The sequence below is a fragment of the Aquila chrysaetos genome, chromosome 1, assembly GCF_900496995.4.
Source record: "Aquila chrysaetos chrysaetos chromosome 1, bAquChr1.4, whole genome shotgun sequence".
NCBI classification, from domain to species: Eukaryota; Metazoa; Chordata; class Aves; order Accipitriformes; family Accipitridae; genus Aquila; species Aquila chrysaetos.
Genome location: NC_044004.1, coordinates 48659539 through 48781434, shown reverse-complemented (window position 1 = coordinate 48781434; position 121896 = coordinate 48659539). Strand labels below are relative to the sequence as shown.

General features: G+C 39.0%; 3 protein-coding genes across 10 annotated transcripts; all 3 read left to right on the top strand.

Moving 5' to 3' along the window:
* Positions 1-1487: 1487 nt before the first annotated feature.
* Positions 1488-68558, top strand: LOC115343267. Of its 8 annotated transcripts, XM_030019306.2 has the most exons (21): positions 1488-1669; positions 1984-2084; positions 2445-2514; positions 3989-4119; positions 5851-5939; positions 9245-9344; positions 10721-10764; positions 11262-11339; positions 21791-21987; positions 24267-24331; positions 27385-27491; positions 30728-30839; positions 36995-37097; positions 49020-49059; positions 50143-50194; positions 53420-53531; positions 58623-58706; positions 60274-60397; positions 65415-65505; positions 66618-66695; positions 67600-68558. In XM_030019306.2, exons 1-20 carry the CDS (start codon positions 1504-1506, stop codon positions 66690-66692), a joined length of 1941 nt encoding a protein of 646 aa, XP_029875166.1. In that variant the 5' UTR covers positions 1488-1503; the 3' UTR covers positions 66693-66695; positions 67600-68558. The 8 variants fall into 8 exon arrangements, with proteins under 8 accessions (XP_029875166.1, XP_029875252.1, XP_029874933.1 ...); XM_030019392.2 differs by lacking the exon at positions 67600-68558 and having other exon boundaries at positions 36998-37097; positions 66618-67101; XM_030019073.2 differs by lacking the exon at positions 67600-68558 and having other exon boundaries at positions 66618-67101.
* A 3986-nt stretch (positions 68559-72544) lies between these two features.
* LRAT (lecithin retinol acyltransferase) lies at positions 72545-76148 on the top strand. Its single transcript, XM_030019739.2, has 2 exons — positions 72545-73459; positions 74072-76148. The coding sequence occupies exons 1-2, from the start codon at positions 72893-72895 to the stop codon at positions 74222-74224; spliced, it is 720 nt and encodes a 239-aa protein (XP_029875599.1). The 5' UTR covers positions 72545-72892; the 3' UTR covers positions 74225-76148.
* Positions 76149-92170: 16022 nt separating this feature from the next.
* Positions 92171-107466, top strand: RBM46 (RNA binding motif protein 46). The gene is made up of 5 exons (XM_030016530.2): positions 92171-92365; positions 97696-98163; positions 99603-100385; positions 105840-105899; positions 107441-107466. Exons 1-5 carry the CDS (start codon positions 92215-92217, stop codon positions 107464-107466), a joined length of 1488 nt encoding a protein of 495 aa, XP_029872390.1. The 5' UTR covers positions 92171-92214.
* The last annotated feature ends 14430 nt before the right edge of the window (positions 107467-121896 follow it).

Below are 121896 nucleotides of genomic sequence, written 5' to 3'. Positions count from 1 at the left end.
TAGGACGAAGCTATCTGGAGTCAGCCATGTACACATTACATGGGATTTTTTTCCCCACTGTGATTATTGGGATGTTTACTAGTTTATAGGGACTCAAAACCTGCAAGCCTTCAACATAATAATTAAATACTTTAATAATTTAATGATCAAAAGTTAGGTCCTCTCTGTGTGTAGGGAACCAACTTTTCTTTCTCTGTGACCTCCTTGGTTCTGCCTGTTTAGTAACTTAGTACAGTAATTGTTCATAATTTCTTAGGCACTTGGAGGGTTAGAAGATAGTGCTTTATGGCCTTTTTGCAACGGGCAAACATTGCACCTCCCTAAATAAAGAACCAAATTCTAAGATCACAGCATGAGTATTTTCTATCTTCTCCCAACTGCATCATTTCTAACGGCAGTTAGAAATTAGTCTAAGCGGACGCTTTATCAACAATTTTCAAAGGTACTTATTGAAGTATTTTCAACATGGCTACTTTTTACACCAGTAAAACCACTTCTCATCACCATATACTTAGCTTCTTCAGTGTCACACTGAACCTTGTATTTTTCAGCATTCCTGCAAAGACCCCAAATTTTATAAATGTTTCAGTTGCAAGAGATTATTCAAAACCACCTACAATCAAAGCGTATGTGTTAAGGCAGACCTAGCAGTTACTGCATCACATCAGCACGCAAGACCCTGATTCAGTCAGAGTCCTTGCATCGTATCAGACAAACGACGCGGATTTTCTCTAGACGGGGAGTCACCTCTATGTGATTAGCCCTCTCTGGAGACGTTCAAAGACAGCCCTCTGATTCAGACTTCAGGACTGGGAAATCGTTCCTCCTTATATACGGGGGAATTTGCCGGTTTGGTGACATTCACCTCATGCCCGCTGACTAGAAATTCAGCCTGGGACCCGAGAAACCCTTCCTGTCAAAACTGAGACATGTACTCCCACAGAGCACCTTATTTTTTAATAAACATATGTTTTATTTAGGGGAGGAGGAAAGGGTTTCACAAAAATTTCATAACCAGGCTACCTGACAGGCTCTTGACGTTACCACAACCCTGAGCAGGGTCTCCACCTTTCAGTTTAACCCCACCACCCCACGCACGGTGCTTCAGCAGTGACATGGGTGCCCTTGCCAACCCTGCAGCACCTCAGGGATGCGGCAGCCCCAAACCCGCCTGCCATCGATCCACGGCCGGCCTGGGCCAGAAATAAAAGCAGAATAAACCCAGGCGCCCCGTTTAGGCACGTCCTGGCGTGCAGCCACCGCAGCCGTTCAGCTGCCTGGCGCTGCGTGTGGAACAAAGCGGGGACAAGCGGGGACTCCCAGCGTCATTTTCCCCAGCAAACTCGGGGTTTATGAACTCCCCGCCCTCCCTTTCCCCCACCGCCTCCCCAGCAGCCCGTTAGGCCGCCCTCCGCGGGTTGGGCCGGGGCGGGCCGCGCCGCGCCGCGCCGCGGGGCCGGGCCTCAGCCAGGGGCGGCGCCCAGGAGCCCGCCCGCCGCCACCATGAGCTGCGCCCTGCTGCTGGGGCTCCGGGGGCCGCGGTTCCTGGGGGCCGCCGCCCGCCCGCCCCGCTGGAGCAGGCGGCGCAGCGCCGGCTGCGAGCCCCCGGCGGGCGCCGCGGTGCGCATCGGCTGCGCATCGGGCTTCTGGGGGGACACGGCGGCCGCAGGTAGGCGGCGGCGCGGTGGCCGGCGGCGGTCGCTGGGGCACCGAGGCCTGGCGAGGCCGCCGGGCGGGCGGCGGCGGCGGTGGCTGCGGCTGCTGCTAGCGCCGCAAACAGCCGCGTTGCGTAAGCGGCCGGGCCGGGGCTGCCGCCGCCCGCCAGGCCGTCACCAAGGGCAGGGGCGGGGCGGCCCGCCTCGCCTCGCCTCGCCTCGCCTCGCCTCGCCTCGCTTCAGCCCAGCCCCGCGGCTGCGGCCGTGCCGTGCCGGGCTGGGCGCGGGTACCGCGGTGCTAACGGCGGGTTCTTCCCTGTCCCGCCAGTGCCGCAGCTGCTGTACGGAGGGAAGCTGGATTTCCTCGTCTTCGATTACCTCTCCGAGATCACCATGTCGTTGCTGACGGCCGCCAAAGCCCGGTCTCCCGTAAGTAGCCGCTGCCCAGCCCCGGCGTGGCCGGCTTGGCTCAGGCGAGGCGGCCGGGCCGGACGGGGTGTAGCCCCGCGGTGGGGCGGGTGGGCTCCGGTACCTCCCGAGCTCTCCTCCGACCCAGATCACGCTCGGAGTCTGTGTAAGACATGTCAGGTTATGGGGACCCGTTTGCTTTCGTATACTTCTTACTTGCATGTGTTTGTTTATTTTCACACTTTCATCTAGTAAAAGCATTCACGTCTCCTTTTCTATAGCATTATCCAGTTAGTTGTTCTTCCCCGTTTTCTGTTAACCAAGAAAAGGCATTGAGGTGACTTAACCGTAACGAGTGGTTACAGCTTTTAATTCTTTCAGGTTTTAGGTTACACTCCGGATTTTGTCTCTGCTGCCATGGCTCCCTATATAAAAGATATTCACAGGAAAGGTATGCTACTCTTTGCGTGAGTTATTACGTTAATTAAGTTCACTTGCTTAGATGAGTTTTGTATGGCTTCTGTTACTAAAGCTGTTTTTCACACCGGCATTTTGCTGTCCTCTAGGAATAATATTTTAAAGGTCAGCAAAAATCCCCTTGTAACAGATGTGAAGTGCAGGTCTGATGGTGACATTTAAATTGGGTTAATTTGAAATGTTTGCTATAATTATAAATATATACATATATCTCCATGTATTTCTTATTGTAGCTTTTAATTTGTGAATGGAAGATAATTTTACAGATCTTTGTTAAAACGTGAGATCTAGATGTTTTCATTGCAATCTAAAAGTGTTGTGGTTTAACCCCAGCCAGCAACTAAACACCACGCAGCCGCTCACTCACTCCCCCCCCCACCCAGTGGGATGGGGGAGAATATCGGGAAAAAGAAGCAAAACCCACGGGTTGAGATAAGAACAGTTTAATAGAACAGAAAAGAAGAAACTAATAATGATAATGATAACACTAATAAAATGACAACAGCAATAATGAAAGGATTGGAATGTACAAATGATGCGCAGTGCAATTGCTCACCACCCGCCAACCGGCACCCCGCTAGTCCCCCAGCAGCGATTCCCCGCCCACACTTCCCAGTTCCTATAGATGCGACGTCCCATGGTATGGAATACCCTGTTGGCCAGTTTGGGTCAGCTGTCCTGGCTCTGTCCTGTGCCAACTTCTTGTGCCCCTCCAGCTTTCTCGCTGGCTGGCCATGAGAAGCCAGAAAATCCTTGACTTTAGTCTAAACACTACTTAGCAACAACTGAAAACATCAGTGTTATCAACATTCTTCACATACTGAACTCAAAACATAGCACCGTACCAGCTACTAGGAAGACAGTTAACTCTATCCCAGCTGAAACTAGGACAAAAAGTTTTTCAACATTCCCATATAGTTCTAGAATATCACTTATTTTCTGATCACTGTTTTTCTGTTTGCGTTGGAAAGCTGCGGAGCTATACTGAGCTTGAGAGGAGAAAGGGAATTACTTCTAAGTACCCAGTACCTTGCTAACAGAGTCTGGAATTTTTAGAGATAGAAGCATATTTCTGCTAAAATGCAGTTGTTTGGAGAACATGGATATTTGAATGACTGGTGTCAAATACTGTTCCTGTAGGCGTTTTGATACTGTCTGTCTGCCTCATCATGTATGTCTTTCCGGTCACTTTCTCCTTCCTTGCATAAAGGAAAGATGAAAAGTACCTATAGCAATTATTTTTCTGTAAACAATTTTGTATTGGCTTATTCTGATCCTTTCATAGATTAAATCCTGTTCATATTTTAATGTGACTTTAGTTACTTCACTTGATTAGATGTCTGACACCTTGCAAAGGTGATATCTTGCTTATGTTTCAGCACACTTTAGGTTTTTAAAATACAAGTGGTTGTTGATGCTGCTGGACTTAATTTGTCTTTTTTGTTTAGGTGTTCGTGTCATTAGTAATGCTGGTGGAATTAATCCACTTGCTTGTGCGGCTGCCCTTCAGGAGGTGGCAAAGAAAGCAGATGTTGATTTGAAAATAGCTGTTGTCGCTGGAGATGACCTAATGAGTGAGGTATTTTACTTTGTCTTACGGCTTAGTAGCATTGTGGAAGTTATTTTAGTCTATGTAGCATGAAAGTGGCATTTACTGTCCTATAGGAACTTATTTTGTGTACCTTTATGCAGTAGCCTTCTACGGTTAAAAGCGTCTGAAAACTATTGTTTTGTTTTCTTTGCTTTTTTTTTTATTTTACGCATGAAAACAATTCTTGGCACATCTTATGTTTGGTGTGTGATGGGGTTGAATTTTATAAGACTGTGGATCTGCTGTTTATCTTTTTGAAGCAAACTGTGAATCTGATCTAAAGTCTGCTTGCTCTTCGGGAGAAGCTAGGATTTGCTGTTGCTTATTGTTTCTGTCTTAAACTAAATAATCCTGAATGTTAAATCTCTTAAATTTAAATGTGGTGTAGTTACCACGTGTTCAAATATTCATCCCCTCTAGCTGTTTTTAGTGGTTTACAGGCATCTCCTGTTGTTATTTTGTTTACAGGTAGCTGTTTTTCTGGTTTTGAGTACTTAGTTTATGGCCAGTAAGGTAATGTTAAGTGGGAGGATTGAAGTTTTGATATTTAAAACAAACCCCTGAAATCTAGAGATGAAATATATGGCTTTTTTTGACTTAAAGGATGGCGCTTTATGTATGAAGTCTGGTTCCACAAAAAGTGTTGGCTGTACCTGAAAAGATACTGCGAAAACAGTTTATACAGTGATAGTGGTTAAGAGGGGATAGGTTTGCACTGTGGTTAAATCTCTGCCTGTAACTTGGAAAATTATTTATCTGTGTAGGCTCTATTACTCCTTGCATGCTACTGAATGTGGAAGATGGTCAAGTAAGATTCTTTATTTGCAAATTATGTATGGTGGTTGGACTTCCTTTCAAGAAACTTCTGCCCTACTGAAATTACTTCAGCATCAGTGGTCCAGAATTTGATTACTGGTACAACAGTGAAGTGGTCGTTATTTGAGCTTGGCGTGGACATTTCTGAACTGAAATTGGTTATTTTCTATTCTATTATCAGTACATAACTTACAGGAACAAAAAAGAGACAGCTTTTATTGTCTACAGGCAACTTTTACTGTTGATAGCAAACATCATAAATTACACCAGGAAATGTTATTTGTGGTTTGGAGTATTTCAATCCTTACCATAGAATACCAAACTAATTCAAAGTGGAAGGTTTTTTCCCACAGTATAGGTCCCCCCTGTAAAAAGTATTAGACATTGAGTCTATGCAGTCAGTCACTGGCCCCTGAATCCACTGGTTTCCCAAGCTGCCTAATGCATGGTCAAAAACACCCACCCCTCCCACCTACCTTTCTGGAAACACAGTGTATTCTAAGTATCACCTGGAGCTGCAGAATTAGCCTTGTTTTCTGGCCATGCCATCATTGCCATTATGGCAGACATATTTCTGTTTGCGGTGTTTGATTTATTCAGTCCTACACAAATTAAAGACACTTTAAAAGCCTAGGGAATATACCAGTTCATTGTAGTTGGTCATCTGTGAATGAACTAGCATTCTTAAAGCACTGACTTGTTTTTCTGTGTGCTGCAAAACTATGGTTAAAAGTGTGTCTAGGACTTTTAGCCATTCAGCTGATTTGTATTGCTCCTAATTTTAATGATAATACTTTGCTCAGAGTTGCTATGAAGTGGATCTATTGTCTGATGCTAATAAAAAGCTTACAGTTGATACTACAAACTACTCATAGATTTGGTGTTTTATTTGTTTTCTAACAGAAAGAGAACCTAAAAGGAGCTGGTATCACTGATCTGGAGAGCGGCAAACAATTTCCAGAGAGCGTTCATAGCATGAATGTGTATCTTGGGTGAGTTATTTTAACAGGTCGTTTTTGTTATGGAAAAATATTTTTAACACATTGACTACATGAAGTTGGTTTGTTTTGCAAGTAGAACCACCTAATATGTGAGGTTCACCTTTGCATTATTCACGCAACCAGAAAAAAAAATTTATTTGTAACTTGTAAATACAATTTTAATTTAGAACATTGCCGGTTTTGACTCCTTAGCATTACATCTCCTGTGAATCTGCAGGTTTTAGTTCAAGCCAGAATAGTTTTAGTTTAATTGTAACAATCACAAAATTCCGTTTTCATATGAAGAGTATCCTGTTGCTGCATGGAGCAGTTGTTTAGGATATTGTCACTAGAGAAGTGCAGCTGAAGAATTAAAGTACTGGGACACACTCTGAGTTCTGTAGGAAGTTCCGTTAGGCTGCGCTGAATTGTATGTCAGGCTTTATACCGTTGAAATTTTGGAAGCTGGCTTTCCAGGAGGGATCACTGTTTGAAAGATCTCCCTTGCCTCCTTTATGATACCAAAGGCCTCCCATAAATCTCTAAATGAGCTGCTTGTGAACAGTTGCATTTTCATTGTCGTCATCAATTTCTTCAGATGAATCAGTGTAAATCAACCCTTTCAAAGGGGAAGGACTGAAAAATGGACAGGTGTTCCCAAAAGCCACCATCTCTTCCAGTCGATGATCCTAGTGATCCTCTTTCTGCTTTTCCATCCTCCATGTCGTATGTATCATCCCTCCTGTATTTGTTTGGTGTATTTCTAAAGTCTGTGCACACAGTTCCCTCTCTTTTACATCAATCTTTATGGAAAATGTTGTGCGCTCTCTTTTTTCATTATCATTGCACTTTCCAAAAATGCGTGACTGGCAGATAGCAGCGTATGGCTGTACCTGACACAGCGTGTATTTTTCACTGTAAAATAAGAACCTTTTAATAGATGAGTCTTCTTAAATTTGTCTCTAGTGTTTTCTGTTGTTAGTGGATTTTCTGTTTGTTAAACTTTGACTTGCAACATTTGCAGATCATGAGTAACTGTAAATGAAATCTAAGAAATAATGTTTAAAATTTGTAACTGTGAGAAAGTGTTCATTCCAATTCTGCTGTGTCGTGGTTTAACTCCAGCCAGCAAACAAGCACCATGCAGCTGCTCACTCGCTCCCTCCCCTGCCCCCAGTGGGATGGGGGAGAGAATCGGGGGAAAAAAAAAAGTAAAACTCGTGGGTTGAGATAAAGACAGTTTAATAGGACAGAAAGGAAGAAACTAATAATGATAATGATAACACTAATAAAATGAGAATAATAATAATAATAAAAGGATTGGAATATACAAGCGATGCACAATGCAACTGCTCACCACTCACTGACTGATGCCCAGTTAGTTCCCGAGCAGCGATTTCCCCCCAGCCCCACTCCCCCGAGTTTATATACTGGGCATGATGTCATATGGTATGGAATACCCCTTTGGCCAGTTTGGGTCAGGTGCCCTGGCTGTGTCCCCTCCCAACTTCTTGTGCCCCTCCAGCCTTCTTGCTGGCTGGGCAAGAGAAGCCAGAAAATCCTTGACTTTAGACTAAACCTTACTTAGCAACAACTGAAAACGTCAGCGTTACCAACATTCTTCTCATACTGAATCCAAGGCATAACACCATGCCAGCTACTGGGAAGACAATTAACTCTTTCCCAGCTGAAACCAGAACATGGTGATTCATGATTTATTCACGAATTAAAAAATCAATGCAAATCAAAGCAGAGAGGACAAAAGCAGGCAAGTATGAGGATGAGGCATTTTAAAAATCCATTATCTGTCTCCACTGTACTAACACATGCTAGAACAGTGGACTTTTGCTCTTCGTTTTCTAAAGTGGTGTTTCTTTATGTGCCCCTTAATCTCGGTTGCACTGAAATGTAAAGCTATTACCAGCCTCTTAAATTAGTTGTTTCATAGGTTAAATTTATCTTTAACAGTATCAGCAATGGATGCTTGTTTGTAAAGCGAATGATAAACTTATGTATGCCTGTAAAACAAGTCAACATCAGAGTGTATAGGGTAAAATCTCTAAGTTCTGTGGAGAGTTCACTTTTAATTACCTAAATCTGATGAGGTTTACAGTTTGATTCTTGGATTCAAGTGTGTAAACTCCATCTGAAAAATTTGCACTGGGGTATTGATCCTGAAGTGTTTCTTCTGTCCCTCCTGATTTGGGCCATTGGGAGTTCTGTGGACTGAGTTCACATATATTTTTAACAGCAAGAGACAAACGGCTTTATTTACTGCTTTTTATAGGTAGTTACATAGTTTTTCTATCAGTATCCTGTATGTATGTTTACAGAAACCCCATTTGTGCTTTTTACCTGTGACTGACTTAACACTATGCCTAGAGGTGTAAATTTTTTCTGTATGCTGTATATTTGCTTGTTGTTCTAGCTATTATCCTTTGGTTCATGTAACATTGGGGAAAAAAAAAACCCAACATACTTATATTTTATGTTTACATCCCTAAGAGAACTGTGTATTCTAACTTGCCTCTTGACAAAACCAGGGCTAAGTCTATAGAAACTGTAGAAGAACATTGCTCTTGGTCTTGTTCTTCAAGGCACACAGTTTACGTGGTTTGTGTTTACAAGCTGCCTATTTCATGAACAATAGAAGGATCCAGCAGATAGCATGGGTTTAGAAGCCAGGAGCCATACACTCTGGTCAAAACTTGCTCACTAATGTCTATAAACTTGAGCGGTTCACCTGGGTGAATATTTTCAAGCCTGACTAATTTTGGCTGGGCTGACTCCGACCTGACCAATCTCGAAAGTCTGCTGCCTGAGTTTCTTTGAAAATAATGACTGCACAGTGGTGGTCTTGAAGTTGGTTGATATTGCAAGTTCTAAAAACACTTAGGGAAATTGACCAGAAAGGTTTAAAATTGGAGGGCAAAGTCGCCAAGCTTTCTCTGTGAAGAATATTGGTCTTTCTTACTTCGTTTGTAGATGGGTGTATAGTAATGTATCTCTGAAAAACACTATTTTCTGTTACTGATAGTGCACAGAGGGTCACTTCTACTATGTTCAGTTTCTGTGAGCATCAAGACAAGTGTTTCAATTATGTCATTTAGGTACCTGAATTTGATAGGGTGATCTGATGATTGCTTTTTAAAATATTCTTGTATATACAAAATGACAAATTGGTTGTTAAAGTTTATTTCATTGATTTCCTATGGGTTTTTTAAGTGATTTTTATGCTCTGTGTGGCAGGGAACTGATTTTTTTTGATGATGCGTTAAAAAGTAGAAGTACTTACTGTTGTGTTTTGTCATCTTTAGCGCAAGACCGATAAGCAGGGCTCTTGACCTTGGAGCTGATATTGTTGTGACGGGTAGATGCGTTGACAGTGGGATTGTATTAGGACCACTCATTCATTCTGTAAGTACAAGTTAATTTCCATATGATAATAAATATATGTGAATGAATATTCAGCAGTCATTGTCAGAACGTTTTTGCTCCTTATGAAAATATACATACTAAATTAAAAATTATGAGCACCTTAATTTTTTTTTTTTTTCCTTATGTGCATGAAAAGTTGCCAGCTTTCACTTCTAACTTATAGCAGGGATATTTATGAACTTGTCTGTCATGAAGCTGGAAAGTGTTTTGCTGAAGTTAAGGAAGTCTTACTGTGTTTCACCAGTATTTCACTTTTACTTCTCCCCCCCAGCCCCCGCTCCTGTTTTAAAATGGGGCGTGTAGGGTTAAGAAACAAGTATATTTTTCTTTACCACAAGGTGGCGATAATAGAGCTCACTTTGGTTTTCCGGGGGGGGCACATGAGGTGGTCTAAAACACTGGTATTTTTCAATGGGTAAGCAGTTTTATTTTAAGTAGTTGGGTTTCAATGCAAGATTTCTCAAATTCCTTGAATTTCAACAAATTATACAAGCAGGATATGTGGTTTTCTGAAGTATTTTGAATAGGTTATGTATTTTTGTGAGTGACCACACGCTGTGAAATATGGAAACTTTCTTTTGGTGCATATTAAAAAAAAAAAAAAGAGGGTATGTGTTAGTGTCTAGTTACAAACATCCTTTCTAAAACTTCATACTCTTCTGACTTAATGCTTGTCAAACATTGCCTAATCTAGAATTAAACTTTCCCATTTATAATTGCCATTATGATTTGTTATTTTATTCCTAGCTGTTTACATCCTCAAAATTGTTCTCGGGGTGTATTATTTACTCCAGAGAGGCCTTATCTAATTTAATGAAAGGTTTTAGGGAGACTTCTGCTAAGTTCTAAATAAGAAACAACAAATATATTGCTTGCACTGTGTTGAACTTGGGGAAAATATAATTTCTACTTAAACAGAAGACATGCTTCCAGTTTTTAAGGATGGCTGGTAGTACTCCAGGAGCTGATAATTTTCAAAAGTTGAAAAAACATAGTGGTTTGTTTACATGACACAAAATAGGTGCTAGACTTTTAAACCTCTAGATTGTGCAAATTTTGAATAATACAAGTATTGCACTTCCAGTTCTTTTGAAGAGGGTGTGGCTTTGAGAATTTATATTTGTTTGGTGTATTAATAAGAGGAAAACTGAAATATATCAGAGCTCTTCTACTAATTTACTGTATAGCAACTCAAATCCACATACAGCCCCTGCCAATTGTTGTTCTTTAGATTTCTGCAGTTAAGTAAGAATATATCCAATGCATAGTTACACAAAGCAGTGAACATACTATGTGCAGTTTTCTGTGCTGTATGAAACTTTTATATATGTAACATATTTGTATTTTTCTTCTAGTTTGGCTGGAATAGGGATGAATTTGACTTGCTAGCTGCGGGAAGGTAAATGATATAAGAAGAAATGGGTAAATTTATATTTTGTATTATATAATGTCAGGATAACTCTTAAGCATTTAGTGATTTTGCATATTATTATTGAATTCATTTATTTGAATGCTTTTGTTAAGTTTTGGGTTCTTTTTTAAGGCTCGCTTAATACTCTTGTTTGGAATTGAAATTACAGAAACTTCATTATGGAACCAACTTGAAATAACAAAATGAAACTTGTTTTTTTTGGTGTTAGTGTTCATTTTTTTTCAGGAAACTCATTTGATTCTTCATGAATCAAGTTACTCCTTTCAACTCTTCTTATTTTCATCTTTCAGAATCCCTTGTTATGTTTAATGCCTAATTTATAAATGTATTAGATGCCTCTGGAGGAAAAAAAATAGCATGTTCTGTTATTTAGCTTTATTTCCACTGTACTGTTATATTTTAAAGCTGGATTTGTGAAACTGGATTTTACAGAGTATTTAGTTATTTGAATGCCATTTTCCCAGCCTTGCAGGTCATCTCATTGAATGTGGTGCTCAATGTACAGGTGGAATATTCACTGATTGGCATGCAGTACCAGACTGGTAGGTAACCATGACATCAGCATCTATGTTTGTAGTGGACCAAAGATGAGATTTCCTACTATATCTGCGTTGTGAAAACTGCTTCTACTTTATTCTTTTGGAGGAGACAGTATGGGTCTCTTGATACTTTTCTGCCTTAATGTTAGTCATTCTACAAGGTCTATTCTCCCTTTTTCAGTTTCCCTTTCTGATCAGCTGGGGGCTTTCTTTCTTAAGTTAAGAAGCAGGTGATTTGAAAAAAAATTTAGCCCTTTGATTTTTTTTTTTTCTTTTAGATTACTTTTTCTGTTTCCTTTTTTATCATCTGCTTTTTGGAAAGATTTGTTGTTGGATTTCATGTATGATTGTAATGGAAAAGACAATATGCATAATTTCATATTGCTGTTTCCTAAGTCTTCAGTTAGATCAGAGTTGCCTACTGTTCAGTCACGAATTTTATGTAATTTGCTTTGGTAGGACGAATGTATGCCAAAGTCCTCTCCTGCTGTATAACCCAATCCCCACAAATGTGTTGAGCTGTCAGTCCTTTCAAAAAGTTATGTATCATGTTCAGACTTACTGAATTAGAGTTCTACATAGGTAGATCCTTCTGCCTGCTGAGAAGTACCACAAGGAAGGACTAATGTAGCCTGATTTTGACCAACTTGTTTTTAAGAGTAGTTTAGAAGAAGTTAAGGAATGTGTTTTGCGTAGCATGAGTGATTCTGTCTGCAGTTTACTCCTATTTTCCTTGGGATGAGAGAGAGGATCTTGTCCTGTGCTGTGTCATGAGAAGGGCAGTGCTTCCTTCACCTGACAGAGGAAAGGGCTGAAGAGCAGTGGGAAAGATGCAGGAGAGAAGAGTAGCTTTCATCAGGTGTGTTCCTGCTCCCAAGTTCACCCTGGGAAGGAGGCCACCAGGGGCAGGCAGCCTGTAGTCCAGATGGATAAACCAGCAGGACACTGCCCTGCGATCTGAAAAGCTGCTCTCCCGAGTTAGTTCCCTAGGGCTGCTAAGCTTTTTTCTCCTCCTTGTAGTGACTGTTACTGATTCAGAGCGTGATCCTGAAAGATGTATTCTGCTTTTGAGTTCCTGAACACTGCTCATTTACAGGTGAAGGCACATAAGGCATTGAAAGAAACAGGGTCAGACATCTCTTTTCACCTATTAGAAGGCTACTAGCCCTGAACAAACTGCACTCCCTCTTCACTGTTGTGTTCAATGGGAAATCACATGAGAGGGTTTATAGTAATGAGACACTGTTCAATTTGGAAATTTGTAACTGCTAATCTTATTGCTATTCTGATGTATCTCCTGATGATTTTATTATTCTGTATCATGAAACTGCTCTAAATTCTCCTGTAACTGACTCCGAAAGACATCGCTTTATAAAGGAATGAAGGAAAAAACCAGAACAGTAGTTTTCTTACTAAAATGTTTGGTAGTCTTTATTTTTAAGGATTTTTCTGTGAGAAATGGCAGTCTGGTTAAAAAAAAAAAAAAAAAAAAGGAAGTTTGAGTATATTAAGCTATGAGCTACCAGCGTGGGAGTAACTAGTTTTACAGACAAGTAGACATACATTATATATGCATAGCTAATAATCGTGTGTGTGTATTGTTAAGGGAGAAGCTGCTGCCCGAGCATTCACCCACCACTCAAGGAGTCGCACACACACCACCTCAGACTTTAACTGATAGGACCAGAGTCCCTTCACAGCAGGCGACTCCGGTGAGCCCACAAGTCCCCCTTTTGACTCCTCACGCACACAGGCTCAACCTCGGGTGCTGCTTCTTCCCTCAGGCTCGACCCTACGTTCCCTGAAGCAGAATCTCTGATCAAGGCCTTCAAAATAAAAAGCATAATTTATTGAAGCTATGGTGCACAAATGTAGAGTGCTCAAGCTGGGTGCCTCCAGAGAGGGACCCAAATACTAAAATCCCTGGGCAGTTATACCCTTACAATCTTAAGTTCCTGCCCCTCACACCATAGTCTGGTCCCATAGTAATACTTGGGTCTAGGGTCATCTTCTCTCTAATTGGGGCCTTTTTCTTGTCACTAGGCAGGTTCTTTTTCTTTCTTGTTTTTTAGGCTAGTGGTTATTATGTCTCCTTTTCCTGGCTCAGGGTGGGTCTGGGGCTTTCCAAATCTTACTCCTCCAATCCGAGAATAGGTCAATGTTAAGCAAAAGCATTAAGCAGGCTATGAGTTCTGCTTTTATCATGAACAACTACTTTTAGGCAGCTAAGCAAAGTCCTTAAACCCCTCCAAAACATCTTAACAGCCTCTGTAATTTATATACATTCCTGTGCTATTATAGCCTCACAATCTTGTCCCATTACTGCCATGTGCTGTTACGTCTTGTTCGAGTGTGGTCGGCATGGTCAGCTTTGTCACCTTCCACAACAGTACATATAAAAATCACATAACTGTGTCTAAAATCATAGTAGTCTTGTGGCTTAGAGCTGACTGGTGCTGACTTGAATTGCTACTAAAGAATATAGAAGGTTAGGACCCAACACTGCTCTTGTTACTTTGTCCCCATCAATCTGCATGTGTACTTCTGAACCATGCATTATCGTATCTGTGCTAATATAACAGTAATTTATTTACCTTCAGGTTAAGTCTACTAAAGAATTAATTGCGATGCCTTAGAACTAGTGTTTTTGTTTGCAAATTCAAAAAGTCTTAGGCATTTAATTAATGAAATTCTTGAAATAAAAGCATGTTACATGTCAGCCTGTATGATAAACTCCTAAAACTAGTCAAAAGCAAAATAATGTGTGAGCTTTAATTCTATATTTGGAGAGGCAGAGTAGAAGGTTGAGTAAAGTGGACTTGTGGTCCAGCACATCAGTTCAGGATATGGGGGGAAGGAGGGAGGGGAGGAGATTTGTTAGCAAGCTTTGCTGGCCCCCTGCCTCCCCCCCGACCCCAATAAATAGTCGTTTACTATACTTAGGCCCAAATGCATGAAAAGGAATAACTATGGAAGCTTTTGGGCTGCAGAAAAATGCATTTTCCATTTGGTAGTTTAGTAATAACCTCTTGGCTCCTTAACTTAAAGAAACGTGATGGTGTGGGGTTTTTGTTATTTAGGCAGTCTGAATCTGTTTTCAAGGCATGCAGGAAATGCATTGCATAATAATGCACAATAATAATATGATAATTCATAGTCTCAATAATGACCAAAACACGCAGTGCCTGCTGCCATCAACATTAGTTAATTGCCGATAGGTCAACAGAGCTTTGTCACTGGTTTGCAAAAGTTACTTGACTATAGTCTATTAATGATTTCTCCCTCATTTAGGAAAAGCTACGTTTTTAGCAGTCTCCTGAAAGTAAGCGTGTGTAATTTAGATCTCAATAAATCATAGTGTCTGTGATACATAATGTTAAATCCAAACCAGCCCAACAAGGTCAGTAAATGTGGGGGGAAGAAACCAAGTCAAATCTCTGTGTTTGTCGTTAAAGTGCCTTTCACATACGAATTTCTCACTGCCATGAGTGCGTTCGTGCAGCCAAGACCACTTACCATTCATCTCTGGCAAATATTTACTGGACCTTTATGCTAGAGCTTTAGAAAACCTTTTACAGCATTTATGCTGTTCTCTGGTGACTAAACACTAGAGGGCAATCTCTTTCTTTTCCTCTCATCTCATTGCAGAGGGTAGGTTTGGTTATGATTAGACTTAGGTAATTTTTTTACTATCTTTGTGGTTTTTTTCTCCCCGAGAACAGTAGTCCACGTTGCTCTTCTGTCTTTGGCTGCTGAAAAAGGTGTAAGTCTACTGCTGAGAAGGACAGATGGGTATGAGTTTTTCTAACTTGTAAGCAAAAAAAGGAAGAATTTATCAAATATTAGGCTTATAAACCTTATCTGTCTATAGTTTAAGCAAAAATAATGAACTATGTAAACAAGCGCACTTTAAATTAAACTGAGTAAAGCCAGGTAAGTCAGAGTCAGAGCACACATTCCATGCATATATTACTATGTCTCTATGAGTATTGAGGCACTGGATTGGACCCACTTCATTCATCCAGCGTAGTTTTTTTATTTTGGTAGGGTTTTTTTTTTTTATTTTCTTGAAATGTTTGATGTAGACCACTTCTGGGAACTCAATTCCACTGCAGAATGGTCCTTTTAAGTCTCAGGAATGTTCATGTGGGTATATTGTGGCAACTGAGTCGTTAGCTATGAAAACCTAAGCTATTCTTTCTATTTCTTTGTTGTCTCGGTAAAGTAAGTTTTTAATGTAAAAAAGTAAAGTGCATGTTCCAACTTGTGACTCTCTAATTACTTTGGTTGATAGAAGCTAGACTTAGTTGATTTCTGTCTGCTGACCTAAGGCACTGGGATTTCTTTAATTGTGCTGGGTGTATCTCTGTAATGTGTTTGTCTTAAACACAGGAATCTTGAAGCTGTAAAGTTTCGTCCAGTTTTCATGAAAAAAATTAGACAGGTAGAGGGGATAGAAGCTGTTTACTTTTCCAGTGAGAGGAAGGCTGCTTGACTCACCCCTTGTGTGGATTCTCTGATGTTTAGCAGAGAAAATGCAAGAAACCATTAGTTCATGGTTTATAGAAGACTTACTTATAATTAGTCATTTAAGAATGCTGATTAATGTTATCAAAAAAGGCGCTTATTCCTTTTCTGTTATTTGTGTAGTAATGTATGTCAGCAGATGGTCAGAAGAAGTGATAATACACCATTGCTCTGTATTCAATGTCCAGTGCACAGCACACAATAGGGAATTCATGCAATGTGTCAAAATGAACCATGATGACAGAACTGTATTGATAATATACAGCTCTGTATTTAATTTTCATTTAACCCCAGACATTGCTGTCTCTTACTATTATTTAGTGCCAGTGGGTGATTAGTACATTGTTTTGTTTTGTTTTGAAATGCAGGAGAGAATAAACTAATGCTGATCAGTAGAGTAATCATTTTGAGGAGATGATAAACACTGACATTTTGCCCTAAGCCAAGAGTGTACAATGGTTGAGACTGCATAATCCTCTGGCCTGGGATGACCAAAAGGGTAAGTCAATAGTTGTAGACTCTTAAGGGCTGGATCCAGATTGCTTAATTTGGGAGTTGAACAGAATCCAGCATGCGAGTCCCAATCGGCAATGGGGAATGCCTTTTTCTCTGTAGCACCTCCTATTCCAGGCATCGGAAAACACTAGGCAGGCTGTCTGATTGGCCTGAAATTGTCTAGGCATTAAGAGTTTACATACAATGCATACTCTGAAATGCCCTAGCCAGAGGAGATAAGTGGTGCAATCAATAAATTTTGCCTGAATTCAAACTGCAGCAGAAGTTAGGAAACGTGTTGGTACCTACATGTAAAGAGATGCATATACCTCACCCATGTTTGTGCTGATCTTGTGTGGCACGTTAACAGTTTTGAATTGGTTGTAAAAACACTGCTAGAAGTGTTTCTACTTTTTGCCTAATAGCATTGCGGTTAAAAATACATGTCCAGGGAGTTGAGAAGCTTGGCTTAGAACTCTCTGCAGCGTGACATTCATTGAGTCACATCCCAGGAAACTGCATTAGCTGTAAGGCTAAAAGTTCATACCGCAGCCTAGTTGGACCCTGGTTCACTTCCATGTCACGTGCATTGCTATGGCTTTTTTGGTTTTTTTCTTTCTTGCAGCATCTTCCCCTGCAAGTAAATGTACTACACTAACTGTCCCATCTTTTGTTGCCAGTAATCTCCTCAGTCTACCAGTAATGGCCAGAATGAGATATGTGAGGGGAAGAAATGAGGGAAGAAATACCTGTTTTATCTCAGACAATGAATGTCTTTCTCCCTGAGCCAAACGGGTCCCAGTACTGATCATGGATTTTACTTCTTTTGTAATGCAAATGGTGTTAAGATGTGGCAAAACAAGAAGGAAGGCTATCTTTATAGCTACATGAGGTTGAATAGTGCATTGTCCCAGAGAAGACTGAGAGGAGATCTCTGCTTAGACAGTTCATTTTATCACCTGTGACATGCCCATAAACTGTAACATTTCTGAGAGCCAAAACTGAAGAAACCTGGCATTTTACATGGAAAAAATTAATCCAAGAGTAAGTCATTGGAAGGCAGAGAACTGACAGGAGACTTGATTTCAGAGCCCTGATTCCTATTAGAGTAGGACAGCAGCTGTAGGTGGTTGATGAGAAGGTGGCTTCAGCAGCAAAACCAGTTTTGGGACTTTGTTACCCCTGTGCAGTAGTCACTGGGGACTTGCTTTAACTGTTAACTCCTCACCTAGCCCCAACTTGGAGGGGGTTTCTGAGGTTTAATCTTAGCTTGGATTTATTCAGTGCTCTGGTTCACTAATGCATAAATGTATTTAATTGTTAAATACCAAACATGCAACCCAAAACAGATATTTTGGATAAAAGAATGGTGGTAGTCAGCTCCTTTCACGAGCTGATGTATATTACTTCTGTATTTTAACTCTGTGTTAAAAGAACTGCTCAAAAAAGTTTTAAAAGTAGTACTTTCATATTTATCTCTCATGTTGTATTTTATTAATTACATGATCATATTATTTAATTAGAATTCATTTTAATAGTTTCCTTTCAGAATTGCTTACATTGCTTGATATTGCCCCATCCTGCTAAGGTATTTTATCACTAAACTGATGCTATTCTTTTATTATTGAAGGGTGCCACTTGGCCACTATGCCACTTTGGATGCCATGACTGTAGTTGCTGCTGAAGTTTAGATTCATAGTTCCATGGTTTAACTCCCCTGCTACACTACAAAATTACAACTTGGCTGTGGGTTGTGGCCAGCATACAGCTGGCATGTTACAGGGTGTGTGTCATACGGTGTGTAGTCATTCAGCAAAACCTACTAGTGAATCAGGCAAAGAGTTACTTCTTGCAGTGGAAGTGCTGATCAAGGGGGTGGTGTGATCATAGTACCTGTGGTATGTGCTAGAATACCCCATCCAGGTAGCTATTGCTGCTAGGGAGCTCTAACACCAGGTTTAAGTAGCTGTCACTTGACTGAATCATGTCATAGGAGTGACTTAGTCCAGTTTGTTTCCAAGCTGAAAATTAATTTGAAGTAATGTCTTTTAGCAATATACAAAATACATTTTTCTCTTAAGCATGCATATGTTAATTTAGGTTATTACTGGCATCTGCTACGAGGCAGTATAGGATGTATGTGTTTTCCCAGTCATCCAGTTAGAATAGAGATGGAATCCAGGGGCTTTTTGCTAAATTCATTGCGTCGCTATGTTTTGAATTGTTAAAAAGTGAGGGAGCTTTCAGAGCTGATGTGACCTGAGAGAACACACATCTGCTGCAACTAACTGAGCATTCAGGAGAGTTGACTGGGTGGTGGTATACCTTGAGGAGGAAACATCCTCACGCTTATCTCAGAAAAGGCAAAAAGTCTTCCTTGATACTTTCACTAACTGTTGAAACAGAGTAACAATGAAAGAGATGACCAAAGAGTAAGTCACTGATTGTGATGTTCTTTTCATTGTCCTTCTGGGTCATGGATTTCTGAATGGTTTAAATATAGCTAAACATTCTTACTGTGCTAGGACATGCTAGTGTCCTGTGTCAGCATGCCTTTCCTAGGAAGACTTTGGTTTTCCTCTTTGTTTTGTTTTTTTTGGGGGGTGGGGGGATGTTTTGTTTTCTTTTGTTGTTTGGACTTTTTTTGTCTGTTAGAATGTCTTTTCTCCTTCATACAATTTTCTTACAAGCTTTGGGTCAACACTTTACCGCAAGTGGTAAGAACTAAGTGTCTTTTTTTTATATAACAAATATGTCTCAACCTTAGAGGCTATTTAGAAGCTGTTCCAGAAAGTACATTCGTACCTATATGGTCTCCTTCCAAGCTACTCTGGCAGCATAAAAAATTCCTCCATAAAGATCCTCTGACTTTGATGGCCCTAAGATAACAGAAAGATCAGAGTCTGTCCTTCCGTTTACATACTGAGGGACCTGAATAATAGTGTTGTTTATACTGATACTGTTTATCTGCTGTCTTTAATGATTGGTCTGCTTTTAATGACTTCAGTGTTCGCCAGATTTTAACCATTTTAGGGGTGAAATTTCTCTGTGCCTCACTATATTGTTGTTGGGTTTTGTTTTTTAATGGTTCAGGTCTTTTCAGAGTGGAGCTTGGGCAAACTGAAGTTTAATTGATGTTAGTGAACTCAGTGGTTCAGAGTAGAAAGTTGAGTATCTACAGTTTACGTCTTCAAAACAAAGATCACTGGGGAGAAGGTGCAGGAATGTATCTTAAGAGTTGCATGTGCTGATGACTTAGATCAAAGTGGGCTGCAGCATGGATACCAGTTGTCACTGCAGTGGCATAGACTGCACTGGGTAATCTGTCTTGATGGAAGTGATTTCACTTTTGGGTAGGTGATTCAAATAAGCTGTGTTGAGCCTGCTTGCAAGGCACCTGGTGCTGTTGCCTTCAGACAAGAAGGACAGATAGGTGGTAGGATCAAAGCACACAAGTATGGCACCAAGAGGGTAAAAGCTCCTTAATTATAGCCTTGTTCAGTCACTGATCCAGCTGTGTAACGCTGGGCAAATCATGATGCCTCCTGTATGTGTGTCCTTACTTGTAAAATTGGGATAATTACATATGCTAGTCTGTTACCCTACATTAATGTTCAAGAGCAAGAATTGAGAGGTTTTTGAGGTGTTGGTTTTTTCTATGTCACACTTTAAAATGCTGAATGTTACACACTTCTTGCCAGCATCTCTTCTCCCTCCTCTTCCCCTCAAAAAAAACCAACAAACCCCAAACCTAGAATAACTTGTATAAAAAATTGCTGATTCCATGAAATTCTTCGTATTCACCAAGGTGGGGTTTTTTGTTTCCCTTTACCGGTTTAGTGGTTTAGATAGTTTCGAAGACCAGTCTAATGAAGTATAATCTTTACTGATTTGACGTGGGCTTTTCTAGGTGTCCTCCAGCTACCATACTTTCCAAGTTTTGTACACTATCAGTATTAAAGCTGCTGATCTCTGCTTACAAAGCTTGTCTCATAATCCTTTTTTTTAAATAATGGGGCTATGTTTGAAGCTTCCCACTGATAAGGAATCTGTTCAAACTCCCATGAACTTTTACAAATGTCACTGAAGAGTTCACTGGTTTTTTGCTTACTTCCTTCAAAACTTTGTGGATTTATGTTATACAAACTATGTTCATCTAACCTTGCTGATAACCAATTTGGTTGTATGTTCAGCATATTGTTACCACTAGGACCCAAAAATAATTAATTTTGGTGATGGACTGATTCTAAGTATGTACGAAGGACCTGAAGGTCGTTGACTTTAATGAGAATGGTGATGTTCACCACCTTTCGTATTAGGACCTTCTTAGAACAGTTTTGCTTTTGCAAGGGGCTGTATCTCCGTAACACCTCTTTCTGTGTTCTTTTTGCATCTCTGGGACACTTCCACAAATTTCCAACTTCCTGTGAAAGGGGAGTGAGCCAGGTAGCCTTTTTAGAAGAATATTAAGGCTTTATTTTAATTTTCAGGTACTTTTTAAATTTATGGGTGTTTTTAAGTCATTGCTTTTGCTCAAATTCTCTGTAAATAAAATAAAAGCCTTTTAACTGGGAATGCAGATATCTAGATGTCATCCACATAACCCTGAAAATTCTGCTCTGCTACTGTAATGACCAGCATGTGCCTCTTACTATGACATATTTGATCGCTTTCTATGTATTACTCTTGTGAGAATGTGAGGAGGAGGAATATTTTCATTTACAAACATGTCTATAATTTTCTGGTTTACTGCTTTTCTTTTTGCTATGCCTCATAATTTTCTGGTCATTCTGTCTTTTATTATTGTTCTGGGCTGAAGATCTTAACTTTCATATATCTTTGTTTTCTGATTATAACTTTTCTGTGTATGGTTTATTATTAACATGTGAAAAAGTCCTTAATGGGTGTGATTATTCCTGTTTCCTACTTCCCTTCATCTGTGAGGCTTCCAGCACAGTCTGTTCTTCCTGCTTTGGCTGCCTTTTTACAAATCCATAGTGCAGGATGTCTTCACCTTCATGCTGTGTGTGCTGCTGTAGCCAAACTAGGCTAGAATTAGCCATCATGGTTTTTCTTCTGAATTTACCTCTTTAATCATAGTCCTCTAATTCTTTCGGCTTCTTTTTACTTTAACCATTTCCATTAGTGTCCTTCTCCATTCCTTTCCCCACTTCTATCTGTTTACTGTTGGTATTTGTTGTTATATCTGCACTCCTTTGCCAGGCAATAGAATGCGTCCTCTTATTATTTTGGTTGAGCAGTTTGTTCAGTGCTTTTTCTTAAGTATATTTCTGCAGAAACAACCAGATATAACTGTTGATCAGTTTTATTTAATTAGTCATTACCATAAAATTCTGATATGTTGTCACTCGTTTTTCTTTTCACTTTCCCTTTGTATTTAAAGGGTTTTTCCAATGTTTTTCATATTCTAGGCACAACATAGGCTTTCCCATTGTAGAATGTTCCTCTGAAGGAGACTTTATTCTTTCCAAACCACCAGACACAGGGGGACTAATCTCCTTTGGCACTGTAGCTGAACAGTTGGTGTATGAATTGGGCAATCCTCAGCGCTATCTTTTACCAGATGTCACATGTGACTTTTCCAAAGTTTCCATCACTGAAATTCCAGGTTAGTCCTCTTATGTGTTGAGATCTGTGTCAATGAACTGGGTTATCAAACTAAAGCAGTTACTTTAATTTCCATGTTTTCTTTGCATATTTCTTGTTAAATCAGTTCCTTAGTGTGATACTGCATTAAACTGATTTTTTTTTTCAAGGACTTTTCTAATTTCTTTTTCTAATTCCTTTAGAAATTTTAACCGTACTCTTATTTATCTTGCTGCCTGACTAATTTAAATCTTTGATCACTGCTTCTTTTGCTTTACTTTTTAATGCATGCCTTGCACCTACCAAGTCTTTAAACTACATTGTCTGTGTGAGCAACACTGAGACAGCTCCACTATGATTTCAGTATTTTTTTAAACTGCAGCTCAGTTTCTTTGCTCAAAAAAAATATGTATGTTTTATACATGTTTTCTCATATGGCATTTGAAATGTTAGTAACAATGGAAAGCTGTGTCTTTCAAAGCGCTACTTGGTAATGGTGTTTTTCTTAGACATTTAAGTGGACCGTCTGAAGTGGTAGAAGCACGCTTAGGTGCAGGATTTCCACCAGAGAATCTCTGTTTGAAAAAGTCCATTTGCTATCCTCGAAACTCTCAGAAACTAAAGATGAATATAACGTATGTTCTGAATTTAGTTTTAAAAGCAAAACAAACCAAAAAAACCCAGGCTTAATAGATTTGAAGATCTGTAGGTTGGATAAGACAGCTTGAAAAAAATGTTCACCTACAGTCATTTGAAGTTTGTTTTTTACTGCATCTGTATTATATATCCTTTTTCATTCTAATGGAACTTATCTGTGACAATATGCCGAGTGTCTTTATAAAACTTAGAACAATTGAAATCTCAAATTAAAAACTTACTGTGATAAAACTCAAAACTGTAGCTTGAAAAATATTTTGCTTCAATAATAGAAGTACTTTAAAATTGTACAGTGAACCTTCTGCTCATGCAACATAACCAAATGGCAGTCTGATAAGGCCAGCTTGCTGCTCTTAGCCACCAGTCTTTTTTTTAAAAAAAAAAAAAAAAAAAAAGAAACCCTAACCTTCCTATGAACTTTTAGCTTGCAAATGACCCGATATGACATGTTTGAACTTAAAATGAACTTTCACATGAACTTTCAGTTAGCCTTCTTAGAAATATAACAGATGGAAAATGGGCAGATTTCTTAAATATTTTTAGTTTGAAGTGCTTTGACACGTACACCAGTAAAAACAGGCAAGCTATCTATTTTTGCTGTTTACATTGCTGATTTTATTGTCCTGTTGAATTACTTGCAGTGTTTGAACTGTGAGGTGCTTCTGTTTTCTTTTTGTCAATGGATGCTATGCTTTTTTTTTTTTACGGGGTTTTTTCTCTGTATTTCTCCTTCACCTGAAACATGGAACTTCCAGATCTTTACCCTGACTGTAGGGATATTGTTCTGTATTGAGAGAGTTAAATCAACCTTGTGTCAATCTTGCAGAGAGAGTGATGGTGTTATTTGAGTGACACGTAAAATTTCTTCTAGTCATGTTCACTTTTTCAGATATGTTCTGATTTGATCTCTTCAGACTATTTGTGTAAGGCTTTGAGCTGCTTCCTAAATATTTGCAAGCACTGGTTAGGTACAGGTGAGCTACAATATAATTCTGTCTGTCTGATCCTGGACAGCTAATTTTCAAGGAGTTGCACCTATTGATTTTCTCCAGTTCAAGCTTGAACCTGATACCATGACAGCAATTTTCTCTAGTTTCTTTTGGCATTAACATTCCTAATACTGAACATGGTAGTTGCCCTGGAACATACATTCAGACTGTTCTGTTTCTGTATTGATGGGAAGGCTAAAGTTAAGTTATCCCTTCACTTACTAAGCTATCAGCAAATAAGCTCTCACTGGTTTCTCATCTTGCTTGTTTTGTTTCTTTACCAAGTGAAGGACTGCAGTCCACTCCAGCCAACTACAGTAAATTGTATGCTCTGTGTGTTTGTGCAATAACTGGCTGTTAAGTGGAAAATAACTATTGGGTCTGAAGTTATAAGGCTGCTTTCTAAGTATTTTTTAAGTACATGAATAAACATTTCAAGTATTCTGTTCAAATGCTCATTGAAGTAAAAAATTTAGTCACCGATTTGCTGTTTGTGTTTCTAAGGCAGGGAGGACTGTTTTGTGAAAGGTTTCGTGGCAGTACAGCTATCAATGATTTTCTTTTTAATTAAGAGCATTTGATTAATATGTATCACAAAAGAATGTCTTTGAAGTTATATTGAAGAAGCTTAAATACTGATTTTTAACCACTATAGGTTTTGATGGTGGGGCAGTGAAAGTTCATGGAGCAAAAGGATCACCTCCTTCAACGTTTTATAAGGTATTATCTCTTTCTGTGGCATGTAAGGTATTTCTGATTTACAACATTTTATATTTTGGAGAAAGTACTAATTTTTTTTCTGCCAAAAAATGTTACCACTCTAAAATTCTCATCCTCCCTGCCTCAAGAGTAAAAGAAAGAGGGGGAAAAGAAAAAAAGACAAACCTTATTAGATGCATAAAAACATGTTAATTTGTGTAACAGGCTTATCCACAAACCTCCAGAAAAGGCTGGGATGGTGGTTCTATAGTAATAACAATACTTTTTCAAACATCTTAGCCCACTAAACACCTTTATACTTGTTGATTTTTATACTGACATGTTAATTTTCTTCTATTTCATCGTGAAATTTATCTGCCAAGTAGTTTTCAAAAGGTAAGTAATGAGTAACTACATCTGTCAAGAGAGCAACTAAGAATGAGACTAACAGTCTCCTGAAATATTCTGTTGAAAGAAACCTGCACTTCTACTAAAATTGTGAAGTTTTCTGTTTGTTACCATAGTCTTCTAGGGGTCTCTGTTCCCTGAATGGATGCTAAGGTAATACAGTTCTGGTGAAGTACCAGTAGGGCTGGATCCTTTTCTTTTTTAAACTAGTGGCAAAACTGACATTTACAGAAACAAGATCGAGATCAGAAATTAACTGCTTATCACAGCCATATCAAAAGTGAGTTAACCTAAGCAGGGAATTGTGCTAATATTTCTGTTTAAATAATATAATGTATGTCTGAGCATAATTTTTCTTTGAAACTTCTTACTGCATTTTTTAAATATTTCTGACACTTTTAAAACCAGTTTTATATAAGACAGTTTCAGTTTTTAAAAAAACACAGTATTTCAGAGATAAATAATAGTATCACCAAAGCAGGTTTGGTTTTGGTGAGTTGTAGAGTAAGAGTAGAAGAGCTCTCTAAAGGCTCCATAATTAAAGCATACTGACAAAGCATTTTTAGAATTCAGTAGTATACCACAGGTCACTTTTCTCATGCCTTTAGTTTTTCACTTCTGGCAGCTTTCTAGTAATCATGTTTGTATCAGCTTTATGAAAAAGGGGTTTGATATTTTAGAAGTATTGTGGGAATGTAATCTGAACATTAATTTTTCTAAACTTTCGCCTAATAAAACGTAGCATTGATTTTTTTTTTTTTTGATAGGTGGCCTACAATTTCAGTACAATATTGTCTTGTCAGCTTTTTGCATTTCCTCAGAATTTTAATTATTAGTTCAAGAGTTCTAGTCACATAATGCTGGAACAACACATTTCCTTTCTCTGAGTGATCTGTGTCTGCATTATCTGCATCTGGGAATAACTGTGTCTTTTTAATATGAAAATACATTTTTATTGTGTTTGAAACAACAACAAAAAAGTCTTAAAACATAAATTATAAGCACATTTCTAACAGATGTTTAGTTTTAAAAATCAGTCTTACAGTGTCATTGTATAACCGATGGAGAAGTCAATTTAGAAGTAATTCCTAAAAACGACATAGAATGAAGAGTATACGTTTGTACAAAGCATGAGATTCCATCAATCAAATGATAGCTATGCTAAGGCTCTTATTATTCCTGTAGTAAATAGTGGAATTTGATATGGGCAAATACAGAAGGCAGTGAATGTACGAAGCAGGAAATACTTCTTCCTTGGTCGGAGTGTGCAGTTTGAAGCAGAACATGTTTTGCTTCTTAGCAATTTTCAGTGAGTGTTCTGTTCAGCGGCCTTGTCCTCCTGCAGTTTTTGTTCTTGACTTTACATTTCCATACTTCTGTATATCTAAAGGAAATAAGAGATTTGAGATTTTCAGTTGATGAACCATGGAATAGAATAAAGAAAACAGAATGACTGTTTTTTACATAACAGTAAAATAAAAATAAGTTTTAATTTATTTCTTATTTATTTATTATTATGTTTTAAGTAGGAAATTTGAAATGTATTGTATTTTGGAATTTTTTTTAATATATCTTAGGTTTTGTATATTAAACAGTGCAATGATAATCTCAAGTATGTAAATTAGACTTCCTGTGAAGTATTTCTATTTTTTTGAAACTGTTTAATTGGCTGTCAGTGATAAATGGACATATGCTTTGCACACCTGTTTCAGAACTAATTTTTAGGAAATTAACTTACTATATTCAGCTTGGCTAGGAAGTGACTGAATGGGCTTGTTATAAACAAGCTAGAAATATTTTAAGGGTGTGTTACATCTTTCAGTAACTTTACAGTAAGTGTAGAGGAAAATTATTTAATTGCTGCCTTACAGGTGAAGTAAAACAATGATAGAAGAAAGTGAGATATAAGTTTTTGGGAAAATAAGGAGAAATACATTACCTGTGAAATAGCTTTTTCAAAAGAACTAGCTGAAACACTGTTTTGGGGGACATTTAAAAGTAGACTGGGTAAAGTGTTTGAAAAATTACTGTAGGAAAAATATTTCTGGTTGTAGAGTTACGCTGAATGCCTACCAGGTTCTTCAATTTGTTTTTGTTTTTCTGTTACGTAACAAATGTTGAAAATGCTCATTACACTTAGTTTAGATACATCTAGTAAAGCTTTTCTACCATTTATGGCCATGCATTATGGTCATAACAGAGCTCTAATACAGTGAAAGTAAAGCAGGTATAGCACTGGAAGTCTAGTAAAATGCTTATTAGTTAAATGTTTGCAATGTATAGCGTATTCTTTTGTGTGTGCATGTATGTGTATTTGATATTTTTCCACATTTACTTTAATACTCCTGGGAAACTTATGTCTGATCTATTTCACTGTGGTAGATTATTCAGCTTTTCAACATCAGAATGTGTCCTATGTACCAAAGCAGATAAGTACAGGAGAATTTAAGGATGACAATGAGAAGTGATTCAGAGTTTCACAGTTTAGCAGATTTGAATCTTCCTCTAATAGAATTTTGAGTTTTAAATAATAGAGTACATTTTTGTGATGATGATGGTTTCTTGCTATTCCGCTTCTGCTCAATGCATGGATGATGATTGTCAGAGAGTGTTTATAGCATATCAGTATTGAATCCTGTGTAATTTCATAATCCCTTTATCATTAGGTAAATGCTACTTACGTTGATGGCTTCAGAGCTACTGCTGTCTGTCCAGTGGGAGGTCCAAAGGCAGTACAAAAAGGAAAACGCACTGCGGAAAGTATTCTGCAAAGGTTAGTATTTGAGTCTTGGAGGAGGGGGTTTTGGCTTTTTCTTTCAGAGATTATGAAAATAGAACTGTGACATATGATGGCAACCATATTAACCTTGTAAGAACCCTAGAAGATTATAATCTTCCAATTGGGAGGACATTTTGAAACATAAGTAGCCTGTTTAGGAAACCTCTTTTCAACATATAACTACACTTCAGTTACATTTGACAGAGTGAGAAAGGTCTCAAATATTCTTGAAAATAAATGGCTGGATAGTGGAGAGAAACCCAAATTAATGAGGGAGAAGCTATGATTCAGATGAAAATTTATTAAGTGCCAGAGAGAAACCCATGTGAAACTAGTTTTCACTGATTTTCACATAACTTATTTTTATCAACAAATGACAGTGCAATGAAATGTAGGCAGTTTACCAAGTTTGTGTTTTAAACAAAATTATGTTAGTACCTTGTAAAATGTGACTAATGATTTTGTTTGCTAGAAAATTTTACAATTGTAAGACAGACTGATAAGCTTTCAGTCATATTGTCATGCCAGGATATTTGGGTGAGGAAGGATTTCTCTTAAACATAATTCCATATCCTCATGGACATCTCTGAGCATTTACTCCAATAGCCCCAATCTTTCTGGTTATGAGATCTGTCTCTGTGCCATGTTTTATACATAACTTCCCCCCCTCTTCCTACTATAGACCCATGCAGCAAGTACACTAGGATAGACACCTGTCAGAAGTGCAAGGTTTACTGTGGACTTAGAGACTTACTGCTCCTGTGCCCATGAACAGCACTGTGATGAAGGAGGAGCTGTGTTACTTCCCTCAAGAGACATAGCAGATGAGAGTGGGCTGATACGAGATGTGTAGTTAAGCTATGGAATCCCTTTCTTCAGAGTGGTGCAAATGCTAAAAGTGTATGTGTGCAAGAGCTACTGACAAAATTAGTGAAGAAAAAACCCTTCAAGAGTTGTTAAATGCAAAAACTCAGGGACTCGGAAGTCTCCGAAAAGCAATCTTTCTGGAAGCTAGGTGATTATTTTGGAAAGGAAGTAGGATGGTGTATTTTCCCTTTCATGTTTGCTCTTGGACGTTATTTCAGACCAGACTACGTGATTCTTTTGTCCAATTGAAGCAGCTTGTGGTGCTGCTGCCTCTGTGACCACTAGGAAATTAATTCAGCCTGCTTGCAGTGCTGTCCTGAGTAATCCTCAGAAGAGAGCTGATGGGAAATAGCCAAAGGCTGGTTAACTGCCTTGGTAAGTGGCCTCTAGCCCATGAGGCATGCCTGGAGCAGCTGTGGCTTGTTCTGTGCATTAAAAATCACAATATAGAGTATTGCCCATCAATATATTTTCCATCTCACAGTCTTAAAACAGCTTAATGTGTGGAATTGCTTATTCAGCATATTCGAAAGATTTGTGTATGTCAACCCAGAATAGAATAAGCTATTCTGATCACTGTCAGAGAATGCTCTACCAGCAACTACCTCTCTTTAGGAAGCTCTGACTTCAGTCTTCCTGCCAGTTCCTGTTGCAAGAGAATGTTGTAAGGACATGATCTTTCAGTCTATTCTAGATCAAATTCTGCCTGGTAGTCTAATGGCAGCAAGTACAGAATAAGGTGCACAAACTTAAGGTGCTTCAGTTGTACAGGTCAGATTAGTTGGCAGCCTAAGACACTGAGCAGCTTTGGCAGCTTGTAATACAACTTCTTTCACTTCTTTCTTGCATGCTTGTCCTTTATTTCTATATTAGTTTTTGAAAGCAGAAGAGATTTGGCAGTATGTGTGTGAAGAAGTCTCTTTGGAGTAGCCTTTGGTGTTCTTTTGTTTTTAATGGTTCTCTGTTGCATTACCAAGACACATGAAAGGGCTAAAAATTACCCACAGAATGTATTTTGAACTCTAGTGTATCTAACTATAATGTTTGTAGATAAAATAACTTATTACAGACATGGTTTGCAAATTTAGATACCTTAAATCAAGTATCTGTCTTTCTGTGGTCATCAAAAATTACATTTTGTATTGAAGTCCTGTACACTGCATAATTTTTCAGGTAGCATGCTAATATTTACTATAAAGATAATATATTAACAGTATCTTCAAAATGTTCCACTGATGCAAAATGTTTTTCACATCCTGACGTAATTCCAATGTTTCAACTGATAAAATCTTTCTACACAGCTAGAAGGGTGCCAGACCAAGATTATTGGGGAAACCAGTTAGGTGCTTCAGAATTTAACTTATTTTTCCAATCTGCAACATGTTATTAAGTTGGACTATTTTTAACAGTTGGATTATTTTAAAACTTTATTCTAACCTTTTTTTACTGTGATTTTTTTTTGTTTGGGGTTTTTTTTTGTTTGTTTTTTGGACTTCATATGATTATTTATTTAAAACTATAGCAGTCATTTTCAGTTTTAGCAGTTGAGAGTTGGGCTGTTTTCCAAGAGTTGTTGCAAACAGTCTTTTTAATCCAAATTTGGTATTTGTCAAAAACCAGTATTAATTCCTGGCTCTCTTAAAGCAGTGTGTGTTTTCATGGTGTATAAAAAGAAGGTAATGTTCATCCCCATTATTAATTGTGATTGGACAAACTTGGCACTCTTGACATAATGTGCTTTTGGTGGAAACATCCCTACAGAAAGAGTTTGAGGAATTTCAGTGCTAGGCTGGAAAGGCATGAGTAATGAAGAAACATGCTCTTGAAAAACTTTATCTACTTTTTGGCATTTGAGACATATGTTCATTAATCCCAAATAAATACCTTTAAAGTTTGAATAAAAGTTCCTTCTTCAGTTAGTTTTCTCTTCACTGGTGCCTGTGGTGTAATGAGGTAGTTCCATGTATTTATTGGTAGTTCATAATGCCTTATAGCAGAAACAGAGTTAAGAACTGAATTTCCAGTATGAAAAACAGGAAGACTGCATATACTGTAACTACATTTCAAGCTGTCTTTGTTTTAAAGATAAATGGATTTCAGCTCTTACTTTTATTTGTCTTTGCCTGTCATCTTTCAAATAATTTGAATAAACAAAGACTCAATTTGAAACCTAGAGGTAAATTCTGAGGTATAACTTCCTTGTCAGTAATCGCTTGATTTGTAGTATTCAGATATATTTGTTTAGTGTAAAGTATTCATAGTACAGTTTACATGACAGAGCTAACTCCTGTGGACCACACAGGGCTACTTCAGATAATAATTTTGAGGCAGTTTACTAATAAAAAAAAAATCATTTGTTGCAGGACTCGCCTTATTTTCAGTCAGCTTGGGTATGAAGATTACAGTGCAGTTAACATACAGGTTTTAGGGTCTGAAGATACATATGGACCTCATGCTAGAAGGAGTATAGATGGTGTAAGTATTCAGTGGAGTGTTCTTAAACTTTTACTGACCTCTTGTAATCTCTCCATATTGTTATCTTTTCTACAACTTTAAAGGAAGTCACTATCATCTTGGGAATTTCACCCCATCATCTTGCAAAGAATTCAGTGTCACTACTTCGTGTACAAAATTAACACTGACAAGGTCTTTGCAGTATTGGATCTTCCAGAAGCACTGATATGAAATCTTACAAAAATGTTGTTGTAGTCTGTTCTAAAGTTGTTCATCTAAAGAAATATCTTCTTACAAAAGTTCTTATGATGTAGACTTAAATTGCATTAGATGTAACTAAAAGACCACATTATAAAGATTGCAGAGTCAGGAAATGGCAGAATTAGTGTTGCCTGTACAACTTTAAAACTGTCTGTGAGTACTATCTGTGAAACAATCTTCAACTATATAAGTCTGCATCATATTTTGTGACTTAATAAATTCATATGTAAGAGTGTGAATGATGGTCATAGCCACTGCAGCTGTGATATCCATGGTTTGTTTTCCTAATCTAGAATATGAAAGCCTTTTTTAAAGGAAGAAGACTGTAAATCTTGTCCTCACTTACATGCACTTTAAATATTTAGACAGTTTAATTTGTTCCAAAACAGTAGCATCTGATTCTTCTTTGTCAGTGGCAGCCTTGCAAAACTCTTTAAGGTACTCGTGGTAAAACTGCTCTGAGTTTGGTCTTAGGAGTGCCAACACTTAAAATAGCTGACAGTTTGTATGTGTAGGAAACAAGAACGTGATGTGGAGAAAGACAGCGAACTTCTTACTATAGAAATTAAGTGTTCTTAGAAATTGGGCAAGTTTTATCTGCAGCTGTTCATTTTAATGCTTGAGCTTCGATTTCATTCTGCATAGCAGCAAGAGTTGCTTCCTGAGGAACCAGCTTTATAATGTGGTCTTTTTCCTTTAGGACCATAAACCCTATAATGTTAAGTGTGTTACTGAGGTTGCAGAATTAAAATTTTGAAACACAGGAGCAGATGTCCCGGATGTTGAACTTGTCTGTGTTCTGTTTGTACCAGCTCCTTGTGATTATGCGTTGTAATACATTCTTCAGTTAAATTGTTACATAGGAAGTTTTCTGTCTTGTTGTATAGGATGAATAATGCTTTGAAAAAGAGCAGTTTCTCCTTCCTTATTGTTCAGTTTGCCTTGCTTACAGTACCTTAAATAAATTTTCCAAATGAAATTGAGTATTTGTATTATTTTCCGTATTTCTAGCCTCAGCTCCCAGGTCTTACATTAAAAGTAAATAGAGCATTATCTCCATTGTATGTGCTTCCCATACATGCCTGAAATAGGATGAGAGAGCTGAGGCTGAAATACAGGAAATCACTCTATTGCCTTCTCCCTTCACCTGGTTCCTCCAACAGTTTAGAAGAAACTAGCCAAAGGAGTTTTCATCTGGAAAGCAGCCATAGTAGCTTGAGAAAAAGGGGTGGGGAGGAGGGTTTGTGTTTCCATTTAAAATACAAAGTCATAGAATCCTGAGGAAAACATCTGCCAGTTGGGGCTTCAGGTAGGAATAATGTAGTCTCTGAAACACTCTTTCCTACCATGTCTTCCTGTACAAAATTAGACACGGTTATTTGGGATGCAAATAATAGTGCTCAAAACGGAGCCATGTTATGTTAGGCAGTATATTAACACACAAGGAAAACAGTTCTTGCTTTGAAGATTCTACCGTCTAAATTTAAAGAGGAGAAGCAAATATGCATATGAATACCAAGACAGGGTAAGTTGAACAATATTTGGAGCTCAGTCTAGATGTCTGGTGTGGCTGGACTAATTCTCACACAGGTCTGTCAAACTGAGTGCAAAGGTTTGCCTTTGCAACTGTGAAATCACTGTATATCTCAGGCTTATGTAGGCCTGTATACTGTTGTCTGAGCTGTTGTGTGGAGTGTTGACTGATCCTGGCAACACAAAGTATCCTTGAGCAATCAAGAACTGCTTGCCTCTGTTGCTTTCTCAGTCTTCCCTGCCTGTTTACATGGTTGTTGCTTGCCTTTCTGAAAGCTTGCTTTGTCAGCAGCAGCCCAGCATGAGCAAGAAGGGGACCTGAATCAGCACTGAGTAACCCTAGTGATCTTTAATTTTTGGTATCTCCTGCTCTGTGGTTTTCTGTTGGGGAGGAGGGAGGGGTTATGACAGTGTCACAGCGTCAGTGAGTTCGTGGTTTAGAAAATACCTTTCACATGAAACACATTCAGTATTATTAATAGTACATCAGGTATTAAGAGTTTGCTATGTAAAAACTGTATGTGCTGTGTCTGTTAGTTTTCTACTAACCCTTTGTTAACCAATTTACAACACATTGTTAAGACTTGATAAAGGATATTATTGTTTTGCTATTCTTTTTAATTATGATACTGCAAGATAAATGACTTCAAAATAGTTTATATATCCAGTTTTAATACTGGATTCACCCACCCAGAATAGGATTGAGCTTATTTTCGTAGACCATTGTATATTGCATCTGTGGGCAAGGAAGTAAACCTAGAACTTAAATGGAATATTGAAGACATGGTACAGTTTAGAACCAGGAAGCAAATGTGAATAAGTATAAGTATGTTTTCTGCAAGAATATTTGCTATTAATTATTATTTGTAGCAATTTAATGCATCTCTTGGTAGCTTTGGGAACACTGAATGTTAAAAACAAACAAAAAAACCCTACATTTGTTGAGTTTGTGGTATGGCTGCATATTTTCTGTGTAGCAACAATTTTTATAACAATTTAGTGAAACATGTTTAAATTGGAAAACTGATTGGTTTCTTTATATTAACTTGATCAGGACATCTGTTTCTGTGTTCATAGAAGGAAATTTCTATCATTTCAGTCATACATGATCTGATGGAATAATATAACCTCTCCTACCTTGGCTCTGCTAAGCTTTTATTTTAGGGCTTGCTTACATGGGTATTGAGATAAACTAATAAAAATGTGCATCAAGTTTACAGGATTTCCTACATGGTATTATTGTGGCAGGTATTTTCCAGGCTGGGAGCTTGGAGACAGAAATTAACTGTGTGTGTGTCTCCCTGTGAGTATGTCTACATAGGGATACTTAAAGATGAGAGCAATTAGATTTACCATTACGGTACCTCGGAGTACCTGTGTGTGGATATGGCACTAGAATAGGACGTAGAGAAAAATCGTCTTTCAACTCCATGAATATGTAGGACTTACATTTGAACACACTAAAACAAGAAGGCCTTCATTATTGGGTTTTAGCTGATCACCAGCTATAACATCAGGAAGTTTTCCTCTCTTGGTATAAACTGGCATAAGTGAGCTTGTTCATGTTGGGGTTTTGTCATGTATTTGAGTTGGAATAGAGGATTTAGTAGTCTGTTAACATAACAGTCTCTTTGGGATACTCTTACAGTAGCCAGAATGCTTGGTGCAGCATATTACACCATTTATGATAAACACTGTTTCAGCAGCTGCCACTAGGAAATACATCCATGTTCCTACATTGCTGAAGTTATTTAAATTCCTGAAATTGACTTGAGATTTTAGAAAGTTGACATGTTCGACAGTATTGCTTTTGGGAAAAATGTACTGTATACACATGGGGAAAATGATACTAATATACAGGATATCAGTATTTCAGAAGCTGATAATCAGTTTGCTGGTTTATGTAATCTTTAAAGAATGCAGTTTTACAGAAACGTGGGCAATTAAAATAAGTAGCACTAGAGTTAGGAGATGTGTTAAAAGATGGGCAGTTTAGGAGTTCAGATCCAGCATGTAGTTTCTCAGGTTATTTTGAAGAGGAAAAAAAAATTTTTTTTTTTAGTTTACAATGTTTCATCAAGTCTTAAAATTGGGTGGGCAAAAAGACAGTTTGTTTTGTTATGATACTGTTAAATTTACTAGAATTCTAATGACTAAATTTATATTTTGTTAGGCATAATAGTCTAGCATTTTTCACTGCCAGCTGTGTAAATTGACAATTGCTTCAAGTAATTTTAGAATTGTTTTTGATGTGACTTCTAGTTCTTGAAATCAGTGACACCCATTCAACTTTGGGTAGTGAATAAACATCAAAACATACAGCAAGAAGGATTAGGCGTGGTTTTGTTTGGTGATAACTTTAATTCAGTTCATCTAAGAACTGCATGCATATAATAAAAACTTCAAATCTTTTCTATCCTGTTCTGTGTATTAGGGGAAAGATGCTGTTAGCATGAAGAAAGGTTCCTCTGTCTTTTCAGTGTTAGGTCATAAAAAATTTGGTGCTATCTAGGAGGATGCTGTTCCTTAGCCCACAGGAGGGAGGACTCCTGTAAGGAGTCATTGCTCCGTTCTTTTCATCTGACCAAAAAAACGTGTCCCCTCTGCTCTACACATCAACCCCTGTGTTTTGAAGTTGGGGCTGTTGAATTCTAGCAGTATCTGTATCCTTCTTGTCTGCTGAGTATTTAATCTCTGATGCTTTCAGAAATGTCACTGGTTTCTGTATTGGTAAAGAAATAGGCTTTTTGCCAAAATCTTTTAAAAGTGTTACCTAGGATGAAAAATGTTATTTTAAAATACTCTTCATGATTTTATGCACAATTGGGAAGCTATTAAATGCTTCGGAAATTATTATATGTAAGGAAAAAAGTTGGAATAAACTAAAAATGAGTTATTTAGTCATGTATATTTATTTCTTAGTATAGCAAACGTCGGGAATAGATTCAGAAGGGCTTGGCTCTTCCAAAATCCAGTTGTTCCTTTCTTCCAGGAAAATGTCTTCTTCAGTATCCTAAGTAGCTATATGTTTGATTTTCCTTTACTTTTCTACATTTTTAGTAGAACAGCTACCAAATCTACAAGAATTCTTTAGACAGGGCATTTAGAGAATTATAAAGTCCTCTGAGCTCTGTAGAATAACAAAAAAAAAAACCCCAAACACCCAAACTTTTGGTACGTTTTTCATGCTTTCATGAAATACGTCCTTTCCCGTTGACATAAAAAAAGGACATAAACACTGGAAGAAATCCCCTAGCATCTTGTAGTCAAACTCCTCCTCTTTTGAATTTTATATTGATTTAAGTAAGCCAAGAATTTCATGTAAGGTTGCCAGAGAACCTTTAGAAACTTTCTTTGTGCTCATTAACAAAAAAAGCTGACTACCAGAGAGAAGAAATACCTTGCTGTAGAACTCCATACTTGGAGTAGTGCTGTGTGGAGAAACTCCTGACCAGTAGATTTTGAGACCTTCTGTGTTTCCATTTCATGTGTACAATGGAAATGGTTGTGCTGGTGCTTTGGGACAAGTAAGAGACACTTAGGGACAGACTTCTATTTTGAGCAGGTTTCACATTTTGGAGATTCAAAGGTAGACCAAAGGTGGTTCTTACTGGTGGATGCAAATTCTTACATAAATACAGTCTTTGCCCTCAGTGAGACCTAATGTTCACTCTAAGGCTTTTGCCAGTGTATTGGTTCCAGCGGTAGATCTTTCAGTGGCAGAAAAGAGATTTATAGAGAGTTAAAATAAGTGAGAGAGAGTGCTTATCTGCAAGCACAGGTGTGTTAGTTGACTATAGGGTAGGGAGCAGAGTACTGGTTGGGTTTACCTTTAGAGGGGTGTCTGCTCTCTTCTCTGAAAATGTGCTAGCTTTTACAAGTTCCATTCTCCCATTTAACTCCCAAGGATTAGGTTTGAATTCTTTTCTGTGAGCAGATCTGCTTACTACTTGATGCTAAGGGAAGTACACCTGGCTCTCTGACTTGACCCCAAAGTTTTCTTAGTGCACTTAAAATAAGAGGAAAGTTTGTTTGCCAGTTCCACTGAGAGTGAAGCCAAGTATTTAGTTTCTTATAAAGTATTATTAGTTATAGTACTTGATCCTTTGAGAAAGCTGGAGAAGCAGCACAGTGTCCTAGCACTCTGAAATATCCAGTAGTTGACTTCATGGTAGCAAAATAGAAAAGATTGTGAAATATTAACAGAAAATTATAGTGATGCTGGATGAAGAGTCACTGAATGGAAATTGTAGTTTGTAGCAATGAGCACTAAACATTTCTGTTATATCTAACTTGAATGCTGAGCTACAGTTATTTTTCAGTTTGGTAAGTTTAGATGATGTTTTCTATCTAAGCTAATCTAATTTCTACTTTTTTTGAAGCAGGGTCCTCGGGAAGCTGTTATTTGGCTTGCTGTACACCATAAGCAAAAAGAAGCTGTAGAAATCTTCTCCAGAGAGATTGCACCAGCTGGAACTGGCATGGGTAAATATTCACATCATCTTTTAATAGTTTTAAAGTTACTTTTTTTTTTTTCCTGAGCATGACTAGCACCCAAAGACTTGGTCGTGTTCAGTTTCATTGCACTGTGCATAGTGAAATTGTTATTTTTTTAAAGGTATTTATGTTTGGTGTAGAAATGGGACCTGCAGACATTAGCAAAATGATAAAATGAAAGTTCTGGAAGTCCACCTTTTTGTTCCTTTGAGACCCTTTATCTTTCTGTTGATGCTACTGTCCCTTCCTGCCTTTTTTCCTTTTCCTCGTTTGTCTTTGTTTTCCTGTCCATGGTTACACCTACGTGCAACAGTGTCTTACTCTGTTTTACCATCTTAGTAAAAAGTAATGCCATTAGATCTCACTGGCAATAAACATTAAGAATGTTATTCAGCTGGAAAAAATTTATCAGTGTCTGGCTATAACATTGCAGTTTATGAGGAGCTGTGCAATATAACGGTTTTGAAGGGTCTCTTCAGCACTTTGTTATCTGATGTTACTGCAAAGGATTTTTACAGATACTGCTGTACTTCTAACTTGTTTAATGTGTAGGTGCTTGTGTAGGTAATTACAACTTTCAGATATAATTCAAAACTTTTTAATACGATACTGCAGTGAGAATGCTAACGTCCTGCATCTTAATTCTTTATTCACGGTGTATATTAACTACCCAACTTAAATTCTGATCCTGCACTATCAAGTCTAACCTCAAATTAATCTGTCTTTAACATTTGATTTCGTATGAATTTGGGTTGTACTGCAACTACTGCAAGATTTATTTTTTAATTTACTTTTGAGGTAAAGTCAAAATACTGGGATTTAATTATGCTGTCTTAGTTTTGAGTGTATATTTTAAGTATTTGCATAACGGTCACCTAGTGTGAAGTGATCTATGCTTCTATTGTTTACCAAATGTTTGTTCAAAAAAACCCTTCACATTTTGTTCTTTGTAAGTGTCATTGGATTCTCTTCACTTTCTAGGAGGACTTACTGTTTGATTATTTTGAGCAAACTCTTATTTTTTTCTTTTTTTTTTATCCTTCTGTTCTCCTCCCAAGTCACTTAAGTGTCACCACTGTATCCTTCTCAGTTGGAAGTAGCCTGTTCATATGTTGTGAGTTGCTGCTTACATTATGGATATTCATCCCACTTTTATTATCCATTTAAAATTCGGACAGGTTATTTTGAAGACTAGAGCTCAGATGTTTTGTCATGGCTTCTATGTATCTTATGAAAGAATATATTGAGGATTTACATAGATGTTCAAAATTAAATTACATGAGCTTAACCTGTATCTCTCAACTTCCATAGCAAATCTAGAGTCCTGATTAATGGAGGGGTGGGTAGGTGTTGCCTTGCAGTTAAGGAACTGATGTTTTATTTTCAGTGGACTCAAAATTGTATGGAAGTGTGCACGTTCTGTGTTGTAGTCTTTACGGTGGTAGCAGAGATATATTTAATGTAGGGTATTTTTGTTTGTGGGGGTTTGGTTTTTTGGGGTTTTTTTTGAAGTTGTGTTTATAGAGGCAAGGTCCGTGCATGGTCATCTCCCCGCACCCCGCTCCCCGCCCCCCCCCCCCCCCCCCGCCCCGCAAGGTAGAATATGATCATGTAGAACTAATTGGGAATATTCATTGAGGTAATTTTTAAAGATTTTGTAATTCTGAAGGCTGGTTAGTAGGTCAGCATTTAAGTTGCTTCTAAAGTCTGTTTTTTCTAATGAATGAAAGATGGTATTTTCACAGTTGCACCAAACTACCATTTCTATAGTTAGTTAAGGATTCATGATTGAAGTAGTTTCTCCTTTTTCATTATTCAAGTAGACTATGTAACATACCTGAAAGTGGAGATCTATACTTACTATTTATTTTATACATGCATAGACAATCCCCTAGAAAAATATCTTTTTGAACAAAGGAAAGCTGGGTGGATTTTGAAACACTTATTTGTAAGATCCAAAGCTAATGAACATATACTTGTCTCTCCAAATTCTTAACCTGTGCCTCTTCTTTCATAAAGTAACTGCTGTGTATATAAACCTTGTTTGAAGTCTGAAAGTGCTAGGTTTATTAAGGTTTCAGTTTTTTCCTTTCACCACCATTCTTCATGGAATGAAAGAAGTAAAAAATCTGCAGTACCTCAGTTGAGTTGAATATGTCCAGTATTGAAATTGAGTTACCAGAATATGTGAACATCTGTGTCTTAAGGTAGCTGGCAAGCTTTCAGTTTGTGTTATCACAGCTCTTTGTGATGAAACAGGTGCGTTCCTGTGTAGAATCAGGTTAGGCAGTCTGCGTGAACGATGGTGGGGGTGCTGGCTTTGTTTCCTAAGGGAACAGCTTAAGCTTCTTAGAACATCCTGTAGCATTTATTTTCCAAAAAAAAAAATCTGTTTCAATTCATAGAACTGCTGCTAATGAGAAGCAATGGGAAGGAACATATTTCTGGAATCATCTGGGGCATCCAGTGATAAATAGCACTTTTGTTTGCCAGGTACAGGACTGCAACAAGGTTTTTGGCCTCTGTGATGTAAATTATTAGTGTCAGAGGGTATCAGAGCTGTTTGCTGACATGCTTCCGAGTGCTTAAACAACCCCATAAATAGTCATTTTTTTAATTTGTTGAAGATTGCTTCATACAGGCACTTCTTTCAGTTGCTGTTGTGTGGTAGATTTCCATATTACCTGCACAGATAAACTCTGTGTATGCAGAAGAGGGTCAGATTTGGGAGGTAAATGCTAGTAGGCTGCTTGTTGATGTGGAATACTTTAAGGCAGTGGTTATGAAGAGTCTTTTCTCTTATTTCCTTCAGTGAGACTTAGCAAAAAAAAAAAAAAAAAAAAAAGTTGCACAATACTGCCAAACAATAATTAGCGGTGTGCTAATAACCAAATCAGCTTAATGATGCTTGTTTCTCACAGTTGTACAGGCTGCCAGAACTTGCTGTGAAGAGCAGAACAAGGAATGCCCACTGCTTAATTGTCTTCAAACAGGCAGCTCCATAGACAAGACTTAAATTAGAACTCATCAGATAGATGTGTAAGCAATCTTGGCAACAGAAGCCAGAACTAAGATGATTGTTGTTGTCCTAGATGAATCCTTAATAACACCACCTGATGTTCATTTCCCACCCCCTTCTCCCTTTGCTTTTTCCTCCCACTCTGTTTCACTGGGCCATTTTTGCAAATGCTATTTTCCAAAGTGTAACAGCTTCAGTGAGAAGCTGAGTATGCCCCATGGGAGTTTGGTCGCTCTTATGGGAGGGCTGGAGTGTACACAGGCAGAGAAGAACCCAGAACTTGAACCTCCCATACTCTGAGTAAGTGCTGTGGGCAGTGAGCACCTGAGGTCCCTTTTTGTACAGCACTGCACCACTTTTTCTCACTGGACCTTGAGCGAAAATCTCTGTGGCTGCTGTCTCTTACGTGAATGGAGCAGGCCTATCAGATGTGGTTTCGCACATCTGACATGGGTCTATGTATGATGTAACCTTGTGTGGCTTTATTCTGACAAAATGGTGGCAATTGTGGGGATGCACACCAAGTGAGGTTTTAAGCATGTGTGGCTTTTCCTGATGAAAACACAGGCACCCTTTAAGCAACAAAGTCCTCTGTTTCAAGGATTGCCAGCTTGGGCATATTCCCCCAGCTCTCCTGTGTTGTTTCTCTTCCAGGAGAGGTAGTGACTATGAGAGTGATTGCAAATAACCCTTCTTTCTTATTTTGTATATTCTTTCAATGAAAAACTGAGGAAAAGCAGGAACAAATTATAAATCCTTCATAACCAGCAGCAAGGAGAAAGGAGGAGAGTTGTTGACTTGCAGGGTGATTTCACCTGAACTGAAACACTTAATTCTGTTATTTTTTAGACATCTTGAGAGTGACCTTTAAGAAACAAAGAACACTGACTTGGTCTGTACCAGACAAAAGCGAAAAAAGACAAAAAAGGAAAAGTCCTGCTCTTCTGCTTGGACTCTATCTAGTGATTGTGAAGTACTGTTTTTAACTATATTCTTCTTTCACCTCAATAGCAGTTTGGTGTTTGTTACTTTAAGTGTTGTGTGGACAGTTGGACAGATAATGATTTTCATGTATAGCACCTTTCATCCAAGAATGTTCAGCAAGCTGTGTAAACACCACTGACTAAGCTTTCTGATGTCTAGTAATGTTAGAAAGTATTCTGTCAGCTATACAGATGGTTTCCTGAGATAGTGGAAGGAAGCATAATCACAAAAGAATTTGAATCAGAGTCCTTGGTTCTGCTTTCCCTGTAAGAAATGCTAGAGAGGGACTCCACCAATATTTAAGGGGACCAGGCTGGCTAAAATTTAGGAATGGGGAGTAGAGGAGAAGAGGGATAGAGAAAGGAGATCTGACGGTTTAGAATAAGGGTGAGGAGTCCTAAGAGCTCCTGCTCTGGTCCATGGGATTTTCCAGTAGTCGTATCTGAGAGGGAGGTAGCACCGAACCTAGGCTTTTAGGTTTACCTGTGTTTATCAGCTACATCTTTTGAGATGAAATCCAGGAGCACTGTCACTCCTGGTGTTTCGTCAGGTTGTTTCAGCCTGCTAGTCGCTACTTGTGGAGCCCTGAGCTAGACTTGGTAGGCAGTTTTAGTTTGGTAATGGTATCATAATATGAGAATTATAAATTGTAGGTAAAAGAGGTATTTATTTCTTTAATAGCCAGTACTAAAAGCCTAGTTTGGATGGCTTTCACTTAGACTAAATTTAAATCATTTATGTCAAAATTTTTTGAGCAATTTGCCTGATAAACTTTTTGAGGGAGTTTTCAGTTACAGTTTTTGACTTTGCAGGGACCAATAGTAAGATGAAAAGAAATGCCTTTTCTTCCTGTGATTAAAAAGCATATTACAGTAATTTTATTGAGCAGTGATCTTCCTAATGCTTCATACCAAAGCCTTAAAACTTAGGATGTTATGTCTTGACTGTCAGAGATGTGCTTTTTAGCTCTTCTAGTGAATTTAAAGTCTTAATGTCAGTATTTCTTAACTTTAGACTCATTTTGCAGCTTTGATTATTACAAAACATTTTTGGATATGATACATTTTTTTCTGTATTTGTGTATGTAAAGGATAATAGAACTTAGGCCTCATAAAAGGAGAGCACTGTATAATTTCTGATCAGTTTGAGAGTGCTGATTCCCTACCACCACCCCATTTATGGTAGATCATTACTTCTGAAAATCAGTAGAAAGACAACCATCTCAAGGCATTGTGCTGATTTGAAATTCCCTATTTCTTGGGAAATCTCATCCTCTGTGTTGGAAAGAAAAAGATAAAGGAATGCTACCTATATATTGGAATGGGCTGAAGCATACATGTGTTTGTGCTCTGCAATATAGACAAGGAGTTAGACCTACAAGGGAGAAGTTTAGGAAGGTGGCATCCTTTAAAAAGCTTCCGTAATCAAGAGTGAAAAACTGAGATTTTTTTCATAGCTATTCCCTAACTTTTTTTTCTAACGCTTTTTTAATTCCCATTGTTTTTGTTGAAGACCGGTGGAGCACTTGAGTGTACTTGCACAGAAATTTTCTGAAGTATTATTAGAAGTGCAGATGAGATTCTTAAACCCAGAGAAGTATTTGGAAGTTACTGCATATAGACATGCCATACATTACAGAGTGATTTGCTGTTTATTTTCTGTTTGGAATGGAAGGCTTTTACTGTAAACTTCTGTTGAGCATGGTATTTAGCTTGCCTGTTCGAACACTTAATCAGTTTTCATTTGGATTATGCTCTTCTAATGGGCTTAAAGGGATACAAGCTATTAAAAAAAAAAAAAAAAAAAAAAGACAAACACACCTAATCCAATCTTTTAATCTTTTTTTTACAATTAACACCTGAGTTTGTTAGTTTCAATTGGTAAAAGTGTGCTTTCTTTTTGTTTCTCAATACTTTGAAAGTTGTTAATAGCCAGGTTTTTTACAGCAACTAGCAAGTTTGTTTGGTTTTGTGCATGTATGGTCTCCTGAAAAAAACCCCAAAACTTTAAATGTGTCTGCAATATTTAGTCTTAACAGTGGGGTCTTTGGAGCTATTTTCCTGTTCTTTAAAGTGAGCTCTTTTATGCTTGGCAGTGAAGAATCATAGACATACAGGCTCAGATTTTTAAATCTGTAGTAGTCTGGGAGTTCAGTGCAATTCTGCAGCAGTTTTGCTTTGCCCAGTCTATAGAAATTCACCCTTACTTCATAAAAGCTAGCAATCACAGACCAGGTTTATACTACTCAGTGAAAATGTCTTCATTATATAGAGTCTGGTCAGCCATATGGTTAGCATTTAAATAATTTGTGTTGATGCAGTGTATTTATTTTGTCTTCTTTAATTCAGATATTTTTTTCTGAATAAAATGCAGTGTAGAAGAGGCTCAAGAAGAGCCTTGCTGTGGGAAACTGACATTTATAGTTTAATAGGGGTTCAGTAGCTGAGAAATGTTTTACTAATAGCTGAAATCATGTGCTGACCCTTATTTCACATTAAAATGACCGGAGTTTGACACTAAGATGACAGCTGGTTAATACAACTTGAGATTTTAAAGTGCTTGAGTATATGTAAATATTATGACTGATCTCCTAAGCGTGTTGGAAGATACTTCCAGAAATGTCCTTGTTCTAACAGTTTACTGCAGTCCCCATTTTTTGAGAATAATATTGCAAAAGATAGTTTATCTGTTGTATTCAGAGGACATAGATAGAATAATTAAGATAGTATGATTGACCCCTGTAAACAAAGATTGTATGTATTTTGTACTTCTACTCAACAATATTGTAAGGACTATTGAGTATAAAACATATGATTTCAGATTTGTCTGGTTCGTTCTCTTAAAAAAAAATAAATGTTTGAGAAGTGGACTTCTTTGATGTCTGCTTTTTATATATAAATATATCGTATATATCATTTCTTAGAATATGCGGTAGATAAATAACCTTTTGGTTGAGCTAATTCAGTCACCGGAAATATAAGGGAGAAACTATTTAAGGTCAAAAACTGTAAGTTGATGAGCAAGAGACATCATTGTGTTTTGGAACTCAGTGAAGTTTCAAAGAAAGAAGCGTCACCTGTTGAATTTAAAGTACTTAAAGCTTTTTAGATTTCCACTAGTCAGAGCATTTTCATGCTTTTTTTTACTCCAAAACATTTTACAAAATGTTTCATGCAGTCTAGCATCTTTCTTTCATATATTGCATAATGGTTTTTTCTGTTGAAAAACATACAGATTTTTACAGAAATATTTATTATTTTTTGGCAGAAGTAGATTGAAGAATAAGAAGTAATAAGCCAAAATTGGGTGTGGCCATTAAAGTAGGATTTGAATTAGATAGAGGAACTATTAAGGAGGCAAAACATAAGGCTCTCCCACCATCAGAAAAGCCAGTGGGGAATTACGAGAGCTGGAAGGAATGAAGTTTGTTTTGCTGGGAATTTGCATCTCATAGGTTAATTGCAGGTTCCAAGCAGAGCTTTTCCTGCCGTGGGGCATTTTACAGGGTGTCATATCTATTGCATAGATTATAATGTATTAGTACATGATGGTTCTACATATTGAAATAGGTGCTTGTTTGGGCCAATTTTAAGCATTCTTTTTGCCAGGGCTGGTTTTCAGTGGATCCACTCCCTGAAATGCTTGTGTGAACACCAGATCTAGCGCAGGGGAGGAGAAAAGGATGAGTAACAAAGGATGGGGAGGGGGGAGCTGTGACAGTCCCAACTGAGAGCAACACTGGTTTTCCCAGTACTCTTTTGTTTGCCTGCTACCACTGTTTATCAGTTTTGTCAGAAACTTGCTGTCTTTTCCATCATATCATATATGAGCTTTAAAAGTATTGGCGTTTGCAAGTCCATCCTCGGATGAGTTTTGTAGAGTGAGGAAGAAAAATGAGAAGCAGCTGGAGAGAGAAAACATACATGGAGGATCAGAAACAGTGGAACTGCTGTATCAAGGAGTATATCTTGAGTGGACTTCATTGTGTATTATCTACATGTCTGAAACTACACTGCTGCCAAATCACAGGGTGGTTGTGGGGTTTTAGCATGCTTTGATATTCTTGAGATTTCTCTCTGTCCTTCAGATTTGGGTGAAATTTGCCATTAGACCCAAAATTTGGGGTCTTGCAGGTGTGCTGGAAGAATCATGAACATAAAGGAAGAAATGTGACATATAAATATACATACATGTACACACAGAGGATAATGGCTTGTTTTTCCTAAGGTAATTGGCCTGAAAATGGATAAGATTGAAAGAAGGCTAGATGGAAGAATCATAAAATTAAAAGACAGGTTAAGACTGTGTGAAGAATTGTGCAGATTAACCAAAAAAGAAGCACTTGCTAAATAATGATTCTTTATTTTGTAGAGTCATTGTAGACTCAAACCTTTAAGCACAGAATCCAAAGGAAGGGTCCTATACCAGTGCTTAGTGACCTAGAAAGAAGTAAATTCAGTGGACATAGTGCCTGACATCTCTCCAATCATGCCATATATTTGGGAGTTAATTACATCAGTGGAATTCAAGTGGTGTAATCCCCAGTACTGACTCACTGCTTTTAAATGCCCAGCCACCTGGAGAATTTGTAGTTATCAGGCTGGATCCTCAGGCACCACGAGGGAAGATGTTCTCGGAAGTTGTGGGCTTCTGGATCATATACACTTGAAGCAAAATAAGTATCATGATACTCAGTGTGATGATTACACCAGACAAATACTGTACCTACAGATAAACATTAACAGAATATAAATAGATTGAAAGGAGGGTCTCCAACTCAAAGGCATTCAGCTCACTTTGCAATGCATCAGTTTTGTGCCGTTCTGAGGCACAGAAGCAGGCAGATAGTGGTGGCGAGTTGTTCGTCAACTTGAAGTGAAGCAACTTGTTCAGGAGGGTGACTGATGTCAGATAGGGTGACACTGACACTGTGTTTAGTGATACTTTATCTGCCTTGAGGATCTAATGAATGGAGCTCTGATAGCAAAAAGTGGTCATGTAAAGTTTCTGGGAAAGGAGATCAACAGCTTCAATTTAGCTGATAATCTTACTGGCTTGATACTGCAGCCTGATTGATACTTTCTACAAGTATGACAAATTATTCATGTCATTGTAGATAAAGATGAGTCTTCTTCCAGAAAGGAGGGAGAGAGAGCATCTGCACAGGTATTTAAGCAAGCAATGTAAAGTAGGCATAAAGTACAGCATGAATAGATCTTTTTAAAGAAGGTGTCTTGGGACAACAGTTGATCTAAGGAGATGACAGTTAACGTAGCAGAAGTAGCTCTGGCCACAGTGACAAGCTGTTGTGCTTCACCTTCCATTGCCTTCTTTCAGTTTTACTGGAGAAATGTAATGGGCATCTGAGCCCTGGGTTGAGGTGAGGTGTTGTGCTGTAGTGTTGTTTACACAAATAACAAATCACTGATTATAAGCCATAATCAATTTAAGATTTCCTTCATCTTCTCTGCCTGAAGTCTAAATAGGAATTGCATGTAGATAAAATTAAATTGTACTTGCAAACACTCCCATCTTACTTATGTTAATATAAACAATGGATTGGATAATCGTAAGATAGAAATTAATAATGTTGCAGCAGGGATATTGGTGTAGCTTTGCAGCAATTGCATTTATGTGTGGGGTAGCTGTAGTATCTCCAGAGGCAGATCTGCTGTTACAGTAGCTTGGAGGAGCAGCAGCAGCAGATTATCGTAGCCTTCAGGTGTGAGCAGTGGTTGTTCTTAGATGGATTGTTTTCTTGTCAGTGTTTAGAGAACTACTTTGTTGTACGAGCCAAGTTCCATTGTGTGAGAGTAGGAAAGTTAAGAGCTTTCTTTGAGAGCTTTCAGGAAGTTGAAATTGATGTCAGAGCAAAATCTGGTATCCTTAATGAGCAGTTCAGCTGCCTAGCAGGAAGTGAGCCATGTGACAATCCACAGATAATTTAAATTAACTAACTTTATGAACCTATATTTTCAACATGACCTTATCATATCCAGCCTCCTCCCCCAACAACCTAAATAAACAAACTAGGTGCATAATTCTGTAAAATAACTGCGGTTGGTTTTAATGTTGAATGGCAGTTTTCTGCTTGAATGAGTGCACGGGTAATATGTATAGGGCTGAATCTTCACTGAATTGTTTGAAATTGTGTAACGCTAATTAATGTAAGGGATTCTTTCACATTCTATCCACTACCACATTTTTTGCAGCAGAACTTATGAGGTAGGGAGGTGGTTATTCATGGCTGCTTTTTGTTGAAGGCGTTCTTTTTTTTTCCTGTACTGAAAAACACCATAGGCTTTTTTGGGGGAAAGAGGGGGAGTTAATACTAACACCCCTAATCCTTTCCAATTGTTCTCAACTGTAGCACCTTCTAAAGGCTGCTGTTTTTTGAGGTTGGTTGGTTGGTTTGTTTTTTCACCCTCTGGCTAAAAATACAGTCAGTGAAGTCTGTTTATCTTGTGAATTAGTTATAATGTGCAAGTACTGTACTAGCACACTGGCCAAGCTGGCAGAGTGATTATGGACTAGCCTTAGGCAAAAGACCTCTTCTATAACTTTAGGTTTATTTATGATAATTGCCATCTCTGAATCAGTCATTCAGATGTGTGCTGAATTTTAGTTTTGTTGATCCCAAATGTGTCTCCGATTATAGAGCATTGTGATCAAGGTAAGGACTACGTAACAGCATCCCTCTTCAAAAACTTCATTAAAACACCTTGTTAACCACTATTTCAGGGAAATCACTTCCAATGAACGTGAATATGGTAAGGCTCTAATCTATGCTATGTTGTACCATCTATGCTGCTGCTGGTATGTGTCCACCTTACCAAGGCACTGAATCCAAGCTAAAACAGCCTGCTGAGAAGTAGAGGTTATCAGTAAAGTACCACAACAGCATGGTTACGTGGGTTTTAGTCTGTTTGGAGCACAGAGGGAATTCACACCTGGAGGAAGCATGAAGCCCGTTTTAGCCAGGATTAATCTGGGTAGATATACCATATGGGCAGCTTTCCACAACATTTGTTTTTAAGGGACTGCTTAACACACCTGTTAATTCCTAGACTGATTTAATGTATTCACTTTACTGTTTCTTTCCCCTGCAATACTATATGGAGCTCTGATGTATCCTGCATGCATGCTATCCATGCCAGAAAGAAGGGTGAGAAGCTATGCTTGGGATGAGGAGATCAGAACTGTTTATTTCGGAAATACTGAGCTGGGTAGATGGGTTTAATGGTAATAAAGCCTGGCAACCTAGTACTGAGAATAAACAAAAGTCTAATCACAGTGCTGACTTACTGCAAATCTGGGATCATGCTAGTGACTTAAGCCCCTCAATTACCTATGTATCAAAGAGAGAGAATGGGATCTGCAGTACCCAGCACCTTAAAAAAGTGAAGTTAGCCAGTGAAGGTGCTAAGAGAAAGGTGCAAGTTAATGTGAAACAGTTAATCTAATAAGCAAAGTCTTATTAAACAAGTATTAAAACGAACTGTGGTTCAGGTCAGAATTGTTTTCCTGCTCTCTTTAAAAATAAATAAAACAAAAGCAACAAAACAACCAAGGCCAAGTTCTTTTTCTATCAAATGTATCACCTGACTGGCATTGGTATACAAAATATTTGGAAGAATAACCTAAAGATGTAGTTTATACTTCGCACATTTTAAAATATTCATTTTTTTGTTAAAAGTCACAGTACCTTTTATGTGTTTTGCCTTTTTAACTGTTGTATAAAATGTTCAATTTTATTAATTTATGAGAACATATGTAATTTGCTAGATATTTTCCAGTACTTATTAAATGTGCATTATAGGAATGATTCAAGCTGTGGCAAGCTACGAGTTCTAGTGTTTTGAAGATGGCTTTAACAGTTCTTTTGTGAATTTCATTTCCATTTCCAGCACCTGGCCTCACTGGAATTGTTGGAGGGCGCCCCAGAGTGTAAGTTAACTTGTGATCATTAACTTGTTGTAAAGTGTGATGGTAGTGTTCCTACCACTCACCATCACAAGCTTCCCCATCTTGAAACAGCAACCACAGAAGCAACTGAAGTCTTTCCGTTGCACACTATGCTTAATAACTGATAACAAGATAATAGTGAGTGCTACAAGATACGTATGCAAATCGTAAATTTTTGTATTGAATTATTGAATATGAGTTACTTAAGTCTCTGATCAGCTCATAACAATGTCTTTGCTTAATGAGCTGTAGGGAGAACTTTAAATATGACTCTGTGGCAGGGCAGTAGCTCAAGCATGTGCTAATACATGCAGATTTCTGGACCAGATTTCTCTTGTACCTGTTAGGTCGGAATATGGGCACAGCGAACTTATGTCTGTACTAGCCCACTTCACCTAGAAATGTGAGGTCAAATGTCCCAGAACATCCACAAAATAACTGTTAGTATGAACCCATTACATGAGTGAGCTGAACAGAATAGCGTTGGGCATATTTTAAAAAAAAAAAAAAAAAAAAATCCTGGTTTGATGCAGTATTTTTCTAGATATGGCTAAAATCTGCTGGTGACTTATATGCTCACCTTTCCATACTTACTCATGACAGCATCCAAAACTTTCCTGTCCCTAAGCAAATACTTCGATATGTCTGTCTTGCACATGGAGATAGGGGAAGAAACTGTGGATGTATTTCCAGTAGCTCTATGTAACCAGCCTAGGTATCAATGTGGAGCTAATGACAGTGCAATAGACTTCAGTGTCATGAATTGCATCCTTTGTCAAGAAAATATTTTTGGTGTTTCAGCTACCCTCCCCCCCCCCCCAAATTGTCCTATTTTTCTTTCTTTTCTTTTAAACAAAATCTTACTTTCTTAATAATGAAATTTAAGGAATTTCTACATTTTTCTGGCTTTCCAAAATTGTTTGGAAAACCGTCGCTAGTCATGGCTAAATAGCTTTTAATTTCCCAAGTGTTTGTCTGGTGTATGAATAGTCTAAAGATGTATGATCTGACATTTTCATTAATTTCCGGTTAAATGCATTTATGCTTGTTGTTTTGTGTGTCTAGGTCTCCAGTTTTGAAGCCATTTTTCTTCTATTATCCCAAAAGCAATGTTCAGGTAAGACTTACTGCTTATAGACTTCTCTCTTCTCTTTGAAGTAATTTGAAAAATTCTGCTGACTCTGGCATTTTTCTGTGACTTTCAGGCCTAAAACTGCAAAGTATTCTGGTAGCTCTGATTAGAAAAAATATTTTCCCAGAGACTAATGTTATTCACACAGAATGTTTTACAACAGTTTGAACTTGCCACCCTGGCATTTTAATTGCTGTGAATTTTGAAGTATCAAAACTGAACTTCCCTTTTCAGGTTCCTGGAATTGTAGGTCTGAGTTATTTTTACTGCATTTGCAAAGAGTGCTTATGAAAATTACATATTTTTTTGAAAGTTAATGGTCCCTCTTAAGGCAATTGGGTGTTCAGAGAGTTGAACATTAATCTTGAGAACCTGTACAAGTCGTCTGACTTTTTGAGCATCTATATTTTGTATATACTACTGGAAATATGTATTAAAATCAGTGAATTTCCCCCAATTCGCACAGGTTTTACCTTAGCAGAGAGTTGGGTCTTTTCCTTCCAAATACCCTGTCTATAATAATAGGAGTAGTAATTTCTGCTCTTGCCCGTATTGCAAAAAACTGTAAAATTGTGAAAGCCTGTGCGGCTATTGTGATGGGTATCATGGAGGAGCCCATGAATGAGATTTCTCTGTGGCCCTATTCAGTTCATAACAATAGTTTCTTTCGGTCTGAGAAGTTAGGTTCAGATGACTAGGCAGTCCTAGGTGAGAAATTGCAGTGTAAGATGAAACGTTGAGCTAGAGCCCAACTTCTTTTCCGTTACACGTGTACCTCTGTCTAGATTGAAGTCTTCAAGATAAACTTGGAGAAACTGGTTTTACTGAAAACATAAAGTGTTTGGATTTATAAATGTTGGTGTGCTTTTCCGAACGCTTAGTTTATCCTTTGGAGACTGCAGACAAAAGTGCATATATGCCTTTCTTTTTCCAAGGCCTTTAACTGACTTGTAGCTATTGCATGCATCTCATGCCCAGGCATCCTAATAATGATGCTTCTCACTCAGTAAGAGCTTTCTCACTCATTCACCATCAAGAAAGTGGCCAAAGGCCAGAACGTTGGTCTGTGTTAGACCACAGGTATCGTGACAGGCTTCTGCTTAGGGTGGTGAAGGGAAGCCTTAGGAGCACAGGCAGCAAGTGAAAAGGCGGGAGGTGAACAAACAACTAACAATTGATTTAAAAAAACCCAACTTTGTAAAACAATTACCAGCAATCAATTTAAGTGTTCTAAGCATTTCAGAAGAGGACTGTTTCATTTTCATTTTTTAACATGCATACAGTGCTTAGCACAAATAAGCCCAGATGTTACATTTTTCTTTGAGTAGTACTCTGGGAAGTAATTTAGGATTAATTTTACAGAGGACGTGCTATTTATTTATTAAAACTAAGTTTATAAACTGTGCATAATTGAAAAGCATTAAACCCCCCCCACCTTTCTTGTCGTTTAAAGAAGTTCAAGTACTTATTTTTATTGTCACATTTTGCTTCATAAAGATGGCTTGTCTTTGCCAAGTTTAATATGAAATTATTATCTTTATGGAAGTTTAGACTACCGCTGTTTTGTTCATCAAATTAAATGTAAACTTACTAATTAGCACTGTGTTCCAGACTTGGTAAAATGCTGTTGAGATTAAATAGTAACCTAATGTATCAGGGAAAGAAAGCAGTGTCTTATCTACTCTTTTCAATACAGAAAATCAAAATCCTTGCACTATGTAACTAATCTGATGAATGCACTGATACGCTATTAACAAAATGCCATGTGACCTATCACTGTTGTACTGCAGTAATATTAAAGGTTACATAAAAGTGTGGTGTAAGTGATTCAAGTCCTTGATTCAAAGTTTTAGCCATGTATTAACAACGATGGTCTAGCTAGAGATTACAGAGTAAGTAAGGTATGAATTAACTGCTTTTCTAGATTGGAAGTTCTGTTACAAAGAGTCTAGTTGCTCTAGTTCAGCATTTGACCTAAAACCAAAAGAACTCCTTAAGGAGATTTTCAGATATGTTAACATTGCCACAGTGGGTTCTTTTGTTTTGTGTTTGATAACACCTTTCTGGGTGTCAGTTTGGATTCAATATCTCATTTGTTGTTTCCACTGCTCTTATGCAATTGTCCTGATTTTATCATAGATCACCAGTGGTTTTACAGTGCAAACAGTAGTTTTTTTCCATGTGTGCTTTTTCATGTTTAAAAAGTAGCCTAAAACTTTTCCCTAGGGAGAAAAATTCCAGCAATCCTACTAAAGGCAAGAACAGCTTTTCTGAAATATTTTTTTTTTTAACCTTCCTCTTGCATAAGCATTGGAGGCCTTTGTCACTATTAACTATTCTCTAAAAACAATCTTAAGAAAGAGGACTGAGTAGAATTATCTTGCATTTGCTGACAACTGCTGCAGCTAAGTTGGTGTATGTTGTTTTGTTGTGGCAATGTAACTGGATTGTATGTCTGAGTCTTTAGTACTGGGAGTCCTCCAATACAGATGAAGTGGATGCAGTTAATTTTTCTACGTGATTGTGCTATATGATTTAACCAGAGAAACCTTTCTTACATCTTAAGTGAATAGCCCAATCGGCTAATGAAATAGCACACTTGAGTCTGTATTTTTTCAGATTTCTTTTGGGGGTGGGTAAGGAGAGCTCATCATGCAAGATGAACAGCATGGCATCTTTTTATTTCATATTTTCATCTCAACATAAACCCAAAATATCCAGTATTGATTTTTTTTTTTTTGTAAGTTGCTTTCACAAAATTTATTTGAAGATGAATACAGGATCCAGAGAGAAGTTTGTCATTAATACGGACAGTGACATTAAGAAGAAAAGGGGATTATATCATGGAAGAGCTGGAAGCTTTCAATTTTTGGGATCCAGTTGTCAAGAGCTGCGACACAAAATTCCATGTAGTGCTGCTGTATATAGAGGGAGATGGAAGGAGAGAGATTTGTCTTCCTTTAAAATATACCCAACAGGATAGAGCATTTCTTTGTTTTTTATGCTTTTTTCCCTACACAAAGATTTCTTTTAGGTTTATAATGGATCATTATTGTTACTGTGACTTTTTAAAGGGGAGCAGCAGAACATTATCCGTAAAGCTGTTACTGAAAATGTGCCAGATCAATACATAATTAGAAATATGCTTTGTTTATTCACATCACGCTGGATTTCTAATTTGGCAGTTTGAAAATGGGTATTTTTTTCCAGATCAACCTATTTTTAAATGGGCAGCACGTTGAGACATTTGAGGAGGATCTCACGTTTACATCAGATGAGGTTGTTTCATTTGATCCACCTGAGATTAGCAGTGAATTGAAAGGTATGTTCATCTTTTTATTTGTGAATGTATCATTTGCTATCTTTGTCCTGGAAAATCACGTGCTGGATTTTGTCTGTGAAATATATTTTACCTCTTTATACTATATGTTTTTAAGTCTGTTGCAAAACACTTAAGCTACTTTTCTTGGAAGGAAGAAGGTTAGCATCACACAGTATAAAATGTGTTTGAGGCTATAAGTATGTAAGTAAATTGTTATTCAAAAAAACCTAACCTTAGACACAACTGAAGACAGTTGAACGCTGGCTTGAAATTGAAACATGGTTTCAAAATATACTGCAATCTTACTTTGTTAGTTCTGGAAATAGTTGGTTTTACCTTACATCAAAATGGTTGTGTTCAGAATGGAGGACAGACTTACAGAATGCTTAGCATTTAGATAATTAAAATTTGGCCCTATTCCATACGGCAGCCTTCACAAAATGAACAAGAATTGGATCAGCCTGGAACTGGTGGCTTTTAAAGAAAACACGCTAGGCTAGTGATCCAGCATGATGATTGCTGTGTTGCTGTTAGACTTGTCTAACCAAATTCTCTGCAGAAAGAAGAAAAAGCTTGAGAAGGGCAAACCAGTGAGCTGAATGGAGCAGGTCAGGATGTCTGCAATGAAAAGGAAGCGTTCGGAGTTGTTCATACAAGCTAGGTCCTAGGTTACATATTATTGAAAGTGCTAGACACTTGAAAATTTTTATATTCTTTCTAATGGCAGAACTATATACAGTGTTTCTTAATGTATAGCACACTTCGTAATTCCCTTTTGGTCCAAACAGAATCTTTCATTACCTTATTCCTGCTCACCAGAGAAATGAGAGAATTAATTTAAAGCTGTGGATTGATATTTTCAAATCTAAATCAGGTGACTGTACCTAAAGATTACTTGTTAGAAGTATTTCTAAAAATAATACTAATGCTGAAAGAGTAATTCAGGTATTTAATTCTGTGTATACTCAAAAAATTAATGCTGTGAAGGCACCAGTACGTTAAGATCTGTTCTGGATTCCAGACACAGGTGAGTAGTATTTCGCAAAACTGGTAATATAATAGTGTAACAACTAATTATAAGTTAGTAGGGCATGTCCTGTATCATGTAGAGAAATTCTTAAATACACATATGACTGTTTATTGCCATTTGCAAGTCACTGATACTGGGTGCCTGATTGCCATGCATGAGTTCATTTTCTCCATCTATTCAAACATCTCTTCAATGCGGTGATCTAGGTGTTGCACAGAAACAAGTTAAACTCTTAAGTATGTTTTCAGCTCTTATGTCTCTTGCCAATCTAATGTCACACCAGAATCTTTCTGATACCTGGGAGTTCCCGGGAGGGCAGTGAGGCATTCGCACCATCAAACTGGGCTAGTTAAGGAATAGGTAGTCATTGTTCTGTTTAATAAAGGGGTTAGCAAAGATCCTGGTATTCCCCTCCCCCCCCCCCCCCCCACAAGGTGACTACAATGCTAAATATTGGAGAAACAAGAAGCTATTAGACTCCCTGTTGCCTTCTTATCATTTGAGAATACTTTCAGAGGTGCCTGACATCAGCATTTAAGTACTGAATTCTTAAGGCTTTATTCAGGCAAAACCCCACTTTTGAGGGACAGCAGAGCTCTTCCAGTTGTTTCCTCTGAGATGGATCTCTAAACTTTTGCCCTTAGCTGTAAATAGAAGTGTTTTCTGTATGTGACTAAATACTTACCTACTTCTGTGGCTTAACGCATGGACAGCATGGATGAGAAATAGACAAATGGGTTAGACTGTAAAAGGAGTAACTTCTGCTAAAACATTTTCTGTCAGCATTTAGTAAGGAGGGAAGTATTTTTCTTAGTTTCATGGTTATCTCAAGTGTGAGGGACTGTTAGTTGTCTTTGAATAGATAAGAGAAATATGTGAAAATGGATTTCAAAAATGCTGCTAGATGTGGTTCTGGGAGGGTGGAATTTGAATTTAGCATTTGCCCTAGCTTTGAAGGGAATTCTTTTGTAGATTTGTTTAAGATGTTTATTAAATGAAAACAATTTCCTGATAAACAGATCATGAAAGATAAATCAATTAGGGTAATAATAAATGAGAACACCAGAAGACTCTCTTGAACTGGTTTTGTTTAAAGGGAGACTGTCAAAGACTATCTGTGTAAAATATCCGATGGAGAAAAGACTTCTACAGCTTATACAATTCAAACATTGTCATACTTCAGCCTTTGAAGAAGCACTACATTTTTTTTTTCTTGAATTGTGTATTGAATGAAATTATTAAAAATTATGTGAATTCTGTGATCTATGAAGTGTGGTAGTCTTGACCAAAATGAACAATGAGCTTTAGCTGGACTTTTTCAGATCCTCTCTCAATAGAGATGTTTAATCAAAAATAATATTCCCCAATTAAATAAATACACCCTTTAATATTTTTCTGCCAAGTTTCATGGCACATCGCTGCTTGCATTTTTCATGGAAGTGAACATGGAAAAGACGGTGAGCATCAAGCTTAAAGCAAACCTGTGGCAACTTTTTCATTGTGTGCTTTCACCATTTCAAATTGCATGCTGCTGTGACTTGCTAACAATGAAGAATTGTTGTGGCAGACTAAACTATAATCACTCTTTCAGCTCATCTTTGACAGTGACCCAATACATGTTATAAAACTTTCGGTCTTAGTTAAAGCAGTTTAAGCTGGTACGTTGTTTGGGATGTGGGTACATGTTCTCTTTCCAATCCAGCTGTGCCAGTAGAAGAGGTCGCTGTGGTGAGCCCCCAGTTGTTCGTTATTCTTTTCCGTGTTATTGCCACTCAAATGTGCCAGAAAAGCTATTCTTCTAAGTGTTGCCTGATCCGTTTCAACCAATTAAGTACCATGAATGAAGATACACTATACAAATTATGTGTCATGTTGTAGTGAGGTGTTTTTGTCATCCACAGTATCTCCCACCCCATACCCAAATGAACTTTTGGGATCTGTCCAGCTGCCGCTGCCATTGATTTGCAGCCTCCCTTTCTGGTGGGGACAATGAATACTGCAGCCAGTAGGGTTTGGACATAGTTTCTTTCTTACCCAGCTTTGCTAAAGCTCTTTAGGTCAGCTTGGCTCATGTCTGAGGAGTCAGCAGTTCTGTTTGGGCAGGAAGGACTTGAAGGTAATGATGATTTGGCTAGGGCTGGGTTTACCTGATCACCTGACGCAGTTCACAGAATGCATATCTACCCATGCCTTAATAGTAGGTGCACTTTAATTTAAATCATACTTGAACTTACCACAGTGTTAATTTTGGTTTTAAGTATAATTTAGAAATTCATTTGTATCTTGAGGGTGAATTTAAATTGGTATAGTTACACTTCTTAATACAGTCTGCCTTTGGCCAGCATTTAGAGCATAACATCTTTAGTATTGGGTCTCTTACTCCCTAAAATTTAAAACAAAACTACAAAACCAGCACAGTAGTTTCATGCAGAAGCAATAACAATACACAAAAGATAGACTGATGCATTTTCAATTGCACTGGGTCTTGCAATGTGAAGTTCGTCCTACCTAATTGATTTACAAGACCCTCTCTTTGATTCCTTTAAATTTGACAGTTTTTAACACATTAGACTGAAATTTTCTGTGACAAGCATGTGCCCAGGGCTGAATTGTTCGGTGTTTTAAAAAAAAAAAAAAATTATTTTGGACATTTGTCAGTTTATTTCTGTGGCTGCCACCAGCAGCTGTTGCACCAGCAGTTGCGACAGAAAGCAAAGCAGGAAGGCGGTCGCTTCCCTGTTTGCATGTTCCCCCTGCTGGTGTCCAAGGAGCAGGGAGCAGGGGAGAGCTGCCGCCTGCGTGCAGAAGGATGAGAAAATGACAGGAAGGGGACAGAGGAGAGGGCAAGTGGGGGGTGAGAAGTCTACTGCGAGTCAGGAGCGTAGATGACTCTGTTAGAGATGCTGGGACTGAAAAGCCAAGGATGCCAGGAGAGCTGATATGGCCATAGGGAAGTTAGCTCAGAAGCAAAACAGGCTGGAAATTACTAGATTCTCACCACTTAAAAACTGGGATATAACCTACGCTTCAAGTTTCAGTATTATGCTGCTATCAGCGAAAAACTGAAACTCAGTGGCAAAGTGAGCGCTTCATCTCTCGCTTAGGGGAACAGTAACTAGATGGTGACAGCCTACTAGTAATCTTAGTAATTAACGATGGCAAGAGGTCCGTGCTATGAAACTTAACCATCAAACCTCACATACAAACTGTGTAGATCCCACAAGACTGAATTTCTGGATTTGGGCAGGAGTGGGTTTGCTTTTTTTGATGTGTAAATGGATAAAAATAATACTTAATATGAACTCTGTTCAATGAAGTGCAACAATCTTTATGTTCCTAAAGGCTTGAAAGTCCAATACTCAGACGTCGACAAGTTAAAAAATTAAGACTGGCTTCCTATAGAGCATGCATTTATGACCATTTATGACTTTTTCTTATCCAATACTAAGATATTTACAAAATCAGTACTTTGAAAAAGAAATCTTGGGTTTCTTCTATGCAGCTGAATAAGTAACTGTTATAACAGTGCATATGAAAGTGAGAGATGTGTTGTCTTGAAAAGGAATTTTAAATTGTGACTGTTTTCTACAGACATTATCAGAATAAACAGACATTACAGAATTATCAAGACAGTTGCAACTACGTGTATTTTCCATCTGCACTGGAAGCAAAGATATCAGTGTGTTAAGGGGACAAAAGTTGTCAGCTAGTCAAGAAATTACAAGTAGCTGCTGTGCCTCCTTCAGAGATACCACATTGCTAAGACCAAGATGAATTTTCATATTTAAGGGTGGTGGAAGAGGGGGTGCCTGGCACAGCATTCGGCTGTAAAAAGGTAAAAGGGATTTGGGAGACAGAGCAGGAGGGATCAATTTTGTCATTTTGGCCCTCAGCCTTACCTCTTGTTCTCCGGATGTTCTTGTGGGAAGAAAGCTTTGGAAATGTTTTCAGGAGTACTGCAAACAATGCAGAAAGTATACCCTTAAAATGACGGTTACTTCTTCAAAATGTACTATTATTTGTAGCTATCATTAAAATGTATTCATTTTTATATTGTATAGATCTGCCAAGCGGTCCACACACTTATCGCTTAGAAGATCTTGCCTATACTAGAAGTGGAGACAAAGGCAACTCTGCAAACATAGGTATTTTTCTTCTTCTTGCTTTCTGAAGCGATGTAAGATTTTCACGTGAGAGTTACGTAGCAAGTGCTCTTCCTATTTTTTTTTTTTTAAATCTCTCACATGACTTAATTTGTTGGGTTTTTTTTATTTGTCTCTGTGCTGAAACAAAAAATAATCTGTATGAAACAAGGATTTTACTAATGAAATACCTGCAGTTTTCTGTTTAGCAGCTGTTGAAATCTGAGGTACTAAATAAAAATACTTGCATGTCATACTACAGAGAAAGATGTTTGTTGAGGGTTGCAAAGTCAAGCTCCTCAAAGTTAAGAAATGCCTTTTTAAGGTTTCCTTTACACATTAGTTGCTACTCCTTCATGTGTATGTGTTATGTAATGTAATCTCTTGGTTGTCTGATCATGTATAATATTTCCATACATGAATATTGTAACACATTTATGGCTAAAACATTGACAGTGTTAGGAAATACCAAAGTTGTTCTTGCATGTAAGAGAATGTTTTTATTATATTGTAAATCCAAATGGTGTATTTCAGTGTGCAGTCTCTCTACATTGATTGTGCTGCTGCTTGCATTGTTTAATAATTCCTTCTGTTCCTTACTTCTGCATGCAACAATTGGCTCTCTTACTTGTTGGAAGATGAGAGCGTGTGGTGTTCAAAGCTCAGTATGAATTAAAGGTGCGTTTGGGATTTGATTTGCTATTAGCTGTCATGCTAAAACTGATTAATTTTGTTCATTTATATTTAGGAATATAATTCTCTTGTCCTTGTTTGTGAAACGTTTTTTTGGGTTGAAGAATGAAGGAACGTTGATTTTTGGTTTTTTTTCTTCTTCTTCTTTTTTTTCCCTTTTCCCCATGGTTGACCACTGTTGCAATGTAGCATTGCCAAATCATGAATGATACTTAGCTAATAGACTTCCTCAGATACAAAGACACTACTGCTTTATTAAGGAACAACAATAACAACAACAAACTTGACCTCTAAGATTAATTTAGCTTTGAAGTCCGTAGATAAAAAGATCCCTGTGACACAAATCTGCTTTCTGGATCTTGCTGTGGAACCTCAGCTTCAGCATAAAGTTACCTGAAGCTTATGAAAGCTTATTTACAGCAATAAAAATGTAATTGTGATTTCTCACACTTACGTCAGGATCTCGTGCAAGGAGTGGGGCAAGGACCAAACCTTCAGTCACTGATCATGCCTTGTTATGGTTAATTGTGATTACTTGTCTAAGCCTTGCAAGCCATTTAGGGGAAGAGAACTGCCTGTGGGTTGTTTGTTCTGATGTTGTTCTTTAGGTGTCTGGCAGTGGCAGGGACTGTTTGCAGCCAGGAAAAGTCCAATAATCACTTAGTCTGGGAGCATTCTTTCATGTCATGGTCCACACTACCTCTCTACTGACAGAGAGAAAGCTGTCATGCTATAGTTTTTTTGTTCAGGAGCTCATTAAAGAGGATCTGTATGTACAGTTTCAGTTAAGAGGAGGATCTCAAATCAGTTTTGAAAGGATAAATACAAATTGGTTTTAACAGCTCCTGTTCCAACTAACACCAGTTATACCTAACAGGTGTGATAGCACGGCATCCCCTCTACTATCCATACCTAAAGAAAACTTTAACTGCTCAAGCCCTGGAGAATTACTTCCAACACCTTTTAGAGCAAGAAAAACCTGAAGAAGAACTAGTAACAAGGTGAGTAGCTTGCTGCTCAGTCCACAGTTGTATGGTAGATAAGTGATGGTATCGGAGGTTATCTTAAAGTATGTTAAGATAAATACTGCAAACCTGTGTGTATTGTCTTAAATATTTTTTATGTATCTTTCTTTGCCTTTTTAAATAACAGCCTAAGCAACAGCCATTGAAAAAGAACATGAACTTGGGCCTCTCCTGAAGCTGGACAAAGGCAGTGAATCTCTTTAGTGAAGGCATTTAAATTCCCAGAAATAGCATATTAGTGTTGGGGCTATTTCTTTGTTTTGTTCCAGTACAGAATGTCTACAAAATAGAAATAACTTCTAATGTCCTTTGAGAAATGTATCTCTCCATTGGTTTTGAACCATTTGGAGACTGCAGGAGCCTTAGTAACTGAAGCTTCCCAAGCCTCAGAGCCACTGCAGAGTTGGGAGAAACACCACCTGAAAGACATTCACGCAGCCAGTATAGACTGGAACCCAAACTTACCTGATCAGCCATCACAAACGCCTCGTCCTAACCCTCTCTCTGCACAACATTTTAATCTTTATGAAGTTCACTCACTTTAGCGAAAGTATTCCTTTGAGTACCCCACTCTCACCTACTTTTTTGCCATATATACCAAGCCAGAATTTAAAGAAAAAAACCCAGCTAATTTCCCTTTTTAAAATATGACAGAGAATACATCCTAAACAGGACACTTTCACCTGGTATTCATCTACAAAAGAATATCCTCTGCCAGCAGACAGCATATGTAACATTTTTGTTTTCGTGGTATCTTCGGCTGATGCTCAGGGTCTTTCCTGGGGACTGGCAAATGAGACATATACTGTTCTTGTTGCATGAGGTAATAGGGCTCATTCTCTTAAGGGTGTCCAATAAAACAATCAACAGATTTTAAACCTTTTTCTCTCTTTAAAAACAAACAAAAGCTCAATATTGCAACAAACCATTCAGTCTTCTAAAACCTGTTTTGATACAGAGTCAATTATTCTGCAAATAGGGAGATTCTGCCAAAATCATTATATATTGCCACGGGTAATGGATAAACTGTTAAGTGTCTTTTTGCTTCTTTAAAGAGCTGGAGTCAGAAAGGTGCAGCTCAAAGCTCAGAGAGAGGTTGGAGTTATTTTAACCCCCCATCTTTGAGTTGTAAGTGCTGTTCCTTGTCTTCACAAGCAGCTCAGTGCAGATCTCGCCCATTGTTTCGTAAGTGCTAACAAATCTATGTATCTAATAAATTGTGATACCAAGAAATGTAACTGAATTTCCTGTGAAACAGAGCAGAGAAGGGAAGAAATCAAAAATGTCACGCCTCCTAATGATACTTTTAGAAATTGATTCATTGTTGTTCCTTAATGCTGTTTACGTTCAAAAATAAAAGTTGAAATTTGCTGTGTCTGGATGAAGCCAATTTATTTTCATTAATTAGATTATCTGTTCCTGGGTTTGGCTTCCTTTAATGATGTGATAATGGAGCTCTGTGAGTGAATTGAAAAACTACTGGGGAAAAAGAATAAATCCTTTTGTGGAAATAGTTAGGATTATAAGGATTATGCTCATGTGCTTCAGATTGTATAGTTTCTTTTTAAATTACTTTGTTTATTTTTTAGTTTTAACTGTCACAAAGAAAGCTATCTTACTCTTTCATTTTCCTTCATTTCCTTTATTTAAATTGTGAGTGGCTAAAAAATATGTATTAGTTTTGCTACTAAAAACATACCAACCATGGCTCTGCCTCACAACAGAATAGAGATTGTCAGCCAATTGCCTTTCATTCTTTTTCATTAACGCTATTAAATAGGTGTACTAAACAGAGAAAAGGTGGGATTATTTTGATAGGGAACACTGAAAACTCATAAACTTCCAGATTTTCAGGTAACATAGTAACAAAAGATGATCTTTCAAACCCCCCCATACTCTAAACCCCAAACCTATGTGATTGCTTCCCCCTGCTGTGTAGAGTACATTCTTAACAGATCTGATAACCTTAAGACATGGAGTAAGAAACTTTTCATTTCGTGGCATTAGGTCAGTCATTTAAGAACAATAATAAAATGATCTTGTGAGAATTTGCTGGTTTCATCTTCTGAAATACGGTTGTCTTCTCTATGTTTTGAGAGCATCCCAATGCTCAGAAATAAAAATATGAAAGCTGATTTCTTCTTATGGGATATTTTTACTAAGAGCTGAAGTACAAGAAATGTGGATACTGATGCTTCTAGATTGCTTTTTTTGTTCATATATTTATTATGGGGGAAAAAAAATACTTATCTCCAGTATATCTCATGCAAACACCTCTAAGCCTATGGACTCAGTTCCTGCTTTCCTGTGATGGGAGGAATCCTATCTTTTCTTTGATTTACATGCATTAAATAATTTCTATGCCATTATTATTTCCATGTATTTTAACAGGAAATCCACAGGGAAACCTGACTACTTTGAATAGGTATGGACAGCACTTTAAAGGAAGTAGTTAAGCAGGCACCCCATTGTGCATAAGCATAGGAGTTCAGCTAGAACAGTGAATTTTCCTTGTTTTACTGGGTTCTGTCACAGACTTAGTATTCTTTGAAGGGTTTATTTGTTTTCTGTGCTTTTTGAAAGCAGCTCTTAAAACTTTTGATTGAATTGTACAATTAGATAATATTTTCTTCCTTTAGATCTCAGTTAATTAAACTTAAATTGTTTATTTATGCTGGGTAAATGCATGCCAACGTTTTGGTTAATGTATTGTTGCTGCTCAAGACTATTATGATGGTTATAGTGGTTTTTCTTCTTTTATTGTGGGAGTGTGTTTTTTGTGTGGAAATATTTTGGATGCTCAGATGCTTCAAACAGGCCTTAAAATATTGAAAATGCTGACCTTTGTATATTATTTGTAATACTAGTTTTAGCTAGGGTATTTCACTGTGAATATTTCCTCAAAATACTTGAAGTGAATGTGCCATTCTGTAACATTCCAAATTAAGATCTGTTGCTTGTATTACATACTCCCTCTGCCAGAATTACTGTAGAAAGTGAAATGAAATTCTTCCACTCTTTTTGTCACTTGCTTCTGCTTTTGTACACGCTTCAATTTCTCTCCTGATTTGTTTAAATGATTAAGAAGTCATGAAAATTCTTTTGAGAGCTGAGGTATTAGCTTCTGGAATACATATTCCATTAGTCTAGTTCCTGTGGATAGATCTGCCAATTGTGAAATTGCTTGCTGCCTGGAAGTTATTGCCAGTTTTTCAGAGTAAAATTTACAGTGTAGTGTTTTGGTAGTCCTCTAGCTCTCATGGTATATGGTTATTGGTAATTTGTATTGAGTTTTTTAGTTGAAAATTTTGTGGGGTCCTCTGATACCCCTATGTAGTTGATTATGCTATTAGATTTAGTAAATTATGTAGGTGACATTGTGGAAATTGCTTTATTCTTCATATTCCTGTTGTCTAGTGGAGCACGGTTGGATTAATTGAACTTTCATGCCTTCCCAATGGATTTGCCTTCAAGCATGATAATGTTGCCTGGCAAGTAGTTTTCAAGGAAGGTCCACAGAATGCTAACACTAGTTTTTGTCTTAATAACAACTAATAATGTTAATACTAAACTAGAGTGTGGTAATGAAAGAGTAGAAGGAACAGTGAAAACTCATTGCCTGGGAGACAGGCACAGACACTTCATGACTACTGCTTGCAAGAACATAACGAGAACTAAAGTGTTTGCCGGGCCGCTCAACAGAATCATCTCCTTCCATGAAAGGTTTGGGTCGTATGCCCAAGACACAAGGGCATACAGAGACGTGAACGTCAGCAACAGCCATAATTTTCACAATTCTAAGAAGGAGCTGAAAAAGATAAACCTCAGAGTGGGAAAATCAGCAGTACAAGAGCACTGCAAGAAATTCCACCTATTTCAGAGGACAGATTTGAAGAATCTGTCCCAAACAAATGAAGATCAGATAGGTGATGACTAAAGAAAAAGAGGTGGTGTTGGAGGAATTGTGATTTCAACTGCAGCAGTCAAACATCTGAAGACAGAGGAAGAACTGGTTATTGTCTTTCTCTGTTATTCCTCATGTCTTGCTGATTTTCTGATTAAATCCTTTCCTATGGCAAAAAGGAAAGCTATCGAGTTCTTAGACAAAATATTGGAGGAAAGCAAAAACAAAGAAGAATACAAGGAAGATGACAAAACACTGAAAAACTGTGCAAGGAGAGGCAAATGGAAATATGCTGTAGACCTATTTATGGAATTTGAAACAACTTTGTTAGGAAACCACAGAGCCATTTGCCAAACTTCTACAAAAGTTTCCAAATTGGAACTGCACCAGTCAAAAGCAAAGATGGAAAAATGCTTACAGTGGCAGTGGAACAGAAAAATAGGTCTGTCGCACTAAAATAAAATTTTATCTGAACGAAGTACATGGCTCCAAGAAGGCGTTGAAATGTAGCTCTACTTTTCATTTGTTGTAAAATTATCTGTAGTTGGTCATAAGAGTTTGATCTAGTGACTCACAGTTACTTCTCAGTAATAAAGAGGATGCCTTCCCAATTAGCTGGTGGCCTTTGTTAGCAAAAGTGTGTTCCAGGAATTAAGTGATTGTATTTTTCAGTATCAGAACTAGGAAATATTAAAAATACTTCTCTCTGCCCACTGTGTTCTCTGGGTTCATACTGGACCTTGAACCTCTTGCCTACAGAGCTTTCTATGTGGGCTTTAACTCATTAAAAAAACTAATGCAGAAAACAACCTCATTAGAAATGAATGAGTTTTGAAGTTGAGTAAGAGGAGAATAATTACTTTATGGTCCTGCTTTAAAACTATTATGGACTGTTGATATGGAGTAAGGGGAAAGAACAAGAAGGCAGGGAAGGCCGTGGGTTAATCTTCAGTTAACTTTTAGGCTTGACTCAGTAGTGGGATGCCATCAGAAGCATGAAATTTTTCCACTCTGTCTTTTGCTTGATGTTCTGTACAAGTGTTTCTTACAAAATCTCCTGAGAAACAATATTAAGATTTTATTTTACAGATACGAATTGCCAGGAATCCATGGATTAAATTTTGTTCTGAAGAACTCCCTTGGTGGTGGTGGCATAGCATCCCTAAGAAGTGACCCACAGGCATGTATCAAAGCATTGATTTTAATGTAGTTATCTTTTATAACTATGTATTACACAGTCTCTTTTATAACCAACTTTTAGGCTGGAACTGTAAGCTTTTGGTTTTGACTCTTTAGTTCCTTTTAATTTCCTGTTAATATACATTATCTACTTAATTGTTTTAAGGTTTGAAAGCAATGTAGGGAAGTAGAAAGTTGATTTAGAATATTTGGTGAAAAAGATGTGTACAAGAAACTGTTAAGAGAGTCTTCAAATCAGTTATGCTCTTTATGATGTGCTACCTGTGTTTTTAAATGCACCAGCAAAATTAACTTCTCAAAGGCTGTTGCGTTTTGGAGAATGCAGATTTACTAGACGATTCTGATTGTTTCCTAGTACATACAGGAGCCATTAACTGTACGACAACTCTTCTAGCTTAGCCTATGACTCCTACAGTTAAACTACCGATAATTAATATAAATCTGAAGGAGAAAAATAGATGGATAGGAGATCTTGTGTGTTGACGACTTGTAAATCTGAAACTAACATTTTTTGCAAGTGTATAATTTGAGTATTAAATATTTGAAGCTTCTAAACCTGAAGATGAGATCCCTTAATGTGGCAATCTTGTGGTTACAGCAAAGCACAGTTCTGCCACCATAGGCTGAGAAATGCTTACGTGTACAAATAATCTCAGCATACTCAAGAAGGCTGTTCACAAAATAAGGTGCTATGTATGAACCAGATAGCAGAACTGAACCCAAATTAAATTGATTTTTAGCACTAAGTACCAAATAAATTGAAGAAGCTATTCCATCTGTTCAGGTTTAGATGCTTGAAAACTCAACTGTATAGTTTTCCTTAATTATATTTATTCACAAGTGAGAAAATCAAATAAATGGAAAAGGTAGATATAACTGAATAACCTACAGTCCAAGGCTTGATAAAATTCATCCCAAATTTATATATAAGTATATGTAGAGATAAATACTCAAAAAACTTACACAGCATGCTGAGTTCTTACACTGATTATAGGAAAAATACCCTATTAAACCATCCTTAAAAACTTAACTTACAAAGGTGTTATATTTAGATAGCAAAATTAAATGTTGGTTGGGTTTTTTTTCTTACAGGGCAAAGCACTTGGACAGATGCTGTTGGATTTCCAGATCAAAAATGTTCCTGATTTAAAATCACTGATAGAGTAACAGGTGTTTAATACATATGCTTTTAACACTGAGTGGTATAAAAACATGTTATAAACAAGAACTGGCTTCTTGAGTGAGGTTTGGGTGTTTTTTTTTTTAAAAGTCAAAGAGTAGAAATTAGTGACAGTTATCTCTCAGAGGCTTAGCTATATGGCACAGATTAGCAAATGTTTTGAGTAATACCAGACTAATAGCTTTGTCTGTGACTGATAACATTTCCTGTCTAGATAATACATTGGACGAAGAATTAATTTATTTCCTGTAAAATAGAATTAATCAAATTGCAACATAACATTTAATTATAAGACAAGATAATCTTTGTTCTAAGATGGAAATTACCTCCTGTTCCGTCCATCTCTCTTCCTTCTCTCAATCTTTGTTTGAAAATTAAATGGACCGATGTAGTTGAGCTCCTGTCATCTGTGTGTGTCCTGTGCATGGAGTGTGGCTGGGTAACCTGCTGTGCATTGCTATGAAGTCAGCACTGGGGAACAGCTTTCCCTGTTGGGCAATAAAGTAATAATTGTTACTGCTACAGAGTGACTGGTAGTAAATGCTGACCTTTGGCAGTGATCGACCAAACTTCTAGCACTTTGTCCAATTAATGACAGACTTTATTATCACAGTTTCCAACATCTCTTACTAATTAATCCATCAGTTGAAAGCACTGAGGAGTAGTAAATTGCAGATCTTGGCGTGGGAGTAAATTTGAAGATGAGGAGAGTGCTGTGAGCTAGTCTGCCTGCTTGCTCTCTTGTGATGGTGCAATCCTGGCAGGGAGGAAGGGGGGCTGGGTGGTGGAGGGATACCTCGTTTTGTTTCAGGGCTCTTAAGTGCTTGTTTTGTGCAGCAGAGTCCCACCTGGATTAAGTTCATTTGACTGCCGTTTGCATTGCCCTTCCCACAGAAACGTCCACAAACTTTCCACAGAAAGGTCTGTCTCCAGCTGTGAAGGAATACCACATTGAATGCAGTGTGCTCCATCTCTCTTCTGACTTTCAGTTATCACCTCCAATCTCCCTGCACAATATGACTAGTGTGTTTAAATTAGGATACTCCTAAACTTCTTCACCTGATTAAGCAGAGACTTAAAAATCCATATCATACTTCCTGGTACAATATCAAGGTGGAAATTCTGGCCCAATAATTGTATTTCCTCTGCAGAAGCCATAGAAATATTACTCCGTGTGTTCAGGCATGTTATATTCAGAAATGAATCCTTTATTTTGTGGAGACTGTATTAATTGTTTAGTGCTGACAAAATGAGACATTACTAATGTCACATGAAATCATTAAAATAAGCATTTTTAACTGTCACCAAAACTATCTCTTAGTCGTTCCTAAATCTCAGTCTGTGCTACCACTATTATTAATTTCCTAGCCTCCTTCTTGCTAATGAGGACTATACAATGAGTTGTTCCCACCTTTCTGTAGTTTTGTTCACTTGAATTGAAGGTATCATAAGTGAACACTTCGTCCATCTAAACATACCACTCTCTTAGCAAGTCATAAGTACTACCTGTGTATAGAGCATGGTTCAGTCTAGTTGTAAAAAATGAGTCATTACTTCATTCCTGAAAAATATCCAACTTAATAACTTCAAAGGGAAAACGGCATGCTGGTTTTATTACGTTTACAGTCATTGTTCATTAGAAAACACTTACTAATAATTTGGAAGCCTGTTAGTTTAGCAAAACAGACAAAGATATTGAGAGTGATAATAAAAAAAGTGATAAACCTCAGTAGCAAACCTACAAGGATAAAAAGGCTACAGTAAATATTTGCAGTTCACTCAATATGCTGCTTAAGTGACTCTGTAAATGTGTATGCAATAATCTTTGAATAAAAGTGAACATTTATAAAGTATAAATTTGTTTGTCATTTATGTTGTTTCCTCTACTGGAAGAGAGTGATACTTCAAAGGTTCTTTGTTTTGGGGTTGTTTCACTTGCCTGCAATTTCGTGCATTGTCTTTGCTGGTTCCTTTCTTCCTTCAGATTTTGTCTGTTCTGTCCCCAGTCTTTTTTAAACACAAAACCTGAAAAAGTAAATGATACTATTTTCTAGAGAGCTGGTCATTTACAGCTCTACAATGGAAGCTGTAATTTGCTGAAAAGAATGGTACAGTGTTCAAATGGATTGGATATGGGAATACAAAGGCGTTATTTTTTAATCCCTGGAATTGCCCTTTTGGATACTGTGAACCCATCCTTCACAAACATGTTGTCTGTCCATTATTTCTTTCAGTGCATCGGCTTAAACCAAGTGGCATTGCTTTTCAGATACTTTTCTTGCAAACTATGGCCTCCAAAAATCCCTAACCAAAGATTTTATTCTCCTTGACCTCCTTAACATGTTTTGAATTCATGAACCTGTACTTGTTCCAGCAATCCCAGCTGACTTTGAAAGCTTGTTAAAGCTGCATTTGTTTTGTCATCTACAGTAGAGATTGAGTAATTGAGAAACATTTGGTAAAACGTAAATCGTAGTCGAAGGTGAGCATGTATGCAGTCAGCATTGGTTTAACTTCAGTCAGTTAAAAAATGCATTTTGCGTGCCTGTTAAACCAGGGCTGTTCCTCATATAGGCAAAACTTACCCTTCCAATTGCCTTTCCTTCCTGCTTTTTTCCCTACTGTGTTAGCTGTGAGGGCAGGATGGAAATAGTAATGCCTGGCATATAAAACAAGGTTCCATCTGATACAGGAGTTTCAGTGTAATGGAAACTGGTCACACCTCTTACCTGGGAAGTTTTTGTGCTGTGGCTCATCTGCATTACAAAACAAAGGCTGCATTCTCTTACTTCTTGCAGCTTTCTTACTGCATCTCACCTCACTCTCGAAAATAAATCATGGGGTTTATCATTAAATTATTCTATAGCAGCTAACAGTCCAAACACTTTGTCGATGTTTGTTGTTTAATATTTCAAAGTGATTTTCCCACTGCTATTTGTGTATTAAAGGTACAAAAGTTATTATACAAAAGTGACCCAAGATAAAGGATGTGCCGGAGTGTTTGAGGCACAAAGTATATTTTTGGTTTAGCCATCTCCAATGAAGCCATTTTTCCACTAAAATACAGGTTATTTTTCCCTTTCAGAGGAGAGGAAAAATAATTGTAAGTATACCTTTCAGATTTTGTTTTACATCGTGGCAGTTTGAAGGTAATGGGAGTGCAGCCCTGAGGGTTTGAAAGCAGAAAATGTTGGGTTGCAGGTTGCCTTTCAAGAATCTGAATGGTTTCATTCAGAAATGACTTTGATATGTTTTATTAAGTGCTTTGCACACAGTAACACTCGCAACAGTTGCAAGGTAGTGGCAAAGCATTACCTGGGTGGATTTCACCTGCTGCAGCTGGGTATGTGTGTTGGCTGGAGGAGTGAAGCCATTTCACAGACCTGTCTGCAGAGTAATGCCTTGTGTGTTTGTTCTCTTGGGGTTCCCGGGCCTGAGAGTGAGCGAGTAGTTTGGGGGGGCAGGCTCGTTAGTGCCTCAGGTATGAGGAAATTACACTGCAGAAATGTCACACCTCTCGCCTTATTTCTTTGAAACCCTCCCATGCAGTAAGGCTTTGAGTCTCCTCCTCGTGGTGATTCCTCTTCTTCGGTTTCATCCTGGCTTCCTTTCCGGATTTACTTGAAATGGACCCTGGTGATTTGGGGATTAACGCTAACTGGCATTAAGAAAGCAAACAAAGGATGCCTGCAAGTAAAAGATCCCGTTGGGAAATGTCTCTTTCTGCCAGGGAGTTCGGCTGCATTCCTGTACCTACCTTTGGGCAGGGGAGAGAAATCTGAACCGCAGGACTGAAGCATCTCTAAACATGTATTTCAACAAAGACCATCCAGACGCTCCCTTGTCAGCTTTGGGGAAGGGAAGGGGGGGTCTTGAGATGGCAGCACTGGGCAGGACCAGTGCTTAGCCTCACAGGAGGGAGACGGGAACCTTTCTGTGCCAGGACTTTGATAACCTTCTGTCTGGGGCACATTGCTCCAGCTCTGGACCGGTTGGCTGCTGTGACCATCACCAGACGGGTGAGACCCTTTATTGTGATGAGGGTTTTTAACCTTTTCTTTTTCCCCTGTTCCTTAAAAACAATGCACTAGTTAAAAATGAGAAAAGCTCCTCCTCCTCTCCCTGTTTTTATTTACTAGTAGCAAAAGCTTCAAACCTTCCAAATATATTTAAACATCTGGATTTGAAAAGATGCTGGTTTGACTATATAATTATGTGTGGCTGGTGGCTAATCCAGAGGGTTCCTACCAGCATCATAAGCCACATCTATAAGGTACTTTCTCTTTTGTAAGTGACGCTATTTGAAGTAGGGGCGCGAGAGGGCTAAGCCTCTGTTGCGTAAAAATTTGGCTGAGACTCTCCAGCAAAAATCCCAAATGCCTGATCACTCTGGTTAGAAGTGCTGGGGCTCAGGCCTGTAATTGGCGACCAAAAAAGAGGTGATGGTGGGCCTCTCTCTTTGCAGATGAAGCAAGATGAGGATCATCTTCAGTTCCCCAGGAAGCTGCTCTCTGCTCTGAGCAGGAGGGAACAGAAGGGCAACGCCAGCAATCATTTTTTGTTGGCAACCAGTGAGGTACCCCCACTCCCCTGAAATATTTTTTTCACTGAGGAGTGGAAAACTTGCTTTGGGTCATTGATAAGCCTCATTTTTCCTCTGCACAAGATCCTTCCTGCCTGAACCCTGGTTCAGTATCCACAGCGGTAGGAGGCTCTCACCTGCTGGGTCCTTCACATCCCCTTTGCCTTTCTATTCATACCGGAGCTGTTCCCGGATGGAAAGAAAAGGGATGGTGAACCTTTTCTCTTTTTTTGCTGGTGTGACCAGAGGGGTTCTACAGCTCAAGGGTGGTGTAGGGATCTCATTCTTGATCCACAGGCTCTCGGGTTTAAAGTGACTGAGGAGGGAGAAAGAACTTGCCGTTTCAAGACGGAGAGGCACCGAGCTGTTGCTGCACGAGCGCTCCTCTTCTTGCTTCCCGTTTTTGTACTTGGCATCGTGTTCGTTGCGGTGTTTGCCTGAGCGTCCGCAACCTGCAGGAGGCCAGCTCGGGCAGGCGGGCAGCTTTAGGGCCTGGGTTTGGGGGAAGATGCTCCAACGAACCACTTCTTCTCCAGCGTCGCCTTCCCCCCCCCCCCCGCTCCCGGTTTGCCACAGAGGAGAAAGCTTCCCGCTGCCGCCGGAGCGAGGGAGCAGGAGTGCCTGCGGCACCACCACCAGTCAATGGCAGCGGCTCGGGCCGAGGCGGCGGCGGGGACGCGGTGAAAAGCTGCAGCCGCGGCGGGGCGGGGGGTGGTGGCAGGCGGCCCCCTCCCCTGCCCCTCTCCGGGCCCTGTCATCTTCCAGGTAAGATGAATGCCTGTCCCATCCATCATCCCGCAGTCCCCGAGGGGGCGGGAATTTGCTCGGCTACTGAAACTTACTAGCCTCAGACGGGGCGGCTTTGTTGACCTGACAGGGCTGCTCTTTTGTGGGCTCTGTTGCCGGGATTTTAGCCATTTACATAACGGATTAGCGCGAAACAAAACGCACGGGAATGCCGCTCCGCCTTTTCCCCACTCTTTCTTAGCGGGCGGACCTTTCGAGCGAGTTAATTCGTAACTGTGACTTCCCTCTCTCCCTCGGAGACCTGTTTTCTTCCGAGGACGAAAGGCGCGCTCGGGAGCCTCCTCTCCGCTCCCCTATCCCGCCGCCGAGCGAGCACCGCGGCAGCCCCCTCCCCTCCGCCCCCGAGTCGGCCGCCTCTAGCCTCCCCCCCCGCCCCCCGCTGCCCCGGGGCGGGCGCCCAGAGCCCCTTCGGTCCCATCGGCGGGGGAAGGTGAGGGAAGCGGCTGCGGCGCCGGGAGCCCCTCCGCTGTGCTCCCCGGGTGCGGGGCGGACGAAGGGCTTTGAACGCCCTTTTCCTTGCCCTTCTACCTGGGGGGAGAGCTGCGGCTGGCACCCGGCCCCAGGGCCCGGGCGGCGGGCACCGCGCCGCCCCGAGAGCCGGGCCGGGGGACGGCGCCCGCCGCGCTCCCCGATAAAGGCCGGCGGCTCCTCGGGGCGGGCGCTCCCCGCACGCCCCTCGCCCGGTGGGCTGGCCCGGGTGCCCGCCCCGCCCCGCCCGGTAGCCTAGAAAAAGCGGGGCCGGGCGGCGGGCGCTGTTCGGCGGCAGCGAGGGCTTCCCCCCCCCCCCCCCCGCCGACCATGAAGAACCCGGTGCCGCAGGCGGCCTCGCTGCTGCTGGAGAAGCTGCTGCTCCTCGTCCACGTCCGGCCCCTGCCCGCGGGCTCCGGCGGGGAACCACCACCACCACCGCCGCCGCCGCCGCCGGCGGCCGCCCCCGGCTACTACGACACCAGCTGCTTCAAGCGGGGCGACCTGCTGGAGGTGCCCCGCACCCTCTTCATCCACTTCGGCATCTACCTGGGCGAGAACCGCGTCGCCCACCTGATGCCCGACATCCTGCCCGCCTTCACCGGCGACCGCCGGCAGATCCAGCAAGTGGTGACCAACAAGCGGCTCATCCTGGGCGTCATCACCAAAACGGCCAGCATCCGCGTGGACACGGTGGAGGACTTCGCCTACGGCGGCAGCATCCTGGTCAACCACATGGACCGGCTCTTCGAGGACCAGGTGCTGGGCAGCGAGGAGGCGGCCCGCCGGGCCGAGAAGCTGGTGGGCGCCACGGCCTACAGCCTGCTCTGGAACAACTGCGAGCACTTCGTCACCTACTGCCGATACGGAGCCCCGGTCAGCTTCCAGACCGACAAGGTACGGCCCGGCCGTCGGCGCCGGGGCGCCCCGCGGGGCGCCGCTCCGCCGGGAAGCCGCGCAGCTCGCCGGCGGAGGCGGCGGCGGCGCCGGGGGCGGTGCCGCCCTTCGCGGCGGCGGCGGCCCCGCTGGGCGCTCCGCTCCCCGAAACTAGGTCAGCCGCCGCCGCCGCCGCGGGCCCCCGAGAGCCGCTGCCCGGTACCGCCCGCCGCCCCCCGCCGGCGGCCGTCCTCCGCCGCCGGTGCGGAGCCGCTGGGAAAGGCGGGTAGCCTGGCCTCCGCTGGCTTCAAGTGGCCAGGAAGGCGAAGCCGCGGTCGTAAGGCAATTAATACGCGCTTAAAACGCTCGGAAAGCTGCTCGTTGCCGCCGGAGCCGCAGGCGGTACTGGGGCTAAACCTCGGGGCATGACCTGGTGCCGGACCCGGTGCCGGACCCGGTTTTCTCCTCGTGCGGTGGCCCAGAGAGCCCGCGCGAGAGCGGGGGTGGCAGCCGCTGGCCTCTAATGGCGAGAGTGGGCACCTCCAGCTGCCCGGGTACAGCTTTCCTCCTTAACCCTGACCCTTTCCTTTTTCTTCTTTTTTTTTTTTTTTTTCTTTTTTTTTTTCCCTCCAGTTCTGTGAGACTGTGAAGATGATTATTCGGGACCAGAGGAGTGTTCTTGCTTCAGTGCTTGTGGGATTAGCATCGATAGTCTGCCTAGGTTTGGCACCCTCCACCACGCTCCCCACTATCTTTATTCCATTCTTTCTGTGGATGGCTGGCTAACAGCCTTGCCAGAGGCTCGTGGCCAGCCTCTGTATATAGGATGTATACTACTGTATTTATGAAAGCACGGATTACTCTTTGACGTCGCGTAAAGTTTCTTAACCTTGTGTGCCATTTTTAAATACAACTTTGTCTAGAACACAGTGCACAAGGCATAGCTTACTGTGTAAGCCAAATAATAGATTTCCTGAAAATCTCAGTTGGTACATTTTAACACATCTTTAAATCATGAAAAAGTAGGGTTGCGATGCAGTTCTGCTCCTTGCCTTTCGCCGTAAGTGATTCTGGTAATATTTCTTAGCTGCAGACCTGGGTGCCATAACTATTAATAAAAACAGATGATGGAGTTCCACAAAGCGATGGATGTTGAGAACAAACTACTTACCTCTTCCTTTGATATGTACAGTGTATATTCAGAAGTTACCGTCTCTCTTTCTAAAATACTCTTTAGTGGAGATACAAGTGAGTAAACTGACTCTTTCTGATATCAAAGAAGAACCAACCCTAGGCTGGGGGCTGGGTGCTACAGGAGCACATCTGGCCAGATTGGCTACAGTCATTTCCCTTCTGGGAAATGTTCACTAATCTCTCATTCGTATTAATTGTGTAAACACTTGCTACCGTATTGAACAACTTTTTAATTGGGTTAGTGGTGAGGAAAGATGGCAATTCCTCAGCATTTTCCTTCCTACTGATAGCATGGCTAATATAAACGGCTACAGAGGGTTTTAGGGGATACAGGAAGAAACTAGCTTGCTTTATGACAACTGGTTACATACAAACATTGGAAATTTCCAGCATTCCAGGTCACATGGCAGGGAGGAGGAGGACAGATGCCAGTTTAGTTCCTGCCTTTCCTCAGCAATGGGACCCATGTGGGTGACATAAAGCATCAGGGATTGTTGGAGCAGTTTCTGTGGTGGCCATACTGTCATTTTGTATATTGCCTTAAAACAAGATGCCTCTCGGTGAAAGATGACATGTCTTCCTATACTCGTTTCTTGTGAATAAGTATTCACTTGCAAGCTGGCAGTTGGTGCTAAAAATGTTTCATCTTCAATGTTGAGGCCTTTCTGTTTATCAAGAATGTGTAAAGTTGGATTTGAAATCAGGTTCATCTAGCCAATTGTTCGAGTGCTAAAAACCTTTGCTGTTTTTTTCTTAGCGGTGTCTTAATGTATGCAGAGAAATTGTTCAGCTCCTGGAATGCCTTGCATGCGATACATGCACTTACATGCTCATGTGCTATGCTTGTTTTCCTTTCTAGTCAAAGGCAAATGCAATGGTGTCTTCACCAAGGACTGAACCTCAGATTTGCTTCTTTCTATGAGTAGTGTTCAGTATCCTGTCATCAGCTCTGGTACAGAAGTGGCCACTTTCCCTGTTTTGAGAGAGACTCATTTTAACTGCGCTGTAAACCCCCTTCTCCTTCCCCTAGACCTTACAGCTGCTTGAAGATTGGATTCTTGAACTGTGAGTCTTCTTGGCTGCTCTCTAATCATCTTTCTTCTTCTGGCTGCTCCACTATAACCGACGAAGAATGTAAAGACTGGGGTGAAATTCCAGGCTCGTAGGAAACAGCAGCATGACTGCTGCTGCCGTCAACCGAGAGAGGATTTCAGCCCAGCTTTCAGTACGTGTTCAGTCTGCAACCCAGCTCCAAACAGCTGGATATCAATTACTGTTGGATCCTCATAAACAACTTCTGTTCTGCTTTCAAAGATCGCAACGCTCAGTGTAACTGTTTCTGGTAAACTTTTAAAATTAAGGTGTTTTTTAATTAACATGAATTGCTTTTTCATAGTGTACGCGTTAGTAATATTTACATAAATTCCAGTGTGGTTTTTTTTTACTTGCTGTGCCTAAGGTATGAACTGTAGTCATTACTGTAATTATATAAATAGAATTTATTCATTTAAAAATGTCTACCGGCCTCTTGAAATTGAGTATAATGCTGTAGCATTTCTCTTAACATATCCCAGTAGGGCACTGAACAGTCCATTAACATGCAGTTACATGGTGTCTGATTACAGGTGGGCTTTTCTTTTCCCCTTTATTTACTTGGGATTTATAAGAATTCCAGTGATTCTTATGATTCACTTATACAATAAACAACGGGGGTCATGACCAGTAACCAAATCATAAGTGGGATTGCTGGAAGGCAGAGAAATGTTCCTACTCTAGCTTCAATATTAAAGGACCAATGCTCCTGCTTTGCTAATGCTGTTGAGAAAAAAGCATCCAGATTAGACTGGGGGACAAAGGTGGGATTTTCCTAGGTGTCTATGAAAGAAATTAAAGCAGTTCCTTGCAGACTTCCAGCTGTATTAGTAGAGAATTTTCCTTCAACATGCGAAGTTTGCAGCTTATGAAATAGTATGAAATGGTCTAGAATGTCTTGCTATATCCTGTCATCAAAGACAAGTAATAATGTGGGCATAGAACAGAAATTCAGCTGCATGTTTAGAAGTTTTTCCTACCAACCATAATTCTAGCAGAGATCTGGAAATTTTGTTGAAGTCGGGCATGAGTCAAATCAGTCATACTCTGCAGGGAAAAACAAGACTAGCAGGCATGAATTCTCATGTTCAGCTCAGCGGGTGGTGTTTGTGCACTGAAATATTTTGGTAAATGTCAGCGTCAACTTTTTTTTCTGTAATTACTTGAGTAAAAATAAGCACTTGCCCTAGGTGGAGCACTGCATTTCAGACTTGAGCTCAACTGTGATGCCATTGAAATGAAGGAGCTAGTTATAATAAGAAAAACACAGAAAACTGTGGAGCAGTTCAGCTGTTCGGAAATGTGTGTGCTTAGAAGTGAAATTGTTCATCAGTAACTGTAAGTGATGGTGATGGGGAGTGTAAATCTAGAGCTGCAGCTCATTTTAGTGGTGGGGCTGTTTTGAAAAGCTGTGGTTAAACCAGAATATGTAATGGAGGAGTATAACCATCACCCCTGTGCCACTGGGAAAGGCAAGTAGTGAAGACATCAAGTTAAAAGGATAGATGTTTCGCTTCAGGCTTTCCAAAGAAAATAAAAATAAAATGAGCATTCACAAGGCTTGAAATGTTTTTACAAAACCTGTGTTTAAAAGAAAAAAAAAAAGAAAAGAAAAAAAAAGTAGGTTGCTAAATGAAGACATTAGAACAGTGAGCTTTCTGTTTGTATTTATTTTAGCTTGGAACGTAAATGATTACTCATTTTGTGGTGAGCAGTCATCTGCTGCTTGATTTCACCTTTGGGTCCTCCTGTGCTGAAGGAGAATGCTACATATAAATACCATTGAGGGTTTTAATGAAAACAAAATCATAGCAATACTTGTTAAAGTCTGAGGGGGTGGGGAAAAGGGAATTAAACTTGTGTGTGACTTGACATCGTCCAGACAGGTTTTAGAAAGCAAGCTGCAGCAACAAGAAACATTAGAACTGTGATCTCTAGAAATGATATGGTGTTGTATTATTTATTGCATGTTCTCACATTAAATAAAGCATCACACACCACTGAATGATACAGAACTGTGTTAGACAGTCATTAGTTAGCATTTCCTTTATCCACTAAAATAAAAAAAAGAAGTTCTCAGGTGACTCTAGGATCCACTTGCTCCTTACACTTTGTAGTAGCTTAGGACCTGATTCCTCTCAGCACTTAACTGTCATGAATGGGCTTACAGAGGGGAAATGAAGATACAAAAGCTTAGCAGTTCTGAGGCTTTTTGCTGTAGTGCACTGGACTTTCCTGTAAGCCTTACAGAAATCTTTCAGAACACTGTGCTGGTAAAATAAATGATCTCCTCTGCTGTAGGAATAGATCACTAGAAGTATTTGAGGGCTATTTTGGGCATATTTTCTTTAAAATCAATTCTGTTCTTGTGTTTTGTGGCTTAGCTTTGCCTCTGAAGTCAAAGGAACATTTAGGATATGGTCCTGAGTGTTCAGAGACTTTGGGAGAAGGGGGGGAAGTGGGGAGATCTTTCGGAGACCTAAATCAGAACTACATTTATTGCAGTACCGCAGTTCTGTCTGTGACAAAACCGGTGATTTACGTTTACTGTTTGTGTGTCTGATAGGGTAGAAAACTTTCTGTAAGATGTTCTGTAGCTTTTTAATGTTTTCCCTGTTTATTAGGGAACTTTATTTAGCCCTGTGACCCTCTTTTAGTAGTTGCCTCTTCCCTATAGCGTATCTGTGAATTGGAAAACAGTCGGCGGCTGCTCTGTGATAGTGCCATTTGGAGCAAATCAGCTGCATAGTCCCTTTCAACTACATCACAACACCTATGACTAGCTGCTTGGTCTGAAGGAGGCAGTGAAAGTGTGGGAGGCAGATAACCTAGATTTGTTTTACTTGCAAGGGCAGGGCATACTAAGCGAGCTGAAGGACCGGTCGGTGAACACAGTAGGTGTGTGCCTGTGAAGACTCAGATGCTGCTTAGCTGGGCACAGTGATGTGTCTGCTCTCCTGTCCCCAGCTGGAGTTTAGGGGGCTTGAAATGGGGTTGCGTGTTAGGGCAGAGATTAAATAGGTTAACTTGCCTTCTCGTAAATTGAAAGTTATGCCATTAATGCCACAGGCCGTAATCTAACCTAGTAAATAAAATGGGCTGGGGTCCATCTTCTGACTATGTGGTGGTACACTGTGACTCATGGCCGTATAGCTAAACTCCCTCACCGCTACAGCGTAGCTTCACCTCCGGCGGCTCTTCGTTACGCTCCAAGGGAGCACTAGTTACCAGGGGCTGCAACTGGCATCATGCAAACAGCATCCATGTGAACACAGATGACCGTGTACAAATGCGCAAACCTATTCTGTGACCTTGTTTAGCTGATTAACCTGGCCAGAACTTTAAGGTAGACATCCCCTTTTGTTACCCAAAACCTTGAGTCCCTTCCTGATTGAGCAGCACTTTGAATGGAAACAGCAATACCATTTTATAAAGATGTGATGGTTACAGCATTTCTGGGGATTTGGGAGACCTGTTCCTAGGACCTTCTCAGTCCATCCTGCAAGAGCCTCGCCAGACTTTGGATAAGGCTATGAGGTAGCTACCCTTCACCTTTTCTAATTTTATCTCATGGTTAGGACAGTGATTATTGAATTTTTTTTATCAAGTCGGGCAACAGCTGTGGCTTTGAGTTAGAAGGAGGAAATGGCTCTCCGGCCACTCTGTGTTGGAACAGGCTCTGTTTGGGCTCCGCACATTTGTCCCCTCCAAGAGGGGTGTTGCTTCCCATGGTCTATGGGCCGCAGTGAGGTTCTGAGTGGGAACCAGTTCCCTAGATGCAGCCAGGAGCTAAGATTGGGACATTTCTGACTTTGACACAACACAAACTGCAGCCATTCAGAAAATTTTCAGGTAAAAGGGAAAGACTATCGGGTTGAATCAAAGTTTTTCTGCTTTGCTGCAGTGTTGGTTTAGTTAAACACTTTCAGTTAGAGCAGATACCTGCTGTATCTCTCTATTGCCTACAGTTTCTCTTTTTTTAATTCCCATTTCTATAACTGGGGTAATAATCTTCTCTGTTTTCTGGCCAGCTGCAAGACTTGGTTAATATTTGCATAAGGTTGTGGGTTCCTTGCATTGGATGTACCAAATAAATAAAATGCATGGTTCCTTACCAGAAGGCAACTTTCCTGCCTGTGAAACCAGAGTTTTCTGTGAGGCTGAGGAGGTATACTATTGTATATAATTAAGAATACAAGCAAATGAAGGGTTGTGCTCTGCTAAACGTGTCAAGCCACCTTATCTTCTGCTTCTGCATAGTCTTAGACCTGACTCGGATTTGCACCTGTGTTCCTTGCAATTTGGCAGAAAGTACCTGCACATTTCCATTTGGTACTGCACAGAAACACAGGGAGGGGTGGGTCTGCTACTGCCACACAGTAGGTAAAAAGTTAGTAATTAGTTCTAATCAAAAGTGAAGAAATGTGGGTGTGAAGATAATGAGAGGTCTGCTGCATGCCTGGTGAAAAGATTAGAGTTAGATATTAAACAGAATAACTTTTGCTATTTCTGTTTGCAGACAGGATTGTACGTAGCTCCAAGTGAACGCTCAGGAGGAGGGAGGCACCTGGTTTCAACCACATTCATTTAGAGTCTGTCTGAACGACGCAGTGGTGCGCTCTGTAAGTAGCCTGGAGCCAACGAATACTTGGTTGCCTCCAAAACCAGAAACAGCCTGTGAAAAATGTAGAACTGCATTTAGCCCTAGGTGAAGAAGGCTGTTTGGTTCAGCATCGTGATACCACAGCTCTGTCGCTTTTGGAGCCTGAACAGATAGCACCTCATGATCCTGTCATGTTCTGCAGTGATACCAACTCACCTGAAGCAAGAGCTTTGAATCATGCAGATATGCCCCAGACTGTTTAAATTCCGTCCCATGCCTCATTTTATTCACGGGTTACTTTACAAAGGTTCCAGCTCTGCCGGTTCCTGAGGGGTCCTTCCCAAAGTATCTAACTCTTCCCAAGCTTTGGAAGAGGAGCCTGAAGGCCTCAGTCAGGGCTGAGAATCACCTCAAATTGGCAAGTGTGTAAGGTTGCAGTGCCTAAAGTATACATGAAGATGTAGCCTGTGATAGCCACAGTCACATTGCCATGTCCCATTCCCATTCCTCAGTCTTTCATCAAGCTCAGGATGTGCACAAAACTCAGCTCCTCTGGAAATCCAAATGTGTAATAAACTAGGACATGGCCTTGACAAATAGAGGCAAAAGTAGCATCTCTTCATTCAGTACATCAGCCATTTAGCACTGACAATCTCATGGTAAAGACAGCTTTTTATTTTCCTTCAGTTATTACTCCCAATTTCTGACAGCTAGTAGGTTTGGTCACACTGTATGCAAGAAAGAACCACTCTGTTGTACAAGTAACTATTTTAGAATGACAATTTGATCATGTATTGACAGACAGGGTGTAGACTGGGAATAATGTCTTTTCAAAAACTTGCCTGGAGAAAGCAGTAATTCTGCTTGGCCAATGAACTGAAATTCCAGTGAGGAGTGGAGCGTTTCTATTTCTGATGTCTGAGCAATTCCAGTAACTCTAATACTGTTAAAGCATTGAGAATGGCACAGGCAGTAGACCTGATGCATAGTCATGAAATGTGTTTCAAAATTATAATGAGGTTTTTATGACTTGCAAAGAGTTTTTTTACAAGCAAACTGAAAATATCCACCCAAACCAGTTACAGAACTTACTTTCCCTCAGTAACTTTCTAGTTTGCATTTTTCAGTTTGGAGAATGTTTGTGTTAAAAGCTGTCTTATAGACAGTACTCGGTCCTGCAATTAAATACAAATTTGTGCTTGCAACAACAGTCTGTTCTTATGGGAAAGACACTCAATTTGTGACATAAATTGTGAGCTCACTGTATAATTGAACAGGAGGGAACATGGGATGTGAGCAAGACATCTGTTTATACAGAAACCATTTGATCCTAATAAAATAGTAAGAGAAGTTACTTGGAAAAAAAAAAATCACTGTACTAGCACTGCATATTTAAAAATTAGCCCATTAGGACAGGTTGTCAGTAACTGAGTACGTAGTACTCCAAGCTTCTTTACTGCAACAGCATCATTGGGTTATGTTTCTTCCAGCTAAAATCAACAGGAGCTTTGTCACTGTCTTCATAGAGAGCAAGATTAAGTATGAAGTATTCCCACCCATTCCCTGACCTCCCCAAAATCTTGTACCTGTGGAAATTTAATAATGATGTTCAAAAATGAACCCCCAAACACTATGAACTTTACACTGAATTATCATTTGAAGAATCTTAGAGGTCATAAACTGTAGTTCTTCAAATCTATTCAAACAGCTGCCTACAGACAGTTGCTTCTGTGCTGCCACCAGTGTTCCTACCTAGTTTTTTTGCTGGTCTAGGCAATGCACTCTTCAGCTGGCTTCTGAGATCTTTTTCTGTGAACACAGCTACTGCCATTAATCTTTAGGAAAACTGGACTCTCAATCCAGAGCTGCAGCAAGACAACCAGACACTGTTAACAACTTAACTACCTTTGAGAGCCTTGAGCTTATAGACAAGGGCCAAATATTTCAGCGTGACAGGAACACAGGAATGAACTTGGCAATATCTGAAGGTCAGTTCAGCCCCACATCATTCCCCACCAATGAGCAACAGTGAGCACTTAGGGACAGCATACGGGTACAGAGTCTCGATACATTCTCAAAAATTTCTGTAAGCAACAGTTCATGAACTTCCAGCTTTAAAGCTTGCATTCATTTCATCATGCTTAATACTCTTACCCTATGTGAGTTTGTCTTACTCCTTTTTTAGCTTACCTGTCTGGCCTCTGAAAGGTTCTATGGCAAGATTAATTATGACATATGAAAAAGCACTTTGTTTTAAATTGGCTGCCTGATGATTACATTAGCTGTCCCTCCCCTTCTTGTACTACAGGGAACAATGAATAATCATTTTGTGTTCATTTTTTCCACTTACAGTCTTAGAACTCTCACATATTCCTGGTACGGCAGTCAGATTTTTTGCAGTTCCCACAAATTTGTGCTGAAATTCTGAAAGCAGCTCATTTGGCACCATCCTTCTAGGACCATGGCTGCCCTCAGAAATTTATTACACATTACACCTCTCAGTCCAACAATATGATCCTGGAGTTTCTTTACACTTGACTACACTCAGCCTTGTCAGTTTGTTACTCTGAGTTGATGCATCAGTCCTAAAATGCCTTCTATTGGCCCCTCAGTTTAGGACTATTGTGAGCATGTATTTCCTGTAGAAAAAAATGGGCTTACTTTGAAGACTTCTCTGTCACTTTGGTATTGAATATTGCTGAAAAAAAGAAAAAAGCATTTTTGGTTTTGCTATTGTCTAATCTTCCTTAAAAGGCTCTTTTGTATCTTTATCATCTGTCAGTTCTGTCTCTGGCAAATGTCTGGCTTTTGATATATTTTAACAAGGCCTTTTTTTTTTTTTTAATTATTAGCTTGTATGTTAGTAAGGTGATCCTCCGAATCTTTTTTAGCCTGGGTCCTTGGGGCTTTTTACATAAGTAGCTTATGCAGAGTACTTGTGGTCCTTGCTTGGATACGAGATATGCTTTTTGGAGGGTGTAACTTCTGCTTTGCTCCAGCTCGAGTCCTCCTGGGCTGAAGGAGCAGCAAGGCAGGCTGCGTCTCCCCAGCGTCCAGTGCGGACGCGAGCATCGGCAAATCCCCGATCGATCAACAGCTCGGCGTGGTGTGTGGATGGTGTTGCAGCATCTCCGGGATGCTGGGAAAAGGGAGGTGCAGAGCTCCTTCAAAATAAGAACAGCCGGGGTTGACAAACCTTCTTTTAAGATAACACACTCCCACCTAGTGGCTCTCTTACATTCAGGGAGATGCACTGTGCAGCTCTCCGGCAAACTGGGACCAGCTGACTACGAAACTCGCATTTAAAAAACGGGTAAACTAGTTGTTTATTAAGTTGACGTAACTGCTCAGTAGATTTAGAAATGTCGATTTTTGAATGGCTGTTTCACTGTTGTCACATCTAACCAGAAATCAGGAAGGAACAGTTAAACTGCATAACACCGATTTTGTTTATAGTTGCCCACAGTGTAGTAGTTCTTGTTTTTTAATTGCAATTTTGGTTGTGTCACTAGGCTTTGTAGGAAAGACAACAGCTAGATACAGAAAAGCATTTAAAAATAATTCTGTTAGCTGTACTTAATGAATAATATAAAAACCTCAGAGATAAGTCATGGGATTCTATGTGTGTAGAATATAAAAAAAATATAAAATATGTATATATAAAAATGAAAGAAACACAGGTTACATTGCTTCAGACTTTCTTAATTGTGTCTCCAAGCATAGCACTATATCCTTAAAGCCTCAGGAAAAATACAAAGAAAATTACACAGAAGCATCGTAAGTTGTTTAAGTGTAATTGGCATTGACAGTCCAGCTTCCTGACTTAAAAGCTAGTTAGCAGCTCACAGCAGCTGGATTATAAATTAGAAGGATGTGACCTTGATAAATCGATGCCTTTTATGATTCTGAGAATAAGCTGGAATTCAAAGCCAAGTATGAACAGCCTAAAGAAAGAGTGGGCTCTTTCCACTTTTCAAACTACAGTTAAGGTATTTTAAATATTTAAATCTAGGAAAAGTAAAAATCAAATCTTGTTCTTCACAGTTGCACTCCATGTAATTTATTTTGAGAATGATTAAATATTCAAAAGGTAATGTGATACAAAAATCTTTAGCCTCCCTGGTAAACTTCCAGTTAATGTCTAGATCAGTTCAGACTTTACAGTTTGATGCCTGATGCCTGTTTGGTTCCAATGCTGAAACATGCTCTAAGACTTTCACAGAAGCTACCGTAAATTCAAGTATTTTCTGACAATATCTGCAGAGAAATAAAAAACTGAGCAATGACTGAGAGGGGACTGTCTCCGATCTTTCTGAGCCCTCCAGGGAGGACTGAGACACCAGCGGTGTGACGAAAGGAAGCCCGCTCCATAGCTCTTTGTGCTTCGCATCTTTGTAGAAAGAAAACTTTAGTTTCAAGGTTGCTGGGGCAGTAGACACTTTCAGAAGCACTACAAACGCCAAACCTCTTTAACTGCTGTGTACAGATGTGTGAAGGATGTACTGCCATTTCAGAATTCATTTAAAACATCTGCCTAAAAAGCAGATGGGGAAGCATTCTGTAACGGTGGAGCATCAAAAGACTGCAGTACTGCAGGACAGGGTTCTCCATTTCCCTTGGCCCTTCTCTCCTTCCTGTCCTTTCTTCCCTTCTATTTCCTGACATTCGCCTCTTCTTCCACCAACCCTTTGCAGTGTTACTTTTTTTCAGCAATTCCCATCTGCTCCTTCCCTCTGGGGATTAGCTGTATTGCCAGAAAACAGCCGTTTGGCTCAGTGATTAAAGGTATGGCTTTGTCGCACAGAGTCCAGGTTTTTAGAATGACATACAGAGGGAGCTGAAAGCAATAGTTCTGGAGGTAATGAGGGGAAAAACAAGCAAAGAGATTTTATGCACTTCATTATGCACATTTTATATCACTCTGCAATATTGGCTTAAAGTTGATTTAATTCAATTTACATCAGTGAAATTGTTCATATTCATACTCATCTAAGTGAAGACAGAACATGCTCCAGGATCCATTTTTTCATATTCATTGCGTATCTGCATGTTAAAATCATGTGGCATGTGGTTTACAAAAAAAAGAAAGCACTTCTGTATCATGTTTTCTCTACAATTAATATTCTGTTCCCTCAAATGCTTATTCCAGCAATACCAGATTTTGTCATTTTATAAACAAAAAATATTCCAACTCTTTTAAGGCAGAAAGTGAGAGCACACAGCATCTTTCAAGAAAGACGACCCTTTAGGCACTAGGATGCCATGTTAGGAGGATCCTACTAAACAGGTATTGCAGCCACTTGATAAAATGAAACCCAAAATAAAACGGACTGATTGACTGAAATGAAGTCTTTCTAGACAGCTTACTATAATTAGATTTACAATCATATTATGTCTAGGTTTTCTACAGAGACCTTTGTCTAAACTTCAAAGGATGTCTGCTTCCTTTTAAAGTATTTCCACTACCTACATATCAAACCTGTCAGAGTGCAGAAATACTACATACCCTCTTTTCCTGCTCCAGGCCATAGTAAAATTTACACTGACAAAAAAAGCTTATGCTTCTATTAAAGTATATTACAACTGCAGTAATAGCCCATTCCAGGAATATATATGCTGGGGCTTGCTAGCATTCCAATGAAACAGAAGTTAAAAAACATCAAGGACTTCTGTGTTACAGCTACCTAAAATAAATTAGAAGGAAAAGAAAAGCAAGTGTCTGGTGCAGTGCTATAAAATAAAACATGTAAGAAAGAGACCTCTTTCACATTTTCAAATTTAGCCAAAGGAATAAATGTCATAATCTTGGCAGGACTCTGCCCTCATTCCTCATCCATCAGATTGGTGACTGTTTCAAAAAGATATTCGTGAGGAAACTAACTCAGTGTTAATAGAAACTGTATAAAGCTTCAGGGCAAATAGCATATTATTTTCTATTTAAAGTAATTTTCTAACCAGAATTTGTGCCAAATGCTTTTTGTAAATTATGCTGTAACTCTTGTAAAATAATCCTAAAATAAGTTTCTATTTATCAGGTTTAAAAGTTAAACAGTTATGTACTAAGATACTGATTCAATAAAGCAGTAAAACCTAAATACTCTGATAAATAACAAACATTGTTCTGGGCCTGGTCTTCTTTCCCATCCTTGAGTAAATCTTCATTAAAAATAAGTGAATTAAAATATGACATTAATTTGGATGAGTGGTATTTATATATGTATGGGGAGAGAGAAAGAAATTACAACCCTGAGAAACTGTCCCTTTGCTGTGAACGGTTGTCACTCTTAGAAATGGCAATTAAAATGTTAATCGTCCTTCTACCACACTTATCCAAATGATGGCTACTGATAAATGAGTGAGAAATGTCTTTTGAATACACAATGCAATCAAGTACCATGTGAGAGAAAGGGGAATAAATTACAACAAGGTGGATGGAATTCACTGGGGACAGTGCCTACCTGGAGGAGAGAGGCGCCTTATCCCCTACAACTGTTCCGACTTGATAGAATTACACATTCTGTTAAAGGTTAGAAGTAACTAAACTTAACTTTTTAAAACGGGAGATTGACTGAAGGGTTTGCTTGGTGAGGATTCTGCTTGTTGTAATAAAAGAAAAGCAACATTTCAGAGAGTGCTGAGGTGAATAACTAGTTTTGATTCAGCCATGAGATGCTTTCAGGTGTGCAAACTTTTTTGAAGACCTTAAGTTATCGGATATACTGCTTGACTCAATAAAAATATTGTATTCCCCTGTAAATCTTGCCTTATTAGAAAAGAAATAAAAATATTCAGCTCAGACTTTATCGCAAGTCACAACCAAATCCAAGACAAATACAGGTTAGAAACAGTTGTTCTTAGTAAAACCTAATTATACTGAACAATTAGACTGTCAGAGAGAAAAAAGCAGCTAACACCTGTGGGCAAGGGGGTAGCAAGAACTCTGATACCCAATTAACATGTGGGGAACAAAGCAAGAAAAGGATCGTTAATTTCTTTTAGAGAGGCAGGGGTCAGCAAGAAAACCAAGTAAGTCTTTAGTTCCTATGTTTGATGTTTAATAAGAGATAAGAATGCAGACACTGAATACTTTCTGGTTATTTTGATTTTCTTTTTTATTCATGTCATGTCATAAAGTGAAAAACCTGATGGCAAATTTTTATGTTTTCCTTGAGACCTTCTGTTGTCAATAGCTGGAATGAGTTAACATTTCCAGCAGAGCATCTGTTCAGCTCCTCTATCCTGGAGCAGCAGGCACTTGTACTCCAGAAATGGCTGTACATGGTAACTCATCCAGTAATATGTCACTTATATGAAATACAAAGAAAATGCTGAAGAGCTGTGGTTTGGGTTTTGGTTTGTGGTCGTGTCCCGTCCTGTCCTCGTCCCCCCCCCCCCCCCCAACTTAGAAGAGATTGTCTGCATTCTTTCAGTACTTCCCACCAGCAGTAACAACTGAGACACATGGAGTTTTTTTGCCAGGGAGTGAGCAGTCTCCAAGGTAACAGGGACACTGAGCTGCAGTCAAAATGCCCCAGGCTTTATTTAACTTCATATACCCCAAATTCGTTCCTATTAGAGGCTTCGTGGCTGATTTAGATGTGGTCAAAAAACAAGTGGACACCTGAAATGAAAAGGTGATAAAATTTAATCTTGAAGGCAATAGCTTTGGTACATTGGTCATTCAGAACTTTTAAATAGAGACGCATCATTTGTGAAATACATGGTTAGTGTATCATGCCATTATTAATAAAAGGATAGTAAGCCTTCTCTTCGAAAAATAAGCAAAGTTGGATAGGTAAACATCTAATACAATGTTATGACAATTTTATGGCAGTACATATTTAAAACAAGATTGCTAAAAGCTCTGGAACATATTCATAATGAAGATGAATTTGCACGTCCCCAGGTTAAAATTTCTGGCCTTCTCTGCCTTATTAATAAGCACAGTTGAGCATTTAAATCTTAGGAAAAGGGAGGGAAAGAAATCTTTGGCAAAAGTATTTTGGCTTTGAGACTTTCATTTGCTAGATGGGGAAAATGGGACGCAACATTTTGGTAACAACGAATTGAAGAACTCACAAACTATCACCATACTCTTTATTGACACTGGTGCATTTGATGCGTGTTCCTCAAAGTGCCCTGCTGCAGCTGTGACCCCCGAGAGGTTTTAATGGCAGTTCAGGAGCAGTGCTAGAACTGCACAGCCTCCAGCCCAACTGGCTTGAGAAGTGCCTGTAGCAGCTGTTAGGCTAACATGGTTCATTTCCAAGAGACTTTCCAAGAAGTATTAACTACACCAATAGGGCCTGAAACCAGACCTATTTTACTTGGGTATTACTGGTCACCATGGACCTGCACGACACCAAGTGCTCCCCAAGCGCGCACCAGAGCATATCCTAAAGGCCTGAATACACCTTTTAAGAGCGGATATAAGCCGGAAAACACAGGAAATACCACCTAGGTTCTCACAAGCTAACGCTGATCTCAACGCCTGGCCCTCCTTTTGGAGCGGAGGGAGGGCTGGGAGGATTGCCGCGCCGGCGGCAGCGGCCCTCCCTCAGGCCGGGCTCGGCGGCGGCGGCGCTATCCCCGCCCTCAGGGCGGTCACGCGGCACCCCAACGGCTTTCGCGGGCGCCCCGCCCCGGGCAGCTGCACCACGCGCCCCGGCGGTATTTAAAATGGTCGCCTGTTTTAAAAGAGCTCGCATCGCCCCTTGCGTCGCTATGATTGGCTGATGCCGCCTGTCAATTATGCCTGTGCCAACGCTGGCCGCCTGGTGATTGGCTAGGCGGGGGCAGAGCGAGGGAAAGCTGTGGCAGCGGGGCCAGGCGGGTGAGGTGGCGGGCGGGGTTACTTCCTCCGCTCCGCTCCGCCGGTCTGGCGCAGGGCTCTTAACGGGAGAGCGGGGAGTCGGACCGCGGCGTCGTCTGCCTGGCGGCAGCGGCGGGTTGGGGCCCTTGCTGTGCTGTGGAGAGAGGCGGAGGCGGCGTGAGGGACGAGGGCGTGTGGAGGAGGGGGTGCGGCGGCCGTCCTCAACGTGCAAGTCGGCGAGCGTAGCTCAGGGTATTTCCGGGACTGCTGTTTTTCTCTCTTTTCTCTCCCTGCCCCACATGCCGTCTCGCCTCCTCAGGTGGCGTTTTCATCCTGGGGCCCCGTCCCTGGTCCGTTTCCTTCCGCCACTGGTCTCTTGTCCCAGCTCCTCAGTGCCTCTTCACCTCTCTGGGGACCCTGTGGGCACCCTCATCGACCCCCACGATTTTAATCTGGCGTTCCCTCGCTGCTCTTACAGATAGCGTTCTTCTTGGCTGGATGTTTGAACTCACTGAGACAACGGGAAAATTAATTTACCTCTGGCTTGCCCCAACTTCGTTGTTGGTTATTTCCATACCTTGTTAAGCCTGGAACTGCCGAGAGAGTTCCTGATGACGGTATCTCCTTGCAGCTTGTAGGCTGTGAAACACAGTAAATGTAATTCACGTGCTGAAAAGAGATGGGACACTATTTGTAGAAGATAGGAGTCATGCTGTTAGTGTTGTTGCCTGTAGGGGATTTTTTTGTGCTCTACCCTGCTTCCTTTCTGGAATCTAATTTTCATGAAGCCAGGAGTTGTTTGGGGTTTGACTTTTTTAATGCCCAGTGATGGCATTATAAACTTCACCAGAACGGTTGCTTGCATGGATTCCTGCCCCAAAATGAATACTAGCTTGATAGAAAAGGCAAAATATATGTATCGCCACCAAAAGTCGTTGTCTTCTAGTATGGAAAAATTGCAGTTGTGTTTATTCTATCACCATTCTAATTAAGGGATGTGTAGAGTCTGTTATAATGTTATATGAAGGCTGTTGTGAAAAGAATGCACTGAAGAGTAGTTTCATTATTACTTTGATTCAAAGCACATTTGAAATTACTAAGCTGTCCCGGGGGGGGGGGGGGGGGGAGTCCACTTCTGGACAGTGATATCATTGCATAACATGCGTAAATGTGGCAGTTAGAGGGGCTTAATCACATCATAAATATGTATAATCTTTTGCAAAACTTAAATTTATGCAAAATCATTTTAATTTGAGATACTGGGGTGCTTTTCAGTGGAATGTGTAAGTGAAGAATAAAAGGACTAGCAACCGTGGGGATGGTTATTGTTATGAGTATGGAGGCAAAAGCTTGCTTAGTGTGACCAGCACATGGTCACATGTGGAATGGGTGGGATAACATTTGGTACATTAACTACTGTGTATGGCTTTATTTTTACTAATTCTTGTTTCTGCTAGCAGTAGGAAGTTATGTAGTCAGCTGTCAGGTAAAATAAATAATCTGTGTAGATAATGGTTCTCATTTGGGTAATCAAGCTCAAAGTAATAGTACAAAAGCACCAGAAGTGATAAGCTGAAGAGAAGGTAGTTTCAGCTTCAGACTGTAGAAAAAGGATGCAGTTGTAACTGGTTTTGAACTCTTCTTCCCTCCCTTTTGGCAGCATTCAGTTCATTGCAACAAGTGTGAGTTTACTGCAATGCTTGAGATAATTGGTTTCTTGGGACCTTGAGTAGTGGAAGTCTAATGAAGAGACAGATGTGTGAATGCTTATGCACTCTTTACTGTCCTTGATTAGTTTCCTTTATTCTCTGCTTTCCAGATACGTTATTAATTGAAGCCTTAACTGTGAAGCCTGATCGTTCAGCAAATAGTAGTGGGTTGACAAGAAACATTTGTGTGAAATTTAAGCTGATTTTAACTGGTTTGTTTGTTGTTGGTTTTTTTTTTTTTTTTTTTAAAATAAACTGCTGATGTCTCAAGACATTATTTATTGGAGCCTGATCCTGAAGACAAAGCAAGCTGAAAATACAAGGGACATTAAAGGACAAACAGGAGTTGTAGCTTATTTCTCTGGTGGTGATTTTTTTGACAACATTTCTTTTGGAGAGTGAGTGGCATAGCTCTTGGATGTACCATTTGGGCAAAGGATTGCAGTGTTGAAGAAGATTGCTTGTCTAAGTATTGCAGACCTTAAGGCAGAAAGTCTTGGGAAAAGAAGACATAAATTGGGGAAGGAAAAAGAGGCAGTGAAAAAAAAAAATCTGACTTGAAAGTTAATTTTTTTTTTTTAGGGGTTTTACTAGTCAAGTTGGTAATTGCCAAATGGTGTAATGTTTCCCATCACCTGGATGACAGAAACCCTAAAGCTGTTGTACGAGATCTTGGCATGCCAGGGAAATAGTGGATAGAGCAGCAACAACCATATTGATAAACTTTTTTAGTTCTGGAAATTATGAAAATGGATAAAGTCAGGAAAATAAGGACCCTAGAGGTGGGACTGTTTCACCCCCTAGTATTGCCAGACAGTTCTGCCTGGTTTTATTACATATTGGTTTTAATTAAATTACTTTCGTTTGTGAATTCTTTGAATTCTTTATATTAACTAGGCATGGACTTAATGTACTTCTTAAGTATTTTTGTATTAAAATACAGTTTTAAAATAATTGGTATTTCTATAAAATGTAGTAATAAGAAAGTGGAACTTGTCACTTCAAGTAGCATATGGGTCTCTACACAACTGTGATAACATAATTTATGAAAGAATTCATTATTCTACTTGAAGGACAGCATACTGTACATAGTTGTGATACCACTTAGGAAAGTTTGACTATAGCATATATAGTTACTGGTTAAAGGTCAAGTTTAGCATAGCTACAGAACAATGTTTTGAAAGCAGATATATAGATGATAGTAGTTGGATGCAGAATTGAAGCCTTATGCTAAACAAAGTCACAGTAAATAGGCAAGTATAGCATAAGTTGTTTTTCTGTGCTTTGGTAGCTTCTGTATACATATAACAACTTAGAATTATCTGAATTGAAATACTTGCGATGTTCTTTTGAAGCTATTGCAGATATGCATGAGGAGAATAAAGCTGCAGCAAATGGATGTGGCAAAAGCCGAAGTGGCACTCAGAATGAAGCTGCTTTACTGGCCCTGATGGAGAAGACTGGATACAGCATGGTTCAAGAAAACGGGCAAAGAAAATTCGGTGGTCCTCCACCAGGTAAGCATGTCTTTTGAGATTACAAAGTTGGAGTTTATTTTCTGTGAGGAGAGCTATTCTGAATCAGACTGAAAATTTGTGTAGCCCCATGTCCTGTATCTTGACAGTGACCAGTAGTAGATGCTTAGGGAAAGAGTTAAAGAAACACAACACATACAGGGTCCTGATACGCTTTACAGTTTCCAGCAGTTTAAGATGTCTTTTAAGATGTCATTTAAGACTATGTTGAACATTTGCTCTTGGTGGATTTAAGAAGTCATGGCTTTAAAAGCAGCTAAAGTTGACAGGTAGCAAAACAAATGTGGAGCTGAAAATACTGAGTGTGTTCCATATGACTTAGAACACACTTGAAAACATTTAGTGATACAGAAGGGAAAAACAAGTTGGTGATAGCAGGCATAACCTTCATTTCTTGTCTTACCACTTGCATGGGACAAAGCAATTTTTTTTTTTACTAATCTCTGTTCTCTGAGATAACACCAGTGAAGATAATCGCACTCGTTTTGTTTTCAGAGTGAACTAATCTGTTCTCCATATCTAATATAATCTCTGCCCCCCCACCCCCCTTTCATTCTGAGAGGAAAAATTGATAAATGTTGAGCTGGAGCTTTTATCATTCATTGGATGTGTTTTTAACAGTTAAGTACAACAGTCAGAGTTTAATATTCATGTGTTACTGTTCTTTCACTTAATACACTGGAAAACAGAAATTGTTGAGTATTTATCCATGTATAAACAGAATACAACAGTTGATAAAAATCCCAGAGAATAACAGAGATTGTATTGATGCTATAAAAACTACAATCATCATCTTGGTTAATTTATGGTGGTTTGAGATTTATTGTCACGATGCAAATGGGAGACTTGTGCACTTGGACTGGAAAGTTATTGCGACAGTGAAAACGTGCCTTGTCACTAAAATGTTTTTCTATATGCCTAATTATATTTCCGCTAAAGTCAGTGACAAAAAAAAAAGTAGAATTAAGTCCTGTGGTATATGGAATATGTACGTTGCAATTTGGAAACAGTGGCTATTGGATTTAGTAAACAGTTTTCAGGTTGTTACTGCATTGGAAGACTTAATTTTTTCTTGTGTATTAAATGCTATTTCAAAAACATGTCTGATACTATGACAAGTAACTTAGCAATAATAAATCTCTTGAAATAGCCCTATCCTCTGCTAAAATACTTTTACTGAAACTGCTGCTGCAGATTTAGTTTGTAGAAAACAAGTAACGCTTACAGGCAATGCAAGGAAAAGCCATTGTTCAGCACTTTGAATTTGCTTTCCAAGATAAATTTAAATGACACTTAGTTTTAAGTAGGACTGATAAGGGGTGTTTTTGTTTGAAGATGTTGCAAGATCATTCAATTTTAATCCATGCTTATACAAATGCTGGAACTAGTAGGTTTATCTCGTGCTGCAAAGGCTGAAAGTTTGTGAAATAAATGGATAAAACCAAAATGATTGAATTTGTTATTGTTTTGAGTGAACATATTTGAACAGAGGAGGAGGAATAGTTCAGTAGATATATTTTTTATATTTTTTTCCTGATTATCTTTTCTGTCATTATTGCCGTATTCAAGAGTTAAACTTTGTTGAGGTTTTTTTCCCTACCAAAATGTCGTTTTGTTCTTCTCAAGAATACATTAAGAAAATAAGTGGCTTCTAGATCATTTAATTTGAACTTCTGTGTATCTTACATATTTACTTTCTGCTCAGTTGAGCCTGATGACTTTTTTTGGCTAAAACACATTTTCAGAAAAGTGTCTGGGTTTGATTTTGAGAACTCTAAAAGGTGGGATTATCTGCTCCTACATTTAGCTTGTTAAAATGGTTAGCATCTTTCCTGCTGAATTTGCGCTTTATCTCTACTCTGAAATAGTTCTTTAATGTTCTTGATGAAATACCTAGTACCTGTAATTCTCTGTAATAACGCTGTCAGTTACCTTTATCTTAAAATTTCTTGTTATTCTGATGAAATGAGTCAAATGCCTTAAATCTTTATGAAGCATTTCTTTTATTTTGAATAATTTTTCCAGTGTCATTGTTGACATCAGCAATGTACAAGAATTTTGCCATTTGTCCTGATTGTATCTCACGGAGTATAGTAACTCTTCTTTTTGAGTCAGATTATGCACGTACACAAGCAGAAGGAAGGAGAATTCCTTGTGCTGCTGTTTCAGTTAATTCTCACTTGTGGCCTGTGATCCCGTATCTTTGTAAGTTATGCTTGTAAGCATCAACAGTGTTGCTCATTGCTATGTGTAGTTTAAGATACAGCTGCATCAAAATTATTTCTCTTTGGAAGTTTTTCCCGTCTAAAATTATGTACATACTTTTACTAGCCTATATAAAATAGCCAAAGGAAGCCCTGTGAAGTTTTTTTTAAAATGGCACTGGAAAAAGAACTGCAGGGAATCACTAATTCCTGAGGGCCCAGCCTGTTCTTAAATTATTTAATACATTTTTTTACATTATAATTATGATTTTTAATTAGAACATTAGGCAGTATTAAGTGTATTTGTTTGGCAAAGTTACTTTTATTAACGAAATTTGTTAATCTTTTCTGAAACTAGATGTGTTTGACAAGGTATATCTTCCATAAATCTGTTCATTGACATTAATTATATACCTCTCCCTTAAATCTTCATGTATTTTCATACTTGCTGAGGTTGGAAATTACCCAGAGTTACTATAAATGGTTTTCTAGGCCAGATGAGACTTGAATATTTGAGATGGCTTGAAAGGAATTACAATAACTGTTTGTAAATGAGGAGTTTCGCTGTGAATTTTGCTTGTTTAAGATGTGGTTTCTATAAGCTTGTGTTGCTGCCAAAGGAGATAGTCTCTCTGTCAGCTCTGTTTTCCTGTTACCATCTTGTTTATGTGACTGGCACATTATCCAGAGCAAGCAAGCAGGTCATCAAAATTACCCTAAAAATTTATATTTTTTTCCCCCACCTCAATTGGCAGCAGCACAGTTCTTGTTCAGTTTATGCTACTCATGGAAAATGTATCGGGATGGGTGTAGGAGAAAAGAGAAGGAAAAAAAAGGTTAAGAAAGCGAATTTTCATTGCTTTGTTTGGGTCCTGTGCTTAGATTGCTGCAGACATAATGACGTCATTAGGTGTGTAACTCATTAGAATTACATGGAAGAAAATTTGAGATGGCATTGATTTCACTAACAGGGGGAGGATTATAACTATAATGTTGATTGAAGTTTGATTACTTGGACTGCTGCAAAAAAAGGAATCCCATAATCTGTTGTCCAGTGATAAATTAAGTACCCAGTCAAGGAAACTCTCTGGTCAGTTGGTAACTACTTGAAGAATGGTGCTTTTCGTTAACTGTTTCCATGTTTGCTCCGTTAAATACATGTTGCTCATTGGCAAATGTGGCACAGGCCAGGTTTTCTTTAAGTCAGGAGTCATAACTTCTCAGTTGGCATTAATGTGCTGTAATGCTAAGTTAGTATGCAGCTTTAAAATTAGACAGGTGGCTTTTTGAATGGTAGATGGCTTTTACTTACTGAGAATCACTGTTTAATCAGTTACCAGGCTGAGGATGATGGTAAAAGTTTGTCTAGTTAATAAATGAACATTGTTATTTAATTTCATGACTTGCCTATGCAGTAAAGCAGCCTCCTCCCTTTTTTGCTGATTAAGGTGTGCAGTTGCTTTTGTCTTTGGAGCTGCTAAGTGGCGTACTGTTGGTTTATGTGTTTTTATGTGGGCAACTGACTGGCATGATGTGATTGATAGCAGTACTAGCTTGCAGACTGTGTTACTTGCCATGTTCTGTCAGACCTCAGCTGAAGTGGTCGTAAATGTTTATAAAGCTGAAAATGATAAAGATGTTGAATGCTCTGTGGAACAGAGCCAAACTTTTTCCTAGATAAGCCATGGCAGTGTGGCTCCAAATGCCTGTCAATTCTGATGCCTTGGTAGTTTCCCTGTGTACCATGTAGTTCTTAGTGTACAGCTTATAGATGAAAATTTATTCTGTGAGAAGGCAAAAATTTCCCAGTTCTAGTAAAAATTTTTTAAATGAGAAATTATGTGCTCTTTGATGATACTTATATGAAGGAAAAACTTTAAAGTTAATTACAAAATCACCTAATTTATTCTGAACTTCAAGCCAAAGTAAAATATTTAATTATCTTCTTGTTTTAACTTGTCAACAGTAATTTTTTTCACCTTGCCTCCTTATGTTTTGTCATTTCATATGAGTACTTACTTACCAAATTTTGTGTTATTTTTTTCTACCAGCTTTGTACTCCTTGCTTTCTCTCCTGTGGAGAACCTTTCTTGTCAAAGCTTTAGAAAAAAACTGTTAGTTATGATGTAACTGTTTTTCTGCCTTCAAAACTTCTGCCTGATTTGTTTATTTTGTTTAAAAAAACCCAAACAAAACCAATAAAAATTTATTTTTTTAAAAAAATGCATATTTTGGGAAAATCAGGTGCCATATTTGCAGACCATAACTCCATGTTTTTAAATGTATGTATGCATTTTTACATTATCTGTTGATCATACCCTTCAGCGTACATGGCAGAGATATAAAAGAGTGTATGAATGTCCTTGGCTTAAGGACAGAAGCATGGATCTTCTTGTAACTTTCAGATGTGAACTAGGGACTTACTTGTCCTGTGGATTTTTTTAATTTCTTTTTTCCTACCATCCAGCTCCAGCCCTTGAAAACTGTGGTCTGTTTTTAAAGCAAAAGTGTTCAGTCTTTTTGGCTATTGAAAAAAGCACAGCTCCATATCCTACCTTCCTTAGGGAGTCCTGTTTTTGTAGATGAATGGAGAAGGTGGAAGCAAAATGTTTGGACATTTTGAATGATGTGAAGGAAGAAAAAAAATACTGCACTGGGGACCCTGACCAAAATTTCATAAAATATGAGCAAGAAGTGCAGAGAAACATGTGCGAGTAGAAAATACAACTTAAGTTCTTTCCCAGTTATCAACCTATCAGTTGTATTAATAACTGACACATAAGTTTAAGGGGTAAAAAATGATTGAAATGTAGGCTCTTACAGCAAACCTGTCAGTGTTTTAAATAATGCTTGGTTCAGTGGGCTGTCATACAGATTCCAGTGAAAAAACCAAGATGGAATTAAAACGGATACAAGTTGTGGGCTTATGGCATTTTTTAATTTCAACATAACAAAAATAAGAATGAAATAATGGATAAGAATATGCTAGTTTTAAATTGAGACTAAAAATAAATAAATAATTCCCACCTCCAAATTGGGGGAGGGAGGGAGGGAAGTGTGCCTATCCGGCATTTGTACTAAGATTGTTGTTGAACAATTTATTTTAAGGTTGGGAGGGTCCTCCACCACCTCGTGGATGTGAAGTTTTTGTGGGTAAGATTCCTCGTGATATGTATGAAGATGAACTAGTTCCTGTTTTCGAGAGAGCTGGGAAGATCTATGAGTTCAGACTGATGATGGAATTCAGTGGTGAGAATCGAGGCTATGCTTTTGTGATGTACACTACTAAAGAGGAAGCCCAGCTAGCCATCAAGATTCTGAATAATTACGAAATTCGTCCAGGGAAATTTATTGGTGTCTGCGTAAGCTTGGACAACTGCAGACTATTTATTGGAGCAATTCCAAAAGAAAAGAAGAAGGAAGAAATACTGAATGAAATGAAAAAAGTTACAGAAGGAGTGGTGGATGTCATTGTTTATCCAAATGCCACTGACAAAACTAAAAATCGTGGCTTTGCTTTTGTAGAATATGAATCTCACAGAGCAGCTGCAATGGCTAGAAGGCGGCTGATCCCAGGTAAAGCTATTTGTAATTAAATTGAGGTTTTTTGGGAGTATCTGTCTCCATTTTGTGGGGGGTGGTCGATCATCCTTGTTTTCCTTTCTTTAAGGTATCTTGGGAGTTACAAAACTGCAGTAGTGCCTTTCAGCTAAAGAGGATTATTTTTTTTTTTTTTTTTTTTTTTTTGGTTCAGGAATGAGGGTTTTTTTGTTTGGGTTTTTTTTGTTGTGGTTTTTGTTTTTTTGATTTTTTTTTTTTTTTTTTTTTTTAAAGCTGAAATTTAAGCAGTTCTGAGAATGAAAGAACTTCTGTTTATAAAACAGATGCCTGCTACTGTAATTTACACCAAGATAATGTATTTGCTTGGGCATCCAGTTCTCATTTGCATGCATTAGTCCCTGCACGTGAATTCTCTTAAAGCTAAGCTTAAAAAATATAGCACTTGGAATGTGTCCCTTATTTTCTTTGAGTGTCATGAGTGATGTTATTGGTGTTTCATATCTTAAAAGTGTTTGAAAGTAGATCTTTAATGTTTTACTAGAAAATAATTTTACAGGGTTTAACAGGTAGAAGATGACTTTTTCTTTGCACCTTGTTTTATACATTTTGAGGGAGGGAAAGTAGAATGGATTAAATATGCTGAAAGAGAAGGGAATGGGTAAAGGTACAGTTAAAAAGGGAAATTCTAGAAGAGAAAGGAAGAGAAATTAAATAGGGGGGAAATGGAACAATATAGTTGGAGAAGCAAAGTCATTAAAACAGATAAGACAGCATTGGCCTTGCTGAAATGAATGACAAAACTCCCTGTATTTATTAAGGCTAAGATGTAGGCAAGTCTCATGTTAATTCCTGACAGAGTGTTAGGGAGGAGTGTTACCTAAGACGTATACAGGCCTTGCAAGGTAATGGGAGAAATATGACCAGATCACTGAATGTAAAATAAACTAGTTGTGTGATATGCAAAATGTTGGCATGAAATGAGTAACAAGGTGAGCTTTTTTTGAAGTTTATGGTTTTGTTGTCTGCTGCAACATAGAGTAAGGCTTGTGCTAGTTCATATACGTTTAGATGACTTCCAGGTGTTGACCTTACTTTTTAAAATGGTAATATTATTGAAGAGCCTGTGTATACTAGCTAGTAAAATATGTTGCTTATGGTTGCTTTATATACACGTGTATATGCATGTCACAAAATCACAAAGTCTATGTTTTGACAACTTATGGTGCTTAATGAACTCAAAGGGTACAGATAGAACACCAAATTTTTGCAGAGTCTTATTTTCTTTGATAATTTTAAGTAGCGATATTTTACATATCTTTCTTAAGTAGGTGCAGGCAACAAAAAACAGTTTAATGTGGCATGCATCATGTTTGCTTTTTTTTTGAGGTAGTTGATAAGAATGATTTTGTTTTCATTTGCGTATTTCTCATTGATGTAATGCTTCTTTGCTATAGGAACATTCCAGCTCTGGGGTCATACTATTCAAGTAGACTGGGCAGACCCTGAGAAAGAAGTTGATGAAGAAACAATGCAGAGAGTTAAAGTATTGTATGTAAGAAATTTAATGATATCTACTACAGAGGACACAATTAAAGCTGAATTCAACAAGTTCAAGCCAGGAGTAGTTGAACGTGTAAAGAAGCTGAGAGACTATGCTTTTGTTCATTTTTTCCATCGAGAAGATGCAGTTGCTGCTATGTCTGTAATGAATGGAAAGTGCATTGATGGAGCTAGTATTGAGGTAACACTGGCAAAGCCAGTTAACAAAGAAAGTATTTGGAAGCAACATTTTAATGGTCAGATAAGTCCCAGTTCTGAAAATCTCTTAGGTTTTCCTAACAAAGAAGATGGTCATCAAAAATCCTTAGGGAAACCAGCAAATCTTTTGGTTCGTCTTAATGGTCAGCACAGTCCAGGCCCCACTGAAGTTGAAAGATGTACATACCCATTTTTTCCAGGAATAAAGCTTACTCCAATTAGCATGTATTCTTTAAAATCCAGTCACTTCAGTTCTGCAGCAATGCATCTGGATTATTTTTGCAATAAAAATAACTGGACACCGCCAGAATACTACTTGTATTCAACCACAAGTCAGGATGGGAAAATACTCTTGGTGTACAAGGTGCTTATTCCTAGTATTGCAGATGGTTCCCAGAGTTATTTCATGCCAGACAAACTCTGTGCAACAGTAGAAGGTGCAAAGGAATTGGCAGCACAGTTCACACTTCTACATCTAGGTAAGCATAAACGCTTTCAATTAGTTCTTAAGAACTGAAGCTAGAAAAGTTACTTTAAAATTGTGTATGTATCTTGGCTTGTGTATGTATATAAAGTATAAGTTAGTCTACAGCAGAATTGTTTCTTGTATAGTCAACTGAGTCTGGACCATCAGGTGAGAGTACTGAAGAAACACTGTAAACATCTATACAGTGCGATGCTAGGGTCATTTTTGCTTATGTTTACCTACTGTAATGATTTATAAGGAAGAACTAGGTGATGTTAAGTGACTTGGGTATAAGGTCGTTGTGTGATGATTATGGTGCTGAAAATTTATTTGAAAGGATGTCTGTGTTCTTGATTTATTATCAGTAGGGAAAACAGAAGTGGTGGATCCATATTCAGATAAATAAATAGGTTTGGGAAGCTTTTTTGATTCCTCTTTATAGACATTCGTGAGGCAATAAGAGTATCATTACATTGCTCTATATGGATTATCTTTGGGTAAAGAGTGCTGTCATTTAGTGTTTGGGGTTTTTTTTTTTTTTTTCAACCAGAAAATGGGAGAAAATAGGGATACAGTTATTCTTAATTACTTTCTAAGTCTAGCATCTTCATTTGTATATATGCCATTTCTTAAACTCAGAATGCAACTACTAGAAAAGGGACATTTTTATATTATAAAAAGCTATGGTAAAATCTGTTCTTTTCATAACTAAGATGGCAGATCACTGCAGTTCTGACAGCGTTATCCCTGTTACTCTATAAAGTGAATAAATAAATAATACAAAATGTAACACTTTTGTCATCTAGTTCCTGCCCAGCATTTTTCAGAACATTCAGCACACAGCATTCAGAACACAGAACTGATTTCTAGTGCTAGGTTGTTTCATTAGTAATTGTAGTCATCATCTGAACAGATTTCATCCTCAAAGAAATCAGAATTTTGGCTCTTTGGTACACAGATTTGGAGGCCGTTACAGAGCCATACAATAATGGTTTGAAAACTAGTCATACTTCCAGGCAAAGCTTTATATAATTTATTCCACTTGTTCTTTTGAATGGTTTCTCTTCTGCTTAGTTAGCTCTTTTTATCTTTCTGGCCTTTACATCCTGGTATATTTGAAGATGAGATAGGACTGATCTTTATAATTTTGCAGGTATTATGAACCGTCATGTAATTTCTCTGATCTGCTGAGTAACGATCTTGTGTATTTGTTGCATGGCTTCTTTCAGCGTGACTAACTCAGTAGATGCTGTATCATGAAATGAATTGCTAGTCTTTTGTAGAACAATATAAATACTTTTCTGTCATTATAAAAAAAATGTTTCTAATGAGTCCTGGAACCAGGGGTTTGGTTTTTTTCTCTTTTTTCTTTCTGTGTAGAATTCTTTCTGTGAAGAATTACATTGGAGACGATAGGCTTGTTCAGGTAATACAAACTAGTTTCTTGTCCAATTGTGTGTAGAAAGTTGAGGGTTTTTTGGTTGGGGTGGGTTGTTGGTTAGTGTTGTTGTTTTGGTTTGGTTTTTTTTAATTCAGAATTGGAGCAATGCCAGAGTTGTTTGGCAGGGTGTTGTGGGTTTTGGAATGGTGGTAGGCAAGTTCTTTCCAAGTTTCTTATGATACCTAGGAAGTTCAAACAGGTTGTGCTTCAGTTACTATTATTTCCATTATTAATAGACTGTTGTGTTTTTTCACATTCTAGTTTCATATTCTAGAATATCAGCCTTCTTAAGCCATGGACTTCCAGGTTTGAAAGAAGTGGCGTTCTCTGTGGATAGTGCCTACTGTGTGTGGGCCAGGCAGTGTCTGAGGCATCAGACTTGGTGGTCCTGTATAGTGCAGCCCTGGATAGAAGCACAATGAGATCGTACTATACAGTAAATAATCCTTTTCTGATTAGCTGTGCATGCATACAGGGCCCAGGACTGCATCCACAAGATTTAAAGCTTGATTCTGCTTTGGAAATGTAAGGAGGAGAAATGAGAGCAGATGAAGAAGTGTTTATTAAAATGCTTTTACTTCATAATTTTGGCCCAGTGAAACAAAATTTTAAGGGAAATGGAAGCAGAAATAGTAACTGAAAGCTTAAGTGGAGTCCTATGTTAGTGATGACTGGTTCTGTTCCTGAGGGAGACTTTTCTGTTCCCCTCTATTCCCACTCCCTTCTTTTTTTTTTTTTTCCTTCTTTTTTTTTTCCCCTCACCTGTTCTAGTTTTGGTGGATTGGAAAACCTACTGCTAACAGCAAACTTAAAATAATCTTGCCATCCTTCTCTTCCTCATACTCCTACTTAACACTTGTTCTGGAAGCCTCTTGATACTTAGGCTGCAGCGAGATTTTTTTTCTTTTTGATGAGTTTGTAGCAGACTTAATTCAGGCTTGACTATTATCCCTTTTTGCAATGCATGACTGAAACATAAACAAGCTTTTTCTTCTTGCTTAGAATTTTGCTTCTCCTTGGTTTTGATTTTGCACGCCCAAAAGGTCTTAGAGGAAGAAGAATCTCCAAAGCGCAAAGCCTTACACATTGTCTCCACTTTAGCAGTGATATGTTTGGTTTGCATTAGTAGGTCACCTCCAGAAGGTGATACTTTCAGATGGTCAAAGTGATGAGAATTATTTATTTTTAATAATAAAATGGCTAAGCATCTGTGCCTGGTTTTGTACACACTGTGGGTGGCATTTTACTGGTTGAGGGTCTGTTTCTGTTTTTTCTAGCTATGAAAATTAGGGCTGTACCTTTATAACCCATGTAATCCTGAACATAAAAAAAGGATGCTAAACTCAAAATAGTGGTGTGAGGCCCTCCTTTAAAGAATAATGAAGATAGCTTCAGGTTCTATGCTCGACCATGCATACCTGCCCATTTTGTGGCTTACAGGCAGGATTATCTAAAGATAATATTTTCTCTCCTATACTTCTTTGGGAAAGAATCTTGAGAACAATTTTAAAAAATTAGCCTAAGAGTGATTATTCACAGCTGTGGCCAAATCCAGAATGCAAACAAGTTTAAAAAAAATTAAGAAAGTATGAGTTGAGATTTTTCTCTTCAGTTATAGTTACAAGTCCTATAGGGAAAACATTTTAAGGTGAATTTAAATTAACAGTATTTTAAAGCTTATATACAGGATGTTGAAAGAAACATCTGAAGCTAAAGAAGAGTTGGTAGATGTGACAGGATCCCTCATCACTGAACTGTCTGTTGTATGGTTTGGCATATTGAATGATGCTGCATGGATGCATGTGGTGTGGGTTTGTTTTTTTGGGTGTGGGTTTGTGTGTGTTTAGTTTTTTTTAATAAGTAGCAGTGATTTTGAGAAGAGCCTAAGCGTGTTTCTTCTTGGAAGCGACTTACTATAAGCTTGAGTGTACAAAGATGACACAGGGAATAATTCCTTCTGGTAAGTAACTTCTCTTACAGGAACTTAATTTTTTTGCCCACTTAATTTTTGATGACGTGTACAGGTTTTTTTTCTTTTTAAAGCATATAGGCAGACTAAGGTAAGTGAATGAGAAAGGGCTGCTTTGATAGCATTTTCAAATTGGACTGTTATGATTAATAACCTCAAAGCACTTTGGCTTTTTTGGTGATGGGTATTTATTTATTTTCACATAACAGAATACTTGGTTGTTACTGCATACAGTAATCTTGAACAGACAGCAGTACAACAATTAACCACTTGGTGTCACCTGAATATTTGAAAACGATGCTTGGAGAAAATACAGAAAGCTATGATTTCACTGAGAGATGAATAAGCTATATTTCAATGTTACAAGATAAATCATGAACAGATAAGGGAGTGAAAAAACTCAGGCTTGTTTAAATATATGGAAATTACATGTCTGGATGTCCGTTTGTGAGAAGGGGAGCAGAGCTACATGTTGGAAGTTCCAGAAGGTGAATGTTTGGGGGGGGGGGACATGGGATGGGACAACAGAATAGGAAAAAACCTGAATGCCCTGTAGAAGAAATTAACGCCTTTTCTGTTAATTTCAATCTCATTGGAACAGAAATAAGTCTGTGTCTTTAGAAGTTACACAGTACCTTAGTGGTTGCAAAATAGTGCTTGGCTGTTAAATGTGGTATCCAGTTAGAAAAACATGTAAGACTTTCTACTCTTGCCTGTCCTGGAGGCTGACTAGATGTGAGGCAGCTCCAATTTGGAGACTGTGTAGTTGTGCTCATTAACACAGACTCTATATTCCACCTCTGGTCCAGAAGCAGTGTTAGTGCAGAGTCAATCCCAAAATAGGAGGTGTTATTTATCATTCAGGTCCTTTGCATCAGTAATGTAGCTTTGTAGCTTATGGAATCAACCTGGCTTATCCAGATGACTCTGAAGTATAGGCAGAAGAGAACTTGAAGTTGCGTAGATGTGCTCTGAATTGCAGGAGAACCTCCACCTCCCTATCTTCAGTAAGAGTAAACATCTGAAGCCTGGAAAAGCAGAACTTTCTGCTGAGAATGATTGGGTTTTTTGTTTTTTGTTTGTTTGTTTTCACTTACTGCTGGTGGAATTCGACTGGTTTAAGGAAATACCGGAAGATGTCAGAACCTCTTTCTAGGCCTTAGGATAACACCTTCTATAGCAAAGGCTGAGTCCTGGGGAGTTCTTTCCCTACTGAGTCTGACTTAAGGGTGATGGGGAAGAAGTTTCGGTAAAGTTTCCTCAGTTTTGGGGATCTGCTGGGTTTTAGACATGTATTCCACAGTAGGCTATTCTTTTTCCACTCATGCATGCTATTCTGTGGCATCTCACTGAGACACAATTTAAGAAATTAGTTTTTAGGTAGAAAAGAGTATTTTAAAGTATTTACAGAAAGTATTTAAAAGGAAAATATACTGATAAATCTCTGAATCAAGGAAAAGCATTTTAATAACTAACTATAGCACATAAATAACCATGTTTAATTCCAGTTCACCACATAGAATGTATATAGTAAAAATACTGAAACAGGTGGAGCAAGCATTGTATCTTACTACTATGAATTCACTTGTTTAAGCTTCTTAAATACTGCATGCAGTAGCAATTTACAAGTCAAGGATAAAACTCATATAAACTAGTTCAAAAGTCTACTCAGCATCTGGGTCTCAGAACAAAGGTATTGGTAGACTGCTGTCCTAGATTTTGGACATTAAAGTTCAAGTGAAATGTTTTTGGTTTACTGTTTTGTTGTAGGGATTTTCTTCAACACTACCTTGGTTTGCTTTATCATCAAAATTAACTATATTGCTGTTGGAACAAGCAACAGCCTGGTACAAAATGTAAGAAGGATGTTTAAAAAAATGGAGAAATTGCTGGCTTTGTTTAGCAAATACAGATGATAAGTGGTAATTGGGGGTTTGGTTTTTTCCCAGTGATTTTTAGAAAGGCTCGGAATGTACTGTAAGATGTTCCTTAACAGTATGAATTTAGAAGTCTTAAATATTTGTCAGATAACTTAAACATAATGGTTTTTATCACAGCCCCTGAGCAAGCATGTATAACTTTGCTGTCCCTGAATGCAGCACAGTGGGATACTAGAGGCGAGTAAACCTCCTGGGATTGTGTTTGGTGCAGGTTTTTGTCCCCTCAGAGACATTGTCTTAGCTGCACCGTTTGGGCTGTTTTGTTAGGGAAGTTGGTCTCAGGGTTATTTCTCCACATACACACCTCTGAGAAGGCTTGTAGAAATACTCTGTACAGTTTTGGCTTTTTTCAAAGGAGACCATAGCAGTACTGCTGTAGACCTGCTGATGGATCATCCAGTCTGGTGTTAATGTGGATTCTGCAGCACAAAGCAAGGTTATGGTTTTTATTCCTGAAATGACTCTGAGTAGTTTTTCAGTCATTTCTGAATTATTTGCATTTCCAGCTTGGGTTTAAATTTATGTTCAGAAGTGGAGTTGTTACTGCACTGGTGACTTGGAACTATTTCTTTGGATAGTTGGTTTCATGTAAAAGAAAGAGACTAACGTCTCCTCTGATTTGCAAAAAGTGTTATTTTTAACTTTCTGCATTTTATGCTACAAGGGTAGATGTTCTCTTTTTCTGAATATACTATTGTGGATGAATTTAAGTGTGGATGTCTGTCACTTCTGAGGCCTCTTTCATTTTTTAAAATGGGGATTACTATCTTCTGTGAGTGTTGTGAGATTGGTTTTTAAAAGCTTATAAGGCAGTTTGAAAATAGCATTAAATCCATGCTTGGTGTTAACTTTACTGCTGGAAGCTTCTAATCTGAGTTACCCAGGATTTGTCCTGAAGATTCAGTTATTTTTCTGTTGCTGCTGCTTACGAACAGGGAACATAAATTTGTAAATCTGGGCCTGTGTAGGAGAACTTTGAGAAAAATAAGTGAGAAAGATACAACAATGTTGAACTATGTTTATCCATGAAATAACTTGACTGACTTCAGTAGTCAGTCACTTCAAAAGAGGACCGAATTTAGTGCCCTTTTCTAGTCCATTGATGACTACAATGAAGTTGAGTTTTGTTTATGCAGTGTATGTCTGGCAGAACTTGGTACTTAGTTAATAGTACATTCTGATCTAAAGTGTTAAATATGCAGTATGAAAGACTGCTGCTGTTATATGTATGATACATGTAACAAATTAATACAACTCAACAGTGATCTAATATGCACATTTAAAGTTGTCTTCATTAGTATTTTGTGTCTGTTTCACCTCCACTAAAGGGTCATTATTGTAAAGTCTGGTGAAAAAAATATATATATATGTAGGCTGAGAAAATGCTTATGTTAAGTACCAAAGAATGTTTTGTTTTTTTTTTTTAAAGTATAAGGCTTTTAGGAGAAAAACTGAGTTTAATAAGTTCTCATTTTTCATTTCTCTTTACTAGGTCCTTTCTGATGTTGCCTGAACTGTTGACTAAATAATATCTTAATGATTTGAGTTAGTATTAGGGGTGCAGAGGAAAGGGAAGAATGCAGCATTGGCGTAAGACTGTGAATGCTTTCAATACACCGTTATCTTAAGTTCCTTAATAGTTAAGTCCATCTGGGAATAGGTAATGCAGTATGTTTGCTGAAATCAAAAGTCTCTTTCTTCCCCCTCTTTTCCTGCAGCCAACTGTACACCCTATTTGGCTTGAATTGCCCCGAAGAAGAAAAGTTTGGAATTTGTTGCTTTGGATCTTGCCACGAAAGAAAAAAGAACACCACACCGATACATAATTACTGGAAATTCACATTACATGTTTATTGATGAATAATTCTTCAAAGCACATGTGTGTATTAAACATTTCACTTTAAAGATTAGTGAAATTGAATGTTAAATTGTTTTGGTTAGCTTGATTAAATTTGTTTTGAAAAGATAATTTGTTTAAAAGATTTTTATTACCTGTAATAGTTTATACAACAGTAGCTTATTTTTAGTGTTGAAATAATTTGCTACACTTTCTACTCTTGTATTTTGAATTTCATGCAGAATTTTACAGCTGCTGTTGTAAGTAATAAATCTTAAACAAACATTAAAAAAAAGCAAAAACACACCACCCTGGCACCCCTGCCTTTTCATACATAAGCATACATAATATGAAACTTAAATACCACACTGAGATTTGTTTCTGTAACTTGATGCAAAATTTTGTAGGAGGAACGTGTCCAATAAAATCTTTGCTTTCTAATATAGCGTTACATCAATGGAAGAGTGGTATTTTGAAGGGCTTTATGTCAATCTACCATCAGGCTACATGAGATATATTGCTGTAGTCATAACACTGAGGTTCAATACCTTCAATAATTCTTTGAGACAAAAATGGTCAAAAAAAAATCTTGATACATACAAATTACATGTACTTCTATGTACAGCTAAGTTGCATTTCTTGTTGTTAGCACCTCTCTGCTGGGACACGTGTGCTTCCATGTTCACAGAGGCCTTACTCTTATCCAGCCTGTCCCTTGTAACCAGCACTTCTACTTGCCTGTGTAGCCATGTTGAACAGCAACTTGCTCACTTTCTAATCAGGCCATGTTCTTAAAAAACATTGTTTAGCATTAAACTGAAAATAGTTTTCAATTTTTTATATCGTGTGTATGTAATTCATTTTGAGTGAGCCATCTGTATTTTTATTGTGACTGTTTAGCATTTCTTAGTAAAATGCTTTGTTTATTGAATGACAAAAAATAAAGGCCTCTTTTTTTTTTTTTTCTTTTTTAAAATCTGAAACTAATATAGTAGATCATCCTTTTTGAATTTGGTGTATAGTTTCAGTTCCTGGTCAAGGAATGGGCCAAGTGGCATATGTTAAAGAGTCTAAGGGCCTCACCTGTGCGAGTATTGGTTGTAAGCTGTTTTGTCTGAAAAACATTCACCAAAAAGGAATATTATGTAGACAGGAAACAATGCGATGGAAAGATTTAAAGTTGAATAACTTTTCTTAAAAGCAGTCAACTATTGTGGTCCATTACATATTTTGGTTCAGCATGTTTCATCACTGTATTAAATTGTCTTTTTTGGTGTTCATTTAGGTGCAGTTATAGCAGTTTAATTTTATTTGCATTTGATATTAGCTACATAGTAGTTGTTTTAAGTGTTGTAATTTTTAATGTTGAAATCATGTGTTTGACTTCTGTACTTGAATTAACATATTAAATTTATGCTGCAAGTATTTGGTGTCTAAAAAAATATATATATATATATTTTACACATGGTACCTTCACAAACTTACTTTGCAGGATTAACTTTGCTTTCTTCAGTAGCAAGCTTTGGCCAGAGGCTCTAGTGCAGGTGCTTTGCTGAACAGGAGGAAGGGCTTTTAAGTGGCCTAGTGAAACCTTGAAAAAGAAGTAATTTTTAAAGAGGAAGCTTGCTTAGTAGCTTCTGTCACACTTGCAGGTTGTTAAACCGTTATGATTTCTTAAGAAACTCTGTTGGGAGGAAAGAGGGGGCTTGCTTTACTTCATGTTTAAACTAAGTGGGTCCCTAAGGCCAAGACAAAAATCAGTGTTTGAGATAGAATGATACAGTATAATGCTGATAAGATATGGGGGAACTAATTTAAAAGTATTTGTGCCTGGCAGCCTGAGAATTCTAGTCTACAGACTGCTGAAATGAGCTTTACTTTATTTTTCAGGTGTCTTAAGACTCACTTTTTTATTTGCAAGTTTTTTATATAGACATCTTTAATGACACCTTGAGAATACAGTAAACGTTTTGCATGTGCAAGAAAGATTTGATAAAACAATATTCTGTAATACTTCTAATGGAAATCTAGGCCAACCAAGCCTAGGTAGAATTGGTATTGTTAGCAACTTAAGGGAACTGTGTGACAAGCTGCACAAAGATTGCATAGCATTAAAATGAATACCTGTAGGAGAGCTGACTTACCCAGCAAACAAAAGGAGGTACTGACCAGGACTGTAGGAAGGTATGAGATTGTATTTTTCAGGCGTGTAACATCCTTCTTGTTCAGATTTCTGTGGTCCCCACTTGGAAGCAGTCTTGTGCAAAAAGCAGTTTAGCTATAAACTAGCAACTCCCATCATTATTAACATGAGCATGTACCTTGGCAATTATTTTCAGTATTCCCAACAAGTGTGACTGTACAAAACCAAGATCAAACATTTGAGTGTAATGAGTACTGGGTGGATGTAAGCCAAATACAACCCTCAGACAGAATTTGGGCTTTGTTTTGCAGATAAGAACGAAGGTGTAAGGAATAAGCAGCTGAACCAGCAGTAGCACTCGGTAGCTGTAATTCAGGGTTTTTGAAGTTTATTTGGAACACATAATTAAAAAAAATCTCTACTCAGTGTGCAAAATTGCAAGCATATTTTTCATATTTATAAAAGTCTCACTGGAGCTTATTAACCTTTGGAAAAAAAAAAACACCACTAAAACAAAAACCCGTGTATTTCTTCTTAAAATGTGACAAGGGGAGAACATGGTGTTGCATACTTTTTTACAGTACTGTTGTATAACTGATAAAAGTGAATCCATATACCATCCTGTTCTAGAATTGGTGTGGAAACTAGAAGTCCCTCTGAAAGTGGAGGTCACTGACGTCAGTGAAACAAAGTTTTGTTCCTTTGCGCTAAACCCACTGCATTAAAAACTTGCCCTAAATAAGAAAAGGTGGTCCTTATTCCTACAGTTACCTTTTTCATCTGCTTGCTTGCCTTTTTTTTTTTTTTTTTTAATATTATTATTACCTTGTGGTTGGTGGCAGATGTTAAAGCCAATGTTACGGTGCAAGCATGTTGTGGGCAGCAGCCTCTATCTTCCAACCCCTGTTTTTTCATGGGGGAAAAAACCAGTAGGTGGGATAGGGAGAGCTAAGGCTGTTTGTCACCAAGAGCTAGCGTCCTGTGTAATAACACAAACAAGAGTTACTAAATTAATGGGAATTTCTTTTAAGTAGGAAATAGTATTAAAGAGCAGGTCAGCTGGGAGTTAATAGGTTAATACACACTCTTGAGGTAAAAGCAATCCCCCAGAAGTCAGCTGTTAGAAGTCTTCTCTTTCAGTGAATTTCTCAGCACAGTCGCTGTGCATAACAAAGAATGACCAGTTTAGCATCTCATGCTATTTAGTGTTCAGCTTAATGGACAACCAGAGGAAGGAAAACAGGTAACGATCCAGCAGTCTTAAATAGAACTTTCCTGTGGTCAGGAAGAGCCCTAACAGGCTCCAAAACAGCCAAGAAAAGGGAAGGTTTAAAGCAGTCATTCAGAGCTCCTTCCTTGACCCCTCAGAGTTTTTCACCACGCTAACAAGGCTGTCATGAGCCACCACAACATGGAATTGTTCCAGGTTGTCTGTGGCTGAACTATTCAGCTTGAGAGTCAGAGTAAAAAGGCTTGCCCTCCTCACTACATCACAGGCTGTGTCAGTAATAAAATAACACCCTTAACCTCCTCAGGAGGCAGAGCCCACGTTGGCTCATGAAAGCAGTGCTCAAGGCACCAGGATGGCACCCAGGTATCAGGAATGGCACCAGGCATATGGGACCGGGGTGAGGACAGGCCTTTTGCAAAGGTACAGGCACTGCAAAACTACCATAGAGAAGCATTGACAAGAATTATCTATGTATACCCCAATAATAGCTTATTTTTTGTTTAAATGGTCTTCCATCCAAGTGACATAGCTTTGGCCTGACTGCAGAAGGGCTTAATTTCTGTAAGGCTGGTCCTTTTCTTGAAGCTTTTCTGTCTCCAAAAATGTAAACAACAGCCACAGAATAATTAAACAACACAACCACTGTCAACCCAGGTGGAATTTTTAGGACTCTAGAACGCAAATACCTGCTCATGGGAGTTGAAAGAAAGTCTTACGTACTGCTTGAAGGTGGGTGAAATTTCAAGGAGGACAGAAGCAGCTTGCAAAAAAGGATTCTTTCAAAAATAAGCCTGCAAAACCAAGGTTGTTCCAGTCTTACATTTTGAGAATGCAGTGATGCTTTTAACTAAAAAACAACAGATAAAGTTTTAGACTTGAAAGAGATGAATAATCCAGGGTAATAACCACCAAGTGCAGTACTGGCTTGTAGCTCAAACAGTAGTGACCATACTCCGCATTTTAAAACCTGTGGTCCTTCAGAAAGGAGGCATAATACTGTGATTTTTAGATGGGGAGGGGAAAGCATTGAGGTACAGGAGCTTATGACTGTCACAAAATAATTGACACAATCAGAAACTAAGCAGTGCAGGAACCAGAAGCATCTACAAAGATAGACAGATTGTAGCTCATGGAGACCGGTCTCTTTGCTACAGTTCAGTTTAGGTAGGAAGTCAAGTTCCTTTAGAAAGCTGGCAGATATGACTGACATGAAGGATGACCACCTCTCCTCTGACAACCCAAGGAACGCGATATTTGTAAGCACCAGTGTTAGAATATTCTGCATGGATAATGGCAGGTTATTTATGTGCTGTCAAAATCCACTGGTGGGGGGGGAGGAAATCTGTGTGAAAGCCAATGGAAATATCTTGATGGAAAACTTAACGTAAAACCTGACCATGCCATTGGGGCAGCTTGCCAAGAAACAAGTACCCATTTCAGTAAATTTAACTATATGAGTTACCACTTCAGGCTTCAAACTTTTTTTTTTTTTTTTTTTTTTTTTTAACACTGCCAGAGGCTATGGCTGCTATTGACTTACAGTTTCCTGCAGAGGGAAGTATTCACTAGTGCATGAAAACCAAATACTGACTCAAATGATCTTTGTCAAAGCTGGTAATGTCTCTATGTGTAAACAAAGAGCAAAAGACTGGAATGTCAAGAATGGTGTTCACCGAGTTACACATTTTTTTTTAGGAGAAAAAACATTTCAAGTGATAAAATAGCTCTCTGAGCAAAGGAAGCTTATCAAATCAATGGGAAATACGAAAGAGGCATCTTAAATCTTACCCCTTTACAATCTACGAGCTTACCTCTGGGCTGTGATACTGATGTTACTCTAATGAAGACAAAAAAAAATAATATTATTTTAAAAAGAAAGGCCTTGGAGGTTCCTGTTTTTCCCTGGATGTGTGCTTCCATCTCAGCTCTGTATTCCTTTCTACCAAAACTGATTTCTGTCTCTTGTGTTTGAGGAGAGGACGTAACTCCTGGATCCTGGGCTGTCCTGAGGTGGGCAGGCATTCCCAAAGCAGTACGTGGGACCTTCCCTACCTGTGCTGAGTACCTCGGCTGGTCCCTGCAGCAGCCAGGCCTTTCTGTCCCAAATCCTGACATGTCCCTTGCTCTGCTCTACAGATTCAACAGCAAGGGAGGGGAAGAACAATTCTTCCCATGTCCCAGTACCTTTTCACAGGCAGAGCTTATTATTTGCAACACACTCCTAGAAAAGACAGAGTAGTAGGTTGGATTCAGGGAAGAGACCTTTGACCCTCCCCTACTCCCCCCGCCTTTTTTTTCTTTTTTTTTTTTTTTTTTTTTTTTTAAGTGGCAAGGATCACTGTACTGTTTGTAGGTACATACTTCAACATACGTACCGTTAGCGTAGTTAAACGGGCTCAGGAAGATTAGGCAGGGTAACACCTGCTGGGAAGGTCTGTCTGGGCTGAGGGCAGGAAGCTGTCATGATCTTTCAGGAATTAAGTGGTTCTGGCTGAGGAGGAGATGCCTCAGAAATTTAAATAGCAAAGGAGGGCTTGAGTGCATGCAAAAAAAAAAAAAAATTAAAAAAAAAAAAACTAAAAAAAAAAAACCCAAAAACAAGATGCCTACAGGATGACACAGATTTTGAAGACCACACCACAAGGTCTAAGTGCCCAATTTCAGTTCTCTCTTGTAGACAACTACAGCTAAAACTCAAATTCTTCATGGAACCCAAGGAGATGTTTGGTTTTTAATATGTTAGTTTTATACAGGGGATAGAGGTATGTCAGGAGCTGGATGACAGCTCGTTTGTAGCACTAGCTTTCTAAGGAGGCGTGGTGAGCAGCTTTCACACATGAAGTCTTACGGTGAAAACTATGATCATAGGAACACTGATTAAGGGTTTTGGTTTGGGTTTGGTTTTTTTTAAATAGACAAAAATGTAAAAAAGGCAACCCCCCAAAACCCCACCTCCACTATCTAAAGCAACATTAATGAGAGAAAGCTACCTGAACTCTCTTTAACACTAAGGCATATATTTTGATGCAACTTTCACTACATATTTTTCCTTAAAGAAAGCATATGGTTTTCAGCTACCATGAAATCGTACTTATTTTATCCATTCATCCTAGTAAAGGATTTAAGCTATGGAAGTGGTAGATTAAGACCAGAGGAAACATTCATATTGCCCTGTTTGTGCAGCAGTCCAAACACATCACTGAATTTCATTACATGCCCCTAGAGCAAGCCAAATAACAGCTGATGAAAGCGCATCTTCCAGAAAGGCATCAAAGTCCACAAGGTGCCGAATCTTGCAACAAAAATTGGATCAGGGTTTCCTAACTTTAAACAGATGCGGTATTTTACTGCAAAAATACTTGATTTCTCCCACATGCAGAGGGTATTTTCCTAAGCTCTCGATATCTCCTCTTGCTTTGAGCTCAAGAAATTTCAAAGCTACCTACCAGCTTTACGTACTGGTAACAGCTTGTCTCTATTAATCGCTATCAGCTGTGTTTTCCTGCCTCTCTTTCACAACCCCATGTGAAGCTTGTCTTAATATTTCAGTGACTGCTGACTGACTAACACTATAGGAGGACTCCAGCGAGCTGTGAAGTGTGTGGAGCTCAACTCTATTTAGCTGTGGTGACCCTGCAGAGCTCACGAGCTGGTCCTGTTCCACAGCGGAACCGGCGAGAGCTGCGCGTTAGCAGAGCTCACTCCTCTGGTTTTGGTGTGTCTGACCTGGAGGAGGGACACGGCCTCCAGTTCGTGGGGCTGGTGAGCCACAGGTCTCCAGTTGCTGAGAGGAGCTGGAGCTGGGTGCTCCCACTGGGGAGCTCAGGGGCAAACGCGGACGTGAGTATTCACAGAAGGACAGGATGTCTGTCTGTCAGAGAAGTCTTTCAGGGGTCATCTGGACAAATGCGTGTATTCAAAAAATCTAACCAGATGTGAAATATTTTCATCCTAAAGTAGAACAGGAATTCTTTAACAGCACCAGATGTTGTCATTTTTGTAAACAATTCTACTAGTGCTTATTTAGGCTCTTCTAATGCTAGGGGTAAGGGATGTATAGTGCATACTTTACCAGTTAGGGCAGGCATTTAGTGCACTCCCAAATGCTTCTGCACAAAGCTAGCTAACAGATTAACATTATGGTCTTTTGGAAGCTCGGCGTCCTGTTCTCCTCTCCCATATTTCAAACCCCGATAAAAGCAAGCAGGCATAGCTGCTTTTAGGGCTGGTGAAAGGCTAGCACAAGAATCCTGCTGTAGTAGAGTGTCTGCCAAACATTTGCTGTTCTACCCTAGAATTATTTGCCAGAAAAGCCAGTTTTTCCATTTCATACTGGATTTGTGCTTGTTAAATTCATTTCAATTGCACGATATACCAGTATTTCATAATGGAAAGAAGCTGCTGTCCTGTATAGGTATGACACAACTTTTTCTAAGCTATTCTTCCTTAAATTTTCAGCAATCCACTGGGATAGGGACAATACTATATTACAGGAAGAAAACTGAAAAAAATAATTTTGGATAGTTTGAGGGTTCTTATTTTGGTGCTAGGCCTTCCACATACCTTTTTTGCTCTATACTAGTTCTCCAGCTTTTCTGCTTCAGAAGTGAATACATGTTGAACTTCCAAGATGTTAGAAAATTCTGGACGGTGATAGCCTTCAGTGCAGAGGACAACCTGATCAGACACTCCCCCAGGGTTTTAACAGCCTCATTATCACAAACTAGCCAGCAGTAATTTAAAAGCCTTTTTTTTTTTTTTTTTTTTTTTGCCAGCCAGAGTAGAGAGATTCCTATTTTGTGTGCTCATGTCCTAGTGCACTGTTTGTCAAACAGAAGCCAGCAGAGATAGGAGAGGCATCTGACCAAGGAAGAATGTACTGGCAGCCCGAAGAGGAGAACCAACATAACTCAAGGAAGCTTCGTGTCAGTATCTTGTTTGAAAGTTTATGAAAGATTTTGGGGAAACATTTTTAAAATTCCACTTTAAGTGAAATTTACTCATACTCTTGGCAGTTTAACAGTTAATTTAAAAAAAACAAAAGCAATTTAATTACTGTTGGATGGCAGGGAGTTGCAGAGAAGATGAGAAAAGTAGGGATAAAGTAACAGTGGACATTTTAAATTGCATTACATGGATAACTGTTTCATAACTTTTTAAAAACTTGTTCGATTATTAGGATTCATAATGCTAGGATGAGCAATGTTTGACTATAAATAAGAATATCCTACCCAAACAATCTTAGTCAGTGTAGATAAGACTCAGATGTATTACAGCTCCTGAAAGTGAACTATGATCAACTTTTTCACTGTATTTTATGTTTGCTCTTTTTGGCCCGAGTTCCAAGACTGCTCAGCAAGCAGTACCTCAAACTGTACTGCCTTTCTCATCAGGTCTCTTTAGATTCTCCTCGCTTCATTGCTACTTCATCATTTTGTGGACCTTGCTTGGCATTCTTCCCCCCTCAAATATTTTTCTATGTCATAGAATCATAGAATAGTTTGGGCTGGAAGGGACCTTTAAAGGTCATCTAGTCCAACCCCACTGCAATGAGCAAGGACATCCTCAACTAGATCAGCTTGCTCAGAGCTCTGTCCAACCCGACCTTGGTCATCGATTATTCTTCCGCAACAGGCTTCAGTCTACTACTGTATTTAAGTGAAAACTATTTGCTGCTTTTTCCTTGTCAGCTCGCATTGGGGCTCACCCAGCACACCCCTCAAGCATATCTATTCTGATTCTTTTACTTAAAACAGTGCTGACTGCTCTCAGTTACACTGTTTGGTATCAAAATACTCTCCTCTTGCATGTTTCCAGACTATTTCCAAACAGACTATGTCCATCTTTAAGGGTGCTTTTGACATACGGTACGAGAATATCACTTTGAGTATGCATTCAGTGTCACTAGCACACAGGCTCCTGCCAGCTCAGCTGTGTCTGTCACTGGTTATGTTTTCTCACATCCTTAACAGAGCTTGCAACAGAGTGCTGTTAGAAGCTTGCATTACAGACTTCTGCTAAGTATCAAATATAATCTTAGTTCTTTTCATGATAAGTAATCTTTTACAGATGATGTTTTACAAAGGGAGAATTTGATGCATCTACCACATCTCTGTTTTTTTGGCAAGAAGATACTCAGTGGAAAAATGGTCCCACATGATCATTGCATATATTTTATGTTAATTTATGTAATAAACAGGTACTGTGGTAGTACAGTATCTTTGTAGAATCATTTCAAGTGTGCAAACACAATTCACTAAGCACCTGATGAACTTTTCAGATGAACTATCTGGTCGGTTCTGGGAGATACGGGGAGTGGAGGATGTATAAAACAAACTTGGGTCATGGCAGCCAAAATCTCTACTGAAAATGAACTAGGGTACTGCAAGAGGAAGTTAGAAGCGAAGTACAGAGGAAGTATATGAAAGTTCATAGTTGAGCTGGTCTCCAGGTGGCAGAGGTATGTGGGCTAAAAATCCCCAAAGCAAAGAACAGCTTTCTGAAATGAGATTTTGAGCTAGGGATGCAGAAAGACGCAGACTGCGCAAGCCCAGTTCACCGCTAATGCTCCCAGGCTGCATTCCTAATGCAGCAGCCTGGCGCCCAGATTTCCACAACAACCATGTTAGCTGCTCTCATCAGAAAGCTCTTGCAGCACATTGGGAAGCCTTTCTCCAGAGAACTATTTTTACGAAGGACCATCCATCCTAACAGAATTTGTAACAGAAAGAAATGGTTATTTAGTTTTGGTATTGTAAACTTCATTCCTGTATAATCAGCGTCTAAGTGGTATTCAGTGGAAGTTTTTCAAAAGTAGACATAGGGTTATGACAATAGGGCAAGATCTTTCTTGTTTATGAAAGAGGGAAAGCTTAACAGTGATTTCCCTTCCTTCCCCACAGATTTCCCTTCCATCCTGCAGAGTTTCACCTGCCTGAGCTGTCCCCACCACAGCGTAAAAGCCTTTGCCAGTCTCTTGCTTAGCCTGGGCAAGAGCAGCAGCGCTCTATCTCCACGCTGTTTCATGTACATTCCTGCGTGACATCCAGTTAGGCAGAGTTGGATTTTTATTTTTAACGTACAAATTAACAAGTCAATACACATTAAGACATGCATTTGTTTGCCTCTACGTTTTCATTCATTTTTAGCTTCCAGTCTTTTTGGACTTGTCTGATGCTCCCCGATGCCCAGAGGCACTAGGTTAGGCTACCCAGACCTGGTTAGACACAGTCCATGATACACCAAGTTCAAAGAACAGAAGAGAGAGGTTTCAAACATCTGACTGCAGGGAAGGCAGGGTGCCGAGGAGCTGGGATAATCGCAGATCCCCTGCTGAAGGAGATAACACGGCCTGCAAAGCCTTTATCAGCCCTCAAGGTAGATCAGCCTCTGTAATTGTTCTGCTAAGTAAGTTAGGAGTGGAGAACCAAAAGGGCTGTAAACAAGTAACTTTTAAAGCAAACACCAACACAAACCAGAAATAAATATTTGGTGCATGTATTTGCCAACACATGTGTCTTAAGTCTTGACCTATATGAGAGAATAAACGCATTATTAGAGTAACAAAGCATCCTCAACCTGGAAACATTCTAGTCATGAATGAGAAAGATGTACAGTTCCAGGACAGAGAGTAAAACAATTTTTTGGCTTGAAAAATATGAAAACTATTACCTCTGGGGAAAAATAATCCAAAGCAAAGACATTTACAAGGAGCTCAGAGAAAGAAAAGACCCTGAAAGCTAAATATGAATATTTGGCTAAGCACTAATTTAGTAAGGGATCAAGCGATAAATCTACAACTACTTAATTCACAGAATGTTAATGTTACTAGTGAAACAGACTTTTTTTTTTTTTTTTTTTAAAGCACCGAGAAGTTTATTTTCCAGTAGGTACACATCAAAATTTTGGAGAGCAAAACGAAGACACTGATTTCTTAAAAATTCCATCGAAATATTAAAGCCAGTTCTTAATCAATTCCTATCTGAATGAGATATTAAGATCTTCAGCAATTAAACTACAACATGGCGGCGGAAAAGCAGAGGCTTGCTTGTGATTTCTGTGTTAGGTTCTTCTAGAAATTTCTACTGGTTTTTTTGGCACTAGGAGTTTCATACCACATGCTGACTTGCACTGGAAAGGCACATTACACCTCAGCTGGGAAGAACATGAGCGCAAGCCTGACAAGGGAAAAAAAACCATCTTCTACTTTTCAACCAACACTGCTTTCAAAACTTTGTTATCATTAAACTGAATTTTTGATACCACTGCGCTATCCCTATCGGACTAAATCCTTATGGAAATCAGGGGAATAAAGTCAGTAGCTCAAGTCAGGCTTTGAAGGCAGCCGAGCTCAGTAATAGCACTAATAGCAGCAGTTCCATGAAAGATGAAACGTGGTATCACGATGAATCCTTGTACGTGCAAGGTACCAGACCGAGAGCAATATGTAACAGTCATTATTCATATCAGACTATGATGACAAGACAACTAATGGTAATTTAAATTACCGAGACAATGAAGGCTCTGATTATTAAATTAACTCACAGCTTTATGAAATGAAAGATACTCTAATTTTTTTAATGTTGGTTACTTTTATCTCCAACTTTGCAATACCTGATAATAAGTGAAGAATATTAGAGGCTTTCAAGAAACAGATTCTCATGTGAATGAGCTGCTTATTTAATATTCCTTTTTTTTTTCCTCCAAAGCACTTATTCGTGCTATCATAATCAAAGACACTCACTGCGATAACAACTTTTCAGAATAGATTTTCACTGAACAAAGCCTCTGTACTGCAACTAATTCATTGGTTTTTACAAATGAATGCGTATCACAGAAGGATGACAAAATCAATCTTGAGTCTGCCTTGGCTTTGTTCAGCTGTGGTGGACCAGAGCTTGCACTCAGTATAACACCTCCACAGCCAAAACTGAATATTGAATATTTAAAATAACAGCTGTTTTTGAAAGGTGTGCACACCTAATAAACCTCGGACATATGCTTATCTTTTCATATCCTGAAATATCCAGGCAGGCTAGAGAAGAGGCAAAGGGGAAAGAAGCAAGGCTTGCCTTGAAGAATTTTTTTGTTTGCTGCTGTTGAAGACAAGTTTAATGGAGAAAGCCGAGAGACAGGACAGTGCCAACTATATCCTAACCTACGCAGGTGAAACCCAGCACACGAAGAAGGGTGCTGCCGTCGCCAGGTCCCCGCAGCAGCCAAGGGCAGCTCCGTGGGAAAGCCTGCCTTAGTGGGAACCCCAGGGCCAACAGAGGGCTGTAAAAATGCAAAACCTCCCCTTCCAGCCATACAATAAATTTCGGCACACTCAAAAGGTACAGATTTGGTTTTAAAAGAAATTAAGACTGCCTTTCAAGTCACTAAGGCGGCCAGATCCTATCAGTTCTAACTATGTTTTGAATAACTCCCCTGGCTTCTCTCTGGCAGGAACAGCTTGGCTTTTTTTTTGTTACACTGCTGCTATTTTGAACTGGGGTCTCAACGTACGGGCACAGAAAATGAGTTTTTAACAGATGAATTTAAGAAGTCATAATTGTAACACTATGGCTAAGAGATTAATCTGACAGAGGAAAAAAACCCCGTTTTAATTATCGGACTTAATTGGCCCAGACAGATGAACTATAATTCTGCAGTAACCTGTGATGTGAAAAACAAGGCACGCGTGGGTGCCGCAGGGCACCCTTGGGCTCAGTGTCGCCTTGTGCCGGGCAGGAGAAGGAAGCAGCTCCCAAGAAGCAGCCCTACAGCATCGGTACCATCTCCCATTTCTCTTGCCCCTCAGATTTCGTCAGGAATACTTACACAAGCCCAAAAGATTTGATCGATAGGTTTTAGCACAGGTACTGCAAATTCAGCCTTTTGATGCAAGCAATCTTGGTGAGTCCTAGCTCTGTGCCCTTAATAACTTGCCTCCCCTCCTACATGTTTAGTCTGCCATAAACGGATTACTGGAGACCTATCCAAGCTGTTGCAGCCTGGGGTGTAAAGCCTACCCCTGCTTCTTTTCCTTTCCCCATTTCTCAGTCCAGCCTCCTCAGGCTTGAAGTACCGCCAGCTGTGGAAGAGGACAGCCACCGCTGTAGCATGGAGGAGTTTATTCGTGAGATGAAAGGGGAGTAACATTGCTTTTTGTGGCAGGGTCCATCCTGTGGTATTTCTCTACCTCCCACCTTCCAGTAACTTGTCAAGGAAATTGAAAAAGGTCCATCCAGTCTGATGGCTGCATCTCTGTGGTGACAGCCACGTTCACTGGTGGAAGCGTCTTACAGTCTAAGTAATATTGCCACTCTGGAGGCATTCCTCTGGTATCACACCTGCACAGCTTCAGTCTATTTATGCAATTGAAATAGGCTAAAAATAGGGTTCAAAACAGGAGGCAAGACAAACAGAGACTTGTTCTGGCTCAGGGAAGAATTTCACTGTTATAACAAACTGAATTCCCCACAGGCAACACGCTCGGATTTCTGACTGATTCCACCTTCTTCCTTCAGTGGAAAAAGGGTGTAAAGGAAGCTCAGCAACAAAATTGCTGGCAAAAATCCCTTTGACTTCCAGTGAGCTGGTATTTCAATGTTGAAATTTTACTATGCAATATTTTTTTAAAGAGGCATTGGATTAGAAATATGCTCTTCTGTGGTTCCCCCCCCCCCCCCCAAAAGGGAAAGGAACAACTATTTTAAACTTTCCCCCCTCCTTACTTCATGATAAAAAATAATCAAAGTAAAGCATTAGAAGACCTACCAGAGAGTATTTAAAAATACTTGATGGTTGTACAGTATCATTTTTATCGATAGGCACCGTGAGTTCAGAACTAAATAGTAAAACAACCTATAAATAGTACTCAGCTTCAGCAATAACTTGTCAGATGTTCACTGCATTAGGAAAAGGATTAAGTCACAGCTTTTTGATCTACTGAGGGAACGTTATCAAACCAGTGTATACA

What these genes read in the sequence shown, in the direction of transcription:
- LOC115343267 (XM_030019306.2), top strand. Translation starts at nt 1,504, where the DNA reads ATGAGCTGCGCCCTGCTGCTGGGGCTCCGGGGGCCGCGGTTCCTGGGG. An exon ending in AAAAGATATTCACAGGAAAG is followed by an intron (nt 2,515 to 3,988) that starts GTATGCTACTCT and finishes TTTTTTGTTTAG; the next exon opens with GTGTTCGTGTCATTAGTAAT. An exon ending in TAGGACCACTCATTCATTCT is followed by an intron (nt 9,345 to 10,720) that starts GTAAGTACAAGT and finishes TTTTTCTTCTAG; the next exon opens with TTTGGCTGGAATAGGGATGA.
- LRAT (XM_030019739.2), top strand. Translation starts at nt 72,893, where the DNA reads ATGAAGAACCCGGTGCCGCAGGCGGCCTCGCTGCTGCTGGAGAAGCTG. An exon ending in TCAGCTTCCAGACCGACAAG is followed by an intron (nt 73,460 to 74,071) that starts GTACGGCCCGGC and finishes TTTTCCCTCCAG; the next exon opens with TTCTGTGAGACTGTGAAGAT.
- RBM46 (XM_030016530.2), top strand. Translation starts at nt 92,215, where the DNA reads ATGCATGAGGAGAATAAAGCTGCAGCAAATGGATGTGGCAAAAGCCGA. An exon ending in ATTCGGTGGTCCTCCACCAG is followed by an intron (nt 92,366 to 97,695) that starts GTAAGCATGTCT and finishes ATTTATTTTAAG; the next exon opens with GTTGGGAGGGTCCTCCACCA. An exon ending in TAGAAGGCGGCTGATCCCAG is followed by an intron (nt 98,164 to 99,602) that starts GTAAAGCTATTT and finishes TCTTTGCTATAG; the next exon opens with GAACATTCCAGCTCTGGGGT.